This window comes from Micropterus salmoides, unplaced genomic scaffold, assembly GCF_014851395.1.
Source record: "Micropterus salmoides isolate LMB-PRFRI ecotype aquatic unplaced genomic scaffold, ASM1485139v1 Ms_hic_scaffold_19, whole genome shotgun sequence".
Lineage (NCBI taxonomy): Eukaryota > Metazoa > Chordata > Actinopteri > Centrarchiformes > Centrarchidae > Micropterus > Micropterus salmoides.
This window is the reverse complement of record NW_024041039.1, coordinates 31,424,781-31,568,959: the sequence shown is the minus strand read 5'-3', so window position 1 is coordinate 31,568,959 and position 144,179 is coordinate 31,424,781. Positions and strand designations below refer to the sequence as shown.

At 40.8% G+C, this 144,179-nt stretch overlaps 2 protein-coding genes across 4 annotated transcripts in view; both read left to right on the top strand.

Moving 5' to 3' along the window:
* The window catches only part of clmna (calmin a), a 69,803-nt gene extending 29,814 nt beyond the window's left edge, over positions 1 to 39,989 (top strand). The window contains exons 2-14 of one of the 3 annotated variants that reach the window (XM_038728017.1): positions 7,120 to 7,181; positions 14,130 to 14,225; positions 14,401 to 14,484; positions 14,594 to 14,686; positions 16,774 to 16,970; positions 17,172 to 17,365; positions 20,252 to 20,334; positions 20,458 to 22,677; positions 26,673 to 26,851; positions 30,272 to 30,359; positions 30,457 to 30,518; positions 33,375 to 33,504; positions 39,067 to 39,989. In XM_038728017.1, the coding sequence (XP_038583945.1) occupies positions 7,120 to 7,181; positions 14,130 to 14,225; positions 14,401 to 14,484; positions 14,594 to 14,686; positions 16,774 to 16,970; positions 17,172 to 17,365; positions 20,252 to 20,334; positions 20,458 to 22,677; positions 26,673 to 26,851; positions 30,272 to 30,359; positions 30,457 to 30,518; positions 33,375 to 33,498 (3,482 nt within the window). In that variant the 3' untranslated portion in view covers positions 33,499 to 33,504; positions 39,067 to 39,989. Of the gene's footprint in view, positions 1 to 7,119; positions 7,182 to 14,129; positions 14,226 to 14,400; positions 14,485 to 14,593; positions 14,687 to 16,773; positions 16,971 to 17,171; positions 17,366 to 20,251; positions 20,335 to 20,457; positions 22,678 to 26,672; positions 26,852 to 30,271; positions 30,360 to 30,456; positions 30,519 to 33,374; positions 34,287 to 39,066 lie in introns of those variants that run through there. The other 2 variants (XM_038728016.1, XM_038728018.1) reach the window with 2 other exon arrangements.
* Positions 39,990 to 47,758: 7,769 nt separating this feature from the next.
* Positions 47,759 to 107,555, top strand: dicer1 (dicer 1, ribonuclease type III). Its single transcript, XM_038728014.1, has 30 exons — positions 47,759 to 47,915; positions 62,007 to 62,053; positions 62,579 to 62,680; positions 67,172 to 67,369; positions 67,493 to 67,655; positions 67,751 to 67,881; positions 68,511 to 68,645; positions 68,744 to 68,904; positions 69,159 to 69,327; positions 69,528 to 70,000; positions 70,121 to 70,253; positions 71,291 to 71,533; positions 71,691 to 71,845; positions 71,961 to 72,093; positions 73,150 to 73,225; positions 73,342 to 73,481; positions 78,605 to 78,784; positions 78,892 to 79,105; positions 79,221 to 79,374; positions 79,501 to 79,683; positions 80,202 to 80,307; positions 81,702 to 81,877; positions 84,427 to 85,189; positions 87,730 to 87,882; positions 93,659 to 94,294; positions 95,738 to 95,993; positions 97,660 to 97,928; positions 99,688 to 99,850; positions 100,051 to 100,126; positions 100,567 to 107,555. Exons 4-30 carry the CDS (start codon positions 67,256 to 67,258, stop codon positions 100,730 to 100,732), a joined length of 5,721 nt encoding a protein of 1,906 aa, XP_038583942.1. The 5' UTR covers positions 47,759 to 47,915; positions 62,007 to 62,053; positions 62,579 to 62,680; positions 67,172 to 67,255; the 3' UTR covers positions 100,733 to 107,555.
* Positions 107,556 to 144,179: the final 36,624 nt, after the last annotated feature.

Sequence of the window (144,179 nt, the reverse complement as noted above, 5' to 3'; positions counted from 1 at the left end):
CGAATCGATTAGTGGGCGACCTGCTCTACCTCTAAGCCATTAATAATACTTAATACCATTTGCCATTTGAAATTTCTTCACAAAACGTCCTCGTCTTCTGTGGTGTAGAATACAAACTTGAATCTCCAAGAGGGCTTCCCTCGCTTGTTCTTCCAGGCCCTCACTTGCTTCTTCAACCCAAAACGTTCCATACAGCCGTGCAGCCTCTGCCACTTCCTCTTCCCCATCTTCAGCGCAGTGAAAAAATGTTCTACTATCACTATCCACAATCAGGACAAATTAGTGAATTAGTATAATATTCTCACTTACAATAAAAGAGTGAAGTTGTCATACCACTTACTATGTCGATGATGTAAAGTTCACAGTCTACTGTTAATGTAATGTTAATATGCTACTTATATAATGTAACTAAATGTCACATTCAGTTACCACAAGTATAGGCCTAATATTTATTCTAGTTACAGCAGTTTCAGTTTTTTGGGTTGTTTTTATTCATTGAAACAGTCGACATTGGTTTCTAATTAATTAATGCTAAGTATTAAGCTTTCAATGATCATAACCATCACAACCAAAGTTTTTTGTAGAAAGGTTAAAAATATGGTAGATTTATGTATTTAAATGGGAGGACAGCGGAAAAGAATAGTAAAATACGGGAGGGTTGACGAGTATGCTAATAACTAACCTGAGCATAGTCAACATCTTAAAGGCGATGTATTATGGTTTTCCATATTTTATGTCTTATCTACAATGTTACAATGTTGGATGTTAATGTTAAAAAATGACCAAAGCTTCAGATAATGAGGTCAAAGTATTTAGAGAAATCCCTGTGAACCCTCCTGTTCTGAACACTCTGGTGAAAAAGCAGTTCAAAACCGTCATTTCATGACACACGGAGCTACATGGAGCCGGTATTCCATGCTCATTTGCTCTGCACAGCTATGCTCAGTCTGTCTGTACCGCTCAGCGGCAACAACATAGACTGTATATAAGAAGTGGACGTAGTCATGGTGACGTCACCCGTTGGTTTGTGGACTGCCGCTTTGAAGCTTTGAGTTTGGCCGATAGGGCGCCGCCATATTGAGTTTTTGCAATCAGCGGCACCAGACGTGACCATATTTGGATGAGACGGTGGAGCTAACGGCCGTGTGTGGAACTAGCTAGTCTGCTTAGCAGAATTTACTGGACAAAAATTATTTTCATGTACCCTTCAGTAGAAAGAAGGCAGAACCATTTTTATGTATTAATTAATTGATTTTATTGATGTCAGAAATGCTTTTAAAAATGCTTGCTATGTGGATTGACTTTGAGACAAGTAGATCGTCAGGACATTATTTATATAGTGAGGCGTAATCAACATTGTGTTGGACTTCAAACGTATTGATTCTGAGTGATATTACTATGGAAACAGAATAATCTCAACTCACAGTCCACTTACTAGCATCACATGACAGAAAATGATATAAAAGTATCTGATGAATAATAAATTATTGACAACAATAATTATAGTAATCATAATAATCATGTTAATTAGTTGATAATAATAGATTGTAATAAAATATTAATATTAGTAGTAAAATATTTACTAAATGTGTTGAAATAAATTATTAAGAATCAAAATGACCAATATATAATTAATATCATAAATATACATTCTGAATGGCTGTTTTATATTTTTATATTATATACATTGTAGCGATTATAATATTGTTTTATAACCTCACTAATAATCAATAATAATTATGTTATTGTTTGGTTGTATTGTTATTGTCATATTGGGAGAACAAAGTCTCACAGTTGTCAGTGTAACATGATAGTTTATCTCAAGGCGAGAGGAGACTTTCTGTGAACTCTACAGTTATGTAATACCTCTGGATGATGAGCACTGCAGTCTGAAGGGATGCTCCTGTCATAGCTGCTGAATGAATATTTCAGGAAAAGAGCTCTCCTGTATTTTTCATATTCTCTTACCTCACATTCAGACTTACAGTCATACTCCTAGTCTAAATATGATGTTCAGTGGCACAAAGACGTCAAATACAAAACAATCAGTGAACATCTATCACCTAGTGTCTTTCATCTCCTGAGTCTGTGTTCATAGTGAATTTGGATTTACATCAGGGTTGGAAATGCACTTTTTTGTCCACCTACCCTAGACGGACTCAGTGGACTTTCGGAGTGAGTCCGGGGTCATGTTAACTTGGTATAAATGACTTTGTAGCGGGGGGGCCCTTGGTGAATCTCCACCCCCACTGTGCTGAGAGTCTAGCTCCGCCCCTGCACACACCTCTGATCGCTATATGAGGTCTTCAGGCCAAGACCCTTAAAATGTGTTTGTGCTTAGTGGCTCCCAGTCTTGTAACTCTCTCTTTAGCCTTGAGAGCTATGGATTCGGTGAAAACCTTTAAAAAATATACCTAAAGGCACACAGACTTTTTAGACTATAGTATTTGATGGTATATGTACAGTTGTTATTTTGTTTTTAGTTACTACAAAGCACTTTGTGACTCCTCTTTGTCTGTGAAAGGTGTTAAATAAATATACTTTACTTACTTACTTACTAACTACCTCCCATCTCTTATCTCATTTAAATCTAGTAACTACAGTAGTCGATCCAGCAACTACCTAACCTTGGATATCTCACATTTACGCAATAGAACTAGTTTCAGGTACTGTCAGGGGTGGAGGACTGGGTGGAGGGGGTAAAGGGAGTAAACAGGGCTCTCATGTGAGTAGGGCCCACAGAGATACTAGAATGAATAGCCATGGATGTGGCCCATCAAATAATGCTTATAAACAGGGTCCTGAATTTTGTGCCACGCCCCTGGGTACTGTGTGCACCTTTTTAAAAAGAATAAACTCAAACTTCCCTCAAGCTAAATTAATTTATTCCCCCTGGAAATTTTAAAGCTTTATTATAAGATTGATTTTTTTATTGAGTATTGTAAGTGTTGTTACTAGTTCTTTATCGATTGTGGTTGTCTGACCTGATGTGTGTTGTTTTCAATCTCAGTGATTAAATAATCTTCATGATGTAAGCACACACCACATCTAACCTTTGCTGGGAATGTTTGTCTGTGTAAGGAGAGTCTATTAGCGCTACAGTAAATAAAATGTATGTGCTGTGTGTCTGTGATATTGATAAGATAATTCACTTGGTTGGGATTTACAAAGCAAAGAGACACTGACGCCACAAACCCCACACTAGTCACACATCGTCTGTCTAGTTTTAATAGATGTGTGTTCATTTATAGCCTCCAGAGAGCTAATTGCCACTTAATTATATTTGCTTGCTCCACCTCTCTGACTTGAAAACTTGCCATCACTTATGTAGTCAAAAGGCTGCTGCAGCCATGTGGATTTGGTATACTCAGCTGTGCCTTCTCTGTTTGCATGGCAAGCAAATGACCAACCAGAGCACTCAAAGTCAAAGAGGGCTTATCTTAGACACACTCAGACATGAACAAAAAGGCTAATATCCTGTGTTTGGTAAACAAGCACAACTGACTTTTTACTTGATTACTGGGTACCACACAGACAATCCCTGTATCCCTCAAATGCTCCATATTTGCATAGCGCCTTTCTAGTCTTTTTGACCACTCAAAGCTCTTTTACACTACATCATATTCACCATTCACACACTGGTGGAACAGCAATTCAAGGTTCAGTATCTTGCCCAGGGACACTTCAACATGCAGCCTGGAGGAGCCGGGGATTGACCATCACTGATCCACCGTCAGACCAGTCATGCTGGGTGATGCAGGCAGCATAATGTTCACCATGTCAGTGCAATTGATAAAAAACCTGGAGGTGGTCCCTGGGCGCTGCCCAGCGGCTGCACAGCGGCTCCCTTGAGGGATGGGTTAAAGTGCAGAGAATTTCGCAACATGTATGTGTATGTGACAATAAAAGTATCTTTTTCTTCTTCTTCTGCTTAATATCCAGACTCTTTCATGCCTGTCACATGTGCTCAGTGTGAACCTGCTCTCATCTGTGAATAGAACAGGGCTGGGTTCTGGTGTTCTCTGCCGAATGCCAATTAAGCCACACAGTGCTGAGCTGGGAGCACAGATCCCTCTAGAGGATGTTGGGCCTTCTTCCCACCCTCATGGAGTCTCTGACAGTTTGGTCAGAAACATGCACATCAGTAGCCCAATGGAGGTCATTCTGTAGGGCTCTGGCAGTGCTCCTCCTTGCATAAGGAGCAGAGACTGGTCCTGCTGCTGGGTTGATGCCCTTCTACGGCCTTGTCCAGTTCTCTTTGTGTAACGGCCCATCTCCTGGTATCTCTGGACTGTGCTGGAAGACACGGCAAACCTTCTTGCAACCAGTAGTGACAAGGACACTAGCAAAATGCAACACTAGAGAACAATCAGTCAGAAGGGATAAGGAGAGAGCAACTGTCTGTGGCCACCACCTGCAAGACCATTTCCTTGATGGCGGTTGTCTTGCTGTTGCCTCTCCAGTGCACCTGCTGTCACTTTTATTTGCACCAAAAGAAGTGACATTGATTCACAATTGCTTATGCTTCCTACCTGAACAGACTGATATCCCTGAAGTTTAACTGACATGATGTTATACTGTGATGATTAAGTGTTCCTTTAATTGTTTAGGCTTTTAGTCAAAGATGACTTTATTTGCAGATATGCTGCTCACTATGTGTTTATGCTTAAAGACATGCCATCTATTCAGATTATTTGGCTGCATAGCACTCTGTTCTATTGAAGCTTCAATTGATAACTAATGCTACCAGTAGGCTGAACTTTGAAGATGGTTGTTTCAGTGTTCTTGAACATGCTTGGATAAGAGGCCAGTATGGACTACAAGCTTGATCTTCCCCCCAAAGAAAAGCAATATTTTTTTTGTCTTCTGCATCCGGCCTCAGTGAAGCAGTCATGGTTCCACTGGAGGAAGGTATAATCAATATCATTCCAGCAGCCAAAGCTCTCATTACCCGTGGTGTGTATAATATAATACAGTTAGCCTCAGTGACTCCGGTGAGCTTATACAGGACATAAAGATGAAAACGAGCTGACTTTGCTACTACAGTAACCACTCCACAGTTCCCTCTATAGGGAGGTCTGCTTTTTCTACTGGTGCAGCAGAGTTAGTTTTGGACTAAGCAACTAAAGCTCCTTCAGGAGGGCAGAGAAATGACTGGGATTTTCCAGGAAATTCAACAGTAAACCTGCTGCAGTCCTGCTCCCAATCCAATCACTATGTATTTAATACATAGTTTGATAATACATATGAATTATGTGAAGCTGGGAATAGCTGGATAAATATTACAATATTATAATACAATACAATAATATATTTTTAATACAAATGTTTAGAGCAATACTGAAAAGCTATGCAAACAAATCAACAATCAAATCAAATGTTGAAAATTTAATGGTTTAACATCCAGTGTGTATTTGATATACAGCACCGTTTCCATCCCAACAATCACATGATCCACATTCCAATGTATTTACATGTATAGTGGTGCCATTCAAACGCAAATCACATACAATGATTTTAGATTGTTCTTTTATGTGAATTTTAAGTGTTTTATATACTGAAATAAAGAAAACCTTCACCTCAGAAAAAGACTACAGCCAAAAATACAAAACAAGATGTTGGCAAACAAGCCTATGAAGTGATGGACACGAATGTTTGTATAATGTATACAGCGACATAGTAAGTGGTATGACAAAAACTGAAATCTTTCACCTGTGTTTTCTGTCCCTAAGAGGCAATGAATCAAATTTTTTATTCCATTGTTTTTATTCCATTATGCACACATGAGATAAAACTTTATTAATCCCCCGTAGGGGAAATTTCAGAAGTGGAAGGAGATATTTGTTCTCTGCATTTAACCTATCCTATTTTGGAGCAGTTGGCTGCCTTGCTCAGGGGCCACCTTCGGCATGGGTCATGCTGTTTCCAAGTTTCCAAGTCCTAACAGACTGAGCTAATGCCACCGCATATTCAAAGTTATTACACTCATTTTCTACACCTGCCCTTAAATGAAGCCAATTACACTGGCATTTAGATTAATAGTAAGGTAAGCCTGAACAGGTGTTTTCATTTATTGTATCTGATGTGCGGGCCTGCACAGGCTTTGATGGACATCTGCCTCATACTCACACAGTTTTCATGACTTCACATAACTCCCATTATAGCTCTGCCCAAATTCAACAGAAGAGAGCAGAGGTTTAATCGGTCAGAATAAGTGGAAACACCTGTGTGGGTGTGCAGCCCCCTTAAATGTTAAGCACAAATGGTTATGTTTAAAGTATGAGGATTACGGCAGCTACAGTGTGTCTTGTGGAAAGGGGGGAGCCAGCAGTTGCTCACTCTGTAAGGACTTGGCTTTTATAGAAGAGCCTTTCCTGATTTTAGTTGATTTTCTTTTAACTGCATTTTAATTTCATAACTTTCCTCCTGCTTTTTGTTTGCTGTGTTTTATGATCTTTGCTCGTGAAAGCACTTTGTAACAGTGTTTTGAAAAGTACTCTCTAAATAAATATTATTATTATTATTATTGGCTGGAAACTGGAGGGTCACTGTTCGAGGCCAGCTTGGACCAGAGATACGGAGTGTGGACTGGTAGCTGGAGAGTTGCCAGTCCACCTCCTGGTCACTGCTGAAGTTGACCTTGAGCAAGCTCCTGAACCCCCAACCACTCGGGGCGCTGTACTAAGACGTCTCTCCATGTGTTGTTGCTATAGGTCCTGTTTGTGCATGTGTGTGTTTTTCAGATCTGTGTGTATAATACTAACATTAACAACAGAGAATTTAATTTCTCCTTGCGGGATTAAAAAGTATGTCGTCTTCTTCTTCTTCTAAAAATATGGGATTAAAGTGTACAGATGTCTTGCTTCTTTAATTGTCCTCAAAATCCTCATTGATTTAGACAGGATTTTTGTGAAAAGACGGATAGATAACAGAGTGAGAGAGAGCTTGTAGGTATGTGTGTTTGTGCCCACTGTTGCCCATTCTGTTTCTTTGCTATGGTGAAATGCCATTGGCAAGAAGTGATTCATGCTCACTTGCATCTACAGACTCTAATGAATACCATGGACCTGGCTTCGGTTTCCTGATGATTGAACTTTTCCCCCCCTTTCTGTGTTGCAGTTGAAAGAGAAGTGGTTCAGAAGAGGACCTTCACCCGATGGATGAACCTACATTTAGAAAAGGTTTGTTGGTAGCTTCATAAAATCGTGGCTGTAGAAAATAGCAGTAAAAAAGCAGTACAGAAACATGTAATAATGCTCTCCACACTTTCATTTAATACCTGGGTGGAACAAGACAATTTCTTTCTTTTATTTATTTTATTCTTTTACTCCACCTCAAAACCCAGGGTAGCTCCATCTTCACCACAGACTGGATCATGAAGCTGAGAAATCCCACCATGCTCACTGTATGTGTTTTTCACTGCAGCTGTACATAAACAGCAGTTGCAGCTTCTCCATCCCGCTCTCTGAATTATACATGTGGTTGCGTGGAACTGCCTGTTTGCAGCATTAAAGTTTCATTAGCCTGTAAAGTGTTAATCTGAGATAACGGTGGTGATGACAGGTCTAGCTAGCTCAGGGTGGTTGTTTTCCTCTCCACACCGCCCACCTGGTGGAAGAGGGCCCCCTCTGCTGCTAGAGCTGTGGGCCAAATACAGAACCAATGCTCTGGGGTAACCAATGAGAAACCTGGAGGAATATGGAGGCCCAAAGCACACATAAGTAAATGTGATTGATAAATTAGAAATAAGCCATTTACCATAATCTAAATAAAATTTTGTCTAAAGAACAAATACATGAATGAAGGAATGTTTTAGTATTTATTTTCACATTTATCATCATGCTTGACAGTATCTCTCTTACTACAGTAAAGGAGAAAAATACACAAATAAATGTGTAAATAAATAAATAAGAAGTAATGTGGAAATTAGAGCCTGGCCACTATGTGTCCTAATATTAGTTAAAAAATGTAGATTTTCAACATATGTATGAGTTGATTAAATAATAAGAAATTGCAGAAAAGAAAAGAGATGTTTGAGGTCATATAAACACAGCCTTAGTCACAATTCACAAAAGAGAGAAATAAATGATTTGTTATTAAAATATTTTTCCTGTGTTTATATAAAAGTATAAGAATGGAAGACAGAAGAATATATTAATTAGAGTTATTAAACTCCGTATGTGCCTCAAAAATCCAAAATTGGTCAGATTGTACAGAGAGGTCTTGTCACAGTCTGCAGCGTTTCTCCTTTTGAACACTTTTACAGCCAATTCTGACTGCCGGATTTTAAATAAACAAAATATTTTGGTTGGGAGAGTAAACTATGTAACATGTTATCATGGGCAGTGGGCGATTTGAGTCTGCAGACAGACAACGTATACAGCAGCAGAACAACACTGAGAGCTTCAGTCTAGAGATATTGTGGAGGTGGAAAAAGGCAGTCTGGGTGATGGCTTTTATGTGGGATTCAAAGGACAGAGTGTTATCCAGGGTGACACCAAGGCTTTTGACTTTGGATGACAGAGTAACTGGGAAACCATCAATATTGATAATGAGGTTTTGCTGTTTGGAGAGGGTGGATTTGGGTTTAGGGCATCGCTCCAAGAGGCTTTTTGGTACGTCTGGAGCCGGAGAATGATTTCTGTCTTGTTGCTGGTGGAGGAGCTTCATGTTCATCCAGCTCCTGATGTCTTGGAGGCAGTTGATGATGGAGATGGGAGGTAGGGAGGTGAAAAGTTTGGTAGAGAAGTAGAGCTGGGTGTCATCAGCATAACAGTGTCGCATGATCCTCCTCAGGGGTAGGAGGTATATGATGAAGAGGAGTGGAACCAGCACTGACCCCTGGGGGACACACTGGTTTGTGATTATTGAGTTGAACAAACTGTTAAACTGTCAACGGTCAGTGAGGTAGGAGGAAACCAGTAGAGTGCAACAACACCTGTGACACTAACGGCTGCCAGGCGTTTCAGTAGGAGCGGATGGGAGATTGTGTCAAATGCTGCACTCAGGTCTAGAAGAATGAGGACGGATAGTAGGCCAGAGTCAGCTGCACAGAGTAGGTGGTTGGTGATTTTGACAAGGGTTGTTTCAATGCTGTGGTTGGATCGGAAACCAGACTAGAATGGAATTGAGTTTAGTTTTGTGGCTGAAAAGTATCAGTCAATTGAATCAAAGTATTTTTGTTTCCTTCTGTCAATTATGTGGATTCGACCCGCACCTTGTCATACTGGATGTCAGACAGACACCTCTGCATTGATAGGCCACTCATACCATATGACTGTACAATGAAATGAAAGTCGACGTTTCACTGCATGCCACTATAGAAATGCATTTAGACACAGCAAGCTCCAGCAGAGCCTTACATTACTGCGTAGTTTCCCTCCTGAGCCTGTCTTTCCTTTCTGTTTTCAGTCCCCAGCCAGGGGGCAGTCAGGGCGAGCATCTGATCAAATCTTTTGTTGTGTCTCACACAATGAGCCTCTCTTTTCTTACTCACTGTTTGGCCCTGCATCAAATCTCTGACCCACTAATTGACAATCATATATTTGTATTCTGTCATCTTGGAAAGTTCCAGTCATTTTACCCAACCCCACCACCACCACCACCACCACCACCACCACCATGTTCAGGCAAGTTCAAAAATGCCTGCCTTAGTAATGACTTGTCACAACAAGTCATTACTAAGTCACTGACAACAGGACTCTGTGTTGGCTCAGGCAGTGCCATCTGTGGGTTACTGACTGATTTTTAAAGATAAATCTGCGTTGTTTACTCGTGTCAGCCGTTGCAAGGATACAGCAGTGAGTGTGTGTTGATTTTTCAGTGACAGTTCTTTGAAATAGAAAGGTGCTTATGGAGAGCTCTTCGGTGCCATTCAGTGTGTTGAATTAAAGCGAAAGAGTGTGTTCAGGAGGAATGTTGGCACAGTGTTGAATTTGAAAACTGATTATGCCCTTCGTGTTCTCTGTAGAACAGATTACTCGAAATGTCATCAGCTACTTACCGTAATTTGCTAATCAAGAGGGTGTAGCAGAAATGACTAATGAGTATTTGGTTTTTACCTCTATACAGCAGTTTTCATTCAGATTCGGGGCTCTTCACAGTGTGTGACTCAAGTAGCTTACCATACCCGTCCCATCCTCTTTTTAATTGTTTAGCATATGTGCGTAATCTTGTGTGTTTGTGTGTGTGTGTGTGAAGTTCATCGCAACAAGTTAGATGAATTGGAAGCCTGGGCCAAATCACAAAGTGAAGGTAACTTGTCTTCTTGCTTTTACCAAAACTTGGCTCTGCAAATTGGACCTGGACGAGGACCTGTCAATATAAACAGTATGTGACTTGTGCCACCAAACAAAAGAACTCTATGATTGAGCTTCAGTGGGTGGTGCTTACAAATACAGCTGTCTGTCATTAGGAAAAACACGACGACTGTGGGAATGTAACAGTGGGTAAATCATGTTCTGCTATACAATAGGGGTGGGGAAAAAATCTATCCTTAGATGCATCGCAATGCGGTTGCGAAAGATTCTGAATCGATTAACAAATAAAATAAAAAGATTGATTATTTAATGTTAATTAATAAGGTAGCGTTGATGGAACACAAAAGGCAGATATCTCTAGAGCAGCCGGACAGTCTGTGGTGTGGTTCGGCACAGCACCGCTGCAGAATGAATAACCTACTACCGGCCTACTAAACTTTAACACGATCATTAACATCAATGCACAACTTGTGATTTCCACTGTTACACTGTGCACAGTAACACTCACCACTGTGCTGGCTCCATGTGTGTCCTGTGTGTGCGTTGCGAATGAGCGGGCGAGCGAATTAGAGAGAGAGAGAGAGAGCGTGACGGTGAAAGTTAGCAGACTTATTAGAGATGTTAGCAGTAAGTTCAGTCTGGCAGTAAACGTCCAGTGTAGGTCACAGTGTGACCGTTAATAAAAGTCTGTTGTTTCCCCAGCGGTGAGCGCTAGCTAACATCTCCCTTGTACAGCACATGTTTTGGCTGCTATGTAACGCCAGCTAAATCAGTAACAAAGTAAACGTTAATGTTAGCTCTATGTCATTACTGCTTACTTGTCCAGGATTGGAAACATCGGGTACAAGTTAAACTGGTGTACAGCTCTGTCCCCTCTCTCTCTCTCTCCTTCCATCCCCCTCCCTCCCTCCCTCTCTCTCTCTCTCTCTCTCTCTCTCTCACCCTCTCTCTCTCTCCTTCCATCCCCCTCCCTCTTTCTCTCTGTTCCTCTCTCTCTAGCCCTCCCTCTCTCTCTCTCTCTCGCCCTCTCTCTCTCCTTCCATCCCCCTCCCTCTTTCTCTCTGTTCCTCTCTTGCCCCCCCCCCCCCCCCTCTCTCTCTCTCTCTCTCTACCCCTCTCTCTCTCTCTCTTTCCCTCTCTCTCTCTCTCTCTCTCCCTCCCTCCTTCACCCCAACCGGTCGAGGCAGATGGCCGCCCACCCTGAGCCATGGTTCTGCTCGAGGTTTCTGCCTCTTAAAAGGAAGTTTTTCCTTGCCTCTGTCGCCTAGTGCTTGCTCTTGGTGGGAACTGTTGGGCTTCTGTAAATAACATCACAGAGTACGGTCTAGACCTGCTCTTTTATGAAAAGCGCTGTGAGATAACTATTGTTGTGATTAGGCGCTATATAAATAAAATTTAATTGAATTGTCCTGTTCACATACTATACATCCTGATACTAGTTAAATTATATTTCAGTTTTCAAAGGAGTCTCAAAACTGGTTATTAAAGAGAAGAAGGTGGTGACCAGGAGGAGCTGTGGTTAGTAAATTAGGGAAGCAAGCTAGTCCTTTTAAGCTAAGGTGGAGACGGGGCGACTGTGGCTCAGGAGGTTAATCGGAAGGTCAGCTTTTGTGGTTCAATCCTCGGTTCCTCCAGGCTCCATGTTGAAGTGTCCTTGGGCAAGATACTGAACCCTGAATTGCCCCTGGTGGCTGTTCCCCCAGTGTATGAATGTGTGAGAATGTTAGTTTGTGTTTGAGCACTTAGGCTCAGTGTGTGAATGTGTGAATGGTGCATGCAGATGTAGCGCTTTGATTGGTTGAAAAGACTAGAAAGGTGATATACACATACGGAACATTTTGTATCATTTAGATTTTAATGTGCAAATTAAATGCATAGTAATTATCCAGAAATCATATAGAAATCGATAATTGTTTTATAATCACATCGCGGGCCTCTGAATTGGAATCGAATGGAATCGTGAGGTGCCCAGAGATTCCCATCCCTAGTATACAATTTATTTTATTTAATTAATTTGATTTGATATGCCTGTCAGATCTCTCCTCCATGACTGCCTGTAGCTCCACTCCCCTGTCTTCGCGACTGTAATCTGCTCTCTCCATCTACAGTAGAAAACAAAAAGGGGAAAAGACGCATGTTACTTTGTGGCCATAACAACAGTGAGGACACAATGTCCATTTTCGGGACATACAGGACAGGAGTCAGGACAACTGCTCATAAATCTGGACTGAATTTTTTGGGACATCTGGTGAACCCTACTTCTGTGCATTCTACCATAATAGTGTGTATCTTCTGACTATGTGCAAACCCTCCTTGACGCACCTCGAGCATGTGAAGGGAACAGTGAAGAGTTGGTCAGAGGACAGTGTCTCCTCTCTTCAAGCATTTGACTGTACAGATTGGCAGTGTTTTTATGATGCTTGTGAAGACATTAATAAACTAACTGACACTGTCTTGACATACATCACATTCTGTGTTGACTCTGTCATCCTAACTCAAAAGGTTGTTAAATAACAAGCCTTGGGTAGCTTTAATCAGGCTTATTACACTAGCGATCCTCTTGAGAAAATGAATTGTGAAGTTAAAAAATGAAGGCTAAAATGAAGTACAGAGAAAATATAGACAATATAACAGCAGCCTAGCAAGGGATTAAAGCAATCCCCTCTATAAATCAGTGTGCAAATGCAACTAAACAGTCCATAAGTGTAAATGGGGTGGATGATGCTGATTGGTGAACTCTTTTTTTTCTCTCGCTTTGAAAGGTGTGAGGTCTCTGAAAATGTCTTCAGTCTTAGAGAGTCTCTCCAGAATGATATTGTGATATCTCAGGAATGTGTCACAGCCCTATTTAAGACCTCTATAATCCCAAATCGTAAAATCAAAAAATCCCAAGGGACTAAATGATTTTAGACATGTTGCCCTTACATCCAATGTTATGAAAAACTTTGAGAAGATTTTAAAAGATGTGGGAGAGATTGGCTTCCTCATTGATGGCAAATTAGATCCCTTGTGACCTGCTTTCGTCAAATGGTGTGATGATAAGTTCCTCAAGGTTAACATATCAAAAACTAAGGAATTGATTATTTACTACAGGTAGAATAGTAATCAACAAAAGCCCGCATCAGCCAGTATCTAGGAACAGTGTTCGACTCCCGACTTAAATTCAATGCAAATACAGAGTCAGTTGTCAAGCATGGACAGGAAAGACTTCAACTAATAAGCTTAACTCTTTTTGTGTCTGTGATACGGCGCTGCTGACCTGCAACGCAGTCACGCATTCACGTCAAGCATGGTGTGTTCTAGTAAAATGGATGTGCAGCCGACAAATCTGCAGCAAATGCGTGACGCTGTCATGTCAATATGGACCAAAGTCTCTGAGGAATGTTTCCAAAAGCTTGTTGAAAGTATGCCGCAAAGAATGAAGGCAGTTCTGAAGGCAAAATGGGGTCCAACCTGGTACTGGCAAGGTGTACCTAATAAAGTGGCCAGTGAGTGTATGATACAAAACCTTCTGCATTGACTGTATATCTTGAAATGAATTTTCCTGTCGCTTTAATGAGACAGCAACGGCTAGCAATGTATGCATTATGGAGAGAAGTTTGTGAGATATCCTATAGTGTCACAAGGGCAGCAATAAACAATTAATTTCACTATCGATTATAATAATCAACAAACCCAAAGACATTTAGCTTACAGACACACAAGAAGCTAGAAACAACTAATATTTGATGTTATTTTTTTAAATAAAATGATAAAAACAATTATTCCCTCATCATAGAAAAAAAGATTTTTTGTTGATCCACATTTTGATGAATTAACTAATTGTTACCTCCCCCTCTCTGTTCCCTATTTCTTTCCCCCCATTTGCAGTGTGACCCACCTATTGAGGTCCATGACCTTTTCCAGGACATACAGGATGGACACATCCTCATGGCCCTGCTGGAGGAGCTTTCTGGCTGCAAACTGGTCAGACTCTTACACTTGGTTTTTAGTGCCAGACCATTTCACACATGTAACTGTACATTGTTGTGTATCATAATCATATTGGCAGCCCCTGTAGCAGCACTAGTAGTAAGAGTAGTTGTGACCGCAGTTTTTATACTGATCAGTAACACATTTTTCATTCTGAATAATCTTCCAGCTTCATGGGTTCAAAAAGTCCTCCCATCGTATTTTCAGACTCAACAACATTGCCAAGGTCCTGTCTTTCCTAGAGGAGAGAAATGTGAGTACTATAACAGGTAGCACGAAGACCTGTCTACTGTACCTACTGCTTGTTGATTTGCTGTACTGTTAACACATAGCCTATGTGTATAACATACGTGTGTGCTCAGGTAAAGCTGGTCAGTATCGATGCAGCTGATGTTGCTGACGGAAACTCCTCGATTATCCTGGGCCTCATCTGGAACATCATCCTTTTCTTTCAGGTAATCTCATTTTCTCTGCCAATTTTGTTTAACCATCATCTCATTTAATACCTCTCATTTAATACGTCTTCATCCACTCACATCTGTACTTCAAATTTGCATCTCCCCTCATTTCCTTTGCTTCTCATTCAAAACGAGGTTCAGCATAAGAATAAAGTATCTACTTTGCATTCACAAAAGCCCATCAAAGTGCAGTTGGCTGGGTAGCTTATGTAATCCACACTGCGGTTCAATGCCTTGGACAGACACCATGAGGAAAGAATTATCTCTGCAGTTCACACAGACTGTAGTCTCATTCACTGCCAGGTCTTAGCTGCGATGAATGGTAATAATGAGAAGATGATACAGTGAGCTTCTGTGACGTCTTTTACTGCTGCTCAGAAGAACTGATGGGTAACTTCACCAGTGTCCTGACAAAATGAAATCGTCCTACTTAATTGTGGAGTTGCTAATGATATCATACTTTAACCAAGAAAGTTCATTCTTGACCTTGGAAACAGTAGTTTGACAAAACAGTTCATGTCCACTTACTAGCTTTCATTGTTCTTTCATTTTCCTGTCTTTTTTAAATGTTTTTCCCTGACACCCGCATCCAAGCCAGGATTCGACAGTAAACTGACCCTTTCTAAAACAGCAGTCAGACCACAAACTGACATTCACTTGTCCATGTAGAAAGCTTGGTGAAGTAGTGACAACTCCCTACTCCAGCTGGCGAGCTAACCGTTAACACTCTAGATTGCACTGGATTGCTAATCAGTCACAACAGCTGCAGTGGCTCCTCTCTATTTTCTCTCTACTGTTCTGTTTACTTTCACCTACCATTTTCTTCGCCAATGTACAGTACAATTTCATACAATAAAAAGTTATTAAAGAGGGAAAGTAAAGCTATCTGAGAGAACAAGTGGAAACTTCTTGTTGCTTTCATAAAATTGGCAGACAAGAGACAAAAGCTGGGCAGCAGAGATCTAAACATCCTGACTTTTAGTCCCTCATATGGTTCATTCCAGTTCTATTTTCCATAATGCTACCAATTTAATTTGACCCTCCCTGATCCTTGTGTATTTCAAACCCTACATCTGCTGCAAACTGAATGGGGGGGAAAAGGTTTGTTATGTGTATTATTTAGCAAAATGTTTGTCTTAACAAGCCAAGTTATTCCATCTTAACACATTGGAATCATGTTAATATGTTTTACTGTGTTATGACAATATTGAGTCCATCCTAGATGAACCTTTCACTTTTTCCTGTCTTTCATGTTTTTGCATGTTCTTTAAAAATGTATTCTCTGTTGTCAAATAATAGTTTGTACAGAGAACAAAGGTATAAAAATACAAGAAAAGAAAAGAGAGGTGTTGTTTCCCCTTAAATCACAAGGAAAGTGTTAGCTCCCAGTGAATCCGCAAATGTGATTTAAATCTGTTAAGACCTAATCACTTGATGTGTGAAGATATAAAGATCTTGCATGATAACACGCATGAGAAATTACATCATTTTGGCCAATGGGCTTGTGAAACACAACCCCAGTTTTATTATGCAGGCTTTTCAGTTGTTAAATATGTAGCCTTCAAGTCTGAAAACATCAAGCATTATTTTCTCAGACTTTAGAAAAGCTCTCTAGAGCCACAGAAAACATTACACAACTGTTTTCACAGGCTGAGTAGGGCTGACTAACATTTTTAGAGTTTCCATTTAATTCCATCTCTAAGGTCTAACAGCAGATTTAGCACTGGACAGATCCTCTGAGTGTTTTAAGGGCAATGATTCTGGTGTAACTCTTGGACTCTCTGGTCATCTGTGGAAATGTTTACATCATGAGTCATGGTTGACATTTTGTAATAAATCCCAATACTGACCGGGCCTTTTACAGATTTTCTTGCGAGAACAGATTCTACTTTATACTCTGATGAAAGTAACCCACTAAGCTGTTTTTTGGTTTGCTGATAACTTTTAATTAATAATATTCAGCAAACATGTATGTTCATCATAAAATACTCAGCTAAATAATGTCTGCTGGAGAGATGGATTTGATACTCAACAGCTGAACTGACCGGTTGACTAAAATAATCCAACTCTCTGTCTCCTTCCAGATTAAGGAACTGACCGGGAACATCAGGAGCCAGTTCCCCTCCTCCTCCAGTCTGTCGTCCATCCCCACAAGCTCAGACTCTGACACGTCCTACTGCAGCATGCCGTCAGACGAGAGACAGTCAGCGTCCACGGCCATGCGAGAACACAGCAAGGCCATAAAGAAACTGCTGCAGTGGGTACAGAAGCGAACACGCAAGTGAGTGTGGTCTGCAATTTTCAAAAATTTTTATTTTTTTTATGGAGAATATGCAGTAGAGAACAATAGATGGCATGCACTGCCTCAGCAAAACAGTAAGAAGGAACAAGCCATATTGGTGTGTACTTTTAGTCTGCCTCTTAGAGTTCATGTGTTGGTGTTTCTGGACTGACCCTGACCGCTGAATATGTCCTGTCATAGGTATGGTGTGGCAGTGCAGGACTTTGGAAAGAGCTGGACAAGTGGTCTGGCCTTCCTGGCTGTCATTAAATCCATTGACCCCAGCCTGGTAGACATGAGGAGGGCACTGCTGAGGAACGCCAGGGAGAATCTGGAGGATGCCTTCAGGATAGCCCACTACAGCCTGGGTATCCCACGCCTACTGGAGCCTGAGGGTAACAAGACCAGTGTTTCTGCTGGTAAAATCTTTCTGCCCCAGCAAAAAGAGAAATCACTGCAAAATGACGTGCACAGATTGTTTATTGACCATCACCCTGTTGGTTTTGTGAAAACCAAAAAGTTGCAACCCTCATTTACAAGAAAACTCCCAGCAGTTTCATTTTGTCTAACTGATGAAATAACCCATTAAGTCTGGATATGTCTGTGTGCTTCTCCCATTATGACTGGATGCAACGTGTTTTAGTAGATGTCATCATTATCAAGACCCATGATGAATTCCGGGGGGTGGGGGTGATGCATTTTGGGATTTGTATTTTAAAAATGTTTTAGCTTCTTAGCCTCTGTGTGGACTGCAAAAAAAGTTTCCAAAGCTGCGCTTCAGACAGTGATAATGGCTGATGAGCTGAGCGAGGGGGGCGACATTTATGCCAGTTAGCTACAGCAGTTACTTTGAGGACGAAAACAACAATGAATTAGAAGATCATGATGATAACCCGCTGGCCGAGGGTCTGTGGGGGAGAGACTTGTCTGAGGAGGGGGAGGATTTTGGCGAGATTGGCGGTTGTGGTGGAGACAAATTGAAATGCGGAACAAAGCAGGTGTGAAACTTCGTAGTGGACAACTGTTGAAAGAAAAAAGGTGAAAGAAATGAAAACCTTCATTCCTCAGCCGCATCAAGGAGAGACTATTGGCAAAAAATAAGTAGCTTTTTCAGATAAATTTACCCCAAGAAATGGACAGATTTGCGATGATCTGGAGGTAATTATAATAATCACAACAAATTATCAATGAAATTATGAAGTAAAAATGTTTCATATGCTTTCATCCAAAGCAACCTGTGTACAAATGTATTCATTTATTTCAATTTTCTTTTGATTTAAAAAAAAAAGGAATTAATACTAGAGCAAATGTAATCATTTCCAAATAGGATTTAGAAAGCTTTTTTAGAGGGCGCCATAGGCTTAATGGGATAGATACAATTTTAAAAAAAAAGAAGCCTGCTGACAGCATTGATCCTCCCCTTGGTTTTATGGAAGCCAGTTGGGTAAGATTTAGATATAAAGAGTTTGATAATTATCTTAACTAGGCCATTGCAGCCCAGTTATGTAGCCCATCTGTGTGTGTGCAACCAGAACTAGGTTGCAGTGTAAGCAGCCCAAGAATGGTAGTCTTTATGGAAACAGCCTCATAGTTATTTCCGTTCAAAGGATCTTGTGCCTCTATGTGAAACCAGGATGAGGTAGTGATCAAGTCTGATAAATACCCAGTGCATCAAATATAGGGAAATTTGGTATTGCCTATCACTAACTAATGCTAGGCTACATACATGAGTGTCATAGTAGCCTCCTGCATATTCCTGCACAGTGTTTGTTTGAGATGCAACTTGCGGTCCAGGTAGTTTATAACTAACTGCTAAAGGATGCTATGGTTTTAGTGTTTGTAGTCACAGCAAAACAAGCACAGGTCCCCTAATAACTATTTTATGGCTATATTATGATTTTTTCTTTAGATTAAACTTTAAAAATCTGTCAATTAGCTTGGTGGTATTCACTTACCACATGTGACCAATGCTGCAACACCTTACTGGGTATACATCTCACATGCTTCATCAATACAATAAATTAACATCGTTATAGATTGAGCTGAAGTTGCTTGTGCAATGTTTGGCATCTGGTACACAAGAGCCAGCAGTTCTCTAGATTGCCCCCTTTACTTCTTTGTTCTGATTTCACAATTTATTAAGGTTGATATCCCATATATCAACCTTAATAAGTTGTGAAATGTTATGTAGTACTGTCATGTGTTAGGCTGAGTGCAGACTGAGGTGAACGCAGACCACAGCAAGGACGATGCAGTTCAAACAAAAGGTTTATTCAGCAACTTAAACGGGCTTACACATGAGCACGGCAGGCAAAAGGTCCAAACAAAGGCATCTCCGAACAGGCAGAGTAAAATCCAGAATAGGGCAGAGAAAACAATCCAAATGCGAGGAAGGGATCCATGAAACAAAGAAACGGGCAGGAACACTCAACATTAGACACAAGGACTTGACAAAGACTAAAGACACAAGCGGACTCGACCGCATTTGTACTCAGTCTTGTCTCGGTTTCGGACATTGAGGACTCAGGATTTTATTTCAAGACCATAACTTTGGGAATATCAATAAACTGCTTTTGCATTGTCTGATTTATTTGTAAACATCCTAACTTTGATTGGAAGTAAAACTTATTGCTTCAAATGCAACCAGTAACCCTGATTAAAATGTGTTGTTACCATTAACGATTGTCACCCCTCCCCGCAACGGTAAGCATGGTAAAGGAGTGTTGATTAAAGATGCTTACGTTGATTTCAGCTCATGTGGATGATTTAATGGGAATGTGGATCTTTCAGATCTATTTGAGAAGTACCTCTGATCTCGTTCCACATTTTAGTGTGTGGCATGTAGTGTGGGGAACTGGTCTTGGTGTTAACTCGGTCTCGCCCTCCCTCGGTCTTGGTCTCGACTTTGTCTCAGCCCCTAACAGTCTCGGTCTTGATTTGGGCGTTCTTGACTACAACACTAGTCATTCAATTCCTGTTTGTTCACAGGTTGTATGTAAAAAAACTTTAAATAAATGTAGTTTCCAGATTTCCCTATTGCCATACAATGTGAGGGAAAAAAAATAAGCAAAACCCATTTTCTCATCCAACAGTACTACAAAGCAAAACAAGATTTGTATTTATTATCTTTCTCTGTGTATTTCATTTTTTTAATTTGATTTATTCAGCCATGAGTCCTACATTGATACGTAAGTTCATGTCATAACTGTTAGGAGGAAGCCTAATATACATGGGAGTCTTTTGTAAAATACTCTTGTGGTAATTGTTCTTTATCTTCCCAGATGTGACCATCAACAGACCAGATGAGCAATCCATCATAACGTATGTGTCACAGTTCCTAGAGCACTTCCCTGGCATAGAGGAGGTAAGAATCTCTTCTTACAGTGCATGGATGACGTGTGTCTGACCTCAGATTTTGACATAATAGAGACATTTCTGAATGAGAGCGCTTGATAGATTTCTGCCAACTTCTTTGTTTCTCTCTCAGCCGGAGGAGCCCTGTCAGCTGATTGAACGAAGCGTTTCAATGTGCCGCCTCAACTTCCATGACAGTGACTCCGACCACATAAGGAATGGTGCTCAACGAAGTCGCGTGAGGGAGAGGTCCTACATGTTCCAGAGAGACAGCGCCAAACCTCCACCGAAAATCTTAATTTCTTCTGTGTCAGAGGACAGGAGTGCCATGTCACCCCCTTTCAGGCCTGCTGCAGCTCGCTTATGGTCCAGTGAAGACTTCTTAGCAGATTCCCCCCATTTGGAAGACATCTCCAGCAGTGTGGTTGAAGAGCCCAACAATCCTTCCAATGAGGTCATAACTAATTCCCCACAACTTTCTAACATTCACTCGCCCTCTGGTTCATCAGTGCCAGAGTCTGTTAACACTGAGTCAGTAATTGGCGACTCTGCAATCAGCTCACCAGACTCGTGGCTGGAGAGCGAGTTTGGCGTGATGCCAGAGAAGTTTTGTGAGAGCCGAAGTGACAGTTCTTTGTGTGACAGTGGAACAGCCTGGGATGTCTACCGTGCCACCCCTGTGGAGGTCACTCTTGATGAGGGATTTGTCCCATCCATGGAGGAAAGAGCGCCTGATGAGCAGTTGATTACTGAGTCGTATATCGACGAAGGGATTTACTCACTGAGCTCACTGGAGACCACTCAGGAAAGAATGCAAGGGCACTCTGAGAAAAAGGAAACAGAAGTAGTGAAAGAGAAAGAGAACCACAACCAGGACATGGCACTAGAACAGGTACCTGACCACAGCAAAGCTGGTATTACAAAAGAAGTAGACTCTGAACAGATGGATACAAGTGTACTTCAAAAAGGCAAAGTACCCATGGAGCAAGAACCTTCTTTTGAGCTGTGTACTGATGCAGAAGTACTGGCCAACTCTGGTGTTGAAGAACTCATTGAAATTGATAAAACTAACCAGTCCCAACGACCACCCCCTGACCATTCTGAAGATCTCATGAAGCAAACCAGTGCTGTAGAGAATACTTACGGACAACAGAAATGTTTAAAGAAAGCTGTGGACTTCGTTGGGGATTTACTGGACCATGAAGGACAGACAAACAGTCATACTGGAAGTCAGAATGAGAGCAATAACTCTGAGGAGGTTGAAGTGGAATGTGAATGTCAGCAAACAGATTCTCGTTCAGGGCAGACAAGTGGGGAGTCAGGGATTTTAAAGGAAAGGGATGAAGGGAATGTAGAAATACAAGATGAAGCAAGTGAAGGAGGTCTAAGAGACTACCTAGATCCTCAAGAAAGCTTTAGCTTAGAGACTTGTGATGCTTGTGATGCAAACACAAATCCAGCCAACCAAGACAGAGCTTCAAAAACAAGCCTGGGCTCAAGCATGGATATAAATATCCCTCTGATCTCTATTTCCAGTGAGCCAGAAGAGCAAGACAAAGAGGAACTATGTGACCCAGAAAGACCGGATCGTGCTGAGTGTGATGAGGTACATCAGGTAGAGGCAACTGGAAGGATGGGAACTTACAGACCTCAAAATCCAGATGAACTGAGTTGTGACTCTAATGACAGGGATATAGAAAGTGGGCATTTGGATGAAACAGATGAACATGACATCATCGGATCCTCACTTACACACATATGTGGGCCAGACATAATAGATAACACGGAAATAGGTGAAACCTCACAGGAATACGAGGCTCCTCGCTATGACTTTCAGACAGGTAACACTCAGAAGGACTTGGTAGCTCAGACATCTTCTACAGGTGCACAATCTCAACCTGTGAATACTGAACAGGAAATCGATCCAACTGATCAACCCGATGGACACAAGGACAAAGTGGCTGACACCTTTTCTGACAACGGGACAGCTACCACACAGGAGAACACAATGGATCCAGTCAACTTGAAACCAAATTTTATTTCATGTTGTGAATCAGGTAGTGTGTCCAGAGACAAAGACATGTTTTATATAGACTTTGATCAAAATCTTCCCACAGATGATGTAATTGGTGACCCTATTGAACCCATGGATCTGTTCTACCCTGACAAAGAGGAGTCCATGTTTACAGAGCTACCTGACACTGAAATGCAGAGTTGGCCTTCTGTTTTGAGTGTCTCTGCTCTCCAGCCGGCGCCAGCTTCAGTGACTTCGCCAGACGAGAAAGCACTCAACCTGCAGGCTGAAGACCTCAGGAATGGAGTGGATCCGATACGAGAAAATAACACGGTAAATGTGAGTTTATTAAGCAGCACAATCCGACCATTTCAGTTTCAAATGAGCTTGTGCTTTTAAACAATTTAAAGTGTAGGTTTTGGCTATTTCTAGGTGAGTTTTTATTGGCCATTTTTTTCACTACATGAAAAGTGGGATTTCAGGCCCCATCTACACTACTCCGTTTTAGTTTACAAACGGAGAATTTAAACGAATACGATCTCCATCCAGCGTTTTAGCTGCGTATCAGAGTTGATCTCCATCTATACTAAAACGACTGAAAACACACATCTAGTGGCCGTTCACGTACACTGGGCATGTGCATGCCGGTGTAAACATGAAGCAGATGGTCTATTGCGTAGTTACAGAAGATTTGGTGAAAGAATAAAGTACTAGAGACGAAGAACCACACCAGATTGCATTGACCAATAACAAGCTGGGACTTATTGAATGTAACACTGGAATTAAAAGCTGCTGTGGCGGCAGAAAACAGACTGGGAGTCGTCGTTAAGTAAATACGGCGTTACGGGGTTACTTGCACAGAACAAAATATTTTAATAAAAATTCCAACTCAAAAACTCTGTCTTGCATGACTTATGGGGCCCAAATCAAAGAGCCAAACGTGAGCATCTGCATAATCGTTTCTAAAGTTTCCGTTTTTGCCCGTCTTCACTAAAACTCTCTTCAGAGTTTCAAAATGAAAAACGGCAGTCGGCAAGAGACGGCAGCGTTTTCAAACTTCTCCGTTTCAGATCTTCGTTTTCGCCATTTTAGTCTGTACAGGAGGTGCAAACGTAGCAAAATGTCTCCATTTTAAAACGAAAACGCTGTAGTGTAGATGAGGCCTTAGTCCCTGTGAACAGCCATGGATCTCACTAATTAAGGCAGTTATAGGTAGTGGCAGTGTGGGTGAAAGAGTAATTGGTGGACAGCGCAGCGGGGGTAGCAGAGTTTTCTGGTTTGATCCAGGTCTCAGTGAGCGCCAGTAGCCCGAGAGATCATGTGTTAGCATAAGCAGTGATGAAGTCAGCTTTGTTAACTGCAGACTGGCAGTTCCATCACCCAACAGACAAGTCAACAGAAGTGGGTGGTGTCTTATTTCTGTGCCTAATGGCATGATACCTCTTGCGTGCAGCAGAGACTTCAGATTCAAGTAGTATGCTCAGTAAAGTGCAAAGTGATACCACACCAAGAGTAAGAACATAGAGTAAAGTATTACCTCAATGCTGCAAACCTTTACTTGACCAACGGTGCTTGACCTGTGTTTAAGATTTTCAAGACAATTCAACTTCGGCAGTGGGCAGGTGTCTGCGTGAGGTGACCACTTCACCTCACTCTAACAGGGACACTTGCTACTGAATACAGACTGTTTCTGCTGCTCCCTGATCAGAAAAAAACAAACAAACAGATTTATATATGTTAACCTGTTGCTCAGAAGGTGCCTGTTATGGTGATATGATTGTGTCATGACTCTGATGGTAACATGTTCTAACAAGCTATAAAAGGTAACGCCCTGGCAGTGGCAAATAGCTTTGGTTTTATATTTGATTAGATTACATTAATGTTCAAGTTGAGATTTACAATAAATATTTTATTGCTACTGTGGGTGTAAAGGGAATACTGCTGGTAAAAAGCACCTTATTTGTTTAACGTGTTTGAAAACCACGTTATTGCACTTTTGTGTATATAGCAGTACATTTAAATTAAAAGTGGGCAATACACTAGTTTAGAATTCATTATTCAATTTTGCGATTTTAATCGTTGTCCAGCACTAATAGTTTGAAACCTGTATAAAAAAATACTGCACTTACTGAAGATGCTGATTATTAGCCTACACTGATCAAAGACATGAATTTAGGAGAAACATGAGGAATTTTATTTACGTTTACATGTTGATTACAAGTAAGAGTTTTAGGTTTTTTTAAGTGCAAATGCAAAAAAAAAACAGTATTAGTAACATCAGGTACAGCTGGGCCGCGGGATAAAATGAATTCTATCCACCTCGGAGTCATACAGTGGCGGCTTTCTGTCTGAATACGGTCCTTTGTATAGGTGTCTGTGATGCATCGCTGTATACTTTGGAGTAGCCTCCAGCCTTGTCTGCAGCGTGGCACAGAGGTTGGTGAGCACCCGGCTGCAGAAGCTTGGGGGGGGTCGCACAATCCACCCTGACACCCCCTCAAAGCTGCCGTCTTCCTCATCTGACATCAGATCTATAGTGACGTCTTTCCAAAACTCCACTTCACCCTGCCTCGCTTCCAGCAGCTGTAAACACAAACAGAATCAGTACTTCGCCATGCACTGCATGTTGACAATACATCTCACTGAAAAAATAATGTCACATTGGCTAACAATGAATCCAACCCAGAAATCCGACCCGCTTCCTTCTCCATGGACACCTAGCGTAACTCTTAATGGCTGTCACCCTAAGATCTGTTGACTGTACATTCCTGTGTACTGTTTCATAATGGGTCTTACAAGCAAGTGTTATAAATAAACAGCATAGCCACAGTAAAAGTAAAAATTCAAAAATAACACATTTAAGTTAGGCTACTTACACACAATGGCATCATTATCCACACCATGTAAATCTGGACTTGCGTGCAAAGGCAAACACAGTCTGTGAAAACAAACGTACGGTCAAACAAGATGAACAATTGAACACTCGCAGTACCTGTAGTAAAGCAATTACTTCAGGTACTGCATTAGACTTTCACACCTGAAAGTCTGAACCAAAGTTCATGTTTGGATACATTTTGTGTAAGACTACTCGCACACCTAATTCTGCTCACCGAGGACGCTAACCAGGATTTACAAGTAGTTTTCTCTTGTCTTTTGTCTCGTTCCATCTCTGAAACATGGTGGCGTTTCTCCAAACTCTTGGCATGTCCTCGCTTTGCGCTCACCCTGCTACTGTTGTGATTTACAAAAGCTGGTAAACTAGTATATTTAAGGTTACCTAGTTAATTTTGCACAGGTAGTTGACCATGCAGCAAAAAATAGACTGCTAACTAGTGGAGTATACAGGTAACTGCACTGAGTGAGTTCAGAATTTTCAGAATTTCCAATGCTTTTAAGTCAAACATAACAAGAATAACGGTTAAATTTTACTTGCATCAACAAACCATGTTAAAATGTGTGCATATGGTAACATTTGTCACCACATCACTAAGGTAAACACTGCGCAATTAAATCATTTTCAATTTAATGCTAAATTGCCCTGTTGCTATTAAACTTTCCCAGTATTCCATTTAAATGCACCAACGAAAAACACCAGAAAGAATAAACTGGTCTTTTGTCTAACATGCCTTCTGTTAAATAAAGGCTTCCATTCTGCATGACCAGCTCACACTGAAGCTCTGGTTCCAGGTGATGTTTATAGGAAAGAGGAAAGTCTGATGGCAGGGAGGTTGTTTAGTATATGGTCAGTAGTATATGGGAGGTCGGCTATTTTCTGAATTCACAAATCAGCACTATCAAAATCAGCCATTGTTTATGTTTTGTCCAGTTTATTTACACCAGAGATTATCTTAACATGGAGTTAGTACCTTATAGAAATATGTCACCTTGTGTTGTGTCTAATGGCCCAACTGCCTAAACAGGAACATCAAGCAATGTGACATTTCACACTTACAATATCTCACCTAACGACCAGATGACCTGCTGATATTCATCATCCACAGTCACACCATTCTGTTCCACTGATGCTCTTTGAAAGCTTGTGACCAGCCAGTGTGATGTACTTGTGCAAATGTTTTTATGAATAATTTATTGGAAAAACTGGAAATTCCGAGTGACACCAACAGTGAATTCTGCCATTTATGAGTACTTGCAAGATGATATGAGAATTCACAGAAACGGGGACAATTATCTGAACTCCTGTTTGAGCCATTTGAGTCCAATGTTTTTTTGTGTGTGTTTTACTATTTGACTACTGTTTTACTACTATATCGGAACAAGCCTAAGATGGACTGGACTTTAGGCTGCTAAAATATGTCTCTTCTTTCTTTTATTAGGTGATCACAAAGACCAACAAGGAAACTGACAAAACATCTGAATCCCTGGAACACAGTTTGTTGCTCGGGGAGAAGATAGGAGGACTCTGGGGTGGTGATGTTTCAGCAAATGGCCCTGATCTCAGTGAGGCTGAGCAACAGAGCTCAGGCTCTGCCAGGGAAAACACAGAGCCTGTGAGGTAGGCTTTCTATTCTTAGTCAGCTCCTTGGTACGCTGAGAAACATACTGGGCCCAAGGGTCCAACCAGTGTTATGACAATGGATGGGACTGCTCTGACCTGGCCTCTCTTGGTTTGCTCATATATTTCCTTAAATGTACTGAACAAAGTTTTCTATGTAGACTGTTGATGGAAATGAAGACAGGCCTTGACAGACTGTGCCATGAAGAAAAGGGATGATGGTTACATATATTAATGTGGTTGAATTCATTACGAGTGATTGATTGTGTTCATGTTCAGCCGTGGAATTAAAGTTAGAATCCTTCAGACTTTCATAAATCAAACCCCATTTTTCTATGGTCAGCTTTTGTTTTCAGTAATAGCCATTGAATGTATTTACATTCTATAATTGCCTCTTTTTAGTAGTTTTGATGTTAATATGCACACCTACAGAGGAAATAATGCATACATGAGGATGCAGGCGATTCCCCATGGATTGAATTACAGGGGGGATTAGGGGGTCTGACCCCCCTAATTAAGGCCTGGACCCCCCCCCCCCCCAAAAAAAATCCCAAAAATTCCCAATTCCCCAACAGTGTATGACTACTGCTTTATTGAACGCAGATTACATTTCATAATGCAGATTGTATTTTATGATATGGCCTTGGTTCCAGTTCAACATTGTGTGGGTCTGTTTTGAGAGCTCATGGTCTGCTGTTGTGTGTCTGACTTTCTGGCAGGTTTACTTTAGAATAGTGTCCGCTGACTACAAAAGTTTTCGTGTGGAATGGAAAACCCATGAACTGGTGTAATGAATTTGATTCATCATCATCATCTAGGGACTGCACACATTAGTTAAATATGTAAGGATATTGTAAGCTTTGTAATATTGTATTTTACTGAAGCCTGTGCCTCTTTTTGACCTGGAAAAAAAGTTGACTCCCCCCGTTGTCACTGTATAATTCGCTCCCTGCATTTCACGTAATGTGGGCCTGCGTGAATATATTTTTTTCCCCTCTTCAACAAATTAACTATGAAGAGACTGTTTCACATGCTCACAATAAAGCATGTGCTGGAGTGTGTGCGTCCCAGCAATTGATCCACATCCATAATCCTATGGAGAGTTATTTTCATTTCCCCAGCACCTCCAGGCAGAGGAAATTCCTGCACTTCTCATTCAGAGGAATCACGTTTCCTGAGGCTTTTTAAGCGGTTTGTTAAGCACGCCACAGACTCTTTAGAATATTACGGGGGGGTGATGGCGCAATGGATAAAACACATGCCTTTGGTGTGAGAGACCCGGGTTCAGTCCCCCACTGTGACCCATCCACCATTGTGTCCCTGAGCAAGACACTTAACCCCTCATTGCTCCAGAGGTGTGTGACCACTGACATGTATAGCAATTGTAAGTCGCTTTGGATAAAAGCGTCAGCTAAATTATTAAAGTAAAAGCTCTCAATTCATTCTTGCGCTTTTATTTTGTAGGCACAATCACTTAAGAGGAAGTGATTATGTCAGTAACTGTCATGAGTGAGATCTATTTAATGCACCAGCTCCTATCAAAGCATTTATTTATTTATTTATTTGGCCCTTCAGCCGCCTCTTGCCGACTGCTGTAGGTGAGACCAATACAATACAGTGAGATGCATATTTTGAACAAAAAGTGCAGGGAGGTGTCACGTCAGCCCCTGTATACGGGCACTGCACTAATTATAGACAACAAAACTCACTCAAGATGAATGTTATCAGCTTCATAAGGTCCATTCAAACTTGCTTCCCCAGGCTTCCTTTAATACATTTTCTCATTGTTTTGGTGTTAAAGCCTGCAACTTTAGTGTTTTGGTTCAGTCTCACTCCTCTCATCAACCAGCTGTTTTCAGTGAAAAAGCTCTTGATCAACTCAATGTATACAATACATGCTCAGCAGCAAACGCAGTTAGGGACTAGCTAGAGAACACTGAGGAGCATTTAGCAGCTTAAGTGACAAATAATTTTTTCAGGAGTTGGTGGAAACCGAACCAGAGCTAAAAGAAGTGTAGGGGAGAGCAGGGGCGAAAGTACCATTTTTCAGAAAAAGCTGATTTAAAAGATAATGTTTCAGACAGAGATATATTTTTGCTGTGGTCACTAACTCACAGGTGTGGTCAATCAATATCAGGTGGTATTTTATACTTTCGACCCCGTCAGTTGGGACAAAAGTAACACAACAATACAAGCTAGATTTTTTGTGTTACCTTTGTATTTAATAAATAAACACGACTGTGACCTTGTTAATGTGTAACTGCAAACATCTTTTGTCCTTTATCTTTAAAAAAAAACAATTAAATTACATTTTTATTTTAAATATTCAGTTTCAAAAGTAACCTGACAGCCCAAACTTGAATTGTTTAGAATATTTCATATTATGTTAAGGATATATTATAAATATATATAAATATGCAAATGTTTGCACATAAAACAGAGGGGAAATGGTAAGATGGAGATTGTTTATGAACCTGACATGATTCAAATAAAATAACTTTACTGATCCTGCACTGGGGATATTTGCATGTTGCAGCACTTTCAGAAACAGTGAAAAATTAAAACATCATTTAGAAAGATAGGACAAAAATAGGCCTATACAAATTTTACATTTTGAAATGATTTTAAACTTGTTTTAGAAAGAACAGTATGAGTGATCTGCATTTTGAGCACTGACCTCCTTAGGAGACAGGCCAAAATAAATATCAGCCGCTCTCTTAATATAAGCATGCAGCTTCCTCTCCTAGTCCAAGGAGAGGACTTACTAATGTGATCTGTACCTGTGGTCTAGTCTTCTCCCCAGTTATCACTGCCCTCCTCCTACTGTGACACATGAAACGAGAGACACAACTTGTAATTCGAAAAACAGAAGTTTACTTGCCGTGCTCGAAAACAGTTTTCCGAAGACGGCCGCGGGAAACGATGACCAAATCATGCGATATTTGGCAGCTCCATCAAGGGTTGCGTGCTGAAGGTGCTGTCACAGCTTGGACTGCAAATGCAGTCAGGGCTCTGAGAAAATCGCCTTGTTACTTTCGCCTCGGTTACCCCTTCCAGATTTACATTACATCAGGTGTCAGACACACAACTCCACTGCTGGATGTGTGAACAGGAAATAGTTTGCTAACATGTTAGCCATTTAAACTTTATAATGACACATTATGTCGAAAATGTTTGACTTTCAGCTTGTTGTGGAGTTCTTCAGCCCAAACAAAGGATTAATGCAGCTATAAATATTAAACTTCACACCAAAAGAAGGAGCTCCTTAAACCTGGAGTTACGAGTTGCAGTAAAGGTTGCAGGGACTAAAGGAACTGAAACAGTCTTTGGTACATATCTTTTGGAAAGAATAGCCCTTAAGTGTTGGCTTTTACACTGCATTGCCTGGACCTAAACTAATGGGTTTTGTCTTTTCTGCAGAGACACTAAAAGTTCCAGTAGACAAGATGAAAGTCAGATCCCTCCAGTTCTCCGTCACAGAAAGGGGGCTTGCTTCACTGAGTCCATGGTTTGTTGACACTATTTTTCTTCTCAATGGACATATTACTATGCTTGAATAAATATTCTTTCTGATACTGTATACTAAGAGTGTTTCCCACTCACAGGGCAGTCAGACAGCCGTGCCTGCAGCCACCAGAAAAGCCGACAATGGTGACGCTGATTTTTGGTAAGAACTATTCCCTCCTTGCTTTAAGTTATGTGTACTACATAGGGCTTTCACAACTAAACATTTTTACTAGTTGCTAGGATTTGCTACTAACTAGTGGTCGGTCAGTAGTGTTGAACAGATCCTGAACAGAGCACAAAAGCTTATCTTAAATCTTAAAGATTTATACTTGACACAAGGAGTTAAAGATTTTGAACATGGCATGGTTGTTGGTGCCAGACGGGCTGGTCTTTCAGAAACTGCTGATCCACTGGGATTTTCACGCACAACAATCTCTAGGGTTTACAGAGAATGGTCCGAAAAAGAGGAAATATCCAGTGAGCGGCAGCTGTGTGGACGAAAATGCCTTGTTGATGTCAGAGGTCAGAGGAGAATGGGCAGACTGGTTCCAGATGACAGAAAGAAAACAGTAACTCAAATAACCACTCGTTACAACCAAGGTATGCAGAATACCATCTCTGAACGCACAACACGTCCAACCTTGAAGCAGATGGGCTACAGCAGCAGAAGACCACACCAGGGGCCCCTCCTCCATCAGAATCAGAATTTATTGCCATGTAGTGTTTTACACATACGAGGAATTTGCTGTGGTGATAAGGTGCTACACGCACACAGACATACAGTCAACATAGATAAATGCAGAAATATAATAAATATGGAATGGAAGAACAATGTTACAGATATATACATGAGCATTATTCTGGGTCTGTGCTGTGCAGAAGTAACGCAACGGAATAGAATACTTTTTACATATAAATATATAAACTGACAACATAAAAATATACAACAACAAAGATCAACAATCAACAACCACTATGTGCGACGTGCCAGGTCTGTGGCCGACACGAGAGGAAACAGAGGGGAGAGTCTGAAACAGTTTGTGACCAGGGTGGGAGGAGTCAGCTGCAATCTTTCCTGCTCGAGTCCTGGAGGCGTACAGGTCCTGAAGAGAAGGAAGATTGCAGCCAATCACCTTCTCTGCAGAGCGAATGATACGCTATTCCTGCCCTTGTCCCTGGCAGTGGCAGCAGCGTACCAGATGGTGATGGAGGAGGTGAGGATGGACTCAGTGATGGCGGTGTAGAAGTGCACCATCATTGTCTTTGGCAGGCTGAACTTCTTCAGCTGCCGCAGGAAGTACATCCTCTGCTGGGCCTTCTTGGTGAGGGAGGTGATGTTCAGCTCCCATTCGAGGTCCTGGGAGATGATGGAGCCCAGGAAGCGGAAGGAGTCCACAGTGGTGACTGGAGAGTCACACAGGATGATGGGGGAGGGTGGGGCTGGGCTCTTCCTGAATATATAATAATAATAATAACTAATAATATGATAATGCTCCATGTCAGCTCAGATCATCTCAAACTGGTTACATGAACATGACAATGAGACACATCACATCGCAACGGCCTCCACAGTCACCAGAACTTCGTCCAACAGAGCACCTTTGGGATGTGGTGGAACGGGAGATTCGCATCATGGATGTGCAGCAACTGTGTGATGCTATCACATCAATATGGACCAAAGTCTCTGAGGAATGTTTCCAACACCATGTTGAAAGTATGCCACGAAGAATTAAGACAGTTCTGAAGGCAAAAGGGGGTCCAATCCGGTACTAGTAATGTATACCTAATAAAGTGGCCAGTGAGTGTGTATTCCCCACAGTAACTGTGTTTGCATTGTGAGTGATGGGGAAGGTTCACCTTGTTTCATTACTAAATATGAATTCTGTGTGGTCGTTTTCATTGTTTCATTCTCTGTGACTGTTGTTGATTGTTTGCTAGATGTGTGTTACTGAAGACAACATAACTGACCAGTTTTTCATCTTACTTTATTTGGTCTTCACTCTCAACAATCCCCACATGATATCTCCCTAGCCTGCAGTGTAGCTTCAGAGCCTGTGCATGTAGCCACCGAAGGTACGGTGGTTGTTTGCAGCTTTTATCAGAGACCAGGATGCAGGCACCCCGTCCTCTGTATGTGCACAGGACAGGTACATAAGGAGGATGTGTTGCTCATCTTAATTACATTATATTTTAGGCTTTAATACCCAAACTCTACACATCGAGCCGCTGAACATGTGCGTGGCTCCTTCTTTTACTTTTATTTGCTCACGTGCCAAAACCAACGTCCTGCAAAGTGCTAGCAGAGTTTTTTTCTTTCTCAGAACAGTTCATTGTATTCAGTCCCTGTTTTCTGACCTGCTCTCTGATTTGTTAGAGATGTAATCACAGTCCAATTCATCCATGCAGTCAAATGGTTTTCCTGACAAGAAGTACAGAAGAATTGTTCATTAGCTAACCTTACTAGCATTGTGACTGGTTGATTTACAACCAACAAAATACTGCTTTCATATATAAACACATTTATTATGAAATACATGCTGAATGTTTTATTTTAGTATCAACAGTATCTGTACAAATTATCTCTACCTTACCGCAGTGAAGGAAAGAAAGCAATTTGGCTTCTACTGTGACAGAATGCTGTCACCAAGTAGTAGACTAGTGGTTTTGGAAATTGACAGCTCAACTAGTCTAGTCTACTAGTCTAGCATTGATGATTACTTGAAGGCAAGCATCTGGTAAATATGTGAAGCGCACATTTTATTCAAACGAATTAAACAAACTTCTCAGGTTGATGGGGACTAACCCAATCAATCAAACAACAAGTGATCAGCTTGCAATGGATTGTGGGACACTGAGGGCTGCAAAGGCTGGTTGTGTCCTCCAAATGTGGACAGCAGAGGTGTTCTAGAATAACAATAAAAAATGTTTTTTCTGTTGTCCTCTATAACTAATGGCTCATGATTTTTTGTGTCTCTGCTGACCTTATCTTGACCTCTGTGTGTGTGTGTGTGTGTAGGTGGAGTGAGAGCTGGGAGCTACATCTGTTGCTGCTGCTGTGGCTGCTTCTCTACTGTTTCTGGCTGCTGCCACAGATGGACCTGAAGTCACTACCCAGCCTGCTGCTGAACCTCAACCACTGAATACACGTACGCACACATATACACACATAGTTATGGGAAAAAGACAATTTTGTCAAATATATCACTAAAACAAATATATACACAAATACACACAGACAGCTCAACTGCCAATCTTCTATCCATTTATGTACTTCCAATTGAAGGCATTTAAAAGTACTAGATTTTTTTTTAGGTTTTTGCTTTTTAGCTTTCAATGTGGCTTGAAATAATCTGTATTAAGGCCATTGCTGGGGAACGTCTTCAGTTTTGAGGAAAACATTGCAGTAGTTTGAGAAAAGGTCATAATGCTATAAAAACAGCTAGATAGTAGAAAAAGTCTTAGTATAAGCAGAATTTCACAATTGTAACATTTTAGAAAAATCATAATGTTGAGAAAAATAAGGTAGTAATTCTCAGAAACTTTACAAGGGAAAGGTCATAATATGTGATGGCGCAATTGATAAGATACATGCCTTTGGTGTGAGTGACCCAGGTTCCATCCCCCACTGTGACCCATCCACCCTCGTTGCTCCAGAGGCGTGCGACCTCTGATATGTGTAGCAATTGTAAGTCGCTTTGGATAAAAGCGTCAGCCAACTGAATAAATGTAAATTTACATGGACAGATCATAATATTTTGAGAGTTAAGTTGATTTACAACTCCAGGGGAACAGTCATTGAAAGGAAAAACTCATAATATTACAAATGAGTTGTAATTTTATGAGGAAAAGCCATAATATTCTGAGAATCAAGTCATTCTATTTTGTTATAAAAATGTATTGGTAAAAATATTAAAGAGGTCATATTGTGCTTTTTGGCTGTTCCCCTCTCCTTTATTGTGTTATTTATCTTTATTGTGCATGTAATAGATTTGTAAAGTGAAAAAGCCCAAAGTCCAGCCCAAAGGGAGCTCCCATCTAGTGAAACACTGCTCTGAACTGCCTGAAAACAGCTCGATTGTTGTGCAGCCTTTACTTCCTTGAACATGTTGCGTCACTGTAACACGCATCATAATCCTCGCCTAGCGGCTAGTGTGCTTGTGTGGCACTCAAATACACCGGTGGAAAAACACAGAGTTGCAGCACACAGTGACAAGATTCCTGCCTGCTGCCTCCCCTCACCCCCACCCTCACCCTCCCTACCGACTGTTAGACAGTCAATGGACATAAAGTTGTTACTAGCCGTGTTTCCATCAACGTCTGTAATGTGCATTTTGAAGTATCACATTAGAAAAGGTTGATGGAAACGGCAAAATTTGAAAAAATATCCATAATTTCGCAAAAAAGTTTTTACGCTCGCTTCAGGTAGTTTTTGTTGAAAAGGAGTAAATGCGTTAAATGGGAGATGGAAACACTTTTTCCCTAATAAGTTCTGTCGTAGCGAACTTGTAACTCACGTCTGATCAGCTGTTTCTGCTGTCGGCGTCTTGCCCGGTTGTGCAGAGTTCTGCACGCCTGCCGAGAATTTCCTGCACCTCGCGGCTCGTTTGTGCTGAGAAATGGATGCAAATCTGGGCAGGTAGCCTTCATCAGCTGTTCTGCCGAATTATGCATTCACCTCTTAAAGGTCCTTTTCAGATCCTTTGCTCTGCACACTGATCAAACGGGGTTATCACCACATGTTTTTTCTGAATCTCAGTGAATGCTGCTTCTACTGAGTGTAATAAAATATTAACAACTCTAAACATTCATACATTTATCACCATAAAGGATATTATAGCGTTTAAAAGCATTATTTTGAGGTCCATGTAAAACTCGGCACAACGCCGGATCTTCCTATAACGTGCAGAGACATGGCTGGTAGCAATTTGCCCGCTTGAAACACATTCCTGAGGACCTCTCTCCATTTTTCTAAGATCAATGGCCATCAGGTTCATGCGACTGGTTTTGTTTCTGGTTTGGAATCAATACATCTTGTTTATTACAGCCATGTGTAACGTCAACTGATGGAAACGCATATATTTCGCAATTTCTTTTTTTTGGTCTTTTTTTGTGACATTTCAAAAGTACGCTTAAAATTCGCATGACAATTGGATGGAAACATGGCTGCTGTGATGTAGAGACAGTGCACAGTTACAACATTAGGTATGAAAGATACATTTGTTACAAAAAACGTACCACTCTTCCTCCAGTCTAGGTTGTGAAGCTGGTTCGGAACATGTACGGCTGAACCGAAGCCGGCTTGTCAGGGCCCACCGTTCTCTGCATCTGATTGGCTAGTAGTTCTTCACTAGGTACTGCGCATGCACAACTCCCAACAAAGATCTTGTAGAAGGTAGGTAGGTAGGTTTGTTGTAGAGTGAAGTTATAGAGTGAAATTGAGTTTGTAACTCCCTTCTGCTACATAGCAGAAAATATACATTCATACAGAATCCATTATAAAAAAATATGGCGTTTTTTGAAAATGAAACCTTGTAAACCTGTTCTGGTACAACCCCTAAATAAAATGATGAACCTGAAAATGAGCATAAAATGACCACTTTAAGACTTTTCCCTTGTAAAGTTGCATTATGACTTTATTTGTCTAACATTATAACTTCTCCTGAAATGACAATTTCTCGTAACATTTCTATGTTTCTCAAAATATTACAATTTTATTCTCGAAATTTGTGGTCTTGATATTCTGTTGCAGATCTGCTTGTGTTTTAAAGATACATGGAGGTTTGTGGTTCTCGCTGTGCAAAGCTGACATAGCTGGCCTTCTGAGACTATATGACTGTACAGCACAGATTGTAGATAGAGATATGGATGTATATACGCACAGTTGCCTATCTGAACAGCCATTTAACCCAGAGGGAGATGTTAAAAAAACTGGAGATTTTTGGAGCTTAAGCAGGAACATAAAAAGAATATATATTATAAAGCCAGGCTTTTTGAGCATAGGTACCAGTACCGTTGTAAAGAGAACGTATCAGTCTGAATGAAGGGGTATTTTGGATCAGTTGCACTTTTGAAAAAGATTAGAAACTGCCAAAGACAGTGTTGGAAGTGCTAATGCATAAAGTACACAACTCACCACAAGCCCAATCATAGAAATCTTGTTTAGAAAATCTCACCCAGCTCTATATTGTATTATAGTTGAGGCAGAATATGTATTTGTAAAAAATTTTGGTCCATAAGACGTATGAATGGATTTTTAGAAAGTTTTATGACAAAGAAATGTTTTATGTGATTGAGCTATGCTTGAGCTTGTCCAAGCCTGTCAATGAAAAGAGAATGCTTTACAATGAAATATCTTTCTACATGTTATTTTTGAACAATGTCTGTAATGAAGCACTATGACTAAGTGAACATCCTTCATTTGATCATTCCTCCATGCCAGCCAACCAGTTGGTGACGTCTCTGTTTACTGAATATAAATACATCTCCTCCATCCACTGACTGACATTCATTCCAGTTCAATACAAACTGGGTCATCCCTATAGCACAGTGCATCACAATCACATCTCAAGAGTGTTTGTGTGTGTGTGTGTGTGTTTGTACTTGTATCATCCTGAGAATTAGAGCTGTTTCCCCAATTCCATACTATTTACTAACAACATATAGTGTAGACCATATGCTAATGCTGTCAAAGTATATTGTTTTGTTACTATACAAGAAGTCCACGCACGTTACCATTTTGTACATGGAACAGCAGGAACAGACGCCAATCGAACTTTGGAATACCAATGTCAATTAAGCTTAAAAAAGAGAAAGCAAAAAAAAATTTGTAAAGATTTAATACTTATTTTATAAGCAGAAAACTTCATTCTCGACCTTGGAAATGTTAGTTTGACTAGGCAATCCCACATCAAGGTCCACTTTCTAGCTGTTTCCAAAACATTTCCAGAGCATATTTCTAATGACTGTTGCACAGTGAAAATGGGTTTTCCATAGCATCCACCATCTTTACCTGACTTAAGCAGAGTTCTTTGAGTATCTAAAAGAAAAGTTCATATTTGGTAGTAAAATGGCCCCTGTGAGTGATTATATGTTATATGACATTATTAGATTGTGACTGAAGCATCATTACACATGTAGCATTTTATTGTTGAAGTGGGTCCACTTTATATACAGTTAGCTAGTTTAGTCTAGTGGTTCCCAACCTAGAACTCCGGCCCCTCCAAGGTGTCAGCAGATAAACCTGCGGGGTCATGATGTCATTAATGGGGTAGAAAATAAGAAGGAAAAAATAAATAAAACAATGTTCTGACACACAAATCTGTATTCCAGAGTATTTCCATTTCTCTTATTTTTACTTATTGTGGATCTCAAATATATTTGAATTAAACTATTGTGTTATACAGACCTAGAACTAGTAACCACAGCCGTCAGATAAATATAGTTGAGTGGAAGTATAAAGTGGTATAAAATGGAAATACTCAGTTAAAGTACCTCAAAATATTACATAAGTAAAGTACTTTAATTATGTCCTTTGTTGTTTTCCACCACAGGATATAGTAGGAAAACAAATGAAATACACTGAAAGTCAACTTTATGTTAATACTTTCAGGAGAAACATCTTGCAATATTTCAGATCTGTTGATGAACACTTCCTCATTATGGTGATTAAAAACTGGCATCACAATTCAAAATGTATTTGCTGTTGCAAATTACTGTATGAACATCTTTTCTAAGACAGGCTTGCAAAAGTTGAATGATTAGGTCTGCATATGAACTTATTTTAATATAATACATACTCAAAAACTTCTTGAATTATTATTTAACATAGAAATGGAAAAGAGCTCAGTTTTACAGATGACATTTAGCCAGTCCTCACTTCAGCCAAGGGCTAGTTTAGTTTTAGGATTTGCACTTAAGGTTTTACAGAAAGTCAGAAAGTTAATGAGGATTATTATCATATAATTGTTTCTGATCTTGTCATTATGGAAACTTTCTCATGATCATTAGATAAAAATGTGTGGGACATGACAATCATCTATGAAAATGCTAAAACCCCGTTTTTCCCCTTAACTGTATCAAAATTGCTCCAATTTGTATATATTATTACATTTACTAGGGCTGGGCGATATGGACCAAAACGTCATATCCCGGTACTGTTAGGCTGAATACTGGTATAAAATATATATCGGTATTTTCTGCTAATTAGGCTGGGGGGAGTGTTAGGGGGCATCTTTTTACTATTTGTAGTAGCTTTTTTCTTATTTCACCATTTTAATTATACCTGTCTCCACCCTATTTAAGTGTTCACTCACTTTCTGAATCTGCCTCCTTCAGTACTCTTCACACTCAGACCTAACTTACCTCTGCTGCAAACACGTCAGCATGCTTTGCTTCTTTCAGTCTCTCCCTCCCTGTATATCTGCTTTCTTCATCAGTAGTAAGCTATGTTGTATAAAGTCGTCTTCTGGACTTTCCGCATGTTGAGGAGGCGAGTTAACAGCGTAGCCTGTCAAAACAAAACGTGGTAGCTAACAAACAACATCTGATTGGTGTGTTCACTGTCTTGTAAAATATCCACCGTGTCGTGACTTGTAATGTAATAACTCTGATAAATGCTACAATGTGTTGCTAAATACACCTGGGCGGCCGTCAAAGTGAAGCGTATGTGTGGGAAACACTGACTGAACCGTTGTTTTTCTTTTTACTAGCCAGGTCTTCAGCAGTGTCGACTGGCACTGAGGATCCCTCCATGTTGTTGAGAGTTTGTGAGAAGTGGGCTGCGTGCAGACGCACAGGGAGGGGCGGGACTGAGCGATGACGGAGGGAGAGAGGAGCAAACACTGGCAGGACTTTATGGAAACACATATATTAACTCAGCATCAACCTATATGGGCATAGACTAGATTGTCTAATTTTATATCTCAATATAACATTTACCAAAGCCACTCTGACTTGCCACTATGACACCACTTACCAAAATACATGTAGTCACTATAATAAAATGATGAAAACAAAAAATAATCAGATTCATTATTTTTTCCCAACCAGGATTACGTTGCAGCCCTGTTTCCCTGCTTGCTCTCGTGGTTGCCTAATACTGAACCAACCAAAATGTTGTCCTGATTAAATACAAAATAAGGTCCAGGTTGCAAAATACTATAGTGCCCTTTAAAGGACTGGCAAACTATTGGTTTGTACCAGCTTTACCTTTGGATTATAGAAATGTCTTTCTTCATACTGTGGATAATGCTAGCCACCCACAACTGCTTAACATACTGTGCACTGAACTGAAGTGTTATCATGCACAGATGATTTTAGTCCCAATTTTCCCATGATACACTGGGTAAGTCCAAAAATACTGTGCTGACCTTCAGAGTTTGGGATAGGAGGAGAGGTAGGGCAGTTTAAGGTCTTAAAAAGGATACAGTAGATTGTGTGATTGTGTGTGTGTTTGTGTCTCCAGTGACCATGGCCACAGCACCATACCAGCCACCCCCACCCCAACACCACCACCACCAAAACACTGAAAGGACTGACCTAGTAAAAGCCTATTAGCTTTTGTATTGGAACCTCAATTGTTCTGTTTCAACAGCACCAGTCAAGTGCAATAAATGACATGTTTTTGACCCTTTGTCCCTTGTTGTGTGTTTTTGTTTCCACTTCTTAGGGTATTAGCAACTCCTTTAGATGTCTGTGAATAGTTATTTAAAGGCACAGATGATTATCACCCGACACTGCAGTTCCCTTCAGCTCGACTGAGCTTTTCAGCCTCTTTCAGTTGATTGTTTTGGTTTTAAGAGCCAAAAAAAATGTACTGTGTTGGTTCAGTCACAGCACGCTCATCAACATTGTCTGCAGCAGAAAGCAGCTCTGATAAACCCACTGTGCACTACCTGCCCAGCAGACGGTGAACATAGTGGAGCATTTAGCTAAAGACATGAGCTTAAAGAAGAGTGTATACAGGGCTTCCATTAATTAGGTGGACACAAACAGAACTCCAAATGAATGCCAATGTTTCTTTGAGTCTGCAATAATATGTCAGACATGTAGATGTTTTAGCTTGTTGTGGCCTAAAAACAAAAAAAAAAACAATGATCAATGCAACTTCAAATGAGATAGCACTGTTACCAGATTACAAACAGTGATATGCAGTCAGGCAAGCAGATGTATAAAATGACTGAAATGCTATTAGTCCAAATAAATGAATCTAATAAAATATATTCATTAAGAAAAAGTCTACTTTGCCATTTTTATGTTATGGTGGCCATTGATCCAGTTCCAGGTAGTGTTAGTGTTAATATATCTTTAGAGTAAGAGTTTGTCTTTGTGAAACCTGATTAGATTATGTTAAAAGTATTTTCTGCAGGTTTGTGCAGGTTTGTGTTGGAAAGGAGAGGTGGAGTGATTACCTATGAGTTAATTAATGTGAGTTAAAATGAGTTGTTTGAGAAGGAAAATTGTAGTTTTAAGAACAATGTGGATTTCGAAGCACTTTCTTGGCCTACTAACTGAACAGCAATGCCCATATGTAATAATACTGCCATCTGGAGGACCTCTTGTAACACAGCCAGCCAGGAGGGATGAACAAATTTAGAGGGGAAACTAGCTGAACAGAGGCAGTGGAGTGTTCCTACTGCTTCACTTTGGTTGTACATCCTGAGCCTGATGGATTTGGAAAAAATATATTTTATCTGCCAATTTAAATGTAAAATAGTTTAACTTGATAATTAGGATTTACTTAATTAAAATACAAATCATTTTATTCTGATTATGATGCACGTAATAAGTAATAAGTAATTATTACTTATTATTATTAAATAATCTTTATCTGTGTCTTGGGTATGGTCTTGGGTGTGTTCTATGAGTTTGCTGGTTTGCTTTTCTTTTAATAGGCCATGTACAGGTAATGCACAAATTACCAGATAACATTTCCTTTAGAAAGAAGACCAATTCCCTCACATTAATTTTCACCACTTAATGGGGACACATAACATTAGATGGATCACTTTTTTTTCAGCCCACTGTGACTATGGAAGTCAGGGAAAAGATTTTTTTACTTCAAGCTATGGCGGAAACTCTGCAGTTTGTTCTCATCTATGGTTTCATGCACAGCAAGTGAACGTCAGCATACAGTACATTATCATATGGTAGATGTTATGAAAATATTCTGAGCCAGGAACAGATGTGATGAAGAAGTTTTGGAGACTGATGAAGAGTTACATTTACTGATATATATATAGAGAGATATATCTATATCTATAGATATATAGATTGCCAACATTAACTAAAAACGGCAGTTAAAACTGGCTGGAGGGGGGCTTTAAGGTCCCAGCAGGACAGACTGGCAGACTCTCTGAGGAGAGTCACTGAGCAAGCCTCCACCAATTTCCCTACCAGCAAGATAGTCATATCCACGCTGCTGCACAGGAGAGACTTCCACCCCCACACCATTCACAGAGTGAATATCAGCCTCTCCAGGGACTGTGCCCTCAAACCCAACGTGTTCTTGGCCCACCACCCGACCCTGCACCTGGACTGCCTGTATTATAACATACACCTACACAGAAATGCAGTCCCCACCCTTGCTAGGACCCTGAAGGATGTTGCCCTGGGAAGGAGCCTTAATACCACTTCAAGGGGTAACCATACCACGCAGACCTCCAGGACCTCCTAGACCTTCAAGACCATCCAGACCTCCACCATGCATCCAGCCCCGGCTGTCAGAGAGGACAGCCAGATCACCAAATCCACTGCGTCACCAACATCACAGCCAACACAACACTGGCCTCTGATACCCAACCAGAGAGCCCCCCAACCTGGAGGTCCTATACCCCCCCCTCATCCCAACAGCAGAACCAAGACTACAGGAGCAGCAGCCTATTGCACTGAACTACGCTGCAGCGGTGAGAAGAGCCACAGCCCCGCCCCCCTCTGGTGAACTCAAAGACATATTACACATGCAGAACCTGGTGGAAGAGCAGAGACCTCTCATCATAATAATTCATAGTTTAGCATGTTGGATATCATTTTAAATGAATAGTAATATAAGGACAATTCTTAACCGTATTTCACATGACACACTCTAAAATGTCACTCAAAGTTTAATATTTTAGTCATTTACCTACAACACTATTTTCCTCTCTTTTACACTTTTTTACACTTTCTTTTCTTTTCCTTTGTTACTATGATTATTTTTTAATATCTAGTTTATTATTAGTATTGTCTATGAAGATTCTCAGTCATCCAGGTCATAGTTATCCAACGAAGGTTAAAATCAAGGGCAACTGGACTTGGTTGAAGCTACTGGAAGACGTGTCTGGAGTATCAGAGAAACTCAGGAGGATTTTTAACAAACATAACATCCCTGTGTTTTTTAAACCCAAGAACACACTAAGACAGACGCTGGTCCACCCCAAAGACCGCACACCCAAACACAAGAAAAGCAATCTAGTGTATGCGGTCCAATGCAGTGAGGAATGCACAGACCTGTATATTGGGGAGACTAAACAACCACTACACAAACGCATGGCTCAACACAGAAGGGCCAACTCCTCAGGTCAAGACTCTGCTGTCTACTTACATCTGAAGGACAGAGGACACTCGTTTGAGGACCACCAGGTGCACATTTTAGACAGAGAAGATGGATGGTTTGAAAGAGGTGTCAAGGAAGCCATCTACACCAGGGTTGAGAAGCCGTCATTGAACAGGGGAGGGGGTCTACGCCACCACTTATCCCCCACTTACAATGCTGTCCTTTCATCACTTCCCAGGAAACTCAACAAACGTAACCTATTGACCTCAGGTGAAGATACCAACGATGGTCGTTCAGTCTTGGCCACAGGTAGTCTTAACGACTGTAACGACTGTCGTCACAGCAACAAGGAACACTAACGAACCAGCGGTATCGATGACCCGGGCCAACGACCCCACTGAGGTTAAATAGCTGAGTTTTCCTGCCAGTCAGTCAGAACTGAAGAAGTCCTTTGGATGAGGGACGAAACGTCTTCCAGTATCTTCAACCAAGTCCAGTTGCCCTTGACTTTAACCTTCGTTGGATTATTAGTATTATTTTTTAATACATTATTTTTTAATATAGTATTGTTTTTTAAGGCGTTTGTCTAATTTTTGAATGGATTACATCGAGATGAAATCGTTTACAATAACATGTTGGAACATTCAAGGTCTGAGATCATCAGCTTTTGGTTTAAAGAGCAGAAACCCAGATTTTAATAGAGTTAAAAGACTCAGATTCAGGAGGCATGATTATATGGTGTAAATCAGAACTGAGCCAGTTATTGCGAAAGTTATTAAAAAAGAAGAATGTTATATATGGTTGAAAATTAACAAACAAATGATTTGTGCTGAGCAACATATCTACATGTGTGCCATCTATATACCTCCATCAGAATCCCCCCACTACAACCCAGATACTCTATTCTTGAGGAGGAAGTTAACCATTATAAAACCATGGGAAATGTATTACTCTGTGGGGACTTGAACGCTCGAACAGGGGAAAGAGCTGACACTATGAACACCCAGGGAGACAAACACTTACCTGGAAGCACCTGCTTCCCCCTCCCTGAATGTCCTCCTAGAAAAAGCTTTGACAAGCTTACTAATACAAGCGGTATGCAGCTTTTACAGCTCTGCCGTACGCTGGGTCTGTACATAGTCAACGGCAGGCTACGAGGGGACTCTCTGGGTCGCTACACTCACAGCTCAGCTCTTGGCAATAGTACGGTTTATTTCATTACAGATCTAGATCCAATGTCTCTCAGAGCTTTCACAGTCAGCCCCCTCACACCCCTCTCAGACCACAGCAAAATCTGAAAAGGGCTCAGTGTAAGTCTGGGGCCCCTAGTGCCTGTGAACTGTTTAACAGCACATACCCATACAATTGGACCCCAGACAGCATGGGGGCGTACCTAAAGGCACACCCTCATACATGATTTAACTCATTTATTTCTAACTGAAACATTTCCCCAGAATAATTCTGGTGTAAAATCAATTCAATATTTCATCATTTGGCTCTATTGTCTAATTTAAAAGCCTCCAAAACAAAACCTCAACAAATGAACAATAACAAATGGTTTGACACTGAATGCAAAAACCTGAGGAAAACTTTAAGGAATTATCAAATGAAAAACATAGGGACCCAGATAACCACAACATACACATAAGAGGCCACTCTGAAACAATCCAAGTACACCCTAAAAACTAAGAAAGAACAACACAGCAAGAACCAGCTCTGTGAAACTGAGGAGTCCTTAGAGTCCAACAAGTTCTGGGAGAAATGGAACAACCTAAACAAAACCCAGCAGGATGAATTGGCGATCCAAGATAGAAATACTTGGATTAATAATTTTAGTGAATTATACAGTAATATTACAAAAAATGATGATCAGTACAAGATATTCGCGAAATGGAAAACTCATCAAACTCTGGAGGCTGTGATAAAAAACAACCAAAACCCTCAAGATTACCCAAGACGTCCCTGAAAGGAAAGAAGGCTTGTGGTATTGATGGAATCCTCAATGAAATGATCAAATACTCAAACCATAAAATCAGATTGGCTATTCAATACTATTCTATCAACTGGAACTTATTCAGACATCTGGAACAAAGGTTTAATAACCCCAATTCATAAATCCGGAGATAATTATGACCCAAATAAAAACAGTGTGTATCCAGTAACCTGGGAAAAATATTCTGCAACATCATTAATAAACGACTTTCTTGATGACCACAATACATAGATCAAAAATTAAATATTAAGAAAAGAAAGGTATATGCATGTTTTGTTGACTTCCAAAAAGCCTTTGATTCCATCTGGCACGAGGGCCTTTTCTAGAGGCTACTTGAAAGTGGCACTGGAGGAAAAACAAATGATTTGATTAAGAACGTGTATAAAAAAGTGAATGTGCCATAAAGATTGGAAACAAACAAACAGCGTTCTTCTCCCAGGGCCGGAGAGTGTGGCAGGGATGCAATCTCAGTCCAGTTCTCTTCAATCTATATATCAATGAATTAGCGAACCAATTAGAGCGTTCCACAGCACCTGGCCTCATCCTGAACGACACAGAGATCAGAGGTCTGCTGTATGCAGATGACTTAGTGTTGCTTTCACCTACTAAAGAAGGTTTGCAACAGCACCTTAACCTCCTGAAGAGATTCTGTCAGACCTGGGCCCTGACAGTAAACACAGCAAAGACTAAGATAATGATCTTTCAGAAACAATACAGAAATCAGGTTACACACAAGTTCTATTTAGACACCACTAAATTACAATATACAAAAAACTACACTTACCTTGGCCTCAACATTACATACACAGGAAAGCTCAACATGGCCGTGAAAGACCTGAGGGACAAAGCAAGGAGAGCTTTCTCTGCAATAAAAAGAAACATTCAAATCTATATTCCAATCTGGCTTAAAATTTTCCAGTTTGTACTAGAATCAATAATTCTATATTGTTGCAAATTTTGGGGGCCAAAACTAAATAATGAATTTGACAAATGGGACAAAACAATCATAGAATCATCGAGTTCTGTAAAGCATCCTGCAGGTGCAGAGAAAAACACCAAATAACCTGTGCAGAGCAGAGCTCGGCCAATACCCCCTCTTACTAAAAATACAGAAAAGATCACTTCAATTTTACAATCACTTAAAATCAGTAAACCCCCAGACATACCATCACAAAGCCCTAACATACCAGGAGCTGAAACCAGAGTCCCCTCAGCCAGCTGGTCCTGAGGCTCTCTGCAGTAACAAGTCCCCAACAGCCTCAGGACAGCAATACCAACTCAAGCAGACCAAACCAAATTATCAGCAAGCAGAAAGAAAAATATATTGAATACTGGAAAGAAACGACCAAAACACAAAGTAAATTCCAATGTTATCTGACCCTAAAAAGAGAATTCACACTGGCAAATTCCCTGAGCACAATAAAATGTCCTAAACTAAGAAAAATGTTGACAACATCCAGACTGAGTGAACATTGCCTGGCCATAGAAAAGGGTCGCCACAGACAGAACTGGCTACCACAAGAGGAGAGACTCTGCTCCATTTGTGACAGGGGACAGGTAGAGACAGAGCTGCACTTTCTAACCTCATGCCCTAAATATAAAACACTAAGACAAAAACACTTTGCAAACATTTCCCAAATATACCCCGAATTCAAATTTATATCAGACACACAGAAACTCCCCTATATACTGGGAGAAATGCCTAGATGTCAAATAATTGCGGCAAAATATGTCTCCTCATGCCATGAAGTGAGGACAACCAGTGGAAACTCAGACTGATAAATAATTTTTGATTGCTTGATATTTTTTAAATGATTATTATTATTATTTTTTAATCAATAATTTTTTTTTTGTCAATTAATACACACACACGTTTACGGTATTATCTATTTATTTTAATGTTTAATATATATTTTTTTAACACACACACGCTTACTGTTTTATATATTTATTTTATTTTTAATATATTTTAATTTTTTTAACACACACACACACACGCTTACTGTTTTATTTATTTTATTTAAAAAAAATTGAACACACGTGGTACTGTTTTATTTATTCATTTATTTTATTGTTAATATATTTTTTAAAAACACACGCTTACTGTTTTATTTATTTTATTTAAATTTAAATAAAAAATTTATTTTATTTTTAATATTTATATTTTTTTAACACACACACACACTCTTACTGTTTTATTTATTTATTTTATTTTAATATATATTTTTTAACACAAACACACATACGCTTTAATTACTTGTTTAATGAAATGTATGGGGTTGATTGTTCTTATGTAGTTTGTATGATGTTGTTACACATTCATGCCAATAAAGTTAATTTGAATTGAAAAATTGAGAGAGAGAGAGAGAGAGAGAGAGAGAGATCTACATTTCTACATTTCACACACATTAGAGTGTTTCTTGTACCTTTGTAACACATAAGTTTCCCCTCTGGAAATTAATAAAGGTATTTTATTTAGTTTTCATATGTGTAATGTAATAGTAAAAATATGGCCTTCAGTTAATTTTTATTCACCTATCTATTCTATGTATCTGTTATTGATACATTTTTTTTCAATGTCGAATTGTTAAAGCTAAATCGAATTGTTCATGCACTTCAATGTGGTGATCTGATTTTGTTTTGTAAAAGCAAAATACAGTTTTTCGTAATGTCAGGATCAGTAAGTAAAGCAGCTAAAGTTTGCTTAGCTGCTGTAAAATAATGTTTGTCTGCAAATGAAGTAAGACAACGGTTTCTTCTGTCTTCCCTCAAATAAGGCCAGTGACACTTCCAGCATATTACGGACAGCGATTCTCATTCATATTAGTAGACTGGCGGGCCAGAGTGTGGCCGGCTGTTACGCAGTTTACGTTAATGTTTTGGCGTAGCAGAGGCCCAGGTGAAAGGAAGTGGTCCCACCGAGGACGAATAGCCACCAAATCGGGACAGCAAGAGTGACTGGAAATGAGGACATCCAACGAATGATTTCAAGTATTATTAGCCAAGACGATCAATTGTAAAACATAAATCAGGTGAGATTATTTACCAAATCGCATGATTCGTCTTTCTGGAAAAAACGTTACTGTTTTGCATGTGTTGGCCTTACTAGCTATTAGCTAGCTACCAAGCTGGCTGGCAGGCTGACATGGTGATGGTGCATGGTGACTGTCGTTACTGTCCAAACGTATTGCATTAGAAACTGTACATTTTTGGGTGAAGCCATGTTTCACGTTTGCTCTATAAATCATACGCTCTGTGGCAGGCAAGCACACTCAGACATAGGCAACATACCTTTAGACAGGGCAATAACTGGTTTCAGACAGGCGCGATCCGTTTGATTTAACATCGCTAGCCATGCTAGGTTAAGATACCCTGTTGAACGCTGCAAGAGGGTTTCCATTGAAGCGTCTGTGCCCCAGGGCAACGCTATGTAAGCGGATAATGGGCTACCTGAGACATTGTTTAGATACTTCATTTGTGTCTTTACAACCGAGTATCAGCTGAGCTATCCTAAGTTGCCATATGGTAACGCTAGCAACCAGTAGTTTGTTAATATAAGCTAACAACACGGTTGATACTTTGCCACCAATATTGAGGCCAAGAACCTTGAGAGGCTTCGTTGCTCTTTAGTGTGCAGATAATTTCAAACGGGCATCTCCAGATATTTAACCAAATATTTTTAGTTTTATGCCCATGAACATGAAGTCAGTTAGGTAACGTTACTCATAAATGCGTGGCAGTAATGGAGCTGCTTAAGTTAGTTGCTAACTAACGTTAGCTAGCTAATGTTAACGTCACTCAGCATGGTCTCTGTTCGCAATGTTAACTTTTACCTTTACGGTCAAGTGTCCCGCTAATGGCGTATGAATTCCTGCTTACATTTTGAGAGAGGAAGCTCTGGTTTAATACGGTGGAAAATCCTAGAAGTTAATCATACTGGCCCGAGGTCATAGAGTTAATGACAACTATTGGATATGATGCAGTAAAAATGAATTATTGTGTCTAATGTTTTGAACACTGTGTTCAGCATGTAGGTATGTTTTGCTTGAAATAGCTGCTGGAAACACTTTCCTCTTTCCAGCAGCAAACACTTTGGAACCTGGGCATGTCAGTGTGAGCTTACAGGTGTGAAAGATTCAGTAATTTAAAAATGACATTGGAATTAGGGTTACTTAAGGTCCTTTCAGACCGACACTTCTATTTGTTCTATTTTTGTATATGTTTTTGAAATTTAAAAAGTCGTCATGTGAAAAAGATTGAGCACATTTTCGATCCGCCATCAATTTGTGTAAAACTGCAAATATTCTTAATCTACATCATCTCAAAACTGGTGCGCCACAATGATGATGCCGTAAATAGTGGCGATTCTCTCTGACCAATCAGTAACCTGCAGTGTTTTCACGTAACCTTTTGGTACAGCCTCAGCTCGCTTGGAACCTTAACATAGTCAATATGATAAAAAGTACAAGGTAGCAGGGACAGGTACAACTTTTCCTCAATGGAAAACCAAAAATGGCAAGTCGAGCTGGTACCATGCCGTGGAAAAGAGCCGCCATAACATTTCTGTAACTTACGGACTTCCTGCACTTCTTTAAACTGTATCCAGAAAAGGTGCTTTAACATAATGCAAGGTGTACATTTCAGAACTTAAAGTGTGTCTTGTTGTGGAAACTTCATAACAACGTGTGACTACATTTCACACATAGGCCAACTCATCAATTCTTATGCAAATTTCAGGCATGGTATTGGAGAAGGAGACAAGTGTCACAAATTTGCTCCATAGTGCTGATCAAGAGTGGTGGACAGAAATGTGTGTCCATGTAGGGTTTTTTATTTTTTTTATTTACTACGCAGTTAACAGCAAGCTTACCCGTAGAGGGATTAAAGCACACTACCCAGCAACATTCAGGTTGGTAGATCCCACAACATGGGCTTTTCTGTCTTTGTTGTGCATGTTATGGTAGTTTCTGTCTGATGTACCATAAAGCTCAGCCCACAGACATAAGACCGACATATCCAGAGCAAGCTTCTCCTTCATTTTCTTGGTTACCAGGGTAAAGGGTGAAGAGTCCCTCCCCTAGTAATTAGGGCTGGACCCGAATATTCGAATAGGTTATTTGTTCGTTGGGTAGGTATTCGATTTTCAATTTTGGGATTGATTAGAATGTTCAGGGTTTTTTTCACACGCCTGACCACCGCTCACAGCATGGAACGTAAAGCCTCAGTTCTCATCAAAGGGGAAAACGAAATGCCAAAGACCTCTTTAAATTAAATGATTACAACGGCAGGGCAGTTATGGGTTCCTTAATTTTACAATTTCATTACAGATCAAAACAGTCAAATAGCCTACATTTTAAAGTAAATTAGTAAACTGTAGGCTACATCAAACAAACAACAACATAATGAACACATTTAAATAATTATATTGGGCCTACTGTAGAAGAAGAACATTTAGTGGGCTATAATAAAAGTTATAAGTGAATTTTGCATAATAACTTGTTGTTTTAGTTCCACTGATGAAAATAGAGCCTATCCTGTCTGTTCCAGGTGACTGGCATGGTCTTAAAAGTATTAAATGTCATTTACAAAGGCCTTTCGTAGGATTTACAGGGTGTCCGGGGGGGGTCTTAAAAAGTCTTAAAAGGTAATAAATCAATTTTGCAAAAATTAAGGCTATTAAAAAGTATTAAAGTCTTAATCGCCATTTAACAAGGTATACATTTTGAAGATGTTTTTTTCAATGTAAAAATCCTGTTTCACTCTTAAACACTCAAAAAAATAGATCCGTGCGAAACGGAAAATGATTTACGAACTACCAACCATAATCTCCCACCCTGCTGGACCCGCAATGCTAATTATCCAAAACATAGTCGGAGTGGCGATCAGGAGTAACGGGATTAACCTGGTTGGCCGGTCGATCTGTGGCCAGCGTGTGGGTTTGTATAACGTTAGCTGGCTATTTAGCTAAATCGGTGCCTTTTAATGAAACACGTTCAGCTTTTCATAAAGCCGATACTCTCGTCACTGTTTGTGAACAGATCAATCACAGCCTGGATGGAGCGGGATTAAAAAAAAAAGCTTGATGTGCTGCAACAAACTTTATAAATGTTTAACTCATTGTTCTGCATAAACAGTTATGATTATTGACGAGTTAGTAGCCTGCTCAACATCAAGGTTGGAGACTATCATGTAGCCTAGAGCATTTTTCTTGCACAAAGTTAATGAATAAAAAACAACCCCAAACTGAAGCAGCTGTAATTTGAATTAATATTATAGCCTACTAGTGGTAAGGATATGAATATAGTAACATAATGAATATATTAATATCAAACTTTTAGTTTACTATTAAATTAACAATATACTAATAATGTTATATTATTATACTAATACAGTCATTTAGACTAGTTCCTCCTCGAGGTTGTGCCTTAAGGACACCGCCTACACTACTTGCGTTATTCATCACTCAGTTTATTCTCTTCATCTTTGTTATTGTTTGTGTTGAATTTTGTTGTATTGATCAAGTGGACGGTGAAAGTTCTCACACATCATTGCAGGCAAGCTCACATTATCTAGTTTAAATCAACTAAAACACAAAATTACAGTGTTTCACATGATTTGCTGTAATATTGCGTACATAAATGTCAGCTTATGTAAGACAGTTGCTTTTCGCAGGAAATGTGACCAGTCCTTCACGTAGAAAGCAGTTGGCCTATACAGGCTGTTATAGGCATCTGAGAAAGTTGGTGAATGCCTCAAATTTTAGATGGCATTACAACCTGATGACCTATGGCAATAAATATGTTATAAATATATTTAAATTCCTTTTAAAAGCTCAAAAATGTCCCTTTTAGAGGTGTGTGGCTGATTTAATCGGTTACAGTTCAAAGTGGCACGGCAGTCTTAAAATATGTTGAAAAGGTCTTAAAAAGGTATTGAATTTTTACTGCAGGATTCCTGTATAATTAAATAATTAAATAAATGTTGTAACATCATAAATAAAGACTTTTTGTCTGTGTGACTTTACAGTTTACTCTGTTTGGTGTGACTTGGATGTTTTAAGGCAGCTGGAATATCCGCCTGCAGGTTACTGGTCAGTTAACGTTACAACAGCAGCGGAGAGACAGGTGTGTGTTTATGAGGACCGTATCTGTGTGTCGGTGTTGCACCATTGATGTAGGGTAACGTTATCTGACTGGAAACATCCAACATGCTAACGCACATTAAACTTACATCACCCAGATGTGCCGATCACCAGGATGAGGGGGGAAAAAACAGAACCCATCTCCTTATCCCTGCTGCTTTCAAGTCAATACTCTGTAATACTGTATTTCAAGAAGGGCTGAAACAATTCGTCGATCAAATCGAAATCTTTGCATCGAGGCCATGTTTCACACGAACATTTGTAACTGTCGCACATCGCGCTTACGCTGTGTGAACATGTGATAATGATGGCGCTGTTTGCAAAGTGGAGGAAGAGAGAGGAAATAGCAAGGGCCTAAGAAGAAAGTGTCCCAAGTCTTGGATTCTTTCAAGCTAAAAGAAAACAACAACTCTGTAATGTCACAGTCCGTCCACCGTAAAACGAAACCTATTGCTACCTACCAACAGCACGATGGCACCTGATCGGAAAACACCCAGTTTTATGCCAGCGGACCACAGTCAAGGTAACCGTAACAGCAACTTTAGCATTTAACTGAAATAATGATTGACTTAATGATTGACTGTTGGGCCGTGAGTTTGGGTTGTATCGTCAGTCATGAGTTAACTGGGTGGGTATTGGGGAGCTGCACCTCAGTATAACTTGTATAGCACATATAGCGGGTGATGTTTGTGTTGGTAAAGCAGTTGTCTGGTTGTTGGTCAGTTGATGTTGTTGGTCTGATGTTTGCTGTATGACACACTATGAATTTCAGAAAAGGATGAATAAACATCAATCAACTATCATCTAATCCCATTAACGTGAGGGGAGGGGGGAGGGGCACCGCTGCCACCATGCAAAAGTACTTCTTAAATAACGTATCAATGAATTGTTGAAATAATTCAATTCAGTTTTATTTATATAGCGCCAAATCACAACAACAGTTATCTCACAGCGCTTTTCATAAAAGAGCAGGTCTAGACCGTACTCTATGATGCTATTTACAGAAGCCCAACAATTCCCACCAAGAGCAGCACTAGGAGACAGAGGCAAGGAAAAACTTCCTTTAAGAGGCAGAAACCTCGAGCAGAACCATTGCTCAGGGTGGGCCATCTGCCTCGACCGGTTGGGGTGAAGGAGAGAGAGAGAGAGAGAGCAAGGGAGAGAGAGAGCGAGAGAGGGCAAGAGAGGAACAGAGAGAAAAAGAGGGATGGAAGGAGAGGGAGGGGAGGGAGGCAGCCTACACCATACACACACAGAGGTACAGACAGTAAAGGTGATGTTGCTATAGACTAAATGAAAAATGGTACAGATATTTATAGTAGTGTTAATGATTATAATAACAATAATAACAATAGGACTAGTAACAATAGTTGTTGCACACAGACTCCACAGCTCCAGAGCCAGAAAACCTGCAGGAAGTGATAGGAGGAGAGAGGAGAGGGATGAGAAAGCACAAGACTACCAGAAAGGGGAGAAGTTGTGTTAGTAACATGCAATAATGGGATAAGGTTGCATACAGAGGGAGAGAAAGTAGAGGAGAGAGGAGCTCAGTGCATCATGGGAAATCCCCCGGCAGTCTAGGCCTATAGCAGCATAACTAAGGGATGGTTCAGGACTCACCTGAGCCAGCCCTAACTATAAGCTTTATCAAAGAGGAAAGTCTTAAGCCTACTCTTAAATGTGGAGATGGTGTCTGCCTCCTGAACCCAAACTGGAACCTGGTTCCACAGGAGAGGAGCTTGATAGCTGAACGCTCTGGCTCCTAGTCTACTTTTGGAGACTCTAGGAACCATAAGTAACCCTGCATTCTGGGAGCGCAGTGCTCTGGTGGGGTAGTAAGGTACTATGAGCTCTTTAAGATAAGATGGTGCCTGACCATTAAGAGCTTTGTAGGTAAGAAGAATGATTTTAAATTCTATTCTGGATTTTACTGGAAGCCAATGCAGAGAAGCTAAGACAGGAGAAATATGATCTCTTTTCCTGGTTCCTTTCAGAAAACGTGCTGCAGCATTCTGGATCAGCTGAAGGGTCTTAATGGACTTTTTCGAGCAGCCTGATAATAAGGAATTGCAGTAATCCAGCCTAGAAGTAACAAATGCATGGACTAGTTTTTCTGCATCATTTTTAGACAGGATGTTCCTGATTTTCACAATATTACGTAGGTGAAAAAAGGCGGTCCTTGAAATTTGCTTAATGTGAGACTTAAACGACATGTCCTGATCAAAGATAACTCCAAGATTCCTCACAGTGGTGCTGGAGGCCAGGGCGATGCCATCCAGAGTATATCTTTAGATAATGTGTCACGGAGGTGCTTAGGCCCCAGAACAATAACTTCAGTATTATCTGAGTTTAACATTAGAAAATTACAGGTCATCCAGGTTTTAACATCCTGAAGGCACATTTGAAGTTTAGCTAACTGATGAGTTTCATATGGTTTGATCGATAGATATAACTGAGTATCATCTGCATAACAATGAAAGTTTATGGAATGTTTCCTGATAATATTGCCTAAAGGAAGCATATATAAAGTGAAGAGGATTGGTCCGAGGACAGATCCTTGAGGAACTCCATGACTAACTTTGGCATGCATGGAGGACTCGCTAACATGTACAAACTGAAATCGATCTGATAAGTAGGACTTAAACCAGCTTAGAGCGGTTCCTTTAATGCCAATGAAATGTTCCAGTCTCTGCAATAGGATCTGATGGTCAATGGTATCAAATGCAGCACTAAGATCTAATAAAACCAGTACAGAGACAAGTCCTTTGTCTGATGCAATAAGGAGGTCGTTAGTAATTTTCACCAGTGCTGTCTCTGTGCTATGATGAGCTCTAAATCCTGACTGAAAATCCTCAAATAAACTATTCCTCTGTAGAAAGTCACACAGCTGTTTAGCAACTGCTTTCTCCAGAACCTTAGAGAGAAATGGAAGGTTAGATATAGGTCTATAGTTGGCTAAAACATCTGGATCAAGTTTGGGCTTTTTCAGAAGAGGTTTAATTACAGCTACTTTAAAGTACTGTGGTACATAGCCTGTTGATAAAGATAGATTGATCATATCTAGTATAGAGGTGCTGACTAAGGGTAAAACATCTTTAAGCAGCCTAGTCGGGATGGGGTCTAAGAGGCAGGTTGATGGTTTAGATGAAGAAATTATTGAAGTTAGTTGGTAAAGATTGAGGGAAGCAAAGCAGTCTAAACATATCTGGTTTTACAGCTGTTTCTAAGGTTCCTGAGTTAAGAGATAAGTTGGTGCCAGTTGAGGGCAGGTCTTGGTGAATTTTGTCTCTAATAGCTAGAATTTTATCATTAAAGATGCTCATGAAGTCGTAACTACTGAGAGCTATGGGAATACTTGGCTCAATAGAGCTGTGACTCTCTGTCAGCCTGGCTACAGTGCTGAAAAGAAACCTGGGGTTGTTCCTATTTTCCTCTATTAATGACGAGTAGTACGCTGCTCTGGCATTACGGAGGGCCTTCCTATAAGTTTTAAGACTATCATGCCAAATTAAACGAGAATTTTCCAGTTTGGTGGAACGCCAATTCCTCTCAAGTTTCTGCGATATTTGCTTTAATTTGCGAGTTTCAGTATTATACCATGGAGCTAACCGTCTTTGTTTTAGTATTTTCTTTTTTAGAGGGGCTACAGAGTCGAGTGTCATTCGCAGCGAGCCTGCAGCACTATCAACAAGATGATCGATTTGGGAGGGACTGAAATTAGCATAGGAGTTCTCCGTTACTTTGTGACTTGATAATGAATTTAGAGCTGATGGAATCGCATCCTTAAATTTAGCTACAGCACTATCAGACAGACATCTTGTATAGAAATCTTTGCCCCATGGCGTGTAGTTCAGCAATACAAACTCAAAAGTTATCAAACAGTGGTCGGACAAAGAGGGATACTGTGGGAACACCACTAAATGTTCAATTTCAATACCATACACCACAACAAGGTCGAGGGTGTGGTTAAAACAGTGAGTCGGTTCATGAACACTCTGAGAGAAGCCAATGGAATCTAACAGAGAGATAAACGCAGTACTAAAGCTGTCATTCTCAACGTCGACAATAAAGAATAAGTAAAATAATAAGAAGACATAAGAAATAACCTATAGAAGCTTTGAGTACTAAAATCATCGATAGCTGCAGCCCTAATTTCAAGTGTTTCAAATGTTAAAAAAACAAATGAAAATGCTTTGAGAAAGGTTTATTTGCACAATGAGAAAACATGCAATGCAATGTAAATACAGAACAAATGTGCATTGTCCAAAAAAGTAACTAAAAAAGAAGCTGCTGATTACTGCATTATATTCTGTCTGAACTGTCACAAAAGACAATTCTACCATAAATTGGTGCAGAAAATGTCTCCAGAATACAGGAAATTAAGTGTTTAATGCCAGACCCGCCATTTATATATTTCAGTATTGAATATTTCATCAAAATAGTGTTCAAATATCTTCTTGTCTTGTTCTGGTGAATCTAGATAAGTTAGAGCAAGCTGTAGGCCTATATTTTCTAAAATATAAATCCTATTTTTGATTTTGAAAATTATTTGGATAGTAGACCCCTTTCCAGTCCAAACTACACTTAGAACAGGCTGATATTGAAAGCTGTTCTGTAGGCTGTAATACCTTTCCCTAAATGGATTATATTAATAAAATGGATTACAGTCTCAACAACTTAACATGTAAACAATTGCACATCAATAAATATTTGCTGCAGGCGTAAGCGTAGGCTATGTGTATTTTACCTTACACATAATCTGCCCTAATAACTGCATTTAATTAGCATAGTCACATCTAGTTTAACCCTTTACCAGCACTCTTTAATAATATCCAAAGCTACGAGAAACCATTTCTCAACCACCAGCTGGCTCTAAATCATGCCGTCTACGATAACATCACAGCAACCTGCTGTTGAATGGATGTAATACTACATGACTGTCTACAAGTTGGACTTGCAACTTTGAGATTTCTTTTAACTAAAGTTATAACTATAACCACAGTCTTTACGGCTCTGACTACAACGTTTCACAACTACAACGTCACACAGAGAGGAGCTACAGGAAGCCGTGTTCGATTCTTGTTCAGCTCTCGTTTATTAACGTGTCCGCTCTGGTTTAATCATTTCAGACACGCCGACTATAACTGCAGACGGGCGGCTCACAGATATATTTAGAATACGTCAAAGGTTTGTGTTAGCAGCTGTATGTGATTTTAGAGAATATTTAGAAGTAATGAACTTGGGACGAATAACAGGACCGTTTGCTAGAACTGCCACACTGTTTCACAAATAGATCTACAATCACGTTTGTCAGCAGCGTAACCAGGGTTCAACATTAAACTTTTTTGCAACTGGCCCCAATGTTACATGCCTCCTCTTCAGAAAAGCCAGAATAAGCTCAGCTTTGCAGATGCTGCAGTTCACAACCTTTTTTTTGCTGATGGAAGAGTGAAATGCTCCCACACTTTGTGTTTTAGGTCGAGAAGGTGTTACAGTTTTTCTCAAATGCTAAAACACATTTCACAAACGTTTCGTCCATGTTCTCCAATGTCTAAACACAACACCCTTTTCTAAAGCTACATAGACACAACCACACCTTCTCCCTTCAAAACTCAAACTTTCACACCAAAAGAGCAGCTCGAAGCTTTCAAAAATGTAAACACTATACACATCATTACACACTACAGCAAAACAATTGAAAACACAATGCTCAATTTGTGAGAAGGTTCTTTGTTTCATAACTGCCAATGCATATTTTTAGAAACTTTACAATAATGGATCTTCTTAGATCTCTGAGGATTGGGCATTTAGATTTGTATGAGTATAAATCTATAGTAAATTCTTTACACTACTGTAACACAACTCAATGCAAAAACAGAATCTATTGCACACAACAGTACTCTTGAAAACATGATCAGGGTGTGAAGTTTTTTTTATTTTATTTACACCACAATCACTGTGCGGCATCATGTCGCTGAGCTGCATCGGGCCACATCACCTCATCCACATCGCAGGCTATATTGTCTCTTGCCAGGCACTGCGGGAAAAACGCCCTGGAATGGCGGATCCATCCTTGGAAGTTCTCCACTGGGATGTCAACACACGCCAGCTCCATTGCCCTTAGGAGGTTCTCTCTAGTGTATGGTTGTCTGTCATAAACCTTCCATCTCCACGATGAGAAGAACTCCTCTATAGGGTTCAGGAAAGGGGAGTAGGGTGGCAGACAGACGTTTAAAAAGTGGTTACTGTTGGTGGTGAACCACTCTCTGATTTGGTTTGTTCTGTGGAAGCGTACATTGTCCCAAATGATCACATAAATGGGATGTTCGGGCCCAGGATGGTGTTGTTGGTGGTCCAGGAGGATATCTTTTAGCTCCTCTAGGAAGGTTAGGAGACGTTGGGTGTTGTAAGACCCAAGGACAGCCTGCCGGTGGACAAGCCCCTCCAAACCCATGGCTGCACAAAGGGAAATATTACCCCCTATAGACTTGATTCATCCGCATCTTTTGGCACCGGAGAACTCGGTCTATTGTGGCCAAGCTGACATCATCAATGCCCTCAAAGTTCACATTATCGGCAATGACTTTGTCTCTGATCTCCCGGAGTCTGATGAGGTTGTTCTCACGAACCATATCCACAATGAGGGTTTCTTGTGCCGCTGTAAATATGGCAACCCTCCCACCTCTATGTGGCATTCTTTCAACTCTAAAGAAAGAAACGTGTTGTCAATTGACATGTTTTACAATACAGTAACAACTGATTTGAAACTAATAGACTACTTTCACAGGCTTGTAAAATTGTATTGTGACAAAGAAAGCAGTAGAGTACAATACCTGTTGTGTTGTGTGAATGCCCTGATAATGGTGGCCACGCTGAACCTACTCAGGTTTGGACGGACTCTTAGTCCTGCTTCAGCCATTGTCATGACATGGTCAATGACTGTTGCTCGCATCTCGTCCGTAATGATGGTGCGAGGTTGTCTTGCTCTCCCTCCTGGACCTTCTCCTCTCCCTTGTTGGCCTCCTCCTCTTCTTCCTTGGCCTGCTCCTCTTCCTCGTTGGCCTCCTCCTCTTCCTCGTTGGCCTCCTCCTCTTCCTCCCTGGCCTCCTCCTCTTCCTCCTTGGCCTGCTCCTCTTCCTCATTGGCCTGCTCTTCTCCCTCCCTGGCCTGCTCCTCTTCCTCCTTGGCCTGCTCCTCTTCCTCCTTGGCCAGCTCTTCTCCCTCCTCTGACTCGATTACCTCTTCCCCTGACTCTGCCTTCATCCATTGTGTGTGTTTGGAATCTTCAGCAAACTGTGCACTCTGAACTTGCTTTTATACATGTAGTCACAGCATTAGCAACAGGTGTTTTCAATTTTGAGTCGTTGTGTGTAATGAATGACGCCAGGTGTGTTCATTTTGTTCAAATATTGCTGACTGTGGCAAGCATTTTGCATCACATGAGCTTTCATTTGAGAATATGAGCAGAGTTCTTTTGCAACTTGTGTTTTAGCAAGGAAAAATGTGTTAAGATTTATGTGAACGGAGGATTGTGTTTTGTGAATTGTGTCTTCATGTGAAATGTGTTTATGATATTGGAAAATGATGGCTAGATTTAGTAAATGTGTTTAGACAACTGGTCATTTGGTTTAGAGGATTGGCTTTTGTGTTTTAGCATTTGAGAAAAACTGTAATACCAGCGCTTATTTTGAGTTGCTTTAGTAACTTTACTGTTCACATCACTTTACTCTATTAAGCCGACGGTGTCATTACGGCCCAATGACCTCATGAACGAATCGATTATTAAATTCGTTGCCAACTACATGGCTTACTTGTTGCACCTCTAATTAACACCAATAAGGTAGAATTCCATACCGTAGACTACTAGTGATGCGCGGGGTCTGGGTTTTTTAAATACCTGCACCCAACCAACCCGTTGTGAGGGCCAATGGGGACCACCCAACCCGCAAACATGCATTTTGTCAATCATCAATTTGTGTTCATATCTTTGTTTTTCTTAAGTTGAGAGGTGATCTAAATAAATGTAACTGCTTTTGCGGCGTCTCTACGGGGGAGTCGCGGCGTGAGCCATTGTGTTGGTCTGTTGTTTTGCCCTCCAGATACCGCGAATGTCACGTGACTGAAAACTATGAATAGTAGGCTGCATGAACAGCCCAATTATTACAAATGGTGTTCTTCATTGAGAAGCTGCAAAACAAGTGACCCTTCATGTAAGACATGAACTCTGTCTCTCTCTCTAACACACACACACACACACACACACACACACACTGCATCCTTCACATCTCAACAGTGAATTTAACAGAATTGTTGCCTACATGTGTAATTCTGCACCATCTTTTTTAGCACAGCGCCACTGTAGCTCGCATGGAAATATAATAGTCTTCAATTTTCATACCGTGAAAACACTGCAGACCCTAATGCTGATTATGAACAGTAAATCATGTGCACGGCTCAATCGAACACATTTTCAAAGCAGCAACTTTTAGTTCTAATACTTAAATAGTTAAAGCAAATTTCATTTTTTTAAAAGGTGGCCTGTTTCACATTAAGTCAAATGCACCATAAAAGCTTATGTGTTCATTACCCAGTTAACAAACAGTTAATAATTTTACACTGTTATCTAATGTTTTAGTACCCGAGACCGGTCTTTTTGATGGTCTTGGTCTCGTCTCGGTCTCGACTGCATTTGTACTCGGGTTTTGTCTCGGTCTCGGACACTGAGGACTCGGGAATTTATTTCAAGACCAGTCAAAACCATAACTTTGGGAATATCAATAAATTGCTTTTGCATTGTTTGATTTGTTAACATCCAAACTTTGATTGGAAGTAAAACATATTGCTTCAAATGCAACCAATAACTCTAATTAACGACAATTTGTGAAGTACCTATGATCACGTTCCACATTTTATTGCATGCCATGCAATGCAGGGAACTAGTCTTGGTCTTGACTTGGTCTCGGTTTGGGCAGTCTTGACTACAACACTACTGGTATTGGACCGGTACTCTGCATCAGCCCATAGGCTACCTGAAGCCCAGGTATTCTCTATGCTAACCTTTTTCCCAAGGAGCACATGTGCTGCTAAATTAAAAAAATTAGGAGCACAGCAAAAAATGTAATGAGTTTAACAGACTATTTATTATACACATATTTATACTTTGTGTTTGCTCCTTCTCCTTTGGACATTGGAGGACTGGAAGTGAAGACCCACTGACACCTCAGCATTGGCCTTAATATTTTGTTAAAGATTTTTAAAATATTGAAACAGATGTTTTAAAACTTTGAGACATTGAAATCCGCTTCTTTCTACTGCAGAGGCTCTTCATACAACATGGAGGAAAAACTAGTTTAAATGAGTGTATTAGTGTAATATCATAACATTAGATACAAAGTTCAATTTTAATCTAATTGTGTACTGTTAGTTAAGACTGCAGTGGATCAACATATTTTTACAAACTTGACAATGATAATGTAGAAAATGCGGCGCTAAACAGGCTGTTGTCTTGGTTCCGGAGGTGGTCAATTACGTTAAACCACATTGATCTTGAACTTCTCTTCTGAATTCCTTGCATGACTGTTGACAATTTATACATTTGAAATTTTGGGGCTGTCAGTTTTTGAATCCCTAGAGTGGTTCTGTTACTGAAAAAAAACTGCTTGGCTGGTGCTCCACAGATGCGCATCAGGTTGCATCATGTTTTTAATTACCAGCAAATGTAAGCTGCTCCGTTAATATAAAGACTTGTGTTTGCTGCACCAAGCTGACTGCTGGGATTAGTTACAGCTGTGAGGCTTAGCAGTCTTCACAGTAAGGTCACATGGTCTGCTGGTGATTTTGGGCTATGTCAAATGTGTTGAAAAGCTTGTCGTACTTTAGTGATGGATCCTTCTTCCCTCTGTTCAGTGTACCTTCGTCAGCATCTGGCACCCATCAAGAGGCTACTTTTCTCATTTTGCTCTCTGTTTTTTCATTTTTACAGGGCTGGAGGAACCAGCACAATCCCTGCCACTTTGCATTTGTGTAGAGGTGAGAGGTTTTGTGTGAATCATCACAGTATGATAATCTGCAGATGAGCAACAGAGGCAGCCAAGCTACCTTGATTGCTGCCTCTACGTTTAACACTCTGTGAATAAAGATATTCTTGTTTAGGTTCTAATTCATAGGTAAATCAGAAGCTTAAATTGTATTTAAAGGGGCGGCTGTGGCGGTTCAATCCCAGCTCCCCCAAGCTACATGTCGAAGTGTCCTTGGGCAAGATACTGAACCCCGAATTGCCCCTGGCGGCTGTTCTGCCAGTGTATGAATGTGTGTGACTTCTGTTTGAGCACTTAGGCTCAGTTATTATTATGTGTGTATGAATGTGTGTGACTGGTGAATGCAGATGTAGTGTAAAAGCGCTTTGAGTGGTCGAAAAGACTAGAAAGGTGCTATACAAGTACGGAGCATTTACATGTAAATTACTTTTTAATTGTCATGGTTAGACATTGTATAGACTTGTATAGTCTGATGCATGCATGATTATAACAGTGTCCTCTTTTTTTGTTTTCTCAGGTCTTAAATGTGGGGGAACATCGGAAGTTGATTAAGAGATATTTTATTATGAAGCCCAGATTACGTGTTTTCTGTTTATCCAGAAAGTTTCAATTGTTACCTGTAAGTATATTTCCTAAGAAATGTATTGTATTCTGTTGTTAACATTAGTTTTTAGCATTGTTCCAGCCTATTCACCAAGTAATCTCCCCTTTTAGCACAAGCTATGCTTTAAACAAGCTGTTTTCATTCTCCAAGCGAGATGTTTCAAGATCTAAAAAAAGCCCCAAGCAATCTGTTCTCACGTTCTGTATGCTTAATGGTGTTGGTGTTTTTGCAATGAATTAAAAAAAACGCTTTGGTGGACATGGGCCCTTAGGAAGGTATTCCTAAGCACCAACAGGCTCTTCTCACATTCCAAATAAACTGTTCTCTCATTCTAAATAAACCTCCTGTTTGTAAACCTCCAACCAGCCTGTTCTCAAACTCTAATCAAGCTCTAAACAAGTCTCTAAAGGAGCTCTAAACAAACCCTTGTCATGGTCTAAACAAGCTGCTCTCACAACCAATAGAATACCAGGTGTATTGTTGACCAATGAAATGATTCCTACTTTATACTTCTCCGTCAAATTGACGGTGTAGGGAAAGGGGCTACGCAAAATGTAACTACACGTCGAGTCGACGCGGACCGTAAGCTCTGTGATTGGTCGGCTGGGTAGCCTCGCAATGCCTCCGAGCCAACTGGAAGCACCCCGCGCTTTGAAGTAACCTTTACTAGCGGCCAAAACGGCGGCTGTAACACAGTGAATCAATATATTTGACCGTCGCAACCCGAGCGAAATGACTGAATGTGATCCATTCGGTCGGTAACATTTGAAAAGGCTACACCAGCCGCACGTTTAAAATTTTACGTTAGCGGAGCGCTAAACTGGAAGTTAGCCTGCTCGGCCAGCAAACACAGTCAACACAGCGGACGCTATAGCGCTACTGACGACTAGCGTTCGGAGGTATAATTGCAGAATGACGGACACGCCTACGCACAAGTATAAATGCATGCCTACGTGCGTAGCCTACGGTGTAGGTACACACGTAGACCCTACGCAGGAGTATAGCAATAATATTAGAGCATCACGTTACTCTTTAACTGGGTTCACCATCCCCCACCCTACGCGGTTTTAGTATATACTTCCCTTGCTTTCTTAACTTTTGCAATAAAGGGACAGGTATTACATTTACCAGTGCCTGTACTTTTTACTATAATAGCTACATACTGTATAATACTAGCAGTATAGCACACAGGAGGAGAAAACGTCACCCGTGGGACTCAGTCACTGCTAAAGTCAGGGACCTCCAGAAATTTTTTTATTTAATGGCCTATCCCTTCACATTGAATTGATGAGGTCAAATTTGTATACAAGATAACATCCATGATGATATTGGCTGTGTTCAAAAACAGAAAGCAGTTGCCTCGCTGCCTCGATATCGTAACTGCCTCAGAAGGCATCACTGGAAAGGCAGCTCTGTTTACATTAGATTTTGAACAGCCTTTAGGGAAGCACTTATGGCAATGTGTGACGTCAGCACGCCGTCTTGCGTCTCTTCTGGCTGTCAGAAGAGACACTAGCCTTAGCATCAGCTAACTAGCTATTGAAAAGCCAAACGTCTAACAGACGCGTCAGAAATCATACTGAACAAACTTGGTTGGTTACAGTCACAGGCTGATATTATAGTTCAGTCTATCAGTTCTCGCTAGATTTTCAAAAACTCAAAGCGAGAAAACTACTAAACTTTTAAAAATGTATATTTGTGTACAAATTCGGCTTGTTTGTCCGCCATCTTGGCCAGCTTTCGAAAACTGGCCATAAAGCAGCGTTGCTTTATGGGTAATAGTCGGCATCAAGTCACCATCGATGCTGCCTTCCAAACTGGCTGTTACTGGGGCAGCTTGAAGGCATCTCAGATCGTTCGAGCCGTTTCGAACGGCACTCGATGCCTCGCTGTCCTGTTAGACACCTTCTGAGACAGCCAGTGTTTCCCCTAGGATGGAGGTGAATATAAAACCCCAACACAACATGTCTCAGCAGTATTGCTCTTGTGTCCATGAGCAATGTGATGCATATCAGAATAGTTTAAAACTATTAACTACCCAGTTTAATGTGAGCTTTAGCTGAATGTTTTGGTGTTGGTGGTCATGGTCAGGTTGGTTGGGGGTTTTGGGGTCCTCCCCATGTTTTCCAAGGACAAATATGTAATTTCACATCACATTGGGCCATTATTATAAGAAAGATTTGGAAAAGCTAGAGCAGATAATAAATAACCAACACCCAAAGATCAGTCTGCTAGGGAGAAACTACAACCTTTAGATTTGGGGAAAGTAATTTGGTTGGTCATGATGCTCCACAGTGATTTAACATTTATTGCACAGCATGTTGTGGACATCACTACCTAAAACCCTGTTAATATGACCTCAGAATCGTTACAGATACTGTTGTTCATCTGTGCAACATGAGAAACCTCCTCCCTTCTGAGGTGCATTTTATTTGCACATTAAAATGCAAAAAGAAACGTTTCCTCATCAGCTTAAAAAGACTTGTTTGCATCACTAATTAGCTTTACTAACCTCCAGTCAACAACCACTAATTCATCTGAAAAATAATTGAACCAGTCTGTACAGGACAGAGCTGCAGCTCAACATTGGACAGGTAGGCAGTAATAAAATACAGCTACCAGTTACTTTCTATTGAGCTAATGTTCAGTTACATAGCAGCCAAAAGACACAGCCTGCTGTAGAAGCTTTCCTGCTCAGCTGCTCAGTCTGAAGGGGAGATCTTAGCTAACTTAGCGCTAACAGGCTTCACTTTTCCAGCAGGTGGGAAACAACAGACTTCTGTGCAAGCAACAACATATCTAAGTGCAAGCACAGCTTAAGCAGAGCAAATGTAAGCACAGGCAGGGGCTGTTTGAGTGCAAGGGCAGGGTTTTTAGTAGAGCTGCACGATTAATCTAACCGCAGTTGCGATGTCACCCTGTGCGATTTCATAACCATAGAAGGGAGCGATTTAATTGGACAGAAATGTTTGCTGTGTGGGTGACACTCTTGTCTCTGTGTTCACTGCAGTCTGCTCATTATCTACAAGGGGTGTAATGGTACACACAATTCAGTTGGTATATACCTTGGTTTTGAATTCAGGGTTCGGTTTATTTTTGGTACAGTAAATGGGAAAATATGCTAACATTAATTTACTGGTTGTTTATTATGAATGTTGGAAACATTAAAATTAGTTTACAATTGTTTAAACAAACTTTTAAATTTATTATATAAATAAAATACTACTATCAAGTAAATAAAATATTCTCAAAACAATATAACATAAAATATATAATAAATAGAAATAACTGGATTACAGCGCAGCATTATCAATCCCAGCTTGTAGGGCTGGTCAGATTTAGAAAAACAAATAAATAATATTTTCTGAAGTGCAGTCTAAAGTCTATTTAATTGCACTTTACAGTTTTTTTCCTTGTAGCAGTGATGTTCACATTTGTGTGGTACTGTTTCAAATGAGTGAATGTTAGCCTGTTTGATGTGATGCCAGAAACATACTCGATCACTACTGAGCAGCGTCGGCACACTGCTTTCTTTTCTATTTCACTAGGAAACCAAAGTGTTTCCAAACAGGAGACCTTGATGATCAGGGGAGGTCTTCAAGCTCTGGCTTCTCTGAACTGGCCATGACGCTAGCTAGCGAGAGGCTGGGCTGAAGTAGACATTTTGGCTAAAGTGCAAGGCGGAGATTTGGTCCGCCACTTTATATGTTTGTGTGAAAACTCAGAATTGACATATGTTCCACGCACATTCGCACATTTGCACCCTTCTGAAAGTCCTGTACTGAAACCTTCCGGTACGAATACGTGTATCGTTACACCCCTGTTAACTACACCCACACCGGGCTCTACAGTGTGACCATTTTACTAATAATTAATAATTAATTAATATTATACTATTAAAAGAACACGCTCTTTATTTAATGTTATAATATCATACTAATACACTGATTTCTCTTAGTTCCTCCTCCAGGTTGTGGATAGAGTCTCTGCAGTGGACAGATGTAGATTTAGCCAGAGGCAGTGTGAGGAACACGCTCCCTTTTTGTTCTGTTTTACTAAAGTTATTGTTATAAATATTGTTCAGTATCTAGTTTACATAAAGTGTGCTGTGGGTTGGGTGTGTGGTGCTGGTGTATCATGTTACACCCACCATTTATACTGTTGAGCAAAGCAATTTTGCAAAAATGTCTGTTTTTGAAAATATATATTTTTAGGTACTTTATTTGAATATATTTCAGTATTGTCTGCATTTCCAATGATAAGCAAGCAAGTGGACTTATCAGACCATTCGTTACCATTATATCGCTTTCACAAATCGCACCACAGTAATCGCAAAATGACTTTTTCTCCAAATTGTGCAGATTTGAGGGAGAACATTACAAAATATGAATGTAAAATTAATAAATCGTACTCTCAAATAGAAAGAACATGCTCTTGTAGGAAAATGAGACAAAGTGTGCCTGCTGTCTGTAGTACATTAATATTGGATCCTTATTTCCCTGCCAGTGAACTTCTGAAACAACTAGGATGAAGAAATGAGATAAAGTGGACGACTGGAGGAGCCCAGCCTCACCTCCAACTCTTTGAAGCATGGCAGGCCTACAGCTTGTTACCCCTGCCACTTCACCCATGGGGCCTTTCTTTGGTCTGCCATGGCAGCAGGAGGCTATCCATGATAACATCTATACCCCTAGGAAATATCAGGTAAGGAGGCTGCCAGTCACGTGGATGTGTGTACTAGCTGCTTGATGTATTATATACAGGCTATGGCGTTAATTTGATAGAAAAAAAACATTCATTGCTGTTGTTTTGTTTCTTCCTCTACAGGTAGAACTTCTTGAAGCAGCTCTTGAACATAATACTATCGTCTGCTTAAATACCGGCTCAGGGAAGACCTTTATTGCAGTACTTCTTACAAAAGAGCTCTCCCACCAAATCCGCGGACATTACCAAGAAAATGCAAAGAGGACAGTTTTTCTGGTGAACACAGGTACATGCAATGCACACAAATTATTGTTCAAATTCAAATGCATGTAGTGATTTAACTTCAAGTAGTTTACCGTATCTCTGGTCTATGTTGTCCAGCGTTGTGTGTAGTTCAGCAAGCGGCTGCAGTCAGGACTCACTCTGACCTCCAGGTGGGAGAGTACACAGATTTGGAGGGGACCTCAGCATGGACTGACCAACAGTGGAATCAAGAGATAATCGAGAATCAGGTGTGCCGCCATTCTCATTGCCTTTCCAGTATTTGTTTTAAATACTGTTAAGTTAACACAGGCATCATACTTGTTTCGTACTTAGATGTTGTGACATACTTGCGCAGTTTTGTCAGGTTTAATAAAGGCCTAGGTGTTTCCATAAAACAGGGGCCCTTTTCACTAATACAGTGAACAAGGAACAACACCTTAATGTCACATCTTTGATGTGAAAATGTTGTAATCCTAGTTAAGTAATAATACCAGTTGTTGTATGGTTGACACCACAAGCCTTCAGGTCAGGAGCAGAGTTCAGCATAAATCAAGTGGGCTATAAAGAAAGCACTGCACAGCGGTGTGTTTGGGTTGTGCTGGAGCCTGCACTTTTTCCATAACCCTTCTAGTTATTTCCATTACAGGTATGTATATGTATTGTTCCATGTTGTTCTTTTGACAATGACTCGTCAAACAAAGTACAAGGTGTCAAGTGACAGTGCGAGGTTTGACTCGGGGCTGATGATTCTAATTCTTGACCTTCAGCGGGTAGCCCTAGTTATTTGCACATTCTCTAACGCTGTGTTTTACAGTCAGACTCAGTCACACTGCGGCCAATAATATTCTCTTGTCTCCTGTCATTCTTTCTCATAAAGGTTCTGGTCATGACGTGCCACATATTCTTACATGTTCTGAAGAATAAAATCTTACAGTTGTCTAAAATCAACCTGGTGGTTTTTGACGATTGTCACCTGGCTATCACAGACCACCCCTACTGTGAGATAATGAAGGTGAGATTGTGGTTGAATTCATTTTTCTTTTTGCATGACTGGCAAGTAGTCGTGCAAGGGAACTGTGAAAGACCTGGCTCTCCTCTGTGTCTCTGCAGCTGTTTGAGGGCTGCTCTTGCAGTCCTCGTATCCTGGGTCTCACAGCATCCATTCTGAATGGAAAGTGTGACCCATCAGAACTGGAGCAGAAGATCCAGAATCTGGAGAGAATCCTGAAGAGCAACGCTGAAACTGCCACTGACCTTGTGGTCCTGGACAGGTACTACAAGCCATTATACTGTGTATGACCTATCAGGGGTGGACTACATCTACAGCTAAACGTGTTTTCTTAGTTACAACAAAAGCAGCGCACCATGTTCTTTCATTGATTCAGTTCATTCAAACAAAAGGAAAAGCTAGTTTGTAAAATTACCCGATGAATGAAAATCAATGACATCATTAGACTGGGAAACCAGTAAACATGACTCCTAGATGCATGCTGAAGTCTAACCTGTGCACTGTACTATATTTCAGATACGCCTCTCAGCCAAGAGAAGTGGTACTGGACTGTGGCCCCTACTTGGATAAGAGTGGCCTCTCCTCCCATCTGCAGACGGAGCTGGATGAAGCTCTCCTCTTCCTGAACGATTGCAACATATCTGTTGCCAAAGACGAGCGTGATCCCACATTCATCTCCAAACAGGTCAGAGCGAAGTTACAGACCCACAGAGTTATCAAAAGTCGGCAGCTCTACGGAATTAGTTAGCTGGTTTTAGCTCATTTTAGTTTTCCAAACTCGCAACCTCTGATCTCTTGAACCTTATTTCCGGCAGCAGCAGACAGCTGTTTTCAGTGAAAACCCTCTGATTAACATATCGTTCACCCTGTCTCTGTACTGTCCAGGTCCTGAGTGACTGTCGGGCCGTGCTGCAGGTGCTGGGGCCCTGGTGTGCGGATAAAGCTGCGGGCATCATGGTGCGGGAGCTCCAGAAGTACATCAAACATGAGCAAGAGGAGCTCAACCGCAAGTTTCTGCTCTTCACAGATACCATCCTGCGCAAAGTGCATGCCCTCTGCGAGGAGCACTTCTCCCCCGCCTCGCTGGACCTCAAGTTCGTCACCCCCAAGGTCCTCAGGCTGCTGGAGATCCTGCACGAATACAAGCCCTTCGAGCGGCAGCAGTTTGAAAGTGTAGAGTGGTATAACAACCGCAACCAGGACAACTACGTGTCCTGGAGCGACTCTGAGGATGAAGATGAGGATGAGGAGGTGGAGGCCAAAGAGAGGCCTGAAGCCAATTTTCCCTCTCCATTCACCAACATCCTGTGTGGGATCATCTTCGTGGAGAGGCGTTACACAGCTGTCGTCCTCAATCGGTAGGACTCTGTCGTCTTCTGGAATTGTTTGCTAGCGCCAAGTGACATAAATTAATATCAGATCTAGTGGAAACACTGATGTGTTATCAGTGACACAAGATATCTGTGTTTCTTCCTCAGTCTGATCAAAGAGGCAGGGAAGCAGGACCCAGAGCTGGCTTACATCAGCAGCAACTTCATCACTGGCCACAGCATCGGCAAGAACCAGCCACGGAACAAGCAAATGGAGGTGGAGTTCAGGAAACAAGAGGAGGTATGTGGACAGGAGGGAGAGCAGGTTGCCTGTTCAATCCCCAGCTCCATGTTGAAGTGTCCTTGGGCAAGATACTGAACCCGGAATTGCCCCTGTTGGCTGTTAGTTTCTGTGTGAAGAAGAAGAAGATATACTTTATTAAACCCACTAGGGGAAATTCAATGTTTTCACTCTGTTATTATTGTTAGTATTTACACACCGGAAAGCTGGAAACACACACACATGCACATACAGGACCTATAGCAACACACAGAGAGATGTCAGAGTGAGGGGGCTGCCACTCAGTGCGTCCCCGAGCAGTTTGGGGTTCAGGAGCTTGCTCAAGGCCTCCTTCAGCAGTACCCAGGAGGTGAACTGGCACTACTTCATCTACTACTCCATGCTCCACAACTCTGGTCGACCCTCCGGTTCCCAGCCTAATCCTTACGGACTGAGCTACTGCCGCCCCGCTTTGAGCATTTAGGCTCAGTGTATGAATGTGTGTGAATGGTGACTGTGATGTAGTGTAAAAGTGCATTTGGATGTGGATTTGTTGGATATGACCCTGAACAGCTTGGAGACACAGGCCTCTCCCTTGAATTTTCATTCAACCAGCTTCACTCTGCTAAAGGAGTAATTTTTCTGAGGAGTGGACCTTTTTACTCTGTTGCTTTAACTTAAGCTGTAATCCATGTTTGGAAGTAGGAACAATGCAGAGCTGATACAGCTCTGTCAGCTCTGCATTTCTCCATGCTCTGATTGGTAAATTGATGTCAGTGTTTAACCAGAATTTTGAGTATTTTAATTCAATTGTGTCTAAAAAAAAATAGATTAAATAGAGATTCCACTTTCAGCCATATTGTCCAGCTCTGCAAGTTTGCTGTGTTTAGCTGAAATGAGTCATGGACTTAACATGCAAATTTGTGTTGTGGCTTGGATGGGTTTCATGCTCATCATCTTTCATTTCCTGTCCTACCATAATACTTAGGAAAGGAGTTCTTGACATATTATCAAAGCAGTATTCTGTTTGCCTCACCCCCCACCCCTTTCTCTCACAGGTTCTTCGCAAATTCAGGGCTCATGAAACTAACCTGCTGATCGCCACCAGCATCGTCGAGGAAGGCGTGGATATTCCAAAGTGTAACCTGGTGGTGCGGTTTGACTTGCCCACAGAGTACAGGTCCTACGTCCAGTCCAAAGGCAGAGCTCGGGCACCTGTCTCCAACTACATCATGCTGGCTGACAGTGAGAGGACCAAAGCCTTCGAGGAAGATCTCACTACCTACAAGGCCATAGAGAAGGTAACATTTTCTCTTCGTCTCCCTCTTTCTCAGTTAGTCTTAAGTTTCTGATCCTGTCTGATGGAACATGGAAGCGTGTTAGTAGAAATGGTATATAATAGTGGAAAGTAGAAGCAGAATGAGCTAGTGATGATGATCTCATTTTAATTGTGAGCAGATCTTAAGGAACAAGTGCTCTAAGACAATGGAGGTGAGTGAGTTTGAAGTTGAGCAGGTGCTGGATGATGACAACATCCTCCCGCCCTATGTGCTTCGATCTGAGGATGGAGGTCCCCGGGTCACCATCAACACAGCCATCGGACACATTAACAGGTTGGATGATGTTTCTGCAAAAACTTTAAATCCTCAATTGATGAAAAAAAATGAACAAACACACATCAGCTTTAAAATAGCATTTCTTAATGTCTTTTTTTGCTCTGGTGCACAGGTATTGTGCTCGGCTTCCCAGTGACCCGTTCACCCACTTGGCACCTAAGTGTAAAACTAAGGAGATGCAGGACGGACGTTTCCAATCCACACTCTATTTACCCATCAATTCCCCTCTGCGAGTTCCTGTTAAGGTGAGGAAGAACCTCTACATTTTAAGAATTTTGGATGGTTACACCCTGAAGCTAGCCTGGCATCCCCAGACTACATTACAAATGCGTATTAGTCTGGAATCTGTCGGTTCACTTTTCGATTTCCAAGGGGCATGCAATTGGATAGACCCACAACCAATCAGAGCATCCCTATGTGACATAGCGCTGAGCGACACATGCAAGTTGGAGCCGTGCTTGGTCCAAATTTGGTGGCCAGGTCACAAACTCAAATTTCAGCTACACAACAGACTGAAATGTGTTTTTGAAGACATTTGAGGCAGGAAATAGCCAATGCAGTAACAGGATGTTGATAGATATTGGATCAATACTGCCAGTTTTACAGTTTGATCTGAGTTTCGGCCGCCTAGTGCATAGTTCTGGACGGACCTGCAGACAGTCAACGAGACCTGTGTCTTTTCCAATCTGGACCGGTGATGCTCCTCGGTCAGTCATCATATCAAACCTGCCCCATTTAAATAAACGGTTGTGATTGGCCCCACTGATCCACTTCAGGTGGAAATCTGTCTGAATGGGAGGGGGCGAATACGAATCGCCAGAGCAAATGAAACATGAGTTTGCAGATTTGTCTTGTTCCCAGGCTAGCCTAAATCAGGTGTGTCCTGAATTCAAAATTTCCCCCTACATTTCAACACTCACTTCATTGATTTCATCAGCATACACTATCCCAGCCTTCCTCCTGGGTAGGTTTGTGATGAGATTTCTCTTCAGGTTAAAAGCTGTCTCGCAATTGACATTTTTAACAAGCTGTCAAGCCACACATTAATTTTCTCATGCGGTGAAAATGTATAACTGATAACGTCGACTCGCAGAGTGAATCAACTCAACAATGTCGTAGACCGTGAGGAAAGCACCTTTGGCTGATAAATAAAGTGAACTTGCACTGTGAGTCCAGACAGTTGTGAAAGAGCGGTAACATAGCTGGTAGAGTTTTGCAATATAAATATTTTTTAAATGAAGGACAACCTTGCTCTGTTTGAGACTGTGAGCTGCACTTTATCAGTGTGTCTGTCTTTACAGGGTCCTACGATGAACTGTGCCAGACTGGCAGAGAAAGCAGTTGCACTAGTGTGTTGTGAGAAACTCCACAAAATAGGTAAAAGATTTTTTCTGTTGCATGAATTAGAAAAATATTCACTGTCAGCCTCTATAGAACATTTCCCTGCATCTATTATAGCATCTTGACGCATAGCTTGTTTCCTTCCCACCCAGGTGAGCTGGATGATCACCTGATGCCGGTAGGAAAGGAGACCGTGAAGTATGAGGAGGAGCTGGACCTTCATGATGAGGAGGAGACGAGCGTACCAGGCAGGCCCGGCTCTACCAAGAGGAGGCAGTGCTACCCTAAAGCCGTAAGAAAGTCATACAGCTGAAGTCGTGTCATTTACAGTTAGAGTTCACTGACTCTCATCGGATGCTGAGAATTGGCATCTCTAAGCAAAACCAATATTCATCTAATTTATATCTATATTACTATATATTTCTCTGTAACTCTGACTAAATAGCCATGAGATAATAAATGCCAAACCACTACCCTCATGACTGCTTCAGTTTTCTTAAAAGATTCTGAATTTATTTTAGTAGTTTGTTTCATGGTGCAAACTCTGAAATACTGTGGACGTCAGGGGTGCTGATTAGATGGTATATTGGCATGTTGTTACAAGAAGAAGGCAAATTGTTATCACTGATACATGATATTGGGTTCACAAGATCGAGACTAGAATTTAACACTATTATTAAGAAATCTTCAATGCTGAATTATATGAAGGTTTTAAGCATGAAACAGTTAATTTCCTGAGAATCTTTCTGCACCAATTTATGGTGGAAATATTTTTATTTATGTAAAGGAAAACAATTCAAACTATAACAGACTGTAAGTCAGTGCAGCTCTCAGGCATTCTGTGCTGCTTTCAGATCTGTTTCTCTTGTAGATCAACTTTTCTCATGGAATATCATCCTGCTGAGTCATGATGTAGTCTTCACTCCTCCTTGTGTCTTTGTTTGGGGAAGTAACCTCTTTAAATGTGCATGTGGCACCTTTTCACCTCAGTGATAGATTAATTCCTTTGAATAGTAATAAACCCCAGGACTTTAGAGTTCCTGTGTTTCAGTAAGTTTTCTGCACATTCACAATCTCTCCCACATCTGTGTTCTCTGACATGTCCACAAAAAAGTTTTAATATTACAAGACTAACGTCATCGTTGAATGAAAATTCATAACATGCCCTATACTCTGCTGTGCATTATTTTGTTGCTCCGCTGGTAATGTCTCCTTCAGACTGTTTGACCGACACAGTTTGGGAGTGCATGTTGCATGTGAGACCGAAACTAACTGAGACACTTGTGATTAGGCAGAAATCTCACCACAAATTCTCATACATGTTAACTTCAGCAGTTCTTATAAAGTGCAGCTTACAGTCTCAAACAGAGCAAGGTTGTCCTTCACTTTAGAAATATTTATATTGCAAAACTCCACAAGATATGTTACCACTCTTTCACAACTGTCTGGACAGTGCAAGAGTGGGTTCACTTGATTACTATCATGGTGTACGCCGGTGTCGCATCAACTGGGTGGAGTTTATTCGCTCCGCGAGTCGACATTATCAGTTATACATTTGTTTTTCACTGCGTGACAATATTGATGTGTGGTGTCACAGCGTGTGAGACAGCTTTTAATCTGTGGAATCTTGTTACATTTAAATTCTGACACCACTACTTATATACTTCAATTATAATAAGTTCAGAGCTAGAACTGCTATAGTTTCTTTGTAACTGCTAGTTGAATGTGGAGGACCACTTCTGACAAAAAGGGAAATAAATACGGAAATAAATAAATGCTTAATAAATAAATGTAGGCATTAATTAATTATATTATACAATGAGACATAAATGTATATATCTCTTTTAATTAGCTTTATTTATTCACCTTTGTAATAATAACTTTATTTATTTATTGTCCATTATAATCTTCAATTTTATTAATTACTTATTTTTTTATGTATTTCTGCATTTTAATATTTTTGTCTGTTTTGTTATTCCTTTGCATTTCTACACTATTTATTTCCACAGTGTTTAGATATATCTGCCTGTCCTTTTTACATTTCTCTATGTATTTTTGCCTCATTATGCAAATGAGGAGGGGCTGTGTCTCAAGGGGTGAACTTCTCCCCTGTTGGTGGATCAGTCAGACAACAGAGATCGACTCTAAACTCGCATCAACAAGCCTTCCTACCCACACAGTCACAAGAGATGGCTTCCTTTAGTGAACTGAAGTGATTAGCAATTCTGTCTGAGGACAATTCTACCAGCCATGTCTTCCTTCCCTTTTCGTGTGGACGCCCTAACGGACAATGTTTTCAGTTTGCTACATGCACAGACACAGAACTGCGGTAAAGGGAGCTGTTGTTTGTGAGCAGCACACGGTCAGCTAGCCGCAGCTCACTCTGGAGTGCACTCGTATTCAATTCTGTATGGTAAATTCAGTTTCAATGGAGCAGAGCGAGCTGACAGGCAGAGTTAGAGACTTTTTTCTGTCTGTTTCTCTCTTTACAAAGACACATGTTCATGACATGAGTCTTATCTGAAGAGGGCAATGAAGTATCAATTGTGCTCGATGCGAGTGCCACATACAACTTAATTTATCAAATTACGTCAGCCTTTGTGAAATTAGCACAAAGATACACATGCCACAATGTCCGGTTTTCAAAATAAGGTGTTAACACAACGGATATACAGTATGAAAATAAGATCAATTGGATTATACTCACAGGAAGTATAAAACCTGTTACATGTGTCTATTAACAGTAAAATAACACTAAAATGTCAGGGAAGAGATTTACGTACTGCAGTTGTACATTGAAATACCTTCCTACCTTTCTGTTAGGAAGTCTTCTTGAGGTGGTATAAAACATTTCTCCTTAAATTCACTGCCCAAGTCAGCTATAACACAAGTCTTGTTCATCAGACTACATGCTGTACAGTATTTGACTACAGATTTTGTCCCAGGATTTATTATGCATTTCTTCTTCTTCGTTGCATGATTTAGAATAATAAGGTGAGAAATGGGTCTGTTCTTAGTTCATCCTGCACTGCAGCAGCTAATAAAGCCCATTTAATCCCAAAAACACTTTTCTTTTAGGCAGGCTGGAGCAGAAAACAACTCACCTTTCTCAAGTTGTACAGTAATGTCACATGTGTATGAAGGTGGATCAAACAAGCTAATCTTAAATGTCAAAGTAGAGAGGAGCCTAGTAGGCCTATTTATTTTCATTCTTTACACACATTACTCAAGATGAATAAAGTATGCAGACAGAGGTAAAAAATCTTGAATGTTCTTCACTTGTTATCCTGTAGTTACACAGTAATATTAGGGGTGTGGGCTGTATTAAAAGTAGCCACTGTTATCCCATGCTCTATCATCACATAGTAACGATGAGATGTGTGCTGTTCTCCCATTCTTCCTCTGTATCTACAGTACACATAAACAACAAGGCATGTAAAAAGGAATTTATTTTATTATTTGGGGAGTATTTTCTTTGTTGCTCTCCTTCTCCTCCTCCTTATTCTTCTTTTCCTCTGATGAATATGGTTATGTTCTCTGCATGCCTCCTCCTGTCTTCTGAGCAAGACAGAAGTACAGTAACTAGCCTACATTAAATCATTTTGACTGGTAAAGTCCAGTAAAGTTTAAATTGACTCCATTACACACCTAAAACACGGCTTAATAGTGATCACATTTAACAGAAGCATACAATTCTTCTTAATGGTAACTGTCAAGATTAGTGTATTTGTTAGTCACCACCACTAGTTTAAGAGCTTTAGCCTATATGATATCAACACCACATAAATTAGCCTAGCGGCTAGCGGACTTTTACTCTCCTCATAGCTTAACAAATTACATGTATTATTCATAATATTTCTTACTCACCGCTGGTTAAGTCAGCAAAATTGAAATACTGCGCTATTGGTCACGCCTACCGCGGAGGATGGTAAGCACCGCAACTAGTGATGTGCGGATCGATCCTAAAGTATCAATATTTCTGATACCAACGTTTCCTGCTCTAGGATCGATACTCATATAAAAGGATCGATATCTAAACTCAGTAATTTGGAGTGAGTATGTGTTTTATCATAAGCTATATATATACTTTCACCAGGATGGTCTAATTATGCTCTGTTGACAGGAACTACTTTTCCTTCTGCCTGTCAAAGTCATGCTTGCCCTACGGCTCTGTGATGGAGCTTCTTTGAAGTGAGCCGCTGCAGCCCTTTACATTTCCCGCCATTGAATACTGACTCTGGCTGACTGTAAAAACAGTCACGTCTGGCCTCTGAGCCGACTGGAAGCACCCCGCGCTTTGAAGTAACATTTACTAGCGGCCAAAACGGCGGCTGTAACACAGTGAATCAATATATTTGACCGTTGCAACCCGAGCGAAATGATTCGTTTCGCTATCAGAATGTGATCCATTCGGTCGGTAACATTTGAAAAGGCTACACCAGCCGCATGTATACAATTTTACGTTAGCAGAGCGCTAAACCGGGAAGTTAGCCTGCTCGGCCAGCAAAAGTCAACACAGCGGACGCTATAGCGGCTTGCTGTGCAGTGAGGTGACAGATACAGACACTCTTACTCTGCTATATGGCACCAAATTACTTCATTGATGAAAAATGCGATAATACCGCAACATATTGCCGCAGTGAAAATTACTTCACTGCGACAGCCCTACCCTGAATGGCGTTTTTGTTGAAACAGCAGCTAATAACAGCAGAGCAACAAGGTGCTGGTGTGGGAGCATTTACCATAAATACTCAAATAGGATTGCACTCTAGATTTAGCTGACCATGTGGTTCTCACAAACAGCTCACTTTCGCAGTTCTGTGTCCGTGTAAGTCTCTGTAGGTCAGAGCATCCACATGAAAAAGAAGAAAGACATGGCTGGTAGTATTGTCTTCAAACAGAGTTGCTTAACACCTCAGTGCACTGAAGGAAGTAATCTGACTGTGAGGAGCAAGCTGTTGTTGTGTGCATGTAGAGTAAACCTCTGTATAATATTATCTGCCGATATGAGCACAATACACTAAACAACAATACTGTTTATAACAGCCGATAAATAACAATTAAAAAAATGGAGAGATGAAAGACGGACCTTCATGTTATGAGTGTTGTTGTTGCATATTTTGTCCAACAGAGGGCAACATACGTGTTTGTAACACCACAAAGCCACCACAAAAGACCGCAAGCAGCTGACAAAATCAGCTGTGATTTTGTTATAAATATTCTTATTAAACTGCATTATGTCATGTTATCTTGGTCCGGTCTCATAACTACACATAACAAATGTTAGGGATAATCTTTGTTTGTATGTTATGTGTTTCGGAAAAGAAAAAAGAATATCGGTATTTGGAATGCTTCTGTAGAATAAAAAAAAAAAAAGAGAAATAAAATCGCCTGACCCTCTTTTGTCCTCCCCAGATACCAGAGTGTCTGCGGGACAGTTACGCTTTCCCGGAGCAGACTTACTACCTATATGTGATTGGGATGGTCCTCACCACCCCTCTCCCTGATGAACTCAACTTCCGCAGAAGGAAACTCTACCCCCCGGAGGACACCACCAGGTGCTTCGGCATATTGACTGCCAAACCCATACCTCGAGTACGTCTCCTGGTTAAAACCTTCTTACCTTCTCTCAGACTGGACTAACATGTCTGTTGCTATCATCATTGGTTGTGGATGGTAACTGGTTCTTTCCTTTTGTCCAGATCCCCCATTTCCCAGTGTACACTCGCTCGGGTGAGGTGACCATCTCCATTGAGCTGCAGAAGTCTGGCTTCACACTCACCGCTGCCCAGCTCGACCTCATCACCCGCCTGCACCAGTATATTTTCTCCCATATCCTCCGCCTAGAGAAACCTGCACTGGAGTTCAAGCCCACGCTGGCCGACTCGGCTTACTGCGTTCTACCTCTGAATGTTGGTGAGTAGAGTCACTCTAGTTGAAGCTTGGTGGATTCCTTTTCCAGATATTCATATTTCCAGAGATGCTTCATAGTTTCATTATCCTCTCTCTGCTGCTTCATTGGCTTGTTCAGTTGGGGAATCCAACACACTAGATATGGACTTTAACTTCATGGAGGACATTGAGAGGTCTGAGGCCCGCACTGGCATTCCTACCACTCAGTACACCAAGCAGAACCCCTTCACCTTCAAGCTTGAGGACTACCAGGATGCAGTCATAATTCCAAGGTACCACTGTACCATATGAACATACAGGACTTACCTTTACTCAGAAGTGAGTGTTTATTAGAAACTGTGAGACAGATTTTACTGTGGATGAGGAACATAATGACCGTCACGCTGCTTCTCTCCCAGGTATCGTAACTTCGACCAGCCTCATCGCTTCTATGTAGCTGATGTGTACACAGACCTGACGCCGCTCAGTAAGTTTCCTTCACCTGAGTATGAGACATTTGCTGAGTACTACAAAACCAAGTACAACCTGGACCTGTCCAACCTGAACCAGCCGCTTCTGGACGTAGACCACACCTCATCCAGGTCAGCAGCGTGGGGATCACGGCAGTTAAATGTGTCTGTAAACCACTGTCCACAACAGTGGGATGTGATTTTCCACTGAGCTCAAGTTTAATTCTTTTTGTTTAAGTTTTCCTGAGTTTGTGCAAGAGAACAGGTTTTACACTGTGTTAAAGGGGAACTCCACTGGGTTTACAGGTCCAAGTGTAGAAAGTTGTTGGTGTACTACTGCAGATGTAAATAAGTTGCATAAAGGCTTTTTGTGTCTCCAGAGGGAGCTGTGTGATGTCTGATAAATGACATGTCAGTGTCAGCTGAAGGCTACAAGAAAATGAGTTAGAAAGTGAGCTTCTCAGACCTCTGTAGCCTGCTCATCATCTGCTTAAGGCTAGAAGCTCCAGGCTACGTCAGCCGCTACTAGCATAAAGCAACAGGATTTTGATGGAAGAAGAATGCATAGAATGAACAAGGTAGTAGCTCTGGTTCTGCTGCTTCTGTCCATCCAGTATGAAGCTGAGGCCCTTGTTTTCTTGTGCTCTCAGACTGAACCTGTTAACCCCTCGGCACCTGAACCAGAAGGGCAAAGCCTTGCCTCTCAGCAGTGCAGAAAAGAGGAAGGCCAAGTGGGAGAGTCTGCAGAACAAACAGGTAACGGCTGCTTTTGTGGTCACGCTGACCGTAGAACGGTGCTGAAAAACACAGCCCCATCTTTCGTTTTAATGTTGGGCTCTGGCAAACTCCCCAGGCATAGAAGATGCAGCAATACAATGCAGTGTCGTCCAATAACATAAATTAATATTCTCTCTCTGGGCGTAATAAACTGCTGTGCAGTGTTCTGGTGTCTGAGAGACCTTCACACTCATGGATCTGTTAGTTACACCTTCCTGGTTTGCAATTCCTCCTCTTAGCTGTACCTGAAACAACACACCCCACCAACATAGTTGGTTTTGGTGCCGGTTTTTAATTTTGAGTAGCATGAATTATTTTTAGTCAACTAAAACCAAAGACATTTTAGTTTCAAGACATGTAGTTTTCATTTGTCTCTGTTTAATTAGGCATTTATATTTCTGAGGCTACAGCAGTCGAAAGGCCATTAGTGACCTGTTTATACCAGACAGTAGTGTTTACACACAGCACCCATTACTCTCTACTCTGCCGCAATACGTAGTTGATATTGTCAAAATCACTAGTAATTATTGTTCAGCTGCAGCTGTATAAACCATGAAGCAGCTCATATTGGCACACTAGCATCCTGACTCTGGATAAATCTACATCTGTCCATTGCAGAGACACTATCCACTATCCTGGAGGAGGAACTAGTAGAAATCAGTGTATTAGAATGATATTATAACATTAAATAAAGAGCATAGTGTTCATTTAATAGTATACTGTAAGTTTAATGTTAATATATTTTAACATGTTACTATATTAATTATAATTTCAAATAATAGTGTATTTTATATCTTATCACTAGTATAGCATTAATTCCATTCATTTCTGTGGATTGTTTTCATTCATTAAATCCTTGTGCAGGAAAAGTGGTCTACATTGTTAATGCTACGTATTAACTGGTCAATCACAACCATTTATGCATTACAGTGAGTTCACCATTTGCAAAGTTTGGTAGGGAGGGATCACAGTAGTCATTACTCGCATACTGTGCTCATAAATCATTTTTCCAGTTTGCACAGATCTATTTTAGGGGCATATGTGACTGAATGGTTTCTCTGTAGAGCCCTGTGATCTGCTAAGCCGTATTCATCATACTATCGTTTCTTTTTATAAAAATTGCAGTACATTATGTATTTATAAATGTTATTTCAAAGGTTACTTTTTAGTATTTCATTTTAATCCATTTTCATGATGTAGAAACTATTTAATGTGGGCTAATCATGTACTGTATGAAGCTGTACTAATACAGATCCAGTGTAGTCACTCCTCGAGTGTGAAATTTACTCCAGAAATGAGTTCCAGCTATGTCACCTTACATACGTTCTGTTCTACAACAGTCCCTGTCTAACAGTGTGTTGTGTGTTTGTTAGATCCTGGTTCCAGAGCTGTGTGCCATCCACCCCATCCCTGCCTCCCTGTGGAGGAAAGCAGTGTGTCTGCCCAGCATCCTCTACCGCCTCCACTGCCTCCTGACTGCAGAGGAGCTCAGAGCCCAGACTGCCAGTGAAGCTGGAGTGGGAGTCCAGACCCTCCCCCCTGACTTCAGGTCCCAGATACATACGCTACACAACATATGAGTTCAGTGTTTAATGAAAATGAACCACTTTCAGTCAGTCAGACAATAATTCCTGTGTAAAGCAGTGTATGACTGCACTACTATTGTGCTATTACTTCTAGGTAAACCTGGAAGGATTCATGGGTAATGTTACAACATTGTTCTAAGACATAGGCTGTATTCGAAACCGCCTACTATACTAGTAGTACGTACTGATTAGGCCCAAATGTACTATGCAGTATGCAAACAAAAGCAAGATCTGCAGTATACCAAAAATACCCGGATGGCGTACTGATTTGGGAAAAATCTGCAATATGTATCGGACCAGTCTACCTCGCATACTGTGGCCCATAATGCAAAGCACAAGAACTGTATCAACAACTGGTCTTTTCTTTAGAGGAAAACAACAGAACTTGTTTTACAATTTTCACATGCTGTCTCATCACAAAATCCACTTCTAACAAGTTTTGAGGCGAGAAATCAACTGTGTAGATTTTAAATATCAGCAGTTTTACGAAAATTGTTGGCGAATTGAGAATGTGCTCGAACGTTTTCGGAGTTGAGAAGCTTGGCCTAACGAGACGGCCAGTCAGCTCACGGAGCCCCTTGGTCCTCAAGGTTGCTCACGGGGCCCACAGCCACACAGAGCGCTGCAGCCAACGCAGCAGACGAGTCAGAGCAGCAACGTGAAAGTAAAGACCCGCAGCTGTGAGACAGTTTAAATGTTCGTACTACTGTTATTTGCTGTTATTCTGTCTTTACATTCTGAGTAATGTTGTAACGTTTTAACTTAAATCAAGAGACATCTTGCTCGTGATGGACAAGCTTGTGTAACTTAGAAGCACTTTGATACTAAACAACAATAATGGTATCAAAGGGGGCTGTGTCAGGGTTTGTGGTGTGGAGAAGGTAGGAGGACCCAAATGCAGGACACATAGGCTGACAGCTACATTTCAAAAGGTTTATTAACAAACCAAAAGCAAGCACACTTACAATGAGTGGCTGCCCAGGTAATCCAGAAACAATAACAGTTCAAACAAACCAGGTGATCCAACTGAAAAAATCCAAGAAGGGAAAATAATCCAGAAAGCAGGGAAACAGGGCAGGCAGGCAGGACAACACACAGCAACATGGGACAGAGCGTAAACACGCTACAATGACTGGACAAAGACTAAACAGAAACACCAGGTATATATACACACACAGGGACTAACCAGCAGGGTGGGAGCAACACAGGTGACAGACTAACAAGACACAGGCAGGCAGAGAGAGAGCAGGGGAGAACAGAGAGGCAGCCAGGCAGAGGGATACTGGAGGGAACAGACATGACACAGGTTACTGAACACATAACGGATCAGAGGAATAAAAATAAACTAATAAAGACACAAGCAGACAGATCACCAAGAACTACAACCAACAATGAAAACAGACTGAAGCTGAGATTAAAGAGAACACAGAGCAGACAAGGGCAAAGTAACACAGAAGTACACAGACCAAAAGTAAACACTAAGACATGAACTGAGACACAGAACTAGGAGCTACGATGCAGGAGCTAAAACACAGGGCTAACAGAGAACACAAGACCAGGAACCAAACCTCAAAACAGGAAACATGACAACTGACTAACAGAATGGAGTAGGGAACAGAGACGGAATCGATTGGGAATAGGACAACACTAAACATGGAACAGAACAGCAAATAAGGGAAATACCAAAACAGAGTATATAACAGATACTGGACAAAGAACAACAGACAGGACCAAACCCAAAACTCAACAACTCTAAGACAGATACTGAACCGGTCAAAATAGCAAACACTGAACTACACGGAGCAGGAGTAGATACTAAGACATTAACACCAGACTGGGAACTAAGACATGGAACCAAAACACAGACTAGATAACCGATACAGAAGGGAGTACAAATAACAGGACTGCGAACTAAACAAGGCAGGCAGGCACACAACGTGACAGACTGTTGTCGCTTTATAATCATCATTAATCTTAGTTAGTTAATGTTACAGTTGTGCTTATAGTACTTGCTTTTTATTTGCTTTTATTTTATATAATTCTTATTTATGCACCAATATACCGAAGCAAACCTCTGCTACAGGTTGGCTGCAGCCCGGTTCTCATATATAAGATTTAAAACTAGAATACGTTTTAAGCGTACTTACATTTATATTCCTCTTATTGTTGGAAACTAGCAAAGCCTGGCCTAGCATGCTGCAAAATAAATCTATTTATCAGTTTCATACTACATACTATACCTCAAACAGTAGTCTTTTAGTCATTACTGGTATACCTCACAAAATGTAAAGTTCCTGAATCCAAGTTTTTTTTCTTTTGGAGAAACAAGAGAATCTTTGACTCACCTGTAGCTAGACTTCTCTGTAACGTTACAGTCGGCCTTAAATACATTTGCTATGAGTTAACTTCTGTTATGAATTGGCGCTGTATAAATAAAATTGAGTTGAATAAAAACTTAGCCACACAGTTACCCAACATTCTGATGTATAGATGGTCTATTTGTATGTGACAGGTATCCAAACCTGGACTTTGGCTGGAAGAGATCTATCGACAGCAAAACCTTCATCTCCTGTCCTGAGTCCTGCAGCGAGGATGGTGAGGGTCACTGTGAGCACCTAGAGACTGTAACCCCTGAACCCAGTTCCACAAGACATCCCAGTCGCCACTCTTCCCTATTGGAGCAGGGGCAGCTTGCAGCCCTTGAACCTGGAGAAGCCACCTGCCCGAGGAACCTAACCAACGGCACTGCCCTAGTCACCAACTGCGGCGATGACGGCCACCAAATTGAGTACCTTCCCCAACATGACAATTGCCAATGCTCCCAGCCCAGCTCCCCTGGGCTGCAGAGCCCTGAATCAATGCAAACCACTACCTCAATTCCTGTGCAGCCCTCTCACAGCTTGAAGAAGCCCAGCTCCAGTCCTTCACAGCCTAGTGATGAATGTACATCGGGGAGGACCTCTGACCACACAAATAAAGCTACCTCAGTCTGCAGCCAGGCAGCCACGTGTCCCAACCCTCCCACAGCACCTTCTCCTGACCTTGCCGCTATTTCCCAGCACAGAGCCCAGGCAGGAGACTGCCCCAAAAGTCTGGGGCCCAACCCGGGCCTCATCCTGCAGGCCTTGACACTATCCAATGCCAGTGACGGCTTCAACCTGGAGCGGCTGGAGATGCTAGGAGACTCTTTCCTCAAGCATGCCATCACCACATACTTGTTCTGTACCTACCCTGACGCTCACGAGGGACGACTCAGCTACATGCGCAGCAAAAAGGTAAGATAGGTTCTTAATAATAATAAGAATGATGGAGCATCATAAGTGAAATGACACAAGAGTTTGAAGTTATTTCATTGCTTCTGTGAATGCTGAAGTTGTAGAAATATTTCTAAAAATATAAAGTGTTGTCTTTTTAAAATGTTGCAGTAGATGCTGCACAAAAAATGAAAAATATGTTCCTCTCTCAGCTTAATGATTCATTCTTGACCTTGGAAATAGCAGTTGGACAAAGTTCTTAGCACAACATCCACTTGAATAGTTTTTCAGGAGCTTTCATCTCTATTTTGTGGCTTTTATCAGTGGATGGAGTTGTCATGGAGATTCCATACTTACGTTACATGATAACACTGAAACCATCTTATTGAAGCAAATTCCATCCTCTCAGGAAGGGCTCAAGACGTTTTGTCAATGTTCCCATATAATATATTCAGGTACTGTATATGTTTTAGATATATTATCCCAAATGCACCAAATCGTGCACTATTACACTTTGTAGAAGTTCATTCCTGACCTTGGAAATAGCAGCTTAATGAAATTCCTGGATCATTTCCTGATAAGAACATAATTTGATCTGAAATAGTATTTATGGTAATTACAACTCATTTCTTTGAGTTTAAAAAGATAATCAGGTAATCATATAGTTGTTACGCAGATTTAAAGTTTATAAACAGCATTCCAGAGGAATATTCTTGAAAGAGCTACTTAGTTTCAGGGTAGTACTATGATAGTTCAGGGGGCCGTCAGGCAGTTTGCAGCACTGAATGTGACGGACTGATCAAACAGACAATACGGCAACTACAGCTTGTGTCCAGCTGTGTTCACAAAATAAGCAAGTACTGGGTGTCAGTAGTTTGCTTCTAATTTACCAATTAAAGTGAACTTTTGGGGCAGGGTGGGGTTGCAGTGGATATTGACTATCAGCTATACGTCATGCTAACTTTGACATCCCAGCTGTTTTCTAATGTTTACATAGCTATCCTTAGCTAGGCTCCTTACACGCTTGCTAATAACTTTCTTGAAGGTGGGTCTGACATTGACAGCGCTGTGTTGGACAGATTGGTGCAGCGGTGTTCATGATACCAACCATTCAATTCACAGACGGATCCGTTTTCAGTTTTTGCGAGCGAGAGGAGATGCTGAGCGAATATCCGCAAATACAAACCTCAGATACCATTTTAAACAGTAAAAACAAAGGAAAATCAATAACAATAGTATTGTTGCGGGCAACAAACACTGGACTCTTTAAGACACAGTTCCAGATTTGTAAAACCCTCATACTATTTGTGAAATGCAAAAAAAAAGGACAAAAAAGGGTGATTCCGCTCCTCTTTCACACCTAGACCACAGTAGACCAGTTATTATTATTATTAACAATAATAAAAGTGGCCTTTTATTGTGGCCAGCCTGAGGCCCACCTGTGCAATCCCCATGTTGTCTGATCAGCATCTTGATATGCCACACCTGTGAGGTGGATGGATTATCTCGGCAAAGGAGAAGAGCTCACTAACACAGATTTTGACAGATTTGTGAACAATATTAGAGAGAAACAAGCCTTTTGTGTACAGAGAGAAAGTCTTAGATCTTTGAGTTCAGCTCATGATGAATGGGGGCAAAAACAAAAGGGTTGCGTTTATTATTTCTTTCAGTGTAGTTTTACCTTGTTGCCATCTTTAAATGTGTTTCCCTATTATTTCCCTTTGTTTCTGACCCCTTATTACGCTGTAATATAAATTTCAGACTAATCTCCAATGCTTTATGTTGAGTTTATTGAAAGCTTTTACTTTGAAGAGTTCTGAAGGACATTCAAAAGAGTCTCTGGCTTGCTTGACACACCTCTGGGAAGAATGTAGAAAGTTGCATGGCGCTGCGGAGAGCCCCTAGTTGCAGTAGTGCATGGATCATGCATAATTTTCATCCAGCCAACGATCACGAACCGTTCACAGCCTGTCTGCACCGGAGAAGGAGTGGGGCGGACCAGGGACAGGAGATCGCGGAGCGACTGGCCCGCTGTGGTCGGTCAGTGATTGTTTCCTCTGGGTGAAGTCTGACGCTCCGCATGATCCATGATAATGATGTCAATAAAGCATGCTGTCAATATTTGACCCCCCCAAAATATCACAAATCATGCTTTTAGGGGAACTGTGATGTCTTATTAGGGGAGCTAAGTTCCCCCCGGCTCCACCGTAGTTCACACCCTGAATTTCCCCAGGGAAATGAAAATTAGCGTTGATAGGTTTATGAATGCGGATCAAACGCCGGGCGCACACGCCCTGCAGCACGGGCCTTATTGTGAGCCTGTGCAAAAGTGTCCTTATAATCAAATAATAAGGGGGGGAAATATACGCAGTTAATTGGAATTGTTTTTCCTATCTTCCTAACAGGAGTTCCACACAGTACCGACTGAGCTAAACATGCACACGAGTATACAAGGATTTGAAATAATTACAACTAAAGCTGAATTTTCCAAGGACACAGTATGTTACTGATAATGGAGTGCACAGGTCTCGACTCATCCTCTTTGGTCTGCCCATATCCAGGTGAGCAATTGTAACCTGTACCGCCTGGGGAAGAAGAAGGGGCTCCCCAGCAGGATGGTGGTGTCCATCTTTGACCCTCCTGTTAACTGGCTGCCTCCTGGCTACGTGGTCAACCAGGACAAGAGCAGCACAGACAAACTGGATTCAGAGGAGGTCAGTGGACTTCCTGCTGCTCTCTTACTTTATACTGCACTGCACTGCAAGTACTGAGTGTGCTTAGTGATAGGCCCTTCCTAATACACTATATTATGTTTTATTCATCCATTCATTTCCCTCATAGATGTTGTTAGTGCTATGATGTTGTCTGGCCACTAGAGGGCATGCTTTCACCTTGTATGGCCACATGTTTGTGTTTTGCTTTGAAGCCCCATTGCCTTTGACACTCGACTTTTACATATAGTTTAATGAATATTATAAATGAATGTTAAAAAATATATGTACTTTTACTTCACTACGATAAGTGTATTCAACTGAAAATGGCACAAATACAGGAGAAGAATTTTGGCAAAGAGAAAAACTGACAACCTATAATAGTTCAAAATTATAGTTCAATAATTTATCCTAACCCAGAAAGGGATCAAACCACTGCCTACGCAGTCAATAACTGTCAACCACATGAAGTGCAGGAGTGAACGTTTTAACAAGCAAATGCACAACCCCCATAGAGTCACATTTTAAAGGAACAACACCTCTTCAGAAGGGTTGAGTGATAGGGTGATAAATACCATGTGGTGATATCAGCTGACACAGATCTTTTCTTACAGTTAATAACATTGTTGCTATCTTTTTAATATCTATGGACCTGTGGGGGCCATTCCAAATACAGAAGTAGATTTGATTTCCATTGCCCACTCTTGACAAGCTCAGCCAAAAAAGGTTATAAAAGTTAGTTTTTTTTTTAATGTAACTGTTATCATTAATGATTAATCTGTCTTATTTTTTATTTAATCAATGAGTCTCTGTCCATAAAATAATGAAAAGGTTGATTTCTTCATTTGTATTAATTATTCTCATCAAAGTCCCAAAGAAATTCAGTTTACAATAATATAAACCACAGAAAAGCTGGAGAAGCTGGAGAAGCTGGAACCGGACAGTGTTTGGTGTTTTGATTGTAAATTCAGTTAAACAATAAATTGTTATCAAAATTGTTGCAAAATAATTGAATGTCATTAATTAGGGTGGGTATCCTTTGGGCTCTGCAGGCACCTCAGCTCACCGATATCACTGAATGCTCCGTACTTGTATAGCGCCTTTCTAGTCTTTTCGACCACTCAAAGCGCTTTTACACTAAATCTGCATTCACCAGTCAAACACATTCATACACTGAGCCTAAGTGCTCAAACGGAAACTAACATTCATACACTGGCGGAACAGCCGCCAGGGGCAATTCGGGGTTCAGTATCCCAAGGACACTTTGACATGCAAACAGGGGGAGCCGGGGATACCAATGATCTTCTGAGCAGTTTTAATCACCCGCTGCACCCTGTGTTCAGTGCTGCTTTACCTGGTCTGTGCTTGTAAAACATCCACCACGACTTGTAACGTCATAGGAGGCTGTCTGTTAGGAGGCTAACTTTTTAACTGAGTGAAGTCTGTGCGAGTGAACACATGCACGTAAGACGGTCACTACTCCCTCACGTGTGCCCGCGCACGCCCCCGTTGTCATCGTCCATCCCAATGTTTCAATGTAGACATTGTCCGATGGAAATTTTGTAGACCTTACCCTACTGTGCATCCCATGCCAGTTAGTGATGTTTCCAGTCAGGATGCTTTCTATCAGGGCTAGGTATTAGCAAGAACCTCATGATACAGTACATATACATTGATACAAGGGTCATGGTACGTTTGTATCACAATAAATTGCAATGTGATACATATTGTGATAAATTGAAATACACTACATAATTAACTGACATTTTTAAAACGGAGTTGAAAATACAACTTGCTGTGTATCACATAAATCTAATATGTACATCACATTATATTGATGACTGTTCAGTGACAGTGTTGTACTGCCCTTTCTTGGCATGCAATGTCTCCACCTAGTGGTAGCTGTAGACCAGTAGGACCTTTGAGTTTGAGTATTGACCGTTTGGGGGTTGCTGTCAGTGTAGTGGGTTTGGGAAAAAAATAGATTTTTAGATGCATTGCGATGCGGACTTGGATGATTATGAATCGATTCACAAATGTCAATAATCGATTATCTAGAGCTTAATTGATAACTTAATGTTGACGGAACTCGGAAATGCAGAAGTGCAGCTCCAGACTGTCTGTGTGGTGCACACAACGGAGACGTGTGGTCCTCCCTGTTTAGCACAGACAGGCAGCTATTGATTGAGTGACTGCTGCTACTAAAATTTCACATGATCAATAAAGTCAATGCGCAACTCACGTTAATGATTTTCACCCGCACAGTGTGCAACACGGTAGCGCTTAGCGAGCGTCCTCTGCTCATTCTTCAAATGACGGCTACGTGACAGGCGGCAGTAGGTGACGGTGAAAAAGAGGAAAACAGGAGCGCTACGTTTCAGTCTGGCTGTAAATGTACAGTGTAGGTCACAGCGTGTCCGTTTATTAAAGTCTGTCTTTTGTTTTCCAACTACTTCAAAGGCAGTAACATCTCTTCAGACTGCGGTGTGGAGGCTGAGCAGGACGTTATTTGGCTGCTGTAAAGTTGATTTCTTGTCATTCATCCACATATCGAGTTCACAAATGAACGAAATGCTGTTTCTCAAGGCCCACGGTGCTCAATACAAGATTACAATAATCAACTTACAGGACAAGACACAAACATATTACCACACTATAGGAGACAAAAAAAGGAACAGATATATTAAGGTGGAGTGAACGCGGTTTGGCTGGAGCATTAAAGTGCGTAGTTCAACACCTATCTGACTCTATACTAATAACAGCAGCCTCAGAAATAAAAATAGCAACAGCAGAGGTCAGTAATAACGCTGTAATAATGACCTTTACTGTCTGTACCTCTGTGTGTATGTTGTGCAGGCTGCCTCCCTCCCCTCTCAATTCAATTCAAATTAGCTTTATTGGCATGAATGTAATAACAACATTGCCAATTTATTACCCTTTACCATTATAAATTATATATATTATACCATCATTACCCTCTGTCTCTCTCTCTGTCACAAATACTTTGCTTTAAAAGTACCAAGTAGTCACACAGTGAGAAAAATACATCTTTATTGAATTTGTTTTACAATCACATCGTAGCCCTAATAATCGTAATGAGGTACTTAGAAATTCCCACCCTTGAGGCGATGCATCCTGATGCATCGAGGAGTCGAATCGAAAATAGAAGCCGTAAATAATGTATTTCTCATAATCGTAGGTAAGGTGTATTGAAGAAAAATACGTGTAATACTGTCGTGGTTAATTCAGTTATTACACACACCGTTAGGCAGTGCATCAATAATGTGGAAGATCACAGTAAAACAAAGATATGACTAAGAGTAGCTAATTACTTCACGCACAGAGTGCTGAATATTTTATATTTCGACCACTATGATGACGTGTGAACTGAGGTTTGTGAGCAGCAGTTGTGACCGCAAGGCCAGGATCTAGCACTACAAACAACAGGAGTGGAAGACCATACAAAAGGGTGGGGGAACAGACTGGACATGAGGGCTGGGCTGCAGGTGTGAGCTGTAATTACCTCATCCATGACCAGGTTTCAGCCTTGGTCTGGCCTGAAAGCACAGAATGCGAGACTTGCTGCAAAAGCAGCTCGTGGAAGAATGCAGTTGCACTTTTGAACACTTGTGTGCCTTTCCTGGCCTGCTTTCTGCCATCTTTCTCTCCCTGTAGGAGGTCGAATTAGTTTCTATGAACACTGCCCATTAAAGGAAAAACTTATCCACCCTCTCCCTGGACATATTGTATAATAAAATCATTTGTTGATGTTCACTTGACATAAGATAACAGCACGAGAAAAATATTAATGCAGAGGTACGTGTACAGACATTTTGGTGGGCAGGGGCTCAAGTGAAAAAAAGGGAATTTTTTTAAAATAAATATATTAACTCAACAACTTTTCTACAAAATAATCAGTTCACACAGAGACCACAGTCTTCTTTAGTTTTCACTAGGTTTATCACAGGAGCAGGCGACAGAAACGCAAACTATGCCACAATGTGCATGTTTTCTATGCTACTAGTTTCAAGTGTATAGTTTCATTAATAATTTGTTTATTTTTCACAAGGCAATAAATTGTTTCAATTCTTTTGGGGTTATTGGAATACATAATACTTCACATAAATCTTCACACTAAACTGTGGCGTTGGGCTGCAGGCATAATTCAAATAAATGTTATTTAAATACTTTTACACTTTGTTTCACAAGCAAGATGCCAAATGAGTAAAGACAACCTTCAGCTTCACACAGCCAAGCAACAGGATACTGAATTGCCTGAATACATTAATGTATTGATCAAATACTTTATTATTGTTGCTATTATATTACATTTACCATGCGCACACACACACACACACACACAATTACTGATGGTGGCATGGACTTAGTTGCACATTTGAGGGAGGGCTGTCTGTATTATATAAGGATCTATCAGCATACGACAAACCAACAGAATGGAGAGTTATCAGATGAGGAGCCGACCATCAAAACTATCAAGTTACTCTTTAAGGCACTTTTTTCATGGAGTGGTCAATTTTGAGACTTTGGTCTATTTTGCTTCCAGGTCTTCTTTTACTCTAATGGAAATAAAACTTCAAGAATACGCCTTTAGATGGTGTTGGTTTTAAGCCTAATACCCTCTGTCTGTTTGCATCTGCAGATTTATTCTGTATTAACCAAAACAAGCTAATCTGCATATTTACACAGCACATTTCAGAGGAAAATACTCTTGATGGAAGTCAACTGGGGAAGTTCTGTGGTGATATGCTTTAGTTATTTTCTTTATCCCATTCACCTGCAGGGACTTGTCAAATGTCTGAAATGTCAATGTCTTCTGTTTAATTAGCGGTAAACTGGAGGCACTGGTAGTTTAGTCTTTTGTTCATCACCACTCACCTCCACACAAGCCAAGAAAAACAGTGCTGGGAGAGAAGCTGGAGGGGCTGCTGTCTGTCTGTGAGCTGCTCTGGTTGGGCAGGAGGGAGGGAGAGGGAGGGAGAGAGGGAGAGGGAGAGGGAGAGAGAGGGAGGAGGAGAGAGGGGAGAGAGGGAGGGAGGGAGAGAGGGAGAGAGGGAGGGAGGAGAGAGGGGGGAGGGAGGGAGGAGAGGGAGGGAGGGAGGGAGGGAGAGAGAGGGAGGGAGGGAGAGGGAGGGAGAAAGAGGGAGGGAGAGAGAGTGGGTATATATGATGCTTTGGAAATGTTGTTATTACATTCATGCCAATAAAGCTAATTTGAATTGAGAGAGAGAGAGAGAGAGAGAGAGTGGGAGAGAGAAAAAGAGAGAGGGAGGGAGGGAGAGAGTGGGTATATATGTTGTGTGTGTGTGTGTGTATATATGATGCTTTGGAAATGTTGTTACATTCATGCCAATAAATCTAATTTGAATTGAGAGAGAGGGAGGGAGCGGGAGGGCATCAGAACTCCAAAGTCTCATCTTCTGACCTGATAGCCTATTTAGATTTTTTCCCCCAGTAAATAGATTTGTTTGACAGGGAATCTGTTGCAAACAGGAATAAATATACTGTATATTCTTTTATTTAAAAAAGCATCCCAGAAAAAAGGGCACTTTCTCTTGAGGAAGAAAAAGGACAGGTGCTGAAGCCCCTTTTGATGTCTATGTGTGCACGTGCCTGTTAATGCATACAAACTGTATTATAGGATCAGCTCCCCTTCCCTCCAAAAGACAAAAGCACTGACTAATGCAGTCTGTCCGATACTCCCCAGAGAAAATTCTTAACTTGAATTCTCGTTTCCTTCCTGTTTGTGTCCATCATCCAGGCCAAAGAGGAGCCTCTGGCCAATGGGCAGTCTGGAAATGACTACGATGAGGACGATGAAGAGTGTGAGGAGGTGGACGAGGATGCTGAGCTGATGCTGAAGGATGAGCCAAAGGATGAAGTCAACATGGAGGACGATCTGGAGTATTACAAGGAGCACATCAAATTCATTGACAACATGTTGTTGGGATCTGGTGCTTTTGGTAAGAAGATCTCTCTGAGTGGCTTCCCTCCCTCTCTCACCCCAGCCTCGGGCTCCGCCTCCACCATGGAGTCTCCGTATGAGTGGAAGGCCCCCAAGAAGCCCCTCCATCCCACCACTGTCCACTACGCCTCAGAGCCGGCACCCAGCGGGCCCTCTGCCGAGGAGTTTGACTACAGCTCGTGGGATGCCATGTGCTACTTGGATCCCAGCAAGGCTGGAGAGGAGGACGACTTTGTGGTGGGTTTTTGGAATCCGTCTGAAGAGAACTGCGGCGTTGAGCTCGGCAAGCAGTCCATCTCCTATGACCTGCACACAGAGCAGTGCATTGCTGACAAGAGCATTGCAGACTGTGTGGAGGCTCTGCTGGGCTGCTACCTGACGAGCTGCGGAGAGAGAGCCGCTCAGATGTTCCTTTGTTCACTGGGCCTCAAGGTGAGCTGTGAGCTAGAAAGATGCCTTACAAGTTTTATTTACCATCTCTCTACTGGCTGTCAAATAAAAGCAAAATTGCTTAAAAATATCTTTAAAAAAAGGATTTCTATAACCTTAATGCCTCTTTCCCTCCACATGGTACCAGCTCAGCTCACCTTGACTCTATTCGCCTTTTTTTGTTTCCCTCGGGGAAAATTGTACCTGTACCTGGTCCTTTTTTTGTCGCCTCCATCAAGGTTCCAAGCAAGCTGAGTCGAGCTGAGGCGATACTAGAATGTGGCGTGAAAACACAGCAGACTACTGATTGGTCAGAGACGATGGTCACTGTTCACTGCATCATGGTTGCGCGTGCCAGGCAGGATAGCAACAGAAAGTTTTAGATCTTAAAATCATGTGATATGTCATCACGATATCCACCTCTGAGAAGTTTTGAGATGAGAAATCAACTGTGTAGATGAATATTGGCAGTTTTACAAAAATTGATGGCGGATCAAAAATGTGCTTGAAAGTTCCGCAAGTGCCCTCGGGGAAGCTAACGAGCCGGCCGGCCGGGCAGTCACCTCCCAGAGCCCCCTCTGGCCCCACAGTCACACAGACCACTGCAGCCAGCGCAGCAGAGACTCCAGCAACAACAGCAGAGGAAAACACAGCTGTAAGAGTTTCATACCGCTATTCTGTCTTTACATCCTGAGTAATGTGGAAACGTTTTAACTTAAACCAAGAGACAGCTGGTGCGTGTGTCGTGTTGAACATTACGTCTTGGCAGTTGTGTGTGGCGTTGCTATGACGACCAGCTACATTGAGGTGTGCTATCTCTGGGTACGGAGGACCTTGGGCCAAAGTCAAGGCGAGTTGAGCTGGTACCAGCAATGAAAAACAGGCTAAATAGACACTGATATTGTGCTGCCTTTAAACTAATTAACTTTTACCAACCAACCTGCATTTTTACTGTGATGTTAGGTTTGAGTAAATCAAAGTCAGTCATAGCGTAAAGTATTTTTACTATATTTCAGCAGTAATAGTAGTTTACTGTGGGATTTTTGGAATAGTGGCAATAATTAGGTAAAAGTATTTAAAAGAAATCCCTGTGAGCAAAAACCTCAGATTTCCTCTGTTTTGAACTGCTTTTTCTACCAATGGCTCTGTTCTATGTAATACCGAGCCAGATGGAGCCGGTGTTCCATATATGGTCATTTGCTCCCACAGCAACGCTCGGTCTGCCTGTGGAGGCTTGATATTAAAGTATGAGCAATATGCTGACTTCGCCTGCTTGACATCTTTTGGGCAGAGTGTTTCACGGCTGAGGCCTGGACAGCAAAGCCCAGGTTTTACAGATATACATGTATTCTGGAGCCATACCACGTAGGGTGCCAAAACAATGTTTATCAAAACTATCAGCGGGGGCTTACAGAGGTATTAAGAAGTTTTTTTTGATGACAACAGGTGTTACCATTGGAGAGAGGGACCCCGAAAGGAACAACATTGCAGAGCTGTCAGATCGTAGCCGTAGGCTTGTGCTATGGCTGGCTGAAGATCCCACCCCGCTGCATGCTGGACCATCCAGACGCTGAGCGAACTCTCAACCACCTCATATCCGGCTTCGAGAACTTTGAAAAAAAGATCAACTACACCTTTCAGAACAAGGCTTACCTCCTGCAAGCCTTCACCCACGCTTCCTACCATTACAACACCATTACAGGTCAGAATTCACCTTACAAGACTGGTTCTCAAACTGGGGGGTGTGTCCACCTGTTAATGATGGATAGAGATTAAATCCACTTTTGCTGGAGTGGGGAAGTCATGAATGTTTATTTGGCTTCTGATGGGGGGCGTGACAAAAAAGGTTTGAGGACCACTGCCTGCAGCATCAGGAGAGTGTTATCATTAGGTGGGTCCTATCCACCACAAGGAATCCATAATAATATTGGCATAACCGTAGTGGATGGAAACTTTTTGAAAATTCTTTTGTCGATTGTCTTGAAATTCGGTTAACTTTTTTGCTGCATTTGGATGGAAACCTAGTTGTTGTTTACGATCCCACAGCGACACAGTGTTTCCCTGAGCAAGACGCTCCAGAGGCATGTGACCTCTGACATATACAGCAATGTAAGGTGCTTTGGATAAAAGCGTCAGCTAAATGAGTAAATATAAACGTAGGTTATCCACTTATCCGTTTTCTTTCGCTTGTAATTTCACCGTCTTCCCAACCTTAAACGCTGCTCAGCTCTGGTGTCTCCATAGTAATGCGAATCCAATTTAATGTGCTATTTTTGGCCACTGTGGGGGGCAGCAGAACACACTATAAACACACCACTGATATATTTTTGCTTCATAAAATAGTTATTAAGGTGAGCACATTAGCAAACCGTGCCTGTTAACATATTCAAGAGAACAATTGGAGCCACGTGTAGCCGGCTGCATCCAATATTTAGAAGTTCAGACTTATCCTGAGTATAACTTGTTTTAAAACTGGTTGTCTCACAGAAACTTGTTCTCACATAGATATTAGATTTACACTGACTGACTGCCAGGTGGCAGCTTGCTGATGTATGACATGCTTGGCCCTAAGAGTAAAAGTGGTATTGATATGGTGGACACAGCTGACCTGACTGAAACTTGGGGATATTATCAATAACACTTAAAAATAACACAATATATACCTCAAACTACAAAATATAGACTAAATAAACAAAAATATTTTTTAGGTTGGCATGAATACCTTCGATTCTGAAACACAGACTTTTCTCAATGTATACAGATAGAAATAAACATACCTGAATTTCTGAAGGAAATTAAAAGGCTTTGGCCTCCTCAAACTGTTAGTAAAGCACTCATTTGAAACTTGCTAGAAGTTACTGAGAACTTAGAAAGGACACACACAGCTTGTAAGTGGATTTATGAATATCTGGTGCACCCAAATCCTAATGGATGTAAGTCCAGCAGTCACTCCTTTTTAACCGTGGGTCATCCTCCACAACTCAAAAAAAAGACTCTTTAGCTGTCATGTTCCTGAGCTGGACACTAACTGTGTCAGTCTCCTGTGTGGTGCTGGGCATGTTCTGAACAGTGGGTTTATCAGAGCTTTTTCATTGGAAACGGCTGCCTGCTGCGGCTGGAAAGCAGGCAGGCAGCAGAATATCCTGGCTACATTAAAGAAAGGAGGAAAAAAAGCCCTGTCAAGCTGAGGGGAACTGAAGAGTTGGTGATAAGTCTGGTAGGGTTCGTCACTGCAAGTGACCCCTCTCAGATTACATTTCCTCTGTGCAGTCATTTGATCCATTGTTAGTTAGTGCTGCATGAATGTGCTCTGCAAATGTTGATTGCACCTACCCACAAACCTAGCTGTTTGTTTCCTTTCCCTTCAGATTGTTACCAGCGGCTGGAGTTCCTTGGTGATGCAATTCTAGACTACCTCATAACGAAGCACCTTTATGAAGACCCCCGGCAGCACTCTCCAGGCGTGCTGACCGACCTGCGCTCAGCACTCGTCAACAACACCATCTTTGCCTCTCTGGCCGTCAAGTATGACTACCACAAGTACTTCAAGGCCATCTCACCTGAGCTTTTCCACGTCATTGACGACTTTGTGCAGTTTCAGTTGGAGAAGAACGAGATGCAAGGCATGGACTCCGAGGTGAGTCCTGTTTGCGTCAGTACTGAACAACAATGCCCTGTAGGAAGAAACCCAATCTTTGCTTTTGTAGTTTTTAACAGTCAGAATTCAAAACGTCTGCCTGAAAAACAGGCCTGTATGCTTCTATGAATCTGTTTCATATTTCAGCACTGAAGAGAAAATGCAGTTACCTCAGAAATGGCTATCTTGGCACCAGATCTCCCCTCATTGTGCTTGAAGAGTTACTTCTATGTCTTAGGGGGAACAGGCACATAACCAAGCATATTGGAGGGAAAAACAGCTGAAAGAAATAAAGACATGTGCTGAAGTAATATGGTACCATTCCACTCCTCACTAATGATAAAATAAGAGTAACAATAACATGATGAGGCTGCTAATGTAGCATGTAGTGTCAGAACATTACCAGACTGTTAGGCTGTTAGGCTGATATTTAAACATTGCACTTAAACCCAGACTCACACTGACCTACACAGTTAAATTGATACAGTGATTGCATAACTGGCCGACAAACAGAGGAAACAGTCACATGGATTCCAGACCAGCCCCCTTTTGAGTTTCCATCCTCACTGTGGCCCAGGTGGTGGTTCAGAGCTGGACTGCTATCTTAGTGAGGCTTCAGCAGTAGTGGCAACAGAGAGTCACAGAACGGGGCATGGAAATGGGTGGAAATCTGTGAAATATGGGGGGTGTGGGATGTGATCAACATTTTTGCTTGGCCACAGCCAGTTGCTTAGCAACTACCATTGTTTAGGATGGTTCCTTGTTTGTAATAATAACTTATTTGAAGGAAGATTGTCTCAGATGACAGGGTTGTGTAAAGAGCACAGAGAGACTAACTTATCACAGTTAACTTGAATGCATTAGTCTTGGACAAATTTGTGCGTTGGTGTTCATGATACTAACTATTCAACTCCAGATTGATTCAGTGCATGATCATGTTTTGATTCAGATTGGTACCAGATGTGCTCGGGTGGTCAGATCTTTGGCAATGTAAAGATCTTTTCCCATGCCAATAAAACCCACTGAATTGAGAGAGAGCAGGAGAAGGAGAACACACATTAGCACATTCACACAGACCTGAAAATAGTAGTGCAGTGTGATATTATTATTATTATCAATAATAATAATAATAATTGTAGCAGGGGGTGTTGAGCAGGAACACGGGGGCAGTAGGTAGCTTGCATTGAAATCATTTTTCACATTGGCAACACTAACCAACAACACACTAATTTTCACTTGCAAATGCAGCAATGCCAGCTGAGATGACCAAAACATGGGAGAGTAAAGAAAGGGTCGGGTGTTTTTTTTTTTTTTTACATAAAATGTACTATGAACTGATTTTTGACAGCTTGCTTTGATGGTTTCACTGTTGATCATAACACTACTTTTTACTGCCATTGTTACCAATGCCGGTTGATGACGATGCATTATGCAGTATTTATGCATACTAAAGTACACAGTAGCAACACATCCACAGACAGCAGTTGGACAGCACTTTGTCGACGAACATTTAAAGGAGACACAAGTACACAGAAGTGCTAATAAACAGCATAAACTACAGCTTTTATTAACTGATGAAACACGGAGCAGTCATCTTGGATCACCAAGTCAGGGGTAGAGAGATTCTCTCGACTTTCCGTGTTAGAAATCCGACTTAAGGGGGCGTTCCTGTTGAAATTTCCAATTGGAAATTCCCAGTAGAACTGGAACACACCATTATTATGGCATCAGCTGACAGCTTTATGTGTTTTGCGACCAGCTGCGACGCTCTGAAGAAGACGAGGAAAAGGAGGAGGACATCGAGGTCCCTAAGGCCATGGGGGACATCTTTGAGTCACTAGCTGGAGCAATTTACATGGACAGCAGGATGTCATTGGAGACGGTGTGGCAAGTGTATTATCCAATGATGAGGCCGCTTATAGGTAAGAGAGAGTGAAAGGTTATTTATTTCTTTATATATTTTTCCATCATGATTCTTTAATTAATGCAATTAATGCAGGGAACTTGAGTGACCACAAACCTTGAGGATTGTGCGTGTTGATATTTTTGAAGAATTAAAGGTCTGAGGATGTTTATATCACTTTGTTTACCTCATAACTCGCCATCCTCTCACTTCTTACAGAGAAATTCTCTGCCAATGTGCCACGCTCTCCTGTGAGGGAGCTGCTCGAGATGGAGCCAGAAACTGCCAAGTTCAGGTAGGAGATCAACAATTATGCATTACATTTATCAGAAGAACTTGGACAATATTCATTGTAGCAATGTTAGCAGAGCCTAACTGGTGTGAACAAATAATTGTTATTGTGCATTTAGTTAGTGTGATGTTATGAATTGCTTCGCTTATAGGGCTGCACAGGCAATCGTGTCAAGTCCTATTTCATTGTGTTTATGCAGAAAAGATGGTCCTGTTTCATGTCAAGTCATGCACTGATTTAAAAAAAAGTAATTCAACTGTACAGTTTGAATGTTGAAACAGTTTTCTGACGATTTCTGAAATAACAATTGTCATAAATAATCATCTCTCAATAATAATCAAAACATTTGACTGGTGAATGTGGAGGAAGTGTGCATTATATGGGGAACAGGGGAAATGTATGGTATCTACGGTCTGAGATCCTTTTACCTTTCCTGTGTACAGCCCTGCAGAGAGAACATATGACGGGAAAGTCCGGGTGACGGTGGAGGTCGTCGGTAAGGGCAAGTTTAAAGGAGTTGGCCGCAGCTACCGGATCGCCAAGTCGGCAGCGGCGCGACGAGCTCTGCGCAGCCTCAAAGCCAATCAACCTCAGGTCCAAAACAACTGAGCTCAGCATTAGCACCTAAGCTATAGACGCTAACGGAGAAAAGGCAAAGTCTGCTCCCCAACAAGATGCGATGCTAGCCCTGTATCTTCAGCCTGCAATGGCACCACCAAGGCAGCCAGGGAACACTGTGTGGAGACGCAACAAAATAAACAGACTGATCTCACAGCAGATTTCACATCGGATCTTTTACCTTATTTCTTTTCCTTTTTTTGCGCAAACACAATCTTTACTTTCCCTTCTCTGCTTTGTGTAATCACATGAGTGCTTTATTAACGTTTAGCAAAGTGTTTTAAAAAAGGTCAGGTCGCAGTGTCTATTCCTCACTGTTTTTGATTTGTGTTTCTTTGGTTAACCTCTGTGTCAGTGAGATGAGGCTTATGCTTATTGTGTAGTATTAGATTGTACATAGCTCAATCAAAGGTGTAAATCAAAGTATGTAGGAAGGAAAAAAAACTCTAAACTCCTCAGCCTGTGCACTAGTGCCAGTCAGTTTTATAGCGTTTTTTTTTTTAAACGCTAATGACAGACATGGCTAACAGATACCACTGGAGCAAAACGCCTGGTGGCACTTCTGTCTGAAATCTGTCTTGAAATGGTATTCTTAATCATTTTTGCACTTATTCCATTAGGGTCTGTTACTTTGAGAATTGTGTGGTCACATTGACACCAAAATCATATACGTAGCAAACTATATAAATATATATAAAAATAATAAAAGACATGAATGATATTCTTGGCCTTAAACGTTAAGGCTCACCCTCATATCCTGCTAAATGGATAGGAATTTCAACATTCCCAGTTACTGTAATTTAAACTAGTTTTTAACCGCACTTGAGGTTGCATGTTCTTGTAGCTTATGTAAAAACCATGACAACTGGATGGCTTCTATAAATGTTCAAAATTGATGGATATATCTAGAGTGTGTGAGAGCAAGATTAGATGTTTATGGCATTATCTTGATGATTTGGTTTAACATGTTTTAATACCAAGAATGGATGGAATTGAATTAGTCATTCTCACGTACTAAATGTCTTTCCACAGAGCAAATCATCCAGTTTTGATATAAGAAGAGAAAGACATATCACGTTCAATATGCTGCAGACTTTTGTACAAATTGGATACTCATGTAAGACACACAGAATCTTTTCAAATACAGTCTTTGCGAAAAAGGCCAATTCATTTCAACACACTAGTGTTCCTCACATCCCGTACCTACCAAAGCTATAACAGATGTGATGCTATGAGGTTGAAGTTGATTCCTAGGGATAAGGATACCAGCCTTTTTTTGTGTGTGGTTTCTGTTCTGAGAAATTTTGCTTCTTGCTAAATGTCTTTTTTTTCCTCATCAGTAAGCCCTTTTTCACTTGAATACCTCAGTTAATTGCATGCATTTTCTTGTCTATATTTTGTTTTTCTTTTTTGTTTGGTGCTATGTTTTTGTATTAAGCTTGAATTTCTCATCTTTTTTGCACTGTAACTATAATACCTCTTTATTTGACTTTTTGGGGGGGGAGGGGGTGGGGACGGTTTGTCAGCCATCAAGCTGTAGGAGAGCTGCATTGTCATCTCTTCCCCCTCCCAGGCTTGAGGTTTACACTTGATGATTTGTGGGGTTCAGGAAGTGTATTCTCTGCACATAAGCCTAACTGTTTTGTTTTTTCCTCATTCATTAGATATTAATTTTATCAGTTGAGAATCTGTTTTTGAATTCTGGATAAAAAACAAACACGTGATTGATTGGTCAGATGGGTAAATGCTTGTAGAGCTAATCAGACTGCACTCTTAAATTTACTCCAAAACATAGGCATATGTGAAAATACATACCCGTGTGGTTGTGAAACTGTGTTAGCTATCTGAAATTGGATTCACAGTCATGGAATCTCACCCACAGGTGCTTCTACCTCAGGACGGTGCACTCAGTGTTCATTTCTGGACAAGGCTGCAATTCAGTTCAGTAACTCTGGCAGTGACACATACTCAAGTGTTTTCACTGTCTACATCACATAGACAGTATACAACACACGAGCCAGCATTCCCTTACTGTAATTTGTGTCTCATGTCTTGAATGGAGGCAAGTGAAACTCAGTGCCTTCTCTGTGGGAGATCAGCTACAGCATGGGCTGGATTTAAATTCAAACACAGAGGGGATGTTATTAAATGAATTCATCCAAATTTGAGTTTGTATATGCACTTAAAATTTAATGTGATTTTGTTTTTGCTTTTTAAGTAAATCACATATTATCTGAAGATTTGAAACAGACTGCAGATCTGCAGTTTGTAAATCTACCCTACAGTATAGTAGAACAGACCCAACATCAGCTGAGCTCCCAAAATATTGAGCGGTAATTAGTTCAATTGCTAATTTAGTTTGTAATACACCAATAAAGCACGATAGAAACTAAATGACCGAGACGCCTGCATCGTTACTCAGGCCTTTCAGGTTAGATTGTGCTTCTAAATAAATCTCTGTTTAATGAAGTTGCGACAAACTGAATGTTGACTAACAAAAACAAGGGCCAAATGGAGAGACGTGAGGTCATTTGGGGCCCAATGTTAATGTTTGCCCTAGGCCCCCAGAAAGGCTTAATGTCCCTTCACTTTGTTTGAAGCAGGCACCTTATCTACCCCCAAAACATTTGATTAAATTACAGTTATCTGGTTCATCAAAACATCCATTGGCCAGCTGACTCCAGCATTACTGCAGGCTTAAGATTTCCGTGGGAGCAGAGAAGGAAGAAAATCTTTAAAGGCATATAGTGAAATTCGCTGGGACTGGCTAACTCCGGCAGCCACCATGGTCAAATATGGATACTGCTCAAAACGCAGCACTCTTAAAATAACAGGCAAAACAAAGTCATTGCGATGATCTGACAAGAGACTGGCCACGGGTCCTGTTGCTTCCAGGACGAAGAGAGAGACCTGTAGCAATCTGAAACCACTGTAGACAGGAAAGTTTAACCCGAGTCCCACTTAGGGTCAGGTTTCAGTGTTCAGCTCGGTCCAAAAATCCTCTAGTCAAGAATGAAATGAGAACAAAACTTGATCTAACCACTGAAAACGTCTTGTCATCTGTGGATTTAGTCTTTGTTCATTTGAGCTGTAGATCCCTCACTGTGCCTCACAGCTCAGAAGCAACAGAACTACATGTGAAGTTCATCGTGTTCATTTTGAATGTGTTGAGTTAAGTTCATCTAACAGAAAAGCATACATTTAAATCCACTCTGCTGGGACTGGTCTTTATTTGTGTCTCCTGCCAGCAGCTGGACTTCCCTCAGATCTCTTGTTGGGTGCCATACTTACATACTCATGTTTTGGGTCCCACAGATCACAATGTGAAAACTAAAGTATGACTTTGTGAAATCCTTCAGTTCTCATGTTCAAAATTCAGTTACAGCATGACAGCTTTCTACAATCTGTCTCTGTTAAAGAGTGCAGTCTGTCATTATTTCTCAAGCAGCTGTCTGAACCTCTGGTCTGTCTAGGTAAGCCCTTAAATCTGGCCTGTGCGTTTTCATTTCCCTGTTAGAGATTGTCAGACTTGAGATTTGGAGTGTATCTGACCCTCCAGTCACACACCTTCCAACACCTCAGTCTGTAGTGCACGCGCACACTGCCATTTAGACCGGTCCTCTGGCTCAACACACTGATTATCTGTAAGTGTCCAGGAGGGACGGGGGGGAGTGATAGTGAAAAAAAGAATGTGAAATTCCTCTTACGGTGCCACGCCCACTCTACTTTGGTCTGTGACTGAGAAAAAAATAAGATTCACAAAAATCTTGTCAGCCACAAGTGGCATCAAAATCCAACAACCCTGTATGTTAGTTTTTGTTTTTGAGGAGGAGGAAGGTGTGTGTGGGAGTGCTGGAGTTGAGGTGGTCCTGTGTTATTCGGGGTGGACTACATTTTCTCATACTGGCAGATTTGTTTTTCTTTTCTTTTTGTACATGTAGCACAATTGAGCATTGCACTTGGGCGCCATACTTTACCTCATGTCAGTGTGAAAGGGAGTGAAAGATGGAGGGGAAAAAAGAATTGTATATATGTTGCCGTATTGTCAAGAGGACTAACTTGTGGTTCAGGCTTTGCTGCTGTTTCAATTGCTGGTATTACTAAAAGGAGAATAAGGGGCTATGGGAGGGGAGGCTAACTGTGCCTGCCCGTCATCATTTGACAATACACTGTAAAAAGAATCCACAATTTGGGGCTCAAACATCTGGACGTCATTCTACACTGACGTCCTGCCTTAAACGGTTGTTTGGAAATGAACTGTGAGTCGAACTACCACGTCCAGTCATGGCTTGAATGATGAACTCACACTCTTGGTTTAATTCTCTTCTGACTACTTTGATATGGACACGTCATCCAGGCGATGCTCCCAGCCTCTTTTCTGCTCCTGTGCTGTGTTGGTTTGGAGTACAAGACAAACCTCCCCTAACCCTTTAATTGGGAACTTAAAGGAAAAATCCACTCAAACCTGTTCTTGTGCTTTTGGGTAAATCATAGATCATAATGATGTGTCGTCGCTTGTTGTAGCAGTGTTCACACTTGTCTTTAACAGGCGTAGTCTACTCATACACCAGTTTGTGAATTCTGTGTAAGTGCAGCAGGCTGTGCCTTGTACTCCAGTAGAGTTTGTCAAACAAACAAATTAAATTTTAAATTTGTGGAACATTTTCCCTTTGCGACAGTCCTAATGTGTTTCTTTTGATTGGAATTGGGCATACAACAGGTAACCAAGGCTGTAAAAAGGATTTCCAACTGCAGCCAAGATTTATAGTTCAGCACCCAACTATCCTTTGTCATCTGAAGTATCCCAAAAGCCATTGTGCACTCAGTTATGTAGTGGACAGGTTCAGCCTACCAGCCACTTTTGGAGGCTCGTGAAACGGAACGCACCTGAAGATGGTGAAGAACTGTCTATCTGCCGCCTCAGTTTTACTTTGTGTTTGACAAAAAAATGGCACCTCTAGAATGCAGCCCTTCCTCTTTGATTCTGTGTTTAGATGGCTTAACTTTGCCTGCCTGTAAGAGGTATTAATGCTGCTTGGACAACTTTGAATCACTGTGGATGTAACTTTGACTTTGATTGACCTCCCTCAGGTCAGTATAGCAGAGGAACCTCGGCTTCAGTCTGAAATCTATGTGGATCCAAATGTAAACGCTGCAGTTTGTAGTCGTTTGTCTGACTGCTCTGGTTACTACTCGAGCTCTGTAAAATTGCATGGGGTAATATGATGGCCAAAAGGCCAGTTTTGGTTTCATCTTGACTGAAACCAAAGCCATGAAGGCCTGTAGCTTCTTCAGTGTCCACAGGCATGTCTTGTTGGCTTCATTGACTTGTGGTCTTTTCTTGCAGACCGTTGTTGAGAAGAGCCTGCGTGAGGTAGATTTGCAGATGCCATATTCTTGAATTCTTCTTCATGACCTGACTCTACTGTCTTGTATCTTTCCCTGATTGTAAGTCTCAATAACCTTTTTACAAATTAGTTAGACTTATTGGACTTCTTGGCCCTGATTTGAATACGTATCACAGGTCCTGCATCACCATCTACCTGAACACTGAAAGGTTAGGAACCGCTGGTTGAATGTGGAACTTTACAGTATTGTATTTAAGTTTGTCGTATGTCATGTAAAATCTTATCATGAAAAGTAAATGTCAGATAAATGTAGTGGTGTAGAAGTCTAAATTAGCATAAATTGCAATTGTAGGTGGTTGCTTTCCACCACTGCCACACTTACTTCTAAGATCAACCTGATCTTAGAAGTAGGGCGGAGAAGCATGAAAGGTCTCTTCTGTTAATAAATAATACAATCATATGAAATCAAAGATGGTGTAGGGTTTATTGTTGCTGGTGGCCAGAAGCTATATACTACTGCTAATTCTACACTGTAATCTACTGTATCTTCCAGTGTGTTGACTAATAAGAGACCTTTCTAGTTCAGACACAATCATGTTTTTGTTTCTTATGTGCGGTGAGTTTACTTTTAACGTTCTTCCTGTCTCGAGTTGTGGTGGTGATGCAGGATTGTGATACTTCATATGACTGTCCTTGATCTGGGCCAGCAACCTCTAAAAACAGTGGGCTCCATGAAGCTTTAGCTTTAAATGCAATCACTTATCTGGTATAGTTGTTCATTTAAATGAGTTTTACTCTGTATATGACGTTTAAAATGTTCTATCAACCACTATTGATCTTAAACTTAATTACATCTGCAGTGATTCACTGTTTGTTGGAACTGTATCTGGATGTGATGTGATGTCATCTCCATGTGGCCACGCATTCACGGGCATTAGAAAAAGAAATATGCCACCAAACAAGAAAACCAGAATGTTTTCCAACAGTGTTTCGGGGTGGATTTTTCCTTAAAGCTTCATGGTAAAGTGTGATCAGTGTTAGCAGAGAATTGACATGCCTTTGACAAACATTGAAAGTGGGGAGGGGTGGGGGGGGGACTCTTTCAGCAGCAAGATATTGGTGTCATAAAGCCAGCATAGAGCACAGAGACTGTTTTTTGGTTGGGGGGGGGGGGCTTTTTTAAGACATGGTCACCGAGCAGCAGAACACCAGCAGAGTGGAGCTAAACAGGTTGAATGATGAACTGTTATCAGTATGAGGAATTATGGGCCATCACAACCTGCAGCAAATGTTTAAGGGACATTGGGATCGAACTCGAACTCCTCACTCATACTGTAATACCGTGCTGCATTGGTTTGCGGTCTGCACCTTATGGATCACAAATACCTTTTAATTTGTTTTGTTTGGATTTTTTTATAATTGTAGCCCAGTATATCTACAATAAAAGTTAATGGTATGGTCATTCACCTGTGGTCCCGGGGGGTTAATTGAGTCTTGTGTCTGTGATTTCTGAGAGCCTTCTCACTGAAGTAATGTGACATTTTAGAAATGGATACATGCAGAACGTCTCACCTGTTGGCAGGATTTTCATGAAATTTGCTGAAATAAGGAAACTTATGTTCCCCAAATGATGAATGTGGAAGTTGGTGTCCCCCTAATCTTTGCCAACTTTACACTTCTACTCTAAAAGGACCAAAATGTGAAGTTCACCAGCATTTATTCAAGCGCTTTACAAGTGTGACATTGATGTCATGTCTCTGTGGTGAGTACAGCACTGGAGGCAACACGTGGCTAGCCTCGCTTACCATGCAGACTGGAAGCAGGGGAATCTGCTAGTCTGGCTTTATCCTAAGCTCATACATACACCTATTAACATGCTGGATCACCTGTTTTATCTGCACACAAACAGAAAGAGTTAGGTTAGAGTTGGTTATACAACATCTGTGTGCAGTGAGGTTGCCAGGTTTGGTACCGCTGTGCCTGTACAGACTAATTTACCAAGACACTTGTTTGTCTAGGACAAGTTCCAGAATGACTCTTAACTGAAACCACAAATTCATTGTGTCTTTTTTGCTCTTCTGTTTGTGTACAGAGTAAACAAAAGAGGTGCGTGTGACAGCTCACACTCCATTTGTTTCCTTCTTTAACACAAAAAAGTGGAAAGGCCTTTTCTGATGGCAGGCTCCATGACTCCAAACACCAGAGAATGGATTTTAAGGAAAGCTCTCTGCTAGTGCCACCATGTGGTGAAAGTAGCAATTTATTGTAGATGTCCACAGCCATGTGAAAACACAACCATGGGAACTTTTATGAATACCTCTAGATAGCTGTTGCTATGTGTGCAGAAAGAGGAAGAATCCCTTGCAGCTCTCGAGGCACACAAAGGTGAGATTTATGCTTTATCACAAGTTATGCTATAAGTTATGTTTTACAACATACTGTGAAGACTGTGGTAAGTTCAGTAAGTCAAGGTTGAGGCAAGTGGCTTTGTAAACTGTGATGGATATTTACAACGGTTTGGGAAGTAATTGTTGCCATTGTTATGCCTATTTGATAGGTGAGAGAGAGAGATGGGGTATGATTTGCAACGTACCTACATCCCAGACACAAAGCAGGGATGTTGCCGTTCATGGTTGACCGCTTAACTCCTGTTCTACAAGGGTTGCCCAGCTGTAGTGATTTCACAGTTCTTCATTTTCTCTTCCAGATAAGTTTGACTAACCTGGGTTTAATTCCAACCACTCTGACCTCATGATGTGGTGTCTTCACACATCTCGCTACTGATGGGAATCAGCCAAAAGTTTGTTTGATAGCTGGTCCATTTTTCTGAGCAGTTTCAGGACTGCTTGGCAGTGTTAAAAGTTGAAAGTATCAGACGTAAGAAGTAAGTGGACCACGAGTTAATAGTTTTGTTAAATTGCAGTCTCAAGGGTCAAGAACAAGCTCAAGTTGTAATAAACCAGAATAAGCCGCTCACATAAAACTTGGACAACTTTTACCACAAAGTTGAAATATAGCTATTAAGGCGTAGCAAATGTAGATTCTCTTTCACATGACACCTCAAATCCATGTCCTCCAGAAATGCTGCCATGCTCAGTAGAGGGACCTGTTTTCACTCCTCCAGCTCTGTATGAGCACACCATCTGCATAGCCTCTGCTGTCTGCTGGCGCTGAGGCTCGTCAGCAGCACCCACTATATTGGCTCCGTCTGAGGTGCCTGCTGACTGCACGCCACAGTAATGTAAGTACAATTCTTTATCATTTACATGTTCGAATATCCAGCCATTCATTTCACTACAATGTGTCCATATTTCAAGGAGTAAACATATTTCAACTGAGTATGTTAACCATTTTAAATGCATAACAAGTTACACAAATTTATGGGACATACATTTTGATGTCAAATGAAGATAAGGTTGTGGACATGGGAAAAGAGCAATCTTCTGTGAATGCTTGCCTTATGATCTCTGGCTGGTCCTATAGTTGACCCTCCCGCATCACTAATAGAAGTATCTGTGCTCTGACTGAAGCCTGTGCGGTTGAGAGTTTAGGGACTCTGGCAGAATGAATGCCTGGTGTAATGAGGTGAACAGGGGCAGTTTGCAGGGAGAGGAGCAGCTCAGTTGCAGGGGAGCAGAAAATTGTGGAGCTCTCAAGTGTTCAGTGTTAGATAAATATATAATTGTCAAATAAATAATCACATGAATGACCTGTATTCAAGTCTGCGTTTATTTCATAACATTTTTCCCAATAACTTCACAGTGCTGTTGTAACTGCCCTCTCACTGTTCAGCTTGTCACATGCCCTTTGCCTTTCAGGTCTCTCAAGCCTCACACATTTCAACCAGTTCACACACACACACACGCCACACCTTGTATTTTTCACACTGAGAAGTAAGTTAAGGGATAATGCCCACAAAGTTGTCCCACTATATACGATTAATGGACATGGCGCCTGCATACGGAGTGAAGTTTTACACCAAGTTCATAGCTTTCTCTGTATTTAGTTATACTAAATGCCAGAGCCGTTAAGTCAATCAGAAATTAGATTTTTTTGTGATCAAGGATGGTGAGAGCAGCCAAATCCGTGCTAAATTATTATTGATGCAATTAAAACCTCTGGCTTTTTTAGCCAGTTCTGAAGTATTCAGATCCTTTTTTAAGTAAAAATACTAAAAGCAGGAAAATGTAGAAGAAGCCTATTACATTACCATTATTCATTTAGTTGACACTTTAGTCCGAAGCGTCTTACAATTGCTGTATATGTCAGAGGTCGCGTGCCTCAGACAAATGAAAGTAACCTACTCAAAGCAGAAAGTCCCCATTGACTGTTATACTATTTTAGGGTTGAACCTGAGTAGTCGATAATTCGATGCTTCGATGCTTCGATGGGCGGAGCCTGCAGCACTATCAACAAGATGATCGATTTGGGAATTAGCATAGGAGTCCTCCGTTATTTGAGAAATGGTAATGAATAAAAAGCTGATGGAATCACTTCCTTAACTTTAGGTACAGCACTATCAGATAGACAACTAATGGAAGTTCTGTCTGAGGGCTGGTAATCCAGCAATAGCAATCCAAAACTTATCAAATAGTGATTCTTTGGGAACACTATTAAATGTTCAGTTTTAATGCCATATGTGAGAACAGGGTCGAGGGTGTGGTTAAAACAGTGAGTCGGTTCATGAACACTCTGACAGAAGCCAAACAAATCTAATAATAAGCGCTGTGAGATAACTGTTGTTGTGATTTGGCGCTATATAAATAAAATTGAATTGAATAATGAGATGAACACAATTCTAAGGCTTTCATAGTCAACGACTACAATTTTGACACAACTATTAACTTTTGTTTCACTCAACCTTTAAAAAACACAAAGAAAATGTGTTTTTAATTAGATTTTTTTTACTGTATTGATTCAACATCTGACTTGTGTAGTTATACTGTGAGCTGAATGCAATTAAGGTCAAGCTGGTTGTGGAAAGTGCAGGGTCAGGGGTTTGCTCTGTGGGAATGAGTAGGCTTAATGGTGACTTATTGCCTGTGTTGATAATGTGCAGACTAGTGCTGTGTCACATGAGCCATTTATTCTGCGCTGTAAAAACAAAAGAGACCATGAATAAATGTGCGAGTTGAAGGGGTGGGGTCTGCCTGCATTGTTCTCTTCGGAAATAAAAAGTGTCTGTACTGTGACCTGCAGAGCTGAGGTCCCCAGCTTGTGATGAAGTTGATATTGTCTTGTTAGTCTCCAACTTTTAAAGCCCTATGGCATTTGGGAGATTTTCAAATGAGCAGAGACAGTTTGTCCCCCAACCCAGTTGAACATGTAGACTACAATCTAAATGAATGTCAATTTTTCATGCCTGCCTGTAAATAGACCAGCCTCGTTCTCTCCTACCTTTGTAATTGGAGTGTGACACTTTGTTCTACTATGATTGACAGTGATGGACTATTAACACTAAGGTAACAACATCTAGGTGAGTGACTTGATCTCCATCATGCTTTTGCAAATTGAACCTGCAAGCTGCTGCAAAATGTTCTCTTCATTCTGTGTCATTAAGCTGACTCACTGTGCACATACCAGAGATGCTCACAAGTCCAAGTCAAGTCTCAAGTCTCTTGGTTATAATAAATGTTGCGTCACCTGCTGCATTCAGTCCAGGCTGCTTATAAAACTAGCTATAAGGAATTCTGTAACTGTAACCTGTTTTTCACTTACAGAGCACAACCACGTAATGTACAATGGAATAAATGACAGCTTATTAACTACTGTAAGTCAACACACCGTGCAGACTCTCAAACCAGTGTAACGTTAACTAAATAAAACTGTAACGTTACATGATCAACAATAAACCTGTAACCTGTTTGCAGCCAACGGGAATAATTAAGGTGATGGCAGCCAGCGGGACGTAAATAATTACGTTTATCGACCACCACAAGTTTGGCAAGTAAACAAACGTTCATTCATCTTTTCATAACGAAGGACAGTCGGACCTAACCTTCGGTAGGTCGTAGCTAAAGCAAGAAGCAAGCTAACGTCAGATGGCCAATGCTGAGCTAAACACTTACTAACCTATTTTGCGTTCATTGCTTCATTGTTTGGGCCTTGTATGAATTTTTAAAGCCAAAGCTTATCATGAATGGCTCAACAGCTGCTGCTGTTTGCTGTCCCCTTTACGCGTGACCGCGCGCAGCAGATGCTACGAATATCAGCACGCTCATCAGACGATTCCTAAAAATAAACATTGTTCACGAGTCCCGCACCTCGAGTCCAAGTAGAGTCTGAAGTCACTGTGAGTCTCTAACACGAACATGCATTTCACCAGTCAGTATACTTAAATGGAATGAGGAAAGGGTGATGGGTTGATTGACTAAAGAAGTGTGTTCCAATATCTGTTTCCATTTTGGATCCTGTTTTAAGTTGTGAAAATACTTATTGTTAAGCTCTGCAACCAACAAATCTCTCATCAAATCTTTCATACATAATTTCTATTAGACTGTCTATTTTGTCTATTCCTGACATCTACACAGAACAAAGAAGTGGCGATGTCTACTGACACATGTTACGCAACACCATTGTTAACAATGCTGACTGTCTGAGCATAGGAAACTTAAACAACAGAGAAATGCAATATTTGGGGGCCGGGGGTAATCATGACAAAAGGGGGATTGACAAGTCCTAGTTTAAATGTTTATTTACCGTCCATCATGTTAGAACTTAGGGCATTTTTGATCACTTGAGAAGGACGAGTGCTCGCTCGTAGCCTGGCGCTGCTGTATTCTGTGACCCATCAGATTCTGTGAACTGTCTGTACCACTACCACCTGTTGCTACGCTTTTCTGTGTTGATATTGCATTTGGCTGCTTCTCTCTCTCCCTCTCCCTCTCCCTACCCCCTTCCCCCAGCTGGTCGAGGCAGACGGCTGCCCACCCTGAGTCAAAGTTCTGCTCAAGGTTTCTACCTGCCTAAAGGGAATTTTTCCTTGCCTGTACTTGCATATGGTGGGAAATGTTGTGCTCCTATTGTTTCTTAATGCTGCTTAAACTCATTTTAAAGATTAGTCAGACAACTATATGGGGAAAAACTACTTTTGTAGTGTTTTTTTTACCTTCTCTGATTCTTTCTGAGGCCCACACTGTTTTTTTTCCTGCTTCGGTTGCTGTTGTCAGTAGCACCTGATCTCATAGAAGCTTCAGCCTACATAATGAAAACCAGTGCAAACCAGAAGTAAATTAGAGTCAAGCTGTTGACTGAAGTCATAGAGAGTGTTAGCAAATAGGAAAGTGAGCTGACGGCACCTGCTTAAGCAGATAATCAACGCAATGTCAACTTTCTGTGATCGCTGCTGTTTTGTATGTGCAGAGGTCGCAGTGTGGAGACATTCCACACCCTCCTCCCAGTTCCTCCTTCACACGTCAAATACTCATCCCCTTCCCCTCTGTCTGATGAGACAAATATTGAAATGAAGTTTGGACGTCTGTGGCTCGCTTAACAGCATGGGAATGGTGGGAGAGGTGCTATATAATTAAAAATATCATTTCAGCTCCTGCTCGGCCTATTTCCATTTAGAATTACCATGTCTCCACAGGTAAATTGCTGGCTGTACTCCTGCGATGATGGTAATGAGCGGCGGTTAGGTCTGACACCACGTCTCTTTGATTTAACCTAAATGAGAAATTTGCCATCAACAGGAGGGACTCAATCATAGCGACTTTAAATATGATATGAGCCCAGCTGAACTAGAGGGGGTGAATCACAGTGTAAAAGTATGATATTAGGTTGGCTGATGGAAAGGGATACTCGAACCTTCAGAGGTGTGTGTGTGTTATCACTTGAGTCATGTCAACTCTCTGGGAAAAAACCTTATTATACAGATAATAATATATCAAAAACATATCAGCTGTGGCGTTGGCTCTGTCCTCGTTTTTGCAGACCGCCAGCTGTCACTACATTTCAACTAATTGTGCACTTCATTCAACCAAAAGAAAAAATAAGATTTTATCTCCTCCCACAAGAAGTGTATTCATCTGAGACATTTCATGGACTCTCAGACCTCCATTAACCAGAAAACCATCAATAATATCAAAGGATTTCATCAAAAGATATCAAAAGTTTTTTCTTTCAAGAGCACTTCTTGCTTTCTGTTAAAGAGCTCAAAGGACTCCCTCTAACAGTAAGTAGCTGCATTTTAAATTAATGACACATTTTGCTTTTAACATTTTTGGACTGGAGACAAAATGAGACAATTACCAGTTACCACAACCAGTGGAGGTCAGTAGGACTCATGGGAGGAACAAACCAATCAGTGGAAGAAGAAGACGGCACAGGAGGATCGCCCTTGAACGAGGTGTTCTTTGCTTTCAGTCTTGCAGTGGTTCTCAAACTTGGGTGTAATTCCATCCATAAGTAACACAATGAGAGATTGTCTGACCATTTTGGTCATGGGTATCACACACTTTCTGTAATAAAACATCTAAAAGCAAATATCTTATCAGATGGGGGGTCTACTTTGAGAACCACTGATCTGCGGAACGTTAGAGACTTAAGTCAAGGCCAAATTCCAAAGCCTAATTTAAACAATTTTCACATTACACATGTCCCCATTCCTGCCAGCCAGGGCTCATGATGCCAGGATGTTGAGGGCATCAGGCAGGAGATGATGGGTGAGGTCAACTTGCTGGTAGACAGTCCTGCATTGGACAGGCTTTGCCATTTGTCATCACTTCAACAATGATAATGTAGCTCTTACTGAAGTAGACCAGCTGCAGAACTCCAAGATCAGCCGTGGGAGAGTGGTTTTTGAGGTGTGCCTTTGGAAGGAAGAAATACAGGTGAAGAGGCTGTGGTGATGATCACAATGGCAGCCTGTTGTCTTTCTTGGTGCTTCAGAGATATGTCAGGAACATCCACATGGCTGCCCAAGGCAGGGTGATAAAAACAAGTGGACTATCCTGTATTTTAAGTGCCAAATGCCAGCCAAAGTTGAACTTTTTTACGTTATTTTTGCTGCTGTTATGATTGATTGTAAATTCTTCATGTACCAGTAAAGAATTTTTTTCCTTAATTAACTCTTTTATCTTTTATTATTAGGCCCCAATGAAAAATCATCTATTATCACATGACAAAGAGACATCAGACACAGTGTCCAAAGAATTGACATACTTATGTGCAAAATGTATTCAAATTTCAAATACTATTAGGACATTAGTAAACACATGTGTTACAGTAAAAATACTGTAACACATGTAAAACACTTTTCAGCTTGTCCTGAGAACTTCAAAGGAATTAGATACAAAAATGTAACTGTTTCCCATCTACCATTACAAACCTCTTCAAATGGCAACAGATTACTTGACCACAATTGTAGTCATCACGGCCTCAAAATGTTTCAGTTGTGCTAGAGTCTCCTCATGGCCCCCTGGCTTTTTCTGACAGGAATTCATCAACGCATCATCCACCCTATTAAGTTTCCGAGGAGGTGTTGGTATGGCAGTTGGTTTTTCTGCTACAATGCCGCTCAAAGGCTACTGGCAACTGCCACCAGCTACCAGCAACTTTTAAGGTGGAATGTTTTCTTGCATGTTACTCAGTGCCTGAGTTGACGAATCAATCAACAATTAAATGTGTATTTGACAAGTTTGACTGTTGCAATTGTTTTTTATTGGCTCTCTTGCATGACATACCTTTTTAGTAATGATTAGATCTTCAAGTGTTTGACATATTATAATGTGTATGAATTTCAACCAGAATATGCAAAGTAAATATGCCAATATTCTATTTCAAGTTAATTAGAGGATGGACAGATAACAGAGTGTGATCTATGCCATGGCCTCTCATAACTGAATGTAACTATAGATAACACACCATTTTGGCTCCATTGTGGAAAATTAAATAGTTAATCAATAAAGGTCAAGCTAATCTTTGATAACAGGAGGTTGTTGTACTTAAAATGTCTCTATAACTATTTTGCCATTGGTGCTTTGACATTTAATCTGACATTTAATCATTGCTTTAAAACACGTTAGCAAATATTTACACATAGATACGCAAAAAATATACATTTGTGCAGCGTCAATTCATACTTCTATAGATAGATTGTTGTATTGAATCTGCATCTTAAATGAATTAAATTTGAAGCTGGATACTGGGACTCCACTCTATTCTTTTATTTATCTCCTAATAAAGGTTAAAAGGAGTTTAGGCAGCTGGTATTCCTTGTGACAGCACAACTAGCCTGGGTTGAGTTAGCTGTTGTATTTTGTTTAATGTGTTCCGTGACTGAAGATTTTTTGTCTCCCAAACACTAAAAGGCACGTACTGCACTTTTTTACATTTACTCTGTTATGCCAAAATGGCATCCTGCCTATGCAGAGGAGCCCAGCCCAGTCAAGCTTAATATTTCCACTATGTTAGCCTATGATTATTAGTCATTAGTAACTCAAGACGAAAATATTAGCTTGATTGTGTCTGGTACTCTGAAGTCATAGCACGCTAACAGCAGACATGCATTATTAGAAAAGAAACTAAGTCGAATGATTTTTGTGTACTTTGAGTGTTGGACCACAGAAATTGGTGTGTCAGTTTAAATTAGACACTCATCCCATCAAGCTCCACTGTCTGAGTATCATGTTTACACTGCAAATCATGACTCAGCGCAGGAGAGAAGGATTGGCAGTGCCATTTGGGGGATTTGATTCTGCCTTTAAACAGTGCATCTTGGTTAACAGCACAACTGTAAACTGTCTGTAAAGTGAAAAATCAGGGAATGTTTATGTTACAAAAAACATGATTTGGACACACAATTGTTTGACGTCTTAGTCTTATAATAGGTAGATGTATAGATGTATTCAGGGAATTGAATTTGCCCTCTGAGGATCAATAAAATCTTATATACTATGAATTGTCCAACAAATGTTTGTTGCAAAAAAAAGGTAAATTCAAGTTCAGGTACTTTCAGGGGTCAAGCAGTATAGTCATCACAACAAGGTCGACTACCATTTCACTACTGCCTCTGCATGGAGCACAACAACAGTCCCTTAAAAAAGAAAGAACATTTACTGTGCAGATATGTGTTGCCTAGAGGATGAACACGTTTCTTTCAGTAGCCATGTTTCCATCTAATTGTCATGCGAATTTTAGGCGTACTTTTGAAATGTCGCAAAAAAGAAGAAATTGCGAAATATGTGTGTTTCCATCAGCTGGTTTGGAGCGAATAAACCAGGCTATGGTGAGCGTCGTTACATCAGTAGTTGACGTTACACATGGCTGTAATAAACAAGATGTATTGATTCCAAACCAGAAACAAAACCAGTCGCATGAACCTGATGGCCATTGATCTTAGAAAAATGGAGAGAGGTCCTCAGGAATGTGTTTCAAGCGGGCAAATTGCTACCAGCCATGTCTCTGCACGTTATAGGAAGATCCGGCGTTGTGCCGAGTTTTGCATGCACCTCAAAATAATGCTTTTAAACGCTATAATATCCTTTATGGTGATAAATGTATGAATGTTTAGAGTCGTTAATGTTTTATTACACTAAGTAGAAGTAGCACTTCACTTAGCCCTGCCCAGATTTGTATCCACCTCTTTTCTTAGCACAAACGAGCGTTACCAGCCGCGAGGTGCAGGAAGTTCTCGGCAGGCATGCAGAACTCTGCACAACCGGGCAAGACGCCGATAGCAGAAACAGCTGTCACTCTTTTTCAACAAAAACCACCTCAAGTGAGCGTAAAAACTTTTTTGCGAAATTAAGGATTTTTTTTCGAATATTGGCGTTTCCTTTCCTACCTTTTCTAATGCAATACTTCAAAATGCGCATTAAAAAACATTGATGGAAACACGGAAGTTCAGTCAGGAAGTCTGACTATCTTCCTGCTTATCTATTTATTCCAATCATTTTGTTGCACTCATAAAACCATTCCTTTTTCTGCTGCTGTCAGCTGTCATTTCAGCGTCAGATTGATGTGACCCTCCTCTACTTTCAGTTTTCATCACATCCAGCACCCAGGGGTCCTTCCATTGAGCTCTTGGCAGCTCAAGTTCTTCTCATCCATCTAGATCTTCAGCCATTGCTCTTCAATGGGGTCTAATCGCCAAAGCCACTACCTATTGTGCACAGTGTCAGTAAATTGCATTCTCTAAATGAAGTCTCTCCTGATTGAAATGCCAATGTGGCTTAAAGTCTGAGTGAGTCACGGACTCACAAAACACAAAAGGGTGATGAAGGGAAAGGGATGGAGGGAGGTGATGAACCAGACATTTTTAGGTAAATCCCTGGAATTTGGGTCTCGTCTGTGGTGACTGCTGAGGATGATGAAGATGAGATGGAGCTATCAATCCAGATGGTTCTGCTGAGCGTCTGTGACATCAATACCACCATAGATAAGCCACAGCCCTCCTCAGCTCCTTGTACAGAAAAAAATGCAGCAGTCTAAGTCAAGCTGTTGTGATTGGTAATACATTACAGCTGTGACCATGAAATCAGTGAAATCAGGACTTAGCGTAATTAGCCACTTTGAAGCGGAGATTTGATACCAAAATCTTTGACAAAATACCAGGGATCTGGTGATACTTAATGATAATCTGATCTCCAAGTCTCTCGTCTCATGTGTTTTCCTACTTAACAACCATACTATTTTGGAACAGTGAGATGGGCCCTGGTTTCCATTTGGACTGTTTGTTAACGAGCCAGACAGAAATGCCACAATGCAATACCCTCAATTCCTATTTGTAGGAGAGAGCCCAATGTGACACATGCACTTCTTGAAAGAGAAATAAGGAGCATAAGTATAATATTACAGTGTTATTAGGGTGGCTTTTCCCCCTGCTGTAAATACCTCTGCACTGGCCCCATACAGCTTTAACACTGAGTTGATTTGCAGTGGTGTTTGACAGATGGCATGCAGGTTCTAACAGAATTCAGGGTGGTAACATATTTCTTTTAGCGTTCCTTTGTGTAAATCAGAATTATGTCAATGTTATACATTAAAGCTGCACTAATGAATATTTTTTACAGTAACAATGTATCACATGCTGATATCAAATGTGAGAGGGGTCACTCATAGTGATGATCCCTCAGTTCTGTGGAGCTTTGTAGGTAGCCTGGTTCTAGACTTCAGAATGACCACTCACATCTCCAATTTATATAGTCATTCAATTACCGTAAAACTTCAATTAATAGCTGAGCCCCAAATAGCCGCCTACCCCGTTTACTGGCCTGGCGTGAGAGCACATTTTGACAAATAAACGCAGGTCCCCATTAAACGCCTGGTCTGGTTTTTATATAAGTTCTTTGGATGTATAAAACCTCTTAAATCCCGTGGGGTCGCCGCTTTAGCTGCTTAAACATATGATCAATGTGTCAGTATGGACATGCTACACATCGTTAGATCGGTTAGATTCTCCACAATTCATCGTTTAGTTCATTCAACGGAAACAACAAGCCCCAAAGTCTAATTCTTATACACTGCTCAAAAAAATAAAGGGAACACTTAAACAACACAATGTAACTCCAAGTCAATCACACTAATGTGAAATCAAACTGTCCACTTAGGAAGCAACACTGATTGACAATCAATTTCACATGCTGTTGTGCAAATGGAATAGACAACAGGTGGAAATTATAGGCAATTAGCAAGACACCCCCAATAAAGGAGTGGTTCTGCAGGTGGTGACCACAGACCACTTCTCAGTTCCTGTGTTTCCTGGCTGATGTTTTGGTCACTTTTGAATGCTGGCGGTGCTTTCACTCTAGTGGTAGCATGAGACGGAGTCTACAACCCACACAAGTGGCTCAGGTAGTGCAGCTCATCCAGGATGGCACATCAATGCGAGCTGTGGCAAGAAGGTTTGCTGTGTCTGTCAGCGTAGCGTCCAGAGCACGGAGGCGCTACCAGGAGACAGGCCAGTACATCAGGAGACGTGGAGGAGGCCGTAGGAGGGCAACAACCCAGCAGCAGGACCGCTACCTCCGCCTTTGTGCAAGGAGGAGCAGGAGGAGCACTGCCAGAGCCCTGCAAAATGACCTCCAGCAGGCCACAAATGTGCATGTGTCTGCTCAAACGGTCAGAAACAGACTCCATGAGGGTGGTATGAGGGCCCGACGTCCACAGGTGGGGGTTGTGCTTACAGCCCAACACCGTGCAGGACGTTTGGCATTTGCCAGAGAACACCAAGATTGGCAAATTAGCCACTGGCGCCCTGTGCTCTTCACAGATGAAAGCAGGTTCACACTGAGCACATGTGACAGACGTGGAGAACGTTCTGCTGCCTGCAACATCCTCCAGCATGAGTGGTTTGGCGGTGCCATTAGGTACCGAGATGAGAACCTCAGACCCCTTGTGAGACCATATGCTGGTGCAGTTGGCCCTGGATTCCTCCTAATGCAAGACAATGCTAGACCTCATGTGGCTGGAGTGTGTCAGCAGTTCCTGCAAGAGGAAGGCATTGATGCTATGGACCGGCCCGCCCGTTCCCCAGACCTGAATCCAATTGAGCACATCTGGGACATCATGTCTCGCTCCATGCACCAACGCCATGTTGCACCACAGACTGTCCAGGAGTTTGCGGATGCTTTAGTCCAGGTCTGGGAGGAGATCCCTCAGGAGACCATCCGCCACCTCATCAGGAGCCCAGGCAGGGACGTGCACAGGAATTTTGAAGGGCAGTTGCTCTGACGTGAAAAAAGGCACTAAACACAGTATCCAAAATGTATTAACAATATAAATGTCACCAAAATACATTTGAGAAAAAGAGTTCCTTATATTATTGTTTATTGTTTTTTTTAATCATTATTATTTTTTATTTTTTTTCCTTTTTTTTTTTATTTGAAAATAAATAATCTAGATTGAATTGACAGATGGGGAAAACTCGCTTCTAATAAAATATTAAATAAAAAAACGCTTAGATTTCGGAAAAAAATACAATCCTTTTTTAACCTTTTGGCTTCCCGTACATTCAGTTGCGCTTCTAGCTCGTATTCACTTCTGTTGGTACGTATCACGTATGGTAACTGGGCAAAACTACGCATGATTTGTTGTAGTATGATTGCATAAAGGAAGGAAACAGGAATTCCGGTAGGGAACAGAATCGACTGACGTGCAGGCAGCGCTGCAGCAGTGCAGCCACTTAAACAGAGTTTGCCCTTCCCCTACTGACTTTCACTTTCGGTGCCCGAATGGAAGTGAATGAGGCTTTGCGATCGCGATTATTTTTTTATTTTATTTTTTTTTCTCGGAAGGGCGAGTCGGAAGGGCAACTTGAGTCAGGAAAGGCAAACGGGCAGTTGCCCGGGCAACCAGAGCAACCCCCCTGTGCACGTCCCTGAGCCCAGGCGTTGTAGGGAGGTCATACAGGCACGTGGAGGCCACACACACTACTGAGCCTCATTTTGACTTGTTTTAAGGACATTACATCACAGTTGGATCGGCCTGTAGTGTGGTTTTCCACTTTGATTTTGAGTGTGACTCCAAATCCAGACCTCCATGGGTTGATAAATTTGATTTCTATTGATAATTTTGTGTGATTTTGTTGTCAGCACATTCAACTATGTAAAGAAAGGAGTATTTAATGAGGTTATTTCATTCATTCAGATCTAGGATGTGTTATTTTAGTGTTCCCTTTATTTTTTTTTAGCAGTGTAGATTTACCAGTGTAACCTGCATAGTACAAGAAATGAAAAGGAAAAGAAAAATGCAGACTCTACTTTTTTAGTCCACCGATCAAAAGAATCAGATCAGCTTTTCATAAAAATTTATCCAAGTTATGAATCCTCTTTACGTCATTTTTGTTACATTGCTGCCTTATAAAAGTGCAAGAGCTGTCTGTTGGAGCTAGATCAAATGAATGACGTGTATTTGATATTATTGGATCATTTTTATACAATATTTTGTTTGAAATAAATAAATTGTTTCATGGTAGGCTATTTCAGTTTTGTGCAAGAGGAATTAGCTGTCCCATATGAACGCCTGTCGCAAATAAAGGCAGAGTCAAGTCAGTGATTTTAGTAAATAAAAGCCCGGGTTATTAATCAAAGTTTTATGGTAGATCTGGTACTGTGCATGGCTGTTTCTGCCGGTTGGATTAACAGTTTACCAATCAGAGTTTAAGACGCAACATTAAAACTGGGGACATCATTATCCTACATGGCTAGCTAGCTAGCTGATAAAAAGTGACTGCAGAAGTTGCTTACTTACAGAAACAACATTTTTCAGAGTGCTATATGAATGAAGGATTATTATTATTATTACTTCACAGTCTCAAAACAGCTCTAGTCTCCTTTAACATTTGAACCAAATTAAAACAAAGCAATACCGTAAAGTAATGTGACTGATTCACCATTTTATACTTCAGGTATTTCTGGAACAATAAAAAGGAAAAAAAAGACACTAAGGTGCACAGTAGAATACGTAATGTTAGCATCTGCCAACTTTTATGGAGACATAATGCTCCATTCAGCTTTGAACAAATATTCTAGCCACTCTGTATCTGAAATAAGAGCTAATAAATGAACAGTTATATCAGCTGCCACTGAATGAACACTAGCTAACATGATAGGTGGTTTCCGTACCACCTGCCCTCTGGCCATCACATTCATAAATCATTGGTTCCCATGCAGATATGCTCTGGGTTTAGTAAAACAAATGACATGCATGATGAACAGTAAAGATCCTGGCTTTGTTCAAAACAATCAGGGCTGAAGCCTCAGAGGTCCAGCCCTGTCGCCACTGAAGGGATGGATACATGCTGTATACTGATTGGTTTGGTCAAAACAAAATAACTCCTTGTCAGCAAAACAAAACCAGCTAACACAAACACAATTTCAGGCTGAATGGCTGAAGTGAAAAGAAGAAACCATTCATGCTGATTATCAGGCTATTTTAGCCTCTTTTAGCTCACTGTTTTGGTTTTCTGACCTACAAACTCTGCTCTCATCGACCATGTTTCCAGCAGCAGCAGCAGCTGAGTGAAAAGCTCAGATAAACCCGTTGTACCATTTCACTTTTTAACACTCATTTTGTCTGCACCAAATGGCAGAGATACAAAACTAGCTACTAGCTGGTATAGAAAACATGTTGCAGCTAAAGAACCAGATATTTTTTCTCAGAATTTGGTAGACACAAAAGGCACCAGAGCTAAAAGAAAGTGAATATTGGACTTAACATTCATCAGGTGGACACAAGCAGGACCCGTTGAGTGCTAAAGTTGCTCTGTGTCTGCTAGATGTGTAAAGATGCGAGTGTTTGCTAACATGTTAGCTACAAGAACTTTAAGGTGATGTCATATGTTGGTAGATGCATCAAAGGGTAGTAATGGAATCGTTAAAGTGACATTAAGTAATAATTAAGTAATTTAGCATTAAAGTTATTGTGACATTAAACATCATTATAGCAGCTCAAATGTATGCACATCTTAGTAGAGATGTTTTATGGACTATTTGTCTTACAAGTATTCCACAATACTAATTTTCAGAAACAAACAGCCTTGTTTGGCCTCTCTGATTTTTTGCACACTTTAGGAAGGCTATGAAGCTGAATTGTTTCAGACAAAGTAATCTCTCTAAACTTGCAACTGCTTGTTTGCACAATATCCTTAAACTGCATCAAAGCTAATTTGGCCAACAGTGACTCTTCAAGGGTGATGTAAGCTGAGACCCCGGCGGCTGATGATGAGGCATAAATGGACCAAATCAAGGCTCCACTTTGGGCTGAATTGGCTCAGGCCTCTCAGCTTTCGCCCTCAGCTGTTTAATGCCTTCCCAGAGCAGCCTGGGCAAAACTGCAGTGCGGGGAGGCCCTTAATGAAGGGCTTTCAGATGGAAAGGCTTTTCAGGCATTGCAACGCTCCTATCAGCCCCCCTTCAAGTCCAGAATAAGAGAATTAGCTAAGCTTTGTCCAGACCCCCACCCTCTCCACCCACCCTAAACACCAAACTAACAGGGCCCCACACCATCCTTCTTAAATCCCCCGTCTCATTCATTGCCCCCCTCCAGTGCTGTCCATGTTTAATGAAGCTGTGATATATTTATGGCCAGCCAAAACCCGCTCTAATCCTACCCCTGATAATAGCGGCTCAGTAACTGTTTTCCTTAAACATGCTTCATGAGCACTGGCTGGAGACCCACAGGCCCCAGCTCTGTGGATACTACTCAGTAACCTAATTTGCACTTGCTGTATGTAATGCACACCGATGTGCAGAGGGAGGGGAGGTAGCTGCACAGGTCAGTGGCAGGCTGCTGCATTGTGTGTGTGGGGGTGTAGCTCTGTTTGCGTCACAAAATGGGCACCTCGAGAGGTTGAGGGGGCAAAGGCAACAGCAAGGCTACCTCAGCGAGTAACGAGGTGTTGCTGGACCTGTTTTTTAGAGTCAAATTACATCAGAGCTCATGAGAGCCATTGTAAACACGTATAAACTGCGCTGGTCTCCAAAACGATATTTTAGAGAAAACAATAATATGCTTGTACAAAAATGACGTAAAGGCATTAATACTTGGTTTTAAAAAACATTCTGAGATTTCTGTTGGCAGTCATAGAGGTGAGTTAACATTTTATTCTCCACTATAAACAAAATATTATGGACATAAACATGTCGCTACTCAGCCAGCGCTCACACCGATATGATATGATGCAGAGGAGAGTAAGAAGTTAGTTAGTCAATTAAAGGCAAAGAAAAAGAGGATTAAGAATCTGATTTAACCTATAATTAAATAAAATTAAATAATTCAATCTGTTAACCATCCTACCACCTATCTTTACAATCCCATATTACACTGCCAAGCATTGTTCAGATGCACTTTTTAAAATGTTGAGCCATGAACGACATGGTTTGGCCTTGTTAGCAGATATTCTATTCTTCAGTCAAATTTAAGAGTAACTTCAGTTTCAAAAGGTTCCATTTCATTCTCCATGGCTTTATAGAACCATAATTGCATTCATGACATTCGATTTAATGTAAAAGATTTGACTGAAGGTGAAAAAGACTGGTTTAACACACTCATTTGTTAAACCAGCAGAAGCTTGATTTAAAGGGTCATTCCCCCAGGTTATTACAACAACACAAGAGCTAGCTCAAAGTTCAATTCACACAGGTGAAGATGAACTAGTTCACTTTCATTTCTTTTGGGGTTTTTTTTTCGTTACAAAATGCTGTGAGCTTGTCTGGGTGGAGGGACTTTGTGGCTGTTGGCTCTTGCTCTTACTCTTTGTTAATGACTTCTTGTGACTCATCATTTACTAACAGATATTTCCCAAGACTGGTCGGATGCTTCAGTGCCATTAGGTTTAGGTACCAAATCTACAAAGATCATGGTTTGGGTTTAGACACCGAATCTGAGGGGTCACAGAATGCCAGGTACCGTAACAATACATGAGCATCGTTTTCTTGAAATTTGGTTAAAGTCTGTGTTATGTTTGGATTAAAACCTAGTTAGTTTGCCCCCACTTCTAAGTAATTAGGCTTGTGGCGTACAATATTATCATAAACCAAAACTGGCCAAATTTAAAAAGATTTTTGTTTAAGGTGTAAAAACAACTTGATTAAAGTGAAAGCCTGATAAAGGTGTAGAGGAACAGATCTGATTTGATGTACGCCTTATTTGACGTAAAGTGAGGCAGGATAGTGAGGGGGGAAGCTCTTTGATTATCTAAAGGTGAAATTTTTACACCTGAGCTGTAAGTGAAGTGAGAGAGAGCGGGCAGGAGAGCATTGGCTTTGACGCAACATCAGCGCTGGTCGTCCGGACGCCTGAGAAATCACAGAGTCCCTCTCTGTGGACTGTTTCAGGCACTCTGTTTATTTTCAGAGTTTCACACAAGAATTTTAATTCATTTCATCGTCCTTTCATTTTTCTCTGCGACGTTGATCGCTGTTTAAGGATACCTCGGCTCCCTGGGCAATTACTGTGTCAGGAAGAGTGAGCTTAAACATCTGCAGCCGCTGAAGGAGATTTAGCTGCATCTTTAAAACTCCTCCATCTGTACCAGAATTATATATAGAGCTCTATTCAAACCACTCATCTCTGCCATCACATCAGGAGAGATGTGACCTGATGGCATGATGGTGATGGAACCTGCTGAAAGACATAAAATAAGTAAATACTAAAACAATCTTACCTCGTAATAATTCCATTTGGCTTTTATCTGCAGAACAACACCTCTAGTGAAAGTTTTCCGCAGGCCTTTTATTTGCCAAGCCACGGCCAGCGACCGAGTGTGGATTAGCATTTTTAGCGGACAAATACCTCCCTATTACCCTTTTACATACTGTGACAATTTCTGGGGCAAAGCCTTTGGAGTATTTCTTTGTTTAAGCTCTGTGCCTCTCCCTATATGAGCGAGCGAGCTGAACGCACATGGGCAGTGTCAGCCGTAATTAGCTTTGACAGGGGCATTTAGTGGTTGTAATTCAAATCTAATTCAGAACATCTTAACCCTGAAGTCTGTCAAGATGCTTGAAATGCACTGGAACACTCATGGTCCCAATCAGGTCTGCGTTTGTGTGGCAGCATGCTGATGTGTCAACAAGGCCAGTTAGAAAAACAGGCACAAAAAACTCATTTACAGTACCGAGCCGGGTGGGTTCAGCGCAGCAGAATGTGGACTGTTTAAACCCCCCCCAACATAAATACTGATAAGTCTGCTTCAGATTTTGGCCCTGCCACAGTGATTACCTTTAATGCAGGAACCTACTTAAGGCTCATACTTTGCGCCACCTTTTGAACTTGTCGACAATACAACAAAACATCATCTTCGGTTGTGGAAAAGAAAACACACACAGAGGTCTGGTTGAAAGCGTGGAGCGGGGGGGGGCGGGGAGGGGATGGTGGGAACACTGCTGACCTTCAGCTGAGGAGACTTCTGGACCTTGAACAGCATGGAGCTTTGTAATCCATTTGAACCGCACATTCAGCACTTAGCCTTCTGCAAGAACCCTCTGCTGCTCGCTCATCTCAGATCAGTATAAAAAAATGATTTTCTCACACACAAACATCATAGAGCATTGTGGCTCTTTCATTTCTTAAAGCGTGGTCTTGTCATTTCTAATAAAGTCATCAAGGACATTTACATAACACACACCTATGTCTGAATGACAAGTGGATGAAGCCAAGCAATGTTCTGTAGTTTACACCTCATTTTTAACTTTGAAGTTCTTGATCATGACATGATCTCAAGACAGTTTAGCTCAATATCTGAGTGACTGCTTTAATTCTAACTAATTTTAAGTCTTAATTTTAGATGTATAAATCATAAATAAGAGGATGGAGTTCTGGTGGCCCTAAGTTTAAGATGCTGACCATGTAATGTCTACATCCCTGGTTTGAGTCCAGCCAAGCCTTTGTTGCATGTCATCCCCGCCACATCTCTTCATTTCCAGTCAAGATCCATACTTAAGAAAGTCCCTCTACCTGCCTAAAGAAACAATGGATCTAATGAAAACTAGTTTTTAACAAAATAAATAAGAGGGCCATAAACCGACAAGAAAGAGACAACAAATCTAACTCTAAATGAATAATTACAACTCACAGCCACGTTTGTCTTCCATACATTAGAGTATCTACTGTACTGTGTTGTTATAATATTCAAACTGTATCAAATTACTAGACCAAATCCACAATATCATGCCTTCCGTCTATAAATTTCCACATTATCACAAATCTGATTTCCAGAGCACAACACATGCTCTTCAAAGTCTCTTTCCTTTTTAATTACACCGCTCCTGAAAGCAGCGTCTGTCTGCTGCCAATCCCATCCTTCATTCAGCAGGGCCAAATCTTCTGCCAGACGACTACTTGTAATTTTCTTTACTGTGAAAACAGTAAGCACAGATTCAAAGAGCTAGGAAAAGCCAGCTGTTGGACAGCATGCATTTAAGCCGGCATATTTGCATTTCACCCATAATATAACACTTCTATTAAGTGACACATGATTGATGATGGGGAACTAGGTGGCTTTTCTAACCTCTGTAAGTGCTCTATAAACAAATTAAAGCTTTCATCATTGTAACATGTCTATTACAAGATGTGGTAATAGCCCCTCGTTGTATCAAATTATTTGTGTGTCTAAATAATTTTGAAAAATTAAACTATTAATCATCCTCGAGAGCATCTGACAAAGTGGAACGTGCTGAGCCTATTCACAATACACTTAGAGGTGTTTATGGCTTACTTTGTGGAATGGGTGTAATTGCTTAATTGCTCATCTGTTGGTGGCTGCTCTGTTTTCGGGGTAAAAGTTACCGTCTGACTTGAGTTTCAGCGGAATTATCCAAAGTAAAACCAAATGTTGGCTTTGAGGTTTTCATTGCTAATTTGAAAATGTGAATGTGTTCGTAGGTTGTTTTTTTTTACAGCACACATAGGGTATCGTTCAAGCTGGAGTGGAGAGTGGAGATGGCCGTCATCAAACGCATCGTCAAACCCAAAGGAACGATGCATCAAAGAAAAGAGAAGAAATTCACAATTCATTTTCCTGCTTTGTAGCAACAGGGCTGCAATTTGTTTCTTATTCAGTAACATAACTTGGAAGATCGATTTCCTGAACATGCCTTATCCCAGCAACAGTCTGTTATGGTACAGTAAGCCATAGCTCCACTCCAGCTTGGCTTGGAGAAAAGAGAAAAAAAGGAGAGAAAGTTCACGCATGGAGGTAAGTGGAGGTGTCGGCTCTTCATGCTCCAGCAGCTCTCTGAGGCGTTCACGGGCTGAGCCGGCTGTCCTGTGCTCTTTGTTATTAAGCAGGTCCAAGCAAAACACAAAGGGATACTGTGTTTTTTATATGAGTAATGCATTAACCTGCTCAGGAAAAGTTCATGTTAAACGTATGGGCTCGGACAGCACAAGATTTATGGCGATAGCTGCAGAAATTATGCTTTTCTTTCCCCCAAAGGCACTTTAATTATGTAATTATTGCCAGCTGCTTTTCATTTGTGGTTGCCATTAATTAGGGCCCAGGGTCTACAGTTCAAGTGCTGGGTCTCTCTCCCTCTCTCTGATAAGTCCAGTTGTCCTGGGGCGGCGGCGGCCTGAGATGATTAGCCAAATCCTCAGCAAAACTCATTTGTTATTCAAGCTAGTTTACCCAGCAGCCTCCCGCCAGGCCGGAGAAAGAGCCCGGGAGCCCAATTTCCTCCACATCCTCCGCTCCTTATCCCTCCAACTCATCAGCAACAATTGTCCTCAAATAAGAAGCAGTGATATCTGTGTTTGCTTTCCTTATTAGGCCCCCAAATATCAGGAGTGGGGGAGCCGAGGGGCCCCTTCACTTGATAATCTGAATGAATCTCTTCCATCACATTTTACAGGTGATTCTTTCAAGCAAACAGCAGGGGGAGATGGTTAGAGGTGGAGGTGGATGGAGGGATGGATGGATGGATGGGGGGGGCTAGCAGAGATTTGTGCCTTTTCTCACACTAATTGCTGGATTGATATTCAAGTTGAACTCACCTGATACAAATAAATGAAGCGTACGCCTGGGGGTTTGACTGTTGTCCTGCAGCCACTTTCCCCCCCCAACCCAATAATAAGAGGATTTGGGAAAAAGAGGGCTTACGGCTCAGGATCATTCACAGCGTGTTCTGTGACAAAAAACTTTTGAGTCTCCACATCTGCAGGGTCACATTTTCAGGGGATGACACAGCAAATGTTTGCGTTGTTTTCCTTCTGTATTTCAGTTTGTTGTGTTGAAACATCCACATATGTAATGATTTGGAACAAAAGGTAGCAAAACCTTATAAAATCAAGTTGTATATTTTATATGTATAGTTCTAATTAATCGATCATCAGACAGCACAAATAAACATTCTAGTTTTACTTTGATGTTGTGGGTACTGATAAACAATGGGTAAAATGTAGTGATGTGATTAATCACCCTAGATAAAATTATTCAGTTTTTTATGATTCTGTTATACTGTACATATTTTGCAAATAGGGTTATAATCTTAGGTATATGTGTATGTATGTATGTATATGTATGTTTACATGTGTACATAAGCACATATAGAATATCAGATATTTCTTACAATATGATATAAATAAATATCATATTTCCTTGTAAATAGATATTTCCTGTGAAATATGATATTCCTAAATATGATACTTAAATTGTTATGTACATTTTGCTGGTAGTAAATCTGAATGTATAAAGCTCAAATGTACGTATTGGACCGTAAAGGTTTTCATTTTATAAATAATCATAACTGATCAAGTCATACCTACAATTTATTCAAAATCAAATGTTCTGTAGTCATAGATCAAAAGCTCTCTTGGAAACGTGACACAGCTTACTGTATAGAAAGACTACAGTGTGTCCGTGTGTTTTGATGTGTGCAACCAGCTGTTAATATTGAGGCTATAAATTTTTATTTATAATTTTTCTTTTGCCTGCTCCTTCAGTCCTGGAATATCTATCACTTTCTTACAGATGTCAGCTGATAGTTTGTGTGAAATTTTAAAGTGTACACTGATGTTCTTGAATGATTAAATAATAAAAAATTTTTTTCTGTTTTAAGGAACACTTTTCTTTTTTTCACGCCCTGTTACAACGGTTCTCTTATTATTATTACAGACTGTGCTGTAACTGTAAAAATAGGATAAACTGGGAGTTATGGAATTATATGATTTATGTAGAAAATGGAGGAAAATAAACTACATTAACATATAGGCTTATAGTCAGCTAGTAAAATATCACAATCTTAAATTTTAATTTCACAATGTGACATGATATTAGGTATTCATTAGCAGCAATACAACAAAAAAGGCTTTATGCACATAATAAAGATCTAGTTACACTAATAACAATAAAGGCTGTAGCTACCACTTAGGACACTGAGGTCAAGTCCTTGATATTGTTGACTTTGGAGACTATAGCAACCTGGGTTGCAGTTTAAAACATACATATTCCACATACTTTTTCTGCTGTCTACTATTTTAAATGCTGCATATTAAATTGAGCTACTTTCAGGCTAAAATAAATTAACGCCTGAATAAATAAAGGATTTAGATTTATACTTTATATAATATATTATGGACACATAATTTCCTAATCAAGTCTCCTGAAAAGAAATTGAGTACATTATGTAATTATGTACTGCATTAAAATAAGTGTAGATGCAACAGAAACAACACTATGAGATGCTTCTTTAGCTATAGATGAGTTTGATGTGTTGAGTTATAAGCTGTTGCTGACCACAGAAATGGGATTTGTGCAATGTGTCCATTTAAATCAAACTTTCTCAATAATTAAAATCAGAACAATCCATCAACATAAAACCACAAATGTAATTGAAATATAAAATGTGTAAAAAGTGTACACTAACAGAATGCAGTCATTCATCTGCCGTGAGACGTTTTCTGCACCTCAAGGGCCCCATAAACTTCTTCCAATCAGTTAATAATCTTATGCCATATGTCCATGAACAAATAAACAACAACAACAACAAAGAAGTCTGCGAGTCAACAAGAAGGAGGGAAACAAAACAGACGAGACAAATTACTTTTCTTCCACAAACCTCTTTAGCCCACAGAGTGTCTGGAAACGGTGCCAACTGAAAACAAAATGACTCGTGAGCAGGCTAAGTGCTGCCATTTTTCTGCGTCTGCTCTGGGCCCAGGCCAACCTAACAGTAAACCACCTGACACTAAGCCAAGAGAAGCGAACAGCCCCCCTCGAGTGTCGCATGTGTAAATACGAATGCTTTCTTTCTTGTCGTGAGCCATTGCATCCATTTGACACTCAAAAAACGTCATAAAAAAAACACATCTAGAGACATGGGCGTCACACAGGCTTCCCAACATGGTTTGAGTTTGTGTGTCTGTTGGGGTGATGGTGTGTGGGTGAGTTGACAGGTCTGACAGGGCTTGATATTTTACTCATGGAAATGATGCCCCCACCCAGCCATCAGTGTCACACCGTCTCCCTGGGTGTCCATCACAGGCTTTTGGTGGAATAAAAAAACAGGTTGTAAAATGGATGTTTTTCATGTTTGGAGTGGCCGGCCGATTGGCCTGTCATGGGGGGAAGTGGTGAGAAGTGACACACATGTGATTACCTATGCATTAGGGGAGATGATAAGGGCCTTACAGCTCAGGAAAGCTTTAAAAGAGCTGTGAAACATTAAGGCAATCTGGCATAGAATGCATTACGGTATAGGACTGTTTATCTGAAGCTTATGTATTCCAGCTTTCATAATGCTGGATGAAATGTCTGTGGTTGCAGTTGATGAATAATCCAACACAAGTAGTGTGTTGTGAGACTTTCTGCTCAGCCTCCTCTCCTGAAATATGAGAAATAATTTCTGAATCTTAGGCAAATGTTTTTGCAGCTGTGATGGTGCAATATTCTTATTTATTGCTATTTTTCAGTGGCCTCTAGCGGTTGAACTAATGACATGATATGTTGGCCTAAGCTTACCTGTCTGCTTTTTGTATATCTTTCATCGGAGGATCAACAAAGTTGGCATAGCTAAATGTATTGGATGATAACCAAAACGGTTAGCGAGCTAGACTGAATATTATAAATGATATTGTTGCCACACTTTATAATAGTTAGACCACAGTACAGTATTTAATGGGGTGTGTTGTCCTGCGCTGTAACTTAACTCATGTAACTTAGTGACTGAGTATCAGTCATAAAACAAATATAAATCTAATTTGAATGTTACCAAGCAAACATCAGATCCATGCTAATCTAGCTGGCTGCCCCTGCCTTGCATCACTATAGGTTAGTAGAACAAATCCACCTTTGCTTTGTACCATTACATCATTTCTTGTAGGCTAAAATCAGCACTTTGACCTAAAACCAGTACACAGGATAGTAGGCCTAATATGGATCACGTTAGCTGGTGAAGTAATGTGGCATGCCTTACAACGATAATATTTTGCAACGGATAACATTATCAACTGTTCGGCGTTAGCCGGCGATGCTATCAGCTATGTTAACGCCAATGTTTCAGAGTCTGTATTGTGTTGGGAGATGGTCGTTTTTTGGTGTTAGCGGACTTCATTTTATTAGCTGCGGTGTTGTTGCTGTGTGTACAGTTCAGAATCAGTAGGCAAGACGCTCAAGAGTGCGGATGCAGAAAATCCGTTCCGATTTCTTCGCATAGGACCCAACATAATCTCTGTTCCAGGGACTGTGGAAGGCAGGCGTGTGGTTCATTTTTAAATTCTACTCAAATACAAATAAACTTGAACAGGAACTGCATAGGCACTGGATGCTGGATCTGAAAGTAAATTGTTACCCCTATCATGATCTGATTTGTGTGTCAAGTTTGTTGTGTCACTGTTGTTGTTCATCATCATCAGTGAGTCTTCCACGAGATCCTTGAGAGAATGGAGAAATGTAGTGCTCATATTATTTTTTGCAATAATCAGGATTTGGGAGTGTGCATTTTTTACACAAAGGGTGTGTATTGTTTCTGGCATTAATATAGGCTAAATGAATGCTAAATGTGAAAATAAGCCCTGTAAAAATAGAAAAATACACCATTAAACAATAAGCTGTTTTTAATGAATTCCCACATGCACTTAATTTCTTTAGTCACAAATCACAGACATTCTTATGTTAACATATTGCTGAAGAATTAAAAAGAAGTTCTGCATTAGCTTCATAATGGGAAAAAAAAGGTTACGTGTCGTATGGAAAAACTAAGGTCTGGTTTCCAACAGATATATGATAGCTCTCACTGGGATTTTTCTATCCACTTAACCAAAGCTTTTCAACAAGCAGAGTTATCAGTAATAGTACACATATCACACAGTTGGATTGTGAACATGGTGGGAGAGGGTCATTTAAAGGGAGCATTAATCAAATGAACCTGATGGCCATTTCCAAATACCTCATTAAGGTCCCTCAGTCTTCACATTCACATATGTTTTAGGAATCAACTTCCATGTGACTTCTGAAGTTCACTTTCTCTTCAAACTGCAATTTTTAAAAGCTGATTGTCTTGAAAGGCAGCGAGTGTTAATGCACTCTGTGAAAAAACAAACAGGCTTTGTGCCCCGTTGTAGCTGCTCCAGGACCCAGTAAGCCAAGTCTGGGATATTTTTTGCCACTTACATAACTGAGTCTGCAGGGAAAGCGTCTTGGGCTGTAGCATTATGGGCTGAGATATTTCCCTACCAATGAACGTCCATTAGTCAGGTCATCTTTGGATCCCACTCAGAAAAAATACTTAAGTTTGAGCCTCTCTCAATGCTCCGGCCCCTCACTCTTCACCATTTGCAGAGAGAGTCTTGCCTTGTTCTGCTCTCACTCAGATGAAAAGTACCATAGTTGGGTATTAATGTTCAAAAATGACAGGGGGGTGGAAAAAATGTATATAGAAAGAAGAGGGAGGGAGGGCTCTTGATTTTTACAAAATGCAGGCCTCCATAACTGAAAGTTGGGAGAAATACCCTTGATAGTTCATTTTATGAGGGGTTTGAAGTCCTTGTCTTATAATAATATATAATGCCTGGCTGGGTCATCTGCAGGGAAGCTGCGGCCCTGACCTGGGGCAATTACAGACAGGCATCAGCGAAGCCTCCCTTTAAGTCCCGCCGCGTCTGAATTCTCTTGACAGTGTATATTACTCTGCCGTCAGGACACAGCCACTACATGCGTTTCTTGGGGCCAAAAGCCTGCAACTTGCTAATGTTTGGCTCTCTTGGAAACTACAGAACATTATAAATCTAATAGCAGGGAAGAACATATCGGCTTAAAAAGGGGGGGGGGCATGTCACAGACTGCCCTCGCAGTGCTTGACTTTTAGAGTCAGGAGTACAATTCCAGGGAGATAGCAGGGGTGACGGGGCTTGCTGAAAATCCGACAAACATATTGAGCTGTTTTTCCGTGCAGGCATGTTTCTCATTTTGCGTTACAAATTGTTAATTCAGATAATACACTCATAAAGCATGGCTCTTTCATTGTAAAGGTGTTTGCCAAGTAGATGGTAGGTATTGGATGGAAAGATGTGCTTGCTCTTGGTGGGAACTGTTGGGCTTCTGTAAATATCATCACAGAGTACGGTCTAGACCTGCTCTTTTATGAAAAGCGCTGTGAGATAACTGTTGTTGTGATTTGGCGCTATATAAATAAAATTGAAATTGAATTGAAAATTGAAAGACTTGAATAAATGCTGGTTAGGTTTTTTTTCATTCTACTTATTTTCTGTTGGGAGCACTTTTAGCCTGTGAGGAAAGTTAAAAGCGTTTTTCTGAAAAGCTGTCTATACTGTATCTGTGTGGCCAGCCTGTACAATTTACACCATCCCTCTCAAGCCACCCAGCAAGTATGATAGGAGACTCAGTCGACTCATTCTGACAGTAAACGTATGATCCCTGTTTTCAATCCTAATCCTTGCAGATTTATTGGTGCCTTCCCCTGTGTTCATCCTGTTTTTTGACTCGCCGTTCTCCTGTTCACCGTCACACAGGATCTTATAAAGGTTTTACAGGGTTCAGCAGCCATTTATTAGCTCCAGCTGCCGGACTCCATATACTTTTATGGGATAGCAAGGATCTTCTTCGTAAGGTCACCATATTAGAGCAGCAATGGTGAGCCATCAGAGTAGGTTATGGAACAAATGATACCTTAACAATCCATTTCTCTAAGGTAGAATCCAGTTGAGGTAAAATTAAATTGGACAACCTGCCAGTTCAACTGTTGAGATTTTTATAGCATAATGCACTTTGTGACAGATATCCAAATTTGGGTTTGAAAAGTTAAGTCATTTATATATATATATATATATATATATATATATATATATATATATATATATATATAATTTTTTTTTTCATATATATATATATATACATAAGCTCTCGTAGTAGGTACTTCTATGCATCACTTCAATTATGTTAGTGGTTAATAACGAAGGTTTCTGGTTAAACAAATATGATCTTCCTCTCTACACTCCTGGGGACAACAAGTCTGAACCAGTCAACCAAGAATTGGTTCTTCCAGTGGCCGGCTGAGACCTGGAGTTAGTTCACCAAAGCGACAAAAAAAGCACAGTAACCTGAGCAATTATATCCTTGTTGGATGATTTCACACCTAATCATTTATGTACAATGCCAGTGTTCAGTGCCAGGAAGTAGTGTCCCATTTTTGTAGTAAGATTTAAAGTCTGGAGTGGAGGTCTGGGTGGTGGATGGGTGTGTAGGGCAACTGCCCAAGTTCATGTCTTGTCACAGACGTGCAATTATCGGTCACTTTTTTGTTAAATATTGCTATGACTTCTCCCTAACCTTAACTAAATGTTTTAGAAGCTAAACCTTAAAGGTGCCATCTTAATTTTTCATATAACAAACAAAAGTTATGTTTACATGGAGTTACCAACGTGTGTATATTGTAATGCTGTCCGTTTTTCAGATATGCGCAATAATACCTTTTCTATACTATGCTGATGAAATGTAATCCAGGTGGCTTTGTATTCCTTTGAAATTGCTTTTGCTGTAGCAGTTTAGTTGCATATAAATGTAATTTTAAGACTCAGAATTTTAAGTCTCAGAAAGAAGTGGTCTATCTGAACTTAGAGAAAAAGTAAAACAATACAAAACAACAAGTAAAGATAAAGAATGATGTATGGAATATAGTTTTTTCTTCATAGCTTTCTATATGTGGCAGTGTGAAGGTGGGTGGAGTTTAACCTTCTCTCTCAAGCTCTCATTTTTCATTCACTACTTCTGTCACTTTGTATGTGTACAACAGAGTACAACCATGAATGTCGGCATACGCTGTTATCCCCACAATTTATCGTGTCAAGACTACACAACATTCTGTGTATTACCACAGAATGTTTGGAGAAAGATCAGGGAGGCAGTGGGACGCAGCCAGGAGGAGGCTATATCGGCAGGCAAGTGTGCCAGTGCCAACACTTTTGTGGGCAGACATGGTTGGATGACATGTACAAACTAGTTTATGTGAAGCAATCTAACCCTTAGAGCTGCTGCAGTCGAAGATTGAATATAAAATTTGAAGGGGTGAACTTTAATTTTGGTGATTTTGATATTTATAGATGAGGGTTTTTTTTTTATCTAACAATGGTTTGTACAGGAAACAAGTCATGGAAAAAAAAACAAATATTTCGGCTGTAAACAGTGGTTAGAGTGGTTCGTGTCTCTGAAATGGAGATATTCTTAAATTGACGTTTGTTTGATCAGTAACAATATTAACTAGCCAAGACCTTTTTATGAAACTGGTTGCCCACAGGTTCACCATGTTCATGATTATGTGTTTATTGGTTTGTCCTGGTCCTTGTTCTGCGATGATTGTATATTTATGTGTGTACTTGGCCGTAATGTGGCGGTGGATTACATCACACCCCTGTGGTTTTTCAATTACCCCAGTGACAGGCCAGGCAGTTGTAATGACCTGTGAGAGCTCGGTTCTGCTTTCTGGCTGTGTCGGCCTTCCTTAAACCAGTTTGACTTTCGTTGTCTGTCAGAGCAGGCCTGTATTTACACATAACTCAAACAAGTGGGGGGCTGCTCCCTGTGTGGTGTAATCTGGTTCATGCTGACAAGACCAAGGATGCCTATCCACTGTGCCGAATATTCTCTCAGCCTAGACAAGCTAATACCAGGAGGCTACGCTGATGGAAAAGGATAATAAAGAAATTTCTTTGTCAACAGCCAGACACGGATGATGTTGAGCTGTTGCATTTGGAAAGGAATGCAGATTTCTTAAGAGCTAACGTTGTTTTTCCTCAGGCCTCATCAACGCTAACGCCCTAACCCCATTGCCCTAGAAAACAATTCAGATGAAGTGGTCCCATTTTGAGCCTATCCATCCCCTCCCATCCTTATTCTACTGATTTGTAGGTAAATCATGGCTGTCAGTATAGTAGCAACCCTGATTAAAGTTCAGGGGTTTAATAGATCATTTTAAATAACCCCCAAATTACTCCCCTCTCCCCAGTCGATCCACCTGGACCCCTGCCCTGGGTGCATGGCAGTTTTCAGCCGTCGCGGGGCGAGCCAAGTCCAGCCTCGTGGTTCCTGCCTATTCCCCCAGGATGGTGCGCTGCAGGCCTAGACCAACATTCTCAGCTGTGTTCAATCTGCTCTGAGACAAGCTGGCTATGAGAAAATGCAAAGGGAAAAGGCACTTGTGCGCACATGCACAAACACACACACCTCCACAACACACACACACACATACAGGACATGGAAAGTCCTGGACAGTTAGTGCGCTTTGTTCACTTGGTTCAGCTGGAATCTGTCCAAAAACACCCTGACGCACACAGACACACAAACACACAGATACACTCCACCTCCACCACCGCCTCCCAGGTCCCTAGGCGACTGGAGTCTGATCCAATTAATTGTGTTTAACCATTCTAATCACACTTCAGCACATTAATCCTATTTTCTATCCAAAACACATCTGAGGCGACCAGCATGTGGCCTGTTGATTTAAAAAGACATTTTTTTTATTGCCACCGCAAATCAGATGAAACCCAGAGCAGGCTGCAGGCCCCTGCTTTGGCCTGCACTTTCACTGAACTTGGACTTTCAATCTCTTTTTTTCCCCCACTCCTCAAATCATAGGAAGAATTTATAGCATGATGCTGATGCCTTCACTCAAAATATGTCCCTGCGGAATTTAACAATTACCTTGGGTGAGGTAATAAGTATAAGGCTCGGTATGAGGAAGTACAGTTTTCCTCCTTGATTATGTTGTATTATTGTGCACTCTGTGGATACAGTCATAGTATCTTATCAGTTTGACATCCTAAGTCACCAAGACAGCCAGATAATTTGAACCCGATCCATCTGCTATTGGAGCACCCCTGGAGGCAGGTCATGATACTATACCTACACCCTCAATTAATGCTCTTGGAATACATCTGAGATGTATAATTTCAGTCATCTGGAGGCTAACAGTTATCAAGAAGAGGGAGGTTGTTGTTCTGTGAAATTACGTCTTCAGGGCCCTAAAAAAATGTTTTGTGTGTTTAGAGACTTTCACATTGGCAGCAGTGAAGGTGTTTAGCGCCCCCCAAGGTTCCTCCTGGAAAGCCCTAGAAAAATCACAGATCTAACCTCTCCTGGAGCTCTTAAAACCTTACAGCCAGGGGTCCTGTAAAAGGTGCTGGTGCACTGATAATTGAGCCCTGCAAAGCAAACAAAGCGTCAGAAATGGTGTTTTAATGGGCACTTTTCGAGGGCTTACAGTGCTGGTAGAATGCAAGAGACATTAAGCTAATTGAGTTTTAGAGTCGATGTAAAACTGGCAAAGAGTGATATTCAAAATTATGAAAATAAACAAAGGGGCTACTCATAGGCAAACAAATGGCCTGGAAGCTGAGTAAACTGAGTGACATCACTGAGTCCCAACTCAGCATGTGGGTAAAATGATGTAATGGGAGCTGGATCTGCTCGCCTGCCTTTGACTTTTCTAACCTTGAAGCCAATTCATTTCAATCCCCCCGCTACTCCCCCCCCCCACCCCGAGCCTAGCCACATACCCAGCCACAGCAGTGCTCTGGGTGACATATTTTAATTAATCATAGGTTCATTAGTGCAGAGAGGTGAGTCTTTAACTGCGACTATTAGAAATAGGAAAAAACACTTAATGTGGCTGCTTAACATAATGGTGAGACAACAGACATTAATCCGCTAGGAAGTGGGAGGGCAAAGTGGGAGGCTGCGAGCGTTCCACATAATCTCGTTAGCTGTAAACACACAGGAGTTAAACTCAGAGTCAACAGCTTCTGCCCTATGTCTGTCTGAGGTCAAACTGAGCACTTGACAGAAACAGTCGGTTGGATTGAAAATAGTCAAAGTTATGAGTTATTGTTAGACTTTCCTGTGTAATGAAAGGTATACTTGATGTATATGATTAATCAGGTTTCTGTAGAATGTGTTTCATAATATACCTTAACCATAGCTATGGCTTTCATAAAAACAAACAACATGATGAAACCAAAACGAGATCTCCAAAATTAACAACAAAATACATTGTTTCAAACTGACTAACAGGATTACATATAAAAGTGTGAAGCAATTTTCTGATCTAAAGTTTGTTTAGGTTTAGACACAAAAATAACATGGTTAGAGTCAGGTAAAGGTCATGGTTTGGTTATAATAACTACTTAATTAAGATAAGGGGATCTTCATTGTCATGGTTAAAAGAAACATTGACTGTCAGTAGGAAATGGGAACCCAACAGCAATCTATTGTGTCATAGTACAAATGTTTCTACTGAAAAGACTACTTGAGTGGTGAGTAACATCCTAATGAATCCAAATGAAATTCTACCTGTAGTTGTAGTCAAGTTGTGAATAAAGATCACAGTCAGATAATTGTTAGATGTGAACACAGTCTTAGTGAGTGTGATCACAAATGCACAAGTAAATATTACATACTTTTGGGAATACTTTCTTGTTTTCATGCTACTGATTTAGTAAATAAATCAGCAAATCAGGGCTGGTATTTATGTGCCATTTTAGTCTTAAGTGCTGAGAATTCATGAAATATACTCCTACTTTCAAACGTATTAAATTTCTTAAAGCTAAGAATCACTCTTACTCTCCTAGTTATTTAAGAAAGCTCGAGAGTTCTCTCAAGTGATTAGGAGTTACCAGTAGGGGCTTGTGATGGCACTGTGGAATATTATTTCTGAATGATTTGACGACGCACAGTTATTTGGACAGTATCGTTTGGACAGAGCAGGCATCATTTTTGTCAGAGGGTTGGTGAGGGACGTCACCTCACCACGGGCTTTACACAGCAATGCGTTTTCAACTGAATTGAAGGTGGTGATGACGCCTCACTTCTTTGCCACTGTAATGCAATGCTTATGATTTAAAGACATCGCAACCTTCAATAAGCCGAATTGTCGTGGAAGCAATTATGGCACTTACAGTTACACTGTCACGCATTTCATCGACTTCCCAACAACACCCCTCGTAATCCAACAGAAACAAACACAATTCTTGGCTTCCCAGGAGCAGTAGGCACAATTATTGGCACTCAAGAATTATTCCTACACTTCACTTAAATTAGACTGAGATGCTTGATAACTAACTTTTAAGTGCAACTTTGAGCGAAGAATGTTTTTTACTCTTAAGTCAATTCTTAGCATTGTTCTTATGAGTAATTGTGAGATGCTTGATAAATACGGACCCAGATGGAACTAATGTGTCAAAAAGTGCATAAAAACTGCTAGAAGCGTTTAAATAAACAGAACATTGCTGGTGATAGATAAACATCCTGGTCATCATTACATAGCAGTAAGGGTAGAAAATTTATTTTGCAAACGAGAATATGAGGCCAAGAGAAAACCTGACATTTTAAAATAAAGTCCTAATATGACTTGACAAATTTAGGCTAATTAGTTGATAGCACTAATGTGAAATGTCATCATCAATTGTCTTTCAGAAACAGGTGTGTTCACTTGTTCACCTATACCTATTGTAGACATCTGTCATGTCCACATAAAATAAAAAGTCAATTTTTGTGTGCATAATGTCACACATTTCGCTGTCAAATCTGGGCGACCGTAAGAAAGCTTTTCAAATACATCTCTGAGTTTAAATAATATAGACAATCCACATCCAGAGATATTTTGTAATAAACACGATTAATTGCTTTTCTTTTAAAATGTTATTATTGAACTTAATCTTCTCACTTTCTGTTTAATAAAAAAACAGTAACAAAATTAATGCACGAGTAATTTTTGTTGTATTCATTTTCAAAGTTTGGTTTAATTTAATTTTTAAAGGTTCAGTGTGCAATATTTAGGAGGATCTATTGATAGAAATGCAATATAAGATCCATAACTATGTTTTCAGTGGTATATGAAGGCCTTACATAATGAACTGTTATGTTTTTACTACCTTAGAATGAGCCATTTCCTGACCTGTAGTGTATGTAGAAGCTGGCTATGAGAAAATGCAAAGGGAAAACTACAGGTCCTCTTACAAGGACATCGCCATTTTGCACCATGTTTCTACAGTAGCCCAAATGGACAAATTGCTCTACAGAGCGCGTTTTGTCACTAGGTTGAATATGTATGAAGAAGAAGAAGAAGAAGTAGTAATATTACTACTTCTCTAAGAGGAGAATTGAAATTGCTTGACTGGCTACTCCGCTGACTCAGATGACGTCATCTTTTGTCCTGTGTCAGCCACCGTAGCTTCTCCCACTCACTTGGAAAGGGAAGGTTCAGCAGTGGACTCAGCCATTGGTTGCAATTTGCAATCTCACCACTAGATGCCACTAACATGTACACATTGAACCTTTAAGTCATATTATCTGAAGTACAATAATCTATTTAATGTTTTGTTTATTTATTTAGGCTGTACTTGTACTCTAATAGCCTCAGTACACAGGACCGGAATGAGAATTCATTATTTTTCCAAATCTGGGAGAGGTGATGCCAAAGATGCCAAATCTGCCTATTAAATGGCAAGACACATCAGTCAGCAGAGTTTTGTTGAATTCTGACCAGGACTTTGAAACATCACACCCACTTCCTCACTCACTGATGGAATGTTGTAGCTGTGAACAGGACATTTTCTCATATAGTCTGTGCCTGGGTCTTTGTTTTTTGGGAAACTCCAAGGCAGAGCTTCTGAAAACAGAGACTGCTGGTGATTCTTTTCTCCATTTGAGCTCGGACTCATGACATGTCCACTGATGCCGGTGGATGTGTTCAAACGCTAGGGGTGTAAAGGTATGTGTATTCGTTTCGAACCATTTGGTGCAAGATGTTCGGTTCGACTTATCCTTGGGGCCTATTTTCCTGGCCACTAAATACTATCCTAGCAACTATACCAAGTGCACTGATCAATGAGAAGAGAGCTGTTGTTAACGGGCGTGGCTGGGTGGTATTTGGCTCTAGGGCTATTCAGTCAGGTGCCATTTCAACCCGGTCTCACTCCCAAGTCGTCACATATGGACGCTTGGTCAAGAGCCATAATCGTCAGTTTGTGACGCACTAGGGATCCCTTTGACGTCATAGTTCGACGTATTGAGGGAAGCCCTGTTGTGTCAGTTTTTGATGGTAAAGGCAAGTATGATATTTAAGAGAAAAGACAAAGTAAGGAGGTGATTGGGGTGGATAGAGGGCCAGAACCCGGACCTTGAAGCAGGAGAACAGGGTTTGTGTCCCGTGCGAAACAAAACATTAAATTTTTTATTTATTTATTTATTTTAAGTTTTTATTTAGGCGAGTGAGGTAAATTGACATTAACGTTAGTTAACTTAAGTCTTAATTGACATACATAGCTATTTTAACCCAAACCATGATCTTTTCCTAACCTTAACCAAGTAGTTTTGTTGCCTAAACCCAACCAAGTACTTTCTGCAACGTTTCACGACTTTAATTATGCGCGTTTCAACATGGCAATGTATCGAAACGTTACGTTTTATCTTGAAAGTGTAACCGGATATTGCATATTTATTGTTGCTAAGCATTGCTAACTTGACTGTGGATCCCTAAACGTCAATAATTGATGCAAAAGGGCTACCCAAGTCTTTAAAAAGCGACGACAAAGGGCCTTGACCATGCGTCAGACATTTGACGAGTAGGGATCGAGACTGTGTTGGCGTTCAGAAGAAGACAGAAGCTAGTCGAATCTCTTCGACACCAGCTTGCACCCTGGTGGACATGGTCAAAAGCCATGGATATATAATGGAATCCATCTTTTTTAAAGTTTAATCTATAATTTTTCTACCCATATAGATTGCAGGTGAAATTGAAGAGCTTATAAAACACTGCTGATAGGAACTGGTAATAGCAGTTTTTCACTCTGTAATGAATGATTTGTCACTTTATAAGTAATACCAGGTTTTAAAACAATGTTTTTAATGTTGCAATTTAAAAGATGTTAAGTAATAAAATCTAAATATGCAGTAATGCTGCTGTTTCTGTCTGAAGACCAGCCAATGACATATCTCTCTCTGTCGTCTTGTCGTGATTGACAGAGAAAGAAAGAAAAATGCTCAGAATTAAATAAATATATTTGTCTCTGTTTATTCATCTGATTTCTTCAATTTAATATATTATCTATTTATTTAATTTTGGACACTTTTGGCCTCCATACTCTTCAGCCCAATTTATTAGTTTTTCAGCATACAAAATCTTAACTAGTAGAGTAGC

Bases quoted from the DNA above. Each gene is read 5' to 3' on its own strand.
- dicer1 (XM_038728014.1), top strand. From the start codon at position 67,256: ATGGCAGGCCTACAGCTTGTTACCCCTGCCACTTCACCCATGGGGCCT. The intron at 67,882-68,510 runs GTGTGCCGCCAT...TTTCTCATAAAG, and splicing joins AAGAGATAATCGAGAATCAG to GTTCTGGTCATGACGTGCCA. The intron at 73,226-73,341 runs GTAAAAGATTTT...CTTCCCACCCAG, and splicing joins TGAGAAACTCCACAAAATAG to GTGAGCTGGATGATCACCTG.